The 136,110-nt window shown below is 39.3% G+C and overlaps 3 protein-coding genes and 2 long non-coding RNA genes across 6 annotated transcripts; all 5 read left to right on the plus strand.

The window, feature by feature from the left end:
• The first annotated feature begins 1,107 nt into the window (after positions 1-1,107).
• Positions 1,108-3,070, plus strand: LOC130177717 (uncharacterized). The gene is made up of 3 exons (XR_008829047.1): positions 1,108-1,151; positions 1,830-1,917; positions 2,474-3,070. It is a non-coding gene; the product is annotated as an uncharacterized LOC130177717 (long non-coding RNA).
• A 1,780-nt stretch (positions 3,071-4,850) lies between these two features.
• On the plus strand, positions 4,851-14,151 carry lnpa (limb and neural patterns a). The gene is made up of 13 exons (XM_056390179.1): positions 4,851-4,921; positions 5,942-6,044; positions 6,505-6,546; positions 8,773-8,960; positions 9,041-9,099; positions 9,204-9,244; positions 10,251-10,334; positions 10,444-10,495; positions 10,592-10,810; positions 11,919-12,024; positions 12,379-12,449; positions 12,763-12,918; positions 13,144-14,151. The coding sequence occupies exons 2-13, from the start codon at positions 6,018-6,020 to the stop codon at positions 13,314-13,316; spliced, it is 1,218 nt and encodes a 405-aa protein (XP_056246154.1). The 5' UTR covers positions 4,851-4,921; positions 5,942-6,017; the 3' UTR covers positions 13,317-14,151.
• A 5,253-nt stretch (positions 14,152-19,404) lies between these two features.
• Positions 19,405-86,433, plus strand: LOC130177190 (uncharacterized). Its single transcript, XR_008828985.1, has 3 exons — positions 19,405-19,627; positions 19,709-19,785; positions 85,184-86,433. It is a non-coding gene; the product is annotated as an uncharacterized LOC130177190 (long non-coding RNA).
• A 21,952-nt stretch (positions 86,434-108,385) lies between these two features.
• Positions 108,386-110,766, plus strand: atp5mc3a (ATP synthase membrane subunit c locus 3a). Of its 2 annotated transcripts, none has more exons than XM_056390197.1 (5): positions 108,386-108,440; positions 108,640-108,736; positions 109,557-109,631; positions 110,133-110,323; positions 110,455-110,766. In XM_056390197.1, exons 2-5 carry the CDS (start codon positions 108,698-108,700, stop codon positions 110,567-110,569), a joined length of 420 nt encoding a protein of 139 aa, XP_056246172.1. In that variant the 5' UTR covers positions 108,386-108,440; positions 108,640-108,697; the 3' UTR covers positions 110,570-110,766. The 2 variants fall into 2 exon arrangements, with proteins under 2 accessions (XP_056246172.1, XP_056246174.1); XM_056390199.1 differs by lacking the exon at positions 108,386-108,440 and adding an exon at positions 108,489-108,527.
• A 1,440-nt stretch (positions 110,767-112,206) lies between these two features.
• On the plus strand, positions 112,207-128,121 carry atf2 (activating transcription factor 2). Its single transcript, XM_056389978.1, has 12 exons — positions 112,207-112,253; positions 112,904-112,976; positions 113,155-113,251; positions 113,332-113,450; positions 113,570-113,695; positions 114,138-114,316; positions 114,978-115,092; positions 116,846-116,968; positions 119,723-119,965; positions 120,386-120,592; positions 123,218-123,323; positions 126,091-128,121. The coding sequence occupies exons 2-12, from the start codon at positions 112,929-112,931 to the stop codon at positions 126,315-126,317; spliced, it is 1,590 nt and encodes a 529-aa protein (XP_056245953.1). The 5' UTR covers positions 112,207-112,253; positions 112,904-112,928; the 3' UTR covers positions 126,318-128,121.
• The last annotated feature ends 7,989 nt before the right edge of the window (positions 128,122-136,110 follow it).

The following is a 136,110-nucleotide window of genomic DNA, read 5'->3' on the forward strand; positions in this document are numbered from 1 at the left end:
ACAGCCATAGTCACAGCTGCAATAACAGCCACATGTATAGTTAGAGCACTAGCTATAGCCATAATCACAGAACCACCCATAACTATGGCTATGGTCCTATAATTACAGTGACGCTTCTGCATAAACATTGAAAGTGTAGAGAACAAACTAGACTGCATTAGTTAGGTTAGCATTAGCTGCAATAATTAACTTGTTTGAGTTACCAACCATGGCCATGTACTTTTTTTTTTCACTTTTTTCAGTCACCAAGAACAACAATATATTGCAAGACATGACACTGAATGAAATCAAATAAATTCTGAACAAGCTTATCTTTATACGGAATTAGCATAAAAACAAACATTTGTCATTAGGTCAACATAACAGCTGAACTGTTACAAAACTCTGACACATGACAACTGCTGTGAGGTCGGCTACCACAGCAGCCAGGCTGTGGGTTAGCAACAAAGTGTGTGACTACTAACACTGTGGTCACAGCAAGTTGCTTTAGCTATTGCTGGAGCTTGGCCCTACTTCAACAATTTCAATAAAACATTAGAAAGGATTAGAAAGGAAAATGCGTTGTTTGTTTAGAATACAATGTGTCCATAGTGCAGCATTCAAAAGCTTTAACTTTACATGTTTAGTTTAAATATCAAATTACAATTGCTGCAAGGGCTCTTTGTTTTTTGCTCACCTGAAGCATTCAGCCATTGTTAAATCACAGTACATTGATAACATGTTGGCCTACACTTGAGGAAAAGTAGCACAAGCAAAGATTCATTTCTCTCTTGTGTAAATTCATTGAATCAGCAAGGGGACAACACAACACAAAACAAGCGCCAAACTCTGCCAGCTGCACAAATACTCCTTATATACCATCAGAGTAGCTAATTGGTACCAAACCAACAGGGGGAAGCTCACTCCATACATACATAAAAACAGAAGATTTAGCCAAATTGGTTCATAGTTTACACAACTGAGTTTACTAAGTCCAAAGCAAGTACAGAGACAAACATCTGTGTAACCTCTAACTTCATGAAAACCCCTCTTTGTCAAAAACACACATAAGCTCTCCCCCTGCTCCTCAAATATGGTAGAACCAGGAAGTATAAACAGAAATTAAATGCCCTGTAGACTCTTTTGCCCGAGTTATTGAGGTGGGTAACAAGGTAAGATTATACTTTGACAATGCAATGGTGTTAGTGTTCAGCTTAGCGTCAAACAATACTTTTGTGTAGGACTAACTAACATAACTTCTAAGAGCTGCAACCAGAGGTTAAAATGGGCCGGAGCCCGCCATAGTCCGCTGGAACTGAGCTCTGCCTCCTCAAGTCCAAATCGGACTCTGCCAGAGATGACTTCCTTCTCCGTCAAAATCATATAATTGTATCAAACTTGAATTTTTTTTAAAAACTCTCCCAGTAAACATAATGGCATATGGCTCTTGACGAGTAATTCTCTAGACCACAGATAAATATTTGAGGCGATTTCTACACCCAAACCAATGTTAACAACCAGCTTTACAGGTAATCAATTATCAAACAAACGCACACGTCATCAAATGCATCAGGTGCGAACGGTCTCTAATGGCGGGAACAACACGATTTGAGTTTTGCTCTGTGGTGACTTTTGAAAAGTTAATTTCGGAGTTAGCTAACATGTTATATGTATTTACTAAGTTGTGTTGCTTTGGTGAAGTAGACACGTTCCCACCCCTGGCTCGTGGTTCCGGCCATCTGAATATGAGATACAGAAATACAGTTAGAAAATTCTTCTACCCCTATTATTTACCTATTAGCCATGCATTCTGTGTACCATTGTGTAACACGTTGAATTTTGTTTTTTAGGTTATCAAGTTGCCACAAGCAGGACTTTCATGCCAGGGTGGTGCTAGACCATGTACAAGGTTATATAGCCTACTGCAGTTCAGCCAAGGTACTGCCAGACCTGAGGTTTTCACTGTAAGCTACAACCATGAATTTCACCTAGGGATAAATAAAGTATCTATCTATCTATTTATCTATGGGGGTTCTGGAGGGAGTGATGAATGTAACGGGAAGTGGCAGCAAGATGTAGGTGCTGTGTCTACAACAGAAGAAACAAGTAAATTTACATAACGCTTGAGAAATCTGTTTTGGTCAGTATGGTTTTACTTTACATCTGTACTCTAAGTGTCACATTGAACATGAGTTTACATTTAAAGAAATCTGTGTTTGTGCTTTGTTGTACAGTATGATTTCTCTGTTAAAATGTCTTTTTAGTCAGGCCTCTTGCAAAAGATCTTGATACCTGATTAGATAATGGCCATATATACATTGGGGCTTCTTGTAGCTTACTAAGATGCATAATATTGCGATACCCTACTTCAGTGGGATTTTTCATGCAGGACTTTTACTTGGAATGCAGTATTTTTATATTACAGTATTGGTGCTTATATTTAAGTAAATGACCTGAATACCACTAAGCACATGTATGTTTTTCTTGATCACAGGGATCGAAATGGTGAAAAGGACATGACATCTACTAAAAAGCCCTGCCAACTAACGAGGCTTCAGCAAAGAGACCAAGGGCCCTAAAACACCAAGTCTTTGAGCACCATTTGGCCATGATTGAGTTTCTGTGGTCAACCATTGGTCACGTTTATGTGGTCTGTCTGTTGACACTATTCAGCCCTGATAATGACTAAGCATGTGGAGACAGTGGTGGATGCAGTCAATGAGAGTGAGATGTCTGACTGGCTGTTTAGCCAAGCCTCTTTTTACCTCCAGCTTTACTTTTCTTCTTCCACAACCAAAAAATCTGACGAGATTCCAACACCACAGCAACACCAAACTTTACAGCGATAGTTCCAACATTTTAGTTGCACTAGCAGCTTGGCCATAGTGTTGGCATGTTAGTCTGTCAATTAGTTGTTCCACCACTTTGGTCCAGACTGAAATATCTCAAAACTTATTTAATAGAGTGCCATGAAATCTTGTTCAGATATTAATCTGTTCCAAAAGATAAGACCTACTTACTTTGACTTTTCCTCTAAGGACACTATGAAGTTAAGATGTTTGTTTCTTATTAAAATATCTTGACAACTATATGGATTGGCATGAAATCTGTACAGATATCCATGGTGTTCTAAAATGGAAAATCTGAACCTATCATTTTAATTTCAGATTATTGTAGGCTGTCAATAAAGACACAAAGATTATTTGTAATACTGAAGACCAGTGTGCATCAGCTACACTTACATATACCAAGAAAGTGCAGAGAGATTATTTTTTAGATGCATTAGAAAATGACTGCTGAGGCATTGTACACCAGAGCAGGTCTCTTCTTTTGAAATAGAAACTATTCAGATGACTTAGTTGAAATTAAGGAAGAAGGTTCTGTTACGGAGGGTAACACTTATACTAAAAAATAATGCAGGTGAGATGATGGTCATCATAAAGTACCTTCCAAAGGTGCTGGTTTCTCTGCAGTTCTTCAAAGCAAGTGTTTTGGTGGTCCTCCATCAGTTTTAAACTTCTCCCTTTGAACCACATCGGTTTTCTTTTGAGGGGAGATTTTCATGCTTTTTCATAGCACTTGTACAGAAAAACTGAGAGAAATAATGAAATACCTGTATATGTGGCTAGGATTTTAATTATTTCGGCGACGGACTGCTTCTGCAAAATGTATTTGGTGGAAACACTGTGTAGTGATGTCCTTTGGATAGTTTTTTCATCTGCAGTTTTTTTAAATAGCAAAAGTCTGGAGTTTAACTATCATTAAAGCATGTAATTTTGTACTAATTTAAGTGATTGGAACAAGTTTCTTTTTCCCTATTGTTTAGTCCATTTTTACTCCTGTTTTCACAAATAATGGGCTTTTTGTGACCCACTCTAGCTTTTTAAAAGCACCCTCAGGCCAGTGCTGTTTTCACATACTCACTAATGAATTCCACTGTTATAATTGTAATTATGTGTTACACATACAAATCAAAATATCAACATTGGAAATTTTACCTGGCATTTCAGTGTTACAAAATATTTGTTTGATTAGAGGTGGGATTTGGAGACTGGATGCATTTTGTGTGCAAACCTACTAAATGAAACACATTTGTAACAGCCCAAAGACAGTGTTGACCATTATTTAAACTTATTCAAAAATCTGCAAAAGCATGTCAACTACTACTACATCATATTCATTTAGGAGATGCTTTTGTCCAAAGCGACTTACATTTTTCACATATACATTGAGAGCTATTGTCTTGCAAAATACCTGTTCTGCATGGGGATAGAGGCAGTTTTGACTGAACTAACATCCTTGCAATTATTGACCAATCAATCAGTGATCAACCGCCTGTGCTACAGCCAACCTGATAACATGTGGGACTGGCTGGTACGAAAAACAATATATTAACACAATAACAGAAGAGCCCCATGCAATATCAGTAATATACAACAATATCTCTTATTGCATGTTATGCATGTTGGTGAGTTCATCTCATTGGACTACATGATGTCAGTTAGGTCTGACTGGACCTTTCAGCAACCACTCAAGTATTTAACAAATCATTATGGGAGATACCTGACTTTAAAATTCCACTTTAAGATTAAAATGACATAAAGTAAATTGTGCATTTCAATAAATTGTCCAGCTCAAACTATAAGTGCATGTTTCTTTTTCACCACTCCTCATACTACTTCTAGCAGTGCTAATAAAACTGCAGCCTCACCAACAACTATTAATGTGCATTAGGAGACTTATCGTTTAGTTCAAACATGATAACATGATAACATCTTGTGGGCCACATCACACATCAGATTCATGTGAGGGCCCTGCAGCGCTCATATTCCCTGCTGTCCCTTTAGGAGACACTCCCCCATCTTGGCTCACACACCCTCCTTCTAAAGAAGGAAGGCTGCCCTGCCACAGCCTGTTGAAACCGGACAACTCAGCTTCAAAGGTAAATATACCCCTCTATTACAAAACACTAAACTGTTATTCGTCCGCTTCCCAGCCTGGTTATTTGACTTCGCTTGCTAATGTTAAGTCGGGACGAACGTTAACTAACTAAGTTAGCCATGACAGCTGTCTGTGATGAACTGTGGGCTTCTATAGTGCTAATGTTACTTGCTAGCGGTTAGCTACCTAAGGTTAGCTAGCATCACGGCAGTGCCAACGCTATCAGTTTACTGACTGATTGTACTAAGTGTTTTAAGAGGTTATTTAGGAAATGTTAATTTCAAATAGCGAATCGACCCTGTCGATATGAAATATAAGTTGCCTTCGCAGAAAGAGTGAAGTTGTTAATTTTGCTAACTTAAGTTAGCAAGGGTAACCATGATGGTAACTAGTTCAGCCTGGTCACTATCACTAAGTTAAAGCCAAAGTCTGAATGAATTTCACAGACGACATGAAGACTGCTAGTTCACTTATAGATTAGAAATACTAAGCATAGCCGTCGAGTTGTGTTGAAGTAAAGTAAAGTAGTTAGTGTGTGGCAGTCTTACCAAATGTATGTTGATGTTTGAGTAACTAAACTTACAACATGTACACGTAGCTACAGATAATACAGTCTAATACACCGACCTGCAGTAAACGTTAGTCAGGACTCTAATGTTTAGTTTTTTGTTGATTTTTATTTTAAAATAATTTGTTAGAGGTTTGAATATTACGGTGATTTTGGAAGCAGTTGTTTGTGGTGCTGTTGCATTGTAATACTGAAGAATGTCTCATCACCCCATTTAGCATTATAGCAATAAGGGTGGACTACATGTTATGAATGCTAGACTAAATTAGGATGAAGGATGAAAACTGAATCAACACCTCTCTTAAACAGTTTTATAAAAAATAAAAAAAAACCCTGAACATTATAATGTTCATGAGGGCAGAATTGATTGCAGGAATGTTGTATTTCACATTTAGCTCCATGCACCAAGTAAATTGCTGAATGTATATTCAAACTGATCACTGTTGTCAACAGGTGGAGAGTTAATCTGTGAGAGAAAATCAGAGGAGGATCCCAGTAACAGAATATCCTACACTCCCTCATCAACAACATGGGGGCTCTTGTCTCACGGTGGAGGGTTTGTATTCAAACCTTTACTAAATATGTCTTTCTGCTTTATGCTGTTGTAATATACATTACTTTATTGCACATTAGTTTCAATTTTATTTGCTTTTTCAAAGAATAAGTTTGACTATAATATTTTAAGCGTATATTTAATAAGCCTTCAGTTTGTAAGCACATATAGGACTTTCACAAAGAATTGTACCTCACCATGCTTTAGATAAATCTATATAAATAATCACAGTTCAGATGTTTATGATAATACTCCTCCTGGCATGCACACACTAACTGAATTATATCACCAATAAGGGAAGAACACACATGACATGTGAACAGACTGTGCAAAAGTGGGAAGTGTCCAGATCAGGAAGTTTCCAGATCCTTTGAGGAAGTTGCATGCACAAAACGGACTGTCGCTATGGCAAATGTAATGCTTTATTCTCTCTGACTGAGATTTGAAAATGTTTGTCTTGCAGGCTAAACCATCCACTGTAGAGATTTTGGAAGGGATCGATAAGGTATGTTTGACCTAGAAGAAGGCTTCCACATAGTCAGATTACCAAAAGTGATGTTTTGAATTCTTTAAAACACATTATATTTTATCATTATAGTATAATTTAAGTTTTTCTATTCTATATTTGCATGGGGTGTAAGATAACAAGCTATAAAACCACTAAAGCACAACAAATCCATGCTTTGTATATTTTGTAGTGTTTACTGTCTAACCTGCACAGATGAACTCGTGCACAGTAAAGTCAGTCATTAAATGTGTCATTAGAGGGATAGAAAGACAAAGCCCCCATGAACATGAAACATTTTCACACAACAATTGGATAGAAAGAAGATCTTATTTGTTTTAGTTACACAAATTCATTTTGTCATTTAGACAAAAGACAAAACTCTATACATGAATTTTTACAAAAGTGTGCAGATAACACATTACAGCCTATTACCATTGTGGGGTGGTGGGGAAAATGCCTCTAGCAAGACATTCAACAAGAAATTCTTGCTTTATTCTTTTATGCCATGTTTAGATTTAAAGAAATGATAACTTTACAGCAAATCTCTCGATGTTGCCGCAGATACCTGCAGTCAGTCAGTGAGTGCAACCAAATGAAGCATTATCAGTAAAACTGACCGAAGGCATCTGTCAGTGTGATGATGCTCAGTGATGTTTATTAAGCCTAGTCGATCCAGGAACACCCACTCATTCTGTGAGTGTGTTACATGTATGGTATATATATATATGCATGTTAATTTTATAAAGTGCCAAAATATAGGAGAAGGTATGGGAGTCAGATCATCTGTGCTCAGCGACCACTTAAGCTTGTTTTTGAAATAGAAACAATTCTGTTGATGATGTGTTGTGTAAGCATACATCTTTTGACTATAAAACAGATGCCTCAATGAATGCCAAATCAGCTCTTCATTTGCTGAGTGATGAAGCTTAGTGCTCTGCTACAGTTAAGCAAGAGTTAGGCTATTTTCAGCACCTGTCCTTGGAGCAAGAGACACTACATATACACTGAATAGGTCAGGTGGCATTGAAGTTGTGAATAGATGAGTGTTGGGCCTGTTAGTTTCTTCTAGAAAGTTTCTGTCATTTCTGATGACAGTTTGTTTTGAATGTACAAATTTTTCATGTGCATGGTTACACTGCATATACACAAACACATGTATTATATACTGCAACGCTAAATGGGATATCAGTTTATCCAGGGCTTAGAGTGACAGACACACATGTTACAGTCGAACCATAGTGACCAAGAGTGGCTCCTATTCTGTACACAAGCTATTTTTGGATGGGGTAGCCGGCACTTAAAAGCAGTGGTGTAACATTTCCATTTGAAAAAAATTAAAGATGAGTCAGTCATTTGTTAATTGCAAAATGATAATGAATCACACAAACAAATTTCCGTTTCTGCCAAAAGGGAAATCTGATCACAAGTGAGTTTGGTATGCTCCCACTAGTTTGTGCCTAGGTTGGATTATACTTCTCTCAAATGCTGCATGTTTACTTTTTTAAATTTCCTGTCCTTCTAAGGAAGTTGATGTTCATTGTGAAAAGTTCAACAGTTACTCCGAATAGAATTTGCTTCCATTTGCATCTATGTAAAGGCATGACGCCCATCCAGACTGTTGAGATGGCATTAAGGCAGTGGTCAGAACACTGGCTCTGCAGTATGACATACTGAGCTGCAGGTTTGCAAGTCTTGTTGCACTGTTGAAATAATCTCTGTTCAGTTTCAGAATTGTCCTACTGTACAATATCCTAAAGCTGAAACAAATAGTTACTTTATTTTTCCCCAGAGATTTGTACTACATTTCAATTACAGTATATTAAAAATGTTTAGGAGAAACAACAATAACAGATGATTTCCCAGTCTTATTTGGAAAGCCTGCTGTGATGCTTAACTTTTACATCATTCCTCCAGACCTGAAAGCAGGAACACAAACATGTCACCATAAAGAGTTACTTTGACTTTGTCTCTCTTTCATTAATGGAATCATGAAAGTATAAAATAAAGTAATATTTAAACTAATCAGACTTATTTTCAAAGCAATAAACTTTGTGTCACTGTTATGCAGACTACTTTTACAACTTTTCATATGTGTAAAGACAAAAAGTTCAATACTTGTTTTGTTATTACTTACTGCTTGATCATTTAAAGAATAAAACACTGTGAAGTTAATAGGAATGTGTCTTTGTACAAATTTAACATACATTCAATTTTTTTCCACAGGATATACAGATTCTTGAAGACTATGGTGAGAAGTATCAAAGGCAGTTGAAGATATGGGTCGGGCGACTGCTTCTGTACTCGTCTCTTCTCTACCTGATGACATGTATAATTGTATATTTCTGGTACCTGCCTGAGAAGTTAATGGAGCGGCTCATATTGTCTCTTCCCTTCCTAATATTTCCCCTATTGTAAGTATACGAGTTAGTCAATCACATTTTCACCATGCTGAAAAAATATCTAAATAACCATCGTTTTCTTTTCCCTCTAGAGTGTGGTTACTTCGTAAAATGCTTATAGTTTTTTTCTCACGAAGAACTGAAAAAAATAGTAAGATCCTTTTTGCTATTGATACATACATTACTACATAATGGTAATTTTTTAGGTTCACAGTGGTGTTGAATTTTCTAAGAAACTTTGAATTTTTTTTCCAGATGACAAATTAGAGGATCTTAAAGCACAAAAAAGAAAAATAGTAAGTGATGCTTTTATATTTTTTATTTTTTATCGATGGTTTACTCCTCAGTTTTCATCTATAGCTTTCCTTTTCTTTTCAGTTAAAAGACTTGATACCTGTGACACTGCAGGTTGAAACAACCAACCATATCGCTGCAAACAAAACAAAAAGATTTTTAGCATTGACAGAGTTGCACCAAAATGACAAAAGCACAAAAAATAACTGCATCACCAATACAGTTGGAGACAACAGGTGCTTGTCAAAGTTAGTGAGAAGCATGTCATATTCACTTTTGTATGTTTTTTTATTGTTAACATAAACCGTGTCAATCAGTGTAGCAGAAGTAGCCATAAAAAACCATTGCAAAAAATTGCATTGTATCTTTTAACTTTTCATTTTCAGCTCCACATGCACCCCACAAATTTTCTCTCAAATGTCCTGAGCTCGATAGAACTGCAAAGTAACACTTCAAAAAGCAGTTGTCACCCATATGTGGCATTTTGCAGCAAGATGCTCGCTAATCTAATCTAATCCAGACAGGATCTGATTGGTACAGTGACTTAACCCAGTAAACCACTCTGCTAATGTCACTTTAATTAATAGCATTTAGTGCAGGAAAGAAATAAATCTGAGAAATTGCTTGTCATCCTCTGTCAAGTCTAATAACTTTCAATAATTAGGGCTGATGGATTTTCACACTCTCCATTATCGAAGTAGTGAATGTAATTATTCTTCATATTATATGTAAACATTTAGAAATGTATGGTACTTATGTTAAATGAAGATGTACAGAACTTTCTGGTGCCCTTTCTCAGTCACATTTACTTGTAATGTTATTTTAGTTGATTGTAATATTAATGTGTGTTTTATAAAAGGCAGATTAATTGCATTAGATGATCAACTAATTACATGGCAATAGAGCTATTGTTACTATAGGAATAATTTCTCTGTAAAATGTATTGAAGATAAGTTTGGTCCATCCTGTAATACTTTTAATATCTGTTTTTTTTTTTTTTTTTCCCAGCTTGAAGAAGTTATGGAAACTGAGACGTACAAAAATGCTAAAATGATTCTGGAGAGATTTGATCCTGATTCCAAGAAAAAAATTGTGAGTTATTTTGTTTTTCTTTGTAATGTAAATGTCTTATTGTCTAATTGTGTTGGGTTTATGTCATCTGTATTTAAACATGCTCTTACACTGTCTTGTCTGCGTGAAGGAGCTGGAATCTACTCCAGTTGGACCTCAGATGACTCCAAAACCAGGACAAGGTAACAATGCATTCTGAAGAAGAAAGCACTAATTTCCTTAGTCTCCTCTGGTATTTCATACCACTGTGAAGCAACCTGCAACGTTTTCTATGTCAGAGCTCCGCCAGCGTAATGTCATCCCAAAGACCCCAGTGGTGGTGAATCCTGCAGGCAGTGCTGCTGCCCGCCCTCCTCTTGCCTCTGGGTCCACCTATCCTGGACGATCTTCCCACTCTGCTCCAGGTGGACCCCCAGAGAGGGGCCTGTCGGCTATAGCTGCTCAGCAGAGCTTGATGAGGAAGCCCATGACCCCTGGAACACCTGTTCCAGGAGTTGGTGAGTTACCTGCACACAGGGGGACCACATCATAATGTGGCCGATTAAGGTGTGATTTACTCTTCCCTTGCTCTGTGTCCCCAGTTGCTGAAGGCTCTATGGTGTGTGTTGTCAGCAAGGGTGTTACGTGTTATACAGTAGGTGTAATGGTTAATTGTATGAATGTAGTTTTCAAATATCTTACTAAAAGGTTCAACCTCTCTCAAGTAAGTGTATAATTGTGAACTAAGATTAGAAAAAGGCAACAGCTTTTGATACAGTCAGAATATTTACCTGGAGAATATGATTCTTGTGCATTACATCTGTGGTTGCTTTTAAAGATTTCAAAGCCAGCCAGCAGACAGGATGGAAAACTTTCCATAGAACAGTTGTTGTATATGGAAGACATCTGTGGAGTGTAGAGGTATTGAATATTCAATACAAATTATTTCTGGACTATGAGCACTCAATAGAAGATGCAAATAAGTACAAACAGTAAAGGAAATGTGTTCCTAGAGGAAGCTGCATGCTGTAATTGCCATGTGGAATGCCAACTGTGAGGTATGCATGAAGCAGGATTACATTAACTGTGATTAATTAGCCAGACCTGCGTTTGTTCTCTGGGCAATGGTGTTGGAATCTCACTAAATGTCTTTTAATGCTTGCTGAAATTGCCTTTGGCATTGGGAACACCTCACAAATGGTTTACATGACTTGATGTTATCACCTGCTTCTGTTGAAAATTGAAAGTGAAAAGCAATTTGATACAAAGAGTCACCACAGAGTTTCCATATGTTGGAAAATTAATAACCAGCAGGATACCGAGACTCTGCCAAGTCTCACAGAAATGACCAGTCATCTTCCTATGATTGCTCTTGATGTTAGATTATATTAATTACCACGCACCAACACAGTGGGGATTCTGGACGTGCTTTGCAAGTGAGATCCGGTGTAAAGTCATTAAGAGAAAGGGGCAGTTTTTTGTAAAATTCATCATGGTTTGTGCAGTAAACTGTGAATCTGAGGCTCGCTATTTCAAAGAGCTTTTACTCTAAGTGTACTGTTTATTGCAGTTTGTATTCAAGACTGCAGACTGTGTCTAACGGGCATTGATGTTGTGCTATAACAGGGATGCATCCCCCAGGTCCACCCTTGGCCAGACCGGTGTTCCCAAGGGAAAGAGGCGCTATGGACAGAGTCGTTGAGTATCTTGTTGGAGATGGCCCTCAGAACAGGTACACATCCCCTGTTTTTAAACGGAGACAATCTCCTTTCAAGAATACTTTTATATGTACAGTCCTTGTTGTAATGTTATGCATTACCCAGTTTCTTATGCATAATACTAAAACACTGTAATGACTCGCTACATTTTAAGTAATAGAAATCTGCCAGATCGTTCTCTTGCTACTGAGATCAGTGTTAAAATGCAGGTAATATCCCAAAAGTAATGGTGAATTACTTCCACTTGGGATCCATTTGAGCTGTGGACAGCGTCATTGTATTTATCAGTAAAAAGATCTTTTATGTAATCTAATGCCAGGTCGTGTACTGTATGCTGTCCTCACTGGATCGTCTTTCCTCCCTCATAGATACGCTCTCATATGTCAGCAGTGTCTGTCCCATAACGGCATGGCATTAAAAGAGGAATTTGAATACATCGGTAAGACTTTGAAAATCACAACACTCTTTGTCAGTCTCCATCAAACACTGTGCCTTCATTTGCCCTCTAGCATTTGGCAGTGTAGTATATCATATGGCTCTTAAATGCCTCTGCCACTACCGACCCCTGTAAGCAAAAACAGCTGAAGATTGAATATGCAAACCAGTGCTACACATCAATCTGAAGTGTTTATGCATCTCAGGCATTTTTTGTCATTGGTTCATATTCATGTATATTAATCCATGTCTGTTTGAGAATGTATTAGAGAGGTGACATAAACTATATGTGTGGTGTTTTATTTGTGTTGTTTCAGCCTTCCGATGTGCGTATTGTTATTTCTTGAACCCTGCAAGAAAGACCAGGCCTCAGGCACCCAGACTCCCTGAGGTTACTGGCGAACTGAAGATGTCACCTGAGACACACTTACCATCGTCTGGTGCTGATGTAGATGACGAGCAATCTGTTTTAGGTAATAATGACACACAAAGAATATACTTCTAAAATCTAATGGTCATGCATCTAATTAAATGTTACCAGTATTAATACTTTTAGAAATACAATTTTAAAATTCTGCCTTTTATTGTAAACATATACAATAGTATTCATTTTCTCTTCCTCCTGTCTTTTTTTGACTCTTTTATATTTGTTAGAAAAGCATGCATATCTAAACTGAAATATTATGTCTAATTATCAGGGAAATCCAAGCTTGCTGATGCATCTGCTGAAACTGACACCCAAGAGCCAGGCACACTAACAACCGCAGCGTCCAATTCTGTGTCAGACGGCCAAAGCACCCCAGAGTCGCAAGACTTGCCCGCTGAGAAATCTGATGGAGAGCAAGATTTGTCTGCCATGGAAGTGGAATGAAGCAGTGGAGTAGTGACTTCAACACAAGGCAGGCTAGAACTTTATTTTGTCTTTGAAGAAACGTGATAGCTTTAAGTAAATGCCGTAAGTTGGAATAACACAGTAACAAGCCAGCACCTGATATGATTTTCAACTTACAGTACACAATGTCCTTTCTTTTGAGAATTGTTTTTATAGTCCTAGCAATAGTAATTAATTAAATCCCAAAGCACTAGTATTTGGTAACAACTGCCAAACAACCCATCTTTCTAATAATGATTACATGTTCAGCCAATTTTCATAACATCTTATTGGAAATTATAAGGATGATACTAGATTAAGTTGTTTTTCGTGTTTATATAGGAAAAGTGTTGTTTTTTTTTATGTTTCTTTTCCTTATTTTATTTGTTTTTGACTGAATTCTAACATTTTGCTATCTTGGTTAACAGGAAACTGCAGAAACAAAACATGAAATATTTTGGGGGAAAATACATTTTTATTTATGGGGAATTATTTATAAATATTTTTCTACAATGCAGTGCCTTTCATGACCATGTTGACTGGGGTTCTCTTTAGCACAGTAGTGCTAACAAACTGTTTACACACCCATGGTATCGTAATAGGAATGTACTTACAATATGTATTTATTACTGAAAGGGAGAAGATTTATGTCAGTACTGTGCACCTGCTTAAGTGCCTTTTATATTTTAAGTCTCTGCCTCAGAGTATTGTCGATACAACCTATTTACATATAGACAATAAAGTCATTTAACTGTTTTCAGTCTTTAGTGACGGTCTCTGCTGAATGTATGAATTCTGTTCTGTATAAATAATACTAAATAAAAATTTGAGAACATCTGTGTTCATAGTGTGTTCAGGATCACATAGACATTTTTGTTTTTACATAAGTATATATATATATATATATATATATATATATATATATATATATATGAAAACACACAATTCATTATTGCTAGATTTTGAAAAGGTGATTTTGGATTAACATCAAAATATGAATAGACTAACCTGTAAATAGCCCATGCTGACAGCAGCTCCCTGTATTCCTATTACATGTGTTGTGTGTTTTAAATTGGTGCCCCTTCTCTTTGTCCGGTGTCAGACCAAGGAGCATGTTTAAACAGTCCATTTTCATTAGCAGGCCAATCTTAGCTTGTGATCATTTTATTTTAGCTCATTGATCATTTCAGACAGCATAAGATAATGGTGCTGACGCAGAGCCCGGACAGTCTTGATTGCTTGACCCTCTTCATTTGCAACAAGAAAGTCATTGTGGCTACAGAGCTGCTCTCTGCCATCACATAACCCTTCTCTCCAGAAGATACACCGTAAACTATTGGTGAGGTCAACACCTCACATCTTCTATGGGTCTTGATAATGTATGTTTACAGAGACATGACCTCCTGGGCCTTGTAATGCATCAATGTGACATCGACAGTAACGCCTGATTCCACCGCATGCTGTTTGAGGTTGACCTCTGACTAGAGCCAAACAGGGAAAAAAATGGGACATCAATAGGACGATGTTTGGATGTTTTCACACCATTGGGACGTTGTTGAGTATACATAGGCTGCACATATGTGCATCATCATAAGTAATATATCACAAAAGATCTCTGTGCTGTGTGGTTTGAAAATGTATGTTTGAGTAATACTTTTGATTCTGCAGCACTGAATCATTTCTTGACAGTTTATACTTCATAGTCAGTGGAATTATTATTTGTGTGCAAGGTTTTCAACTCTATAACAGCATTCAGTTTTTGTTTGGCTTTTTTTTTTTTCTTTATACAATGCTTGAAGAATTTCAGACACATGGAAAGTTCACAGACATTTAGAGGATTTCGCAGGGAAAAACAAACAGTTGCAAAAGTAAGATTGTGTTCTCGGCTATAGTTAAACAGCTTTGCCTTTGAAAGTATTACATTTATTTTGGTACTAGCATTTGTGTTGTGAGATGATTTTTATCCGGTCTGAAATAGAAGACCTCTTTAGGTACAGTCAATATATAGGATGGCCCTTCAACTCTCTGATCAGGATGTTTACACTATAGGCAGAGTCTACACCTAATTGACCATCATCTCAACCTATTACATGAACAGTGCAAGGAAATACTGTTTATATAATGTGAAAACAAAAGATGTACTCACAGGTTTTTTTTGTCCCATTGTCCAAACACTCAAAGGATTACATCTGGATTGCTATCATGGAAACACTAATTGATTTTCAAGGATGACAAATGACATACAAAGCCCCAGTGCCAAGGTAATTTTGAGCAAGAGATGAAAATGTACAGTGGGGCTGTCCCAAGGTTCATAGTTCTTTTCATACTCATCTCTCACATGTGCATTGGAGGCCACTTGACTTAAATTTATACTGATCTTTTATTTATACCCAGAAAAAATAGCAGATAAGAAACATAAGTGTTCTTGATATTGTGTTTTGTCATATCTAGCAGCCAAAGATTGAAATCCTGCGAAACAATTTTCTGAAGAAATGAAAGAGCGTGCCCTCCTGAACCCTGGAGGAAAATAACCCCGCGGTGCGAAGCAGAATATGAAACAGAGCCACAGAATAAGTAAAATAGACAAGTGCACCAGGCTTGTCACTTTTCCATTTGCTGCCCCCGAGTGTGAGCACTTCAAAATTCTCCTCATCTCAGCGAAGACCTTCATCGTTATGCTCTATCTACTGTACTGAATGCGAAAAAAGCACCATATCAGACATAGGTAATAAAGAAGGGGGTTTTAAAGATTTACCATGTTTCTGTCAATCATGAAGTACAATGCAACAGGAAGAACAACAAAGTCATAAAGCATGCCGCATAAGCCATTGTGCATTGGAGACGATGTGGAAAATGCTGAGATGAGTGTCACAGAAACAGTTAACATGGTTGTGATATTAGACATCACCATTGGCTCTTGACAACAGCATCATTACACAGTAATAAGAGCACAATCTCCTTCAGAGAAGCATTAAAATCAAATTAGATTATACAAGAGCTTGGCTTGATGAGCATGCGAGGGGTGATGGTTCCCGAGCAGTGGATCTCTGGCTATTAGTGTGAAACTCTTCAGCTGTTTGGACTTGAATTGCCACTTGACAAAGTTGAGCAGCTTTGCACAAAAGGTCATCAGCTTCCGAGAAATTAGTTTTTAAAATTCAAGTCATTTGAAGTCTACACAGCCAGACGGATGGGTTTCCATTTTTTTCACCCCCATGTTCTATCTGTCAAATCACAAATGAAAGCTGCTGAATGCATGATGCCTGCAATAAACCACTGTGCTGTAGTTTATACCAGAGTGACATTCAGGGATCAGAGAGCATTGTCATTCTCTGATCCCTCCTGAACTCATTACACCATTGAGCGATGACATTTGCTTGAGCACAATACAGTCTGACAATTATTACTGCAAACAATCCACTGTTGTACCTTGATTATATATTAAACTAAACTAGAGCACATGCTTTTAGAAAGACAACATATGCATGAAAATATCTATTTCATCACAGTATTAAAAAACTGCCTCGCTTAAAATTGAGTTACTTGCATACACTGGATTAGATTCCAACCCAGGGCCAGAATTTATTTTGGCTGTTTGTGCTTTTAATGTCCCTGTTCATGCATAATTTTTGTGCTTGACAATTGATATATTGATTAATTTTATATAGTGTTATGGTGGAACATGCCCCGGGAATCAATAACATAAAAACAAGGTTAACCTAAATTTACAAGTCCTGTCATATGCGGCATAATAATTCAATTACAGAGCAGACTCACAGGCCAAGAGATGACACTTTCTCTCTGTTTTCTTGCTGTTTTACTTAAGTATCACATGTTTCTGAGGGAGGATGCTCAAGAAACCACCAAAAACAAAATAGGGACGAGAAGAAAGGCCGAAACAACACGCCCATGCCACTACCTCATGTGGAAATCATACAAAGCATCCTGCAGGCAGCAGGTTCATTTTATAGCTTCATCTATTACCACACTGTCATTGTTAATTGTCTTCTTTTTACCTCTGCAGGATTCTCCAAATTGGTCCTATCGAATGTGACAGGAGGAAGAGCATTAAGCATCTGACAAGATGATATCTAAGTTCAATTTCCTACTCCTCACCTGATTTATACCTGCAGCAGATCATTTTCCTTTCTGTCATAAAGACCTCTATAAATCAGTGGTGCTTATGGAAGCACTACAGAACAGGGTCCCTGGATTTGTATCCCCTGTGTTTGCTATTAGGAAGCCATTACAGCCACATTTTCCTCCTTCAAACAAAAATGATCAAATCTAATACTGGCAAGATTAGAGAGATAAAGAGAGAAAGCGCTGGCAGAGCTGTTCAACACAGTCCGCTATCTAAACAATATGCTCTAAACTCAATAAAAAACAGGGCTTTTTGCTGGTGACACCATTATCCATCTGTTTGGACAAAATTGCTGTATCATGGTATAAATCTGCGATACAAGTGACATATCCGCTAAAATAAAAGGGAACATTAACTGCTCTATCTTCTAGAGGCCATGGGACTAGCTGGCTATAAGCTCAGTCAAGTGTGATGGCAGTTATACTGTGTTTTACTAGACTGCAGACAATTATACTTTGCTCCTCTCCCCTAAGAAGACAAACTGCCATGGCTTCAGCTGAAATGATTTCAAATAGATTTTCCAAAATGTCTGTCGCCAGATTGCTTCCATACATTATTTCACTTAAATGGAGAGAAAAAAAGAGGGAGCAAATCCACAAATCAATCACAACAGCCCACTTTACCAGATGGAAAGACGAGAGCTTTCAGTGTGTGTGTGTGTGTGTGTGTGTGTGTGTGTGTGTGTGTGTGTGTGTGTGTGTGTGTGTGTGTGTGTGTGTGTGTGTGTGTGTGTGTGTGTGTGTGTGTTTGTTGAAGACCTGCAGAGAAGGACAGTTATGGGATGTGCACAGTCCTGTCTCTGCTATGTGTCTCACTCATCTTGAAGATGACTTAGAGTATCTACTTTCAGTGGTGACCTGCCAGGGCTGTAAGAGTGAAATAATGTATAATGAACTGACCCGCTGACTTCTGACTAGTTCACAACTAGTTCATTCAACCAATCATGTGTAATCCATTAAGAGAAGAGCGAAACACACAGCAGGCATCACACACGTTTTAATGCTGAAATTGTTACATAGGCTACTAACTATATTTTGTAACACAGTAATATGTATAAGATAAGATAAATTAAAATAGGTACTTGAGGCACTTGTACTTTATATGATACTCCACTCTACTCCACTACATTTATCTGACAGCTTTAGATACTTCACAAATTAGATTTTACGTACACAACATATGAACATATGAAAACATATATGATGCATTGTTATAAATTAAAATGTGTACTATAGTAGTATAGTCCATAGTACCCAGTAGTATACTATAAATTAAAGCTGAAATAATGATTTGATTGATTGATAAGTCAATCAACAGAAAATTTAAACAATTTTCAGAATTGTCATTTTTCACATAATAATATCAATCATTTCATGGTCCCAGCTTCTCTACATGAGGATTTTCTGCTTCCTTTCATCTTAATGATTTTGATTATTTTCTTGTATATATTTGAGGTTTGGACAAGCGTTTTGGTCAGAAAAAAACTAGCATTGTGGAGATTTATTTGTTACAGAATTTCTCACTGTTTTCAGTAGTTTTACTTTATTTATCAAGAAAATAAGCTGCAGATTAACCTATAATGAAAATAATTATTAGTTGCACCGTAAAAATTGCTGCACCTTAACTACATTAATGCGTGGGTATTGAGTATATGAGTATTCTATTTTAACAATGTAGTATCGTAACTTTTGCTTCAGTAAAAGATCTCGATATCTCCTCCACCATTGGTTAAACAAACATACTTAACACTGCTTTTGTTTATTTGTCCTCAAGCCACACAGAGAAAAACGATACAAATGTTTATGATCAGCCAATAGGAATGCCGTGATTTCAGCCAGGTCTACATCCAATCAGGGCACGACGTACTATGTAATGCTAAAAAAAAAACCCTAAAAACCGTTTACACTAACGTTCTGTCTTACTTTAAGTCACAGTAAAAAAGTTTGCAAATGCATATTTAATGTCCTACGTTGAACTATAGACAATTTTCCACTGATAATTGTGTTTTAAAAAAATATAAGCTAAATTCGTAGTTCAGGTGAGAGGAGAATGGGATTCATCTGCAGAAAAACAACTGTTTTAAATGAGCTAGCTAGCTAGCAAGAAGTTGCTAACGCTAACTGAACAGTCGTGCTGCGGTGCTTTTCACCTGGAAGCAACTTAAATCGTAAGTGAATATTGAATTACCAAGCTGTTTCTGCTGTGGCTTAATTTGTCGTTTACATTTGACCTTTTTAAATCATCACAGGAGTAGCCGGTAGCCACAGCCATTGTGCCTGAGGACCAACTCCAGAGGCCAGTACTTCCTTCTAACTTCAGAATAAGGTAAGCACTGATATCTCACCTCTGTTGTGTTTGTTTCTTAAGTTTTAATCATGGGTGCATTAGTTTACTAGCTTGCGTTAGGCAACAAATGTAGCCAGTGGGTCAGTAAACAGCATACATTCAGAGCTTGTGAGGCAGACTGTGGACCATAGACTATGGAGAAGAGTAAGTGCCTGATGGATTAAGTTAAATAAAAGTACACATTAGCACCCCAAGTGCAACTGCGACACCATTCTAGCAGTGTACAGCAGATGAAATCTAATTGTGCCGGCTAACTAAGTGTTGCTGCTAGTTTTATCTGTGTTTTTTTAATTTAGCAAATAACAACGAAATGAGAACCAAATAAAGTAAATTGCGGTTTGTTTATATCCGTTGTTTTGCTTGTGCACTCATTCTTGTGCATTCTATTCAGTTCAGTTCAAATACTTTATCCATCCCTAGGGTGGCAATTTGAGGCAAGCTGGGTTGCAAACATAAAAACAAGACCAAACAATTCATTCACACACATAAAAACAAAGTAAAAATGCAACATTTATTCATACAATGATAAAAGTATAATAACAGCAAAGTTAAAAGACTGGGTCAAAAACAGTGGCCAGTTCATAGATGACAAACAGTGTCCAACAATACAAAGGCACACATCCAGCCAGTAGACGACATATTCGTCATTTTTCATTTTGAGAAATAGTGCTCGATTTTCCAACAAGTACGGTATGTTCAGACAAACTGCAAATTGTAATGAGTTATCCCATGTCTATAATTTATCTTCCAGTATGTTCCGTTCTTGTTTGAAGAAACAATTGGCACTCTGGAAATGGGTTCTGGTTTCTGACAAATAATTGTTAAATGGATATTTAGCTTATTGTGTATTGACTACATATTGTGCACTTGTAACTTTACATACAGTGGACGCATTAGCAGCATGAGGATAAGGAAGACTTAGGCCTTAGTGAATTAGTGGTGACTGGTGAGGTGTGTTCACTCTGGTCTTACTGGAATCTCCAGTCTAGTCCACAGCCACACTGGGTGTGGCGGTCTTGATGTGGGTGTGTTATGAATATTTGGTCTACTCATCACTTTTATCTGCAGAACCTCCAGATAAGGTGCAAAGACGGACAGTCACTTCAATATTGATATCATAAATATCATATTATGAGGCATTGTTGCGTAGCTACTACAGATTATATAGTTAGTTACTATACAACATGACATATTCAAAAATCCCAGCTCATGTCCTCGAGTAATTTGTTGTTCCATAAGGCACAACTGAAATAAAGAAGCTCCTCACGGCAGGAAAATAAGGAAAAAATATTTGATGTGATATTACAGTTCCAGAGTTAGTTCACAAAATTAAATAAAGAAATCAAGTCATTTTACTGGATTCATGTGATAGTTTCAAATTCAAAATTGGCTGCATTTTTCAAAGTTAGTTTGATTAGTGTTGTCACACACATATTATTCAAACTAAAAAAATTGAACTGTAGATAATTTATGCAAGAAGTGTATACTTTATAGTACTGCAGGCTTTTAAGTATTATAGCTTGGACTGACCAGCGCATTCTGACATGCACTCCTGCCCCCTTTGACTGTGAAAAAAATGCATGTGTAAAGAAAATTAATGATACAATGAAATAATCCCCAGAGGCCTTTGTAGTTTTTGTGTGCTGCTCTTCTATTCAGTACAGACATTATAGAAATTATAGGTTTTGATTAATCCAATGTGCATGCAGAGACATGCCCAAAATCCTCATTGCTTACAATGAATTGCCTTGTGACTGAATAGAAACCGTTCAAACGAGTATATGTCTAAATCTTTAAGACATGTAACATGACACAAGCCAGACAACACATTGGCACACACCATGCACGCACAACTAGTAACCTTATACTCAATTAAAAGACCTGCACAAATCCTGTAGTGTGTTTGAGCCCATAAGAAAGCAGTTGTACACATTATGACACTGCTGCAATTCAGCATTATAGTCATGCACATTTATTATGTTTACTCTGGATGGCTCAAACAACCATGCATGACTCAATCCATCTCTGTTTTGTGCAGATAGAGATGTGTGTGAGATGAATACATGCAAAAAAAAAAAAAAACTGCCACAAATGTGCAAAAATTTGTGCTGAATTGAAACAACAGATAAATTAAAGAGCTGCTTCGCTGATTTCCATTTTCTAAATGAAAGAATTATAGCCTCTCAGGGTTCTTTATCATCATTCTGACTTTCTTTGTGTTTCGTCCATAATGTGTCTATTATATTGTAATGTCTGAATGAAGATGTAGAATAATCTACCTTCATTTCAACCAGTTTATTTTTGACCCATGGTTATTACTAAGATACTGTAACTGAAATGGGCCCGGAAAAGAATTAGTTTATCACAACACCACTACAATGATGTGCAGATGTAATGATATGTATAAATTAGACAAAATTTCAGTGAGGGAGAAAATACCGGGATTATTTTTCTGTGTACACAATAGTCAAAAACATATACCTGCTCCCATAACTGAATTTATTGTAGTTATGTATTTATATATATTTTTTCTCATTCAAGAATGGTCATTTCAGGTGACCTGCTTTCTGTAAAACCCTCTTGAAGGAGTTCAGGCCAACAGAATCAATGCTGACTTTTGAATCTTTTCTCATGAGACTACAAGCTTCTATGTAATCACAGCATATTTGTAATGCATACTTGCTTCTATCTACTTGTTGTGTGAACTTGCTGTGAAAAATTACAACAATAATCAAATTTTAAGGATTTCAGGCAGCAAAATGGTTATCTATTTTTTAAGTCTTCTTGTACCTAAACTTTTATTTTTAAGCAAGCATTAAGCAGCCGTCATAGATAATGAGTATATGGGAAAAGCAGTGTTGATTAATAAAACAGAAAGCGCAGCCTGAGATTTAAAAAGTAAAAGAATCTTTGCATCTTCTGCAAGTCTGATAAACAGTTGTCCAAAAGATGAACAAAAAAGTACTGCATATGAAGAAAATATATGACACTCTTACAATGAGATGAAAAGAAATATATAGAAAAAACATTGAAAAATAACAAGTCAAGTTACATGAACGCACAGAAAATGTGGCAATTTTAATGACTTATTTGTATTTATTATAACATTTGAGCAATACTGGGAAATTATCAACAAGTAAGTTATGTATGTGTGTATGTATGTACAGTGGATCTACATTCTGTACATATTTTTATTAATATATTAATCAATGTAATATGTACTCAAGTTTGTGTAACATGTAAGCCACTAATTGGCATTAAATTCTTCATGAAACTGGGATTGAAGCTGGATGATAGGATTGCAGCCCTGCAACCTGCCCCCCCCAATGGAAATATTGGTTGTGCCCTTAATGCTTTTAAATGTATTTTTCACCACATAAAAGTAACATAGTTGCTATAAATAAATTAGAGGATCTTGTCTTAAAATGCATACTTTGCCTTTATTGTGGTCTGAAAAAAATCAAAAACACAAAACATCTGTTAGGATAGAGGGTGGCAGCACAGAGCGTGGAAGATGACAGTTCAAAACAGCATTTAACAAAATTTAAATACAGTTTTTTAGTGTTTATTACACCACCAATGATATGACAGCCCCCAGACAACATTCAGGAAAGTAATTATCTCAATAAAGCCTAGGTACAAAAACAATCCAGTGCCTCTTCTTTGTGGACATTAGCCTGTTGGCACCGCTGTGCTGTGACTGTGCACCAGATAGTCCTTTACAGGGATATTCCCTGTTGCCAACCATAATTAATTGCTTTACAGTCTTCGAGGCCATAATGCTCATCAGTTATTAATTAGAAATTCATTTCACTGAATAAATAATGCTCATGATTGATGATGAAACTTGTAATTAGGTTCTTGGAGTAATGCACAGGGGAGAAAGCCTTTACACTTGAATCCAGGCTATTAAATACCGCTCATTTAAGGAACTGCTATACCTCTTGTCATAAAGCTGCGCTGCCATTGTAGCATCTGGATTCAGGGAGCTTGTAAGTTTTAATTCATATAGGTCATGTTAGGCTACCTGCTTCAACAACAACTCATGATCCTTCATGTTCCTGAACCATTTTGCTCTAGAAAAACTAAACCATTCATTCCCAAAGTGTCAGACTAGAGCAGCAATAACCTGTTATCAAGTTCAAAACAACAGCCTACAGTGTTTTCACCAAAATTAAAACAGATTAGGGTGCTGTGTTACAAAAATCTCATGGGTCTTTCCAGGCATCATATAGCCTACAGTCTTTTTAAATGACGAGAGAGAACTGTGAAAACTCAAGCCATCTATGGCTCACTATTGATTTTACACAGAAGACCCAACCATTGTTGATAGCCTTTTTGATATATTTTCTTGCAACCACCAGTCCCTTTGGAGTTTTGTGGAAAATAAACCAGTCAATATACACCTATTAGGATTTCTTGATCTGAGCCCATAAACCTATGGTGTACAGTGTTTCCGATGCTTATTGCATCATAATAGCAGGGAGACCAAAAGCTATTACTTTTGGAGGATGAACCATCAACAATTTAATGGTTGTCTGTAATAGTCTAGTTTTAGGCCAATTACCATGATTGACCAGCAGCAGAGAGGAAGGTGCACCATGATGCCCCCAAATAAAAAGACTGAAGAAAAAAACAGCAGCTGATGATGGTGTAGCCTCATCAAGCAGGAATATTGTTACTGGTCCTTTTCACCTGTCATCATGGGTGGGAGTGAGCAATGGTAACCCTCCACTCCTCCTCCCTTTTGCTAACCAGTATCTGCCCTATTAGCAATTTATAATGGAGATCAAGAAGTAGTCAGTGGAGAATGAAGACAACTGTCGGCACCCATTCCTAATTGGCTTTATGTTCTCTTTCTGATAAATGGCTCGCAACTACTATAGAGTCCTGTGGATTTTATTGCCCTAATAGGACTCAGTAACTGGATTTACTAACAGATAGTGGGTCAAAAAGGACATAGAGAGCAAAAATGTTAATTAATATCAATAATGGCCAATTATTAGTTTGACAGAGGGATCTAAGCTAGCTGTGTGCTCTAATGACTCTGAGCTAACTTGAAGGGAAACACTGGCAAATTAGCATAACTGTGTATGCGCACTCCATGGAGGTGCCCAGCAAACATCTGTTATGTTAGAAATTCAAATAGAATTCCTATTAGTAACCCTGGCTGTGGTTGCATAATCAGTCATTCTTCTCAGGCCATTTTGGAGGCACTAACAATGCCCCTGTGACTGGTGGAACTCCTCCCTTTGGGCTTTCCAATCAAATTTGGCCCCATGTGGACTAGGTCCTAACAACAGACGAGGCAATGTGGACTTCTGAGGGGAGCTTTGTGCTCTGACAGGAGCTCAATCTATCCACCCATGACACATGACTGAAGAAACAAAAACAGTTTTTTATTTGAATACAGCACATACAAGTTAAGGAATTAATGTTAAAATATAGGTTTCTGACCTGCTGGGATACAGCTACTTATCTTGCTGCGCCTTTTGTGTCTTTTTACCCAGTGTATTTTTGTAGGCATTGAACTGTTGGCAAGTTGCATTTATACCATTAATTTTACTTCAATACTGAATAAATACATAGTATGAGAGAAGATGGTAAACAGGGATTTATTACTTTATACTGAGGTCATCTGAAGGCAGCAGATTCTTTAGGATATTGAAAACAGAAAATATTCTGCTAGGGAATTGATTTTCTATTTGGAGCAAATAATGCTAGTTCTAGCAACCATAGGGGAATTACTGCTACTACTACTGCTGTATGGATGCTAGCAGGCATCTTACATTTGTTGTTGAAGGAGCGCTTCCTTTGTAATCAATGGCTGCTCTTATACAGAATAAATGCACCCAAAGACAAGAATCATCAATAACCAAGATCCATCTTTAATGTTTGCATACATTGCCATAAAATAAAAATTAAATATAGTTATCTTGTGGACATTGTGGACATTAAATTGCCTGTTTGCCTACTGAATTTAGCCTAACCTTCTATATTGGTACAGAAAAAAGATTTTTTCATTTTTTGTTTTTTTGTCCACCACCTCCGCAATACATTTTGTGAACATTGTTAACAAATATAAAATGTATTTTAAATAGCTTTTAGGAATTACGGTGTGCACACTGCTTATTGGAACGGTTATCACTGTCCCCCCAGTCCCACCCGGCCTTACAAGGGTCGGAAACTTGTGCTCAGTTTAATGTCACTGCATTAATTTTTAAAGTAATATTACCCCTCGCTATATCTGCGAAAGAGTGTGAGACTGCTGTCATGACTTACAACTCGATGTGACCTTCTCTGTTATAATCTGAGCATGTAATTCCCTCTAGTGTAATGTCATGTTTGATTAGAGGAGCTACCAGTGTCCTGATCTCAGCAGTGCACAGCAGGAGGTGTGGCGAGTCAAATGGACAACCAGAGGTTCCCCTTAAGGGCAAAAATGACGTTGTCTGCATATTCCACCCTCACTGTGGTTGCCTTCGTGGGATGATTTAATATATTCAAAATTTATCATGCTGGAGCCATCATCAGCTACTGTCTGTGTTGTGTTGTTATGATGTGACTGATAATATGACTCTTTAATTTACACTAACAAGGAAGGGAAGTGTACACATGAAATCAAAATTCAAATTAGTGTTTTGAGGAAAGGTTTCACAAACACCAGCTGCCATATTTCTTTGAGCATTTTAGTTAACTTATTTTTTATGCAATTGTTTGGTTGTGGGCTTTTTTTTTTTTTTTTTGGTAAAAGTCTTTTTTCATATTTGAATTAATATCTGTGTCTTGAATTAATATCTTTTTCTTAATAATAAAAAAACAACATATGTTTGGTGCACAGTGCTGCATCCAACAGATTTGGGTACAGTATACATGAGTGGGCGACACCATGGTTGTATATATGGAATAGCTTCAGCTTTACGCTCCTCTCCATTCCACGGCCTCCGGTGTATAAATTTAGTTGATGGTTTTCGTTTCTCTTTCTTAATTCATTGCAGTCGGATTCCTCTTTGATGCAGTTCTGTTGTCCCCCAAACAATTGAAGTGGAGACAATGGAGGCATAATGATAGATCCGTGTACCCACCATCTGTAAGAGCAGCTGCTCCCTTGCATCTGTACAATATGCTGGAGCGGGGAGCCTCAGTAATCTGCATAATAAGGAGAGGGCTTATCTCAGTCTAGTTAATAATCACAAGCAATCGATGCACTTCATTCCCTTACTCCTGACTGATGAAAAAAGCAGCAAAGTTTTGGTATGTTTGCTGTATCCTCAAGATAGGCAGGGGTCACGGCGTAATGCCAAGCTGTTGATTTTGCCTAGAGCTACAGATTTAGTCTGCACTCAATTTCATCTTTTCATGAATACCGTAATTACAGCAGGACGCTCTGAGTTATCATACTGCTTCTCCCCTCCTCACTCCCTTATAGGGTTTATAGCCTCTGTAGCAATGCTGCACCTCATATCAGAATTGAGCGTATGACTCAAAGTCTGTGATAAACGCATAGCTCGTGTTGTGTTGATAAGAGTTGCACCTGATAAGCACCACTCTCACACTGGCTAGAAGATTGCCCCCCGTAAAACACAAAAAAACTCATTGTAAATTTAACCTCCTGTCTGAAATGCCTTCTTAGACACTACTATGTCTGCATGTGGCCATAACACTACTGTAGCAAGTTGTTTTCTACAGGTCATCAAATTTCAGCTCAAGGAAACTTTTATACCTTTGAAAAGAGAATAGTTTTTTTTACAAACTTACTGGTTTATTTGTTAGGGTGGAGGCTTAAGATTCATTACTTACAGATTTTCTTCACTTATCAAGTATCTGTTTGGTTTAGGAGGGGCAGAAATGTTGTTATTTATTTTAATTTTAATTGGAATAAGTGTTTTATAAAGAGCTGATTTGACCATGAACATTTCTGATACTTTTTCTTACATTCACTAAATAGTCCTTTAAATTCAGCTAGAGGGTTTGAAAGTCAATGTTTGGCTTAAATACTTGTTGACAGTCTGAGAGTGCGCAATCTATCCATTGAACCGGCTTTTTGTGTGTTGTCCATATACAGTATGACATCGAACATTTCTCCATGCAATTTAATAAATGCCTCGGGGTTTTGAGAATCAGTATGTTATTATTTTCTTAAACAAACCCCTATTTATTACACTTGGTAATGGCTGCTAAGCAGGCACTAAATTGATTGGATAGAAAGTATACAATAATATTGATCAGCAAAGTCTCTCCTTGGTATTCTCTTGTTAAATATGCTCATTAAATCAAGTCTATTTAATACGCTACAGTGTGAGAGTAAAATACACCAAAAATGAATCGGCTTTGATTTTTCATGTTCTTTGTTTAAAATACGGTCTCCAGCTTAGGAACAGGGCTGTATGAGAAAAGCATATTGCACATTTTATAACAGAGGCATTTTACTCTCAGGTGGATCATTTATTATTTTGTCATTAAATTCTCTTTGTTTATAAATTAGTTACATAAATAAAACCAATTTTTTTTTAAATTACCGATGCAATATGAATTAATGGATTTTCACATATACTAGAATATATACTGTGTCTTAAAAATTGCCAACCGCTTCCCATGGTTCGTGATCCTCCTAATTAAGCATGCATGATGTTTCTCTCCCAGCTGCTAGGCTGCTGAAATGCACTAGGCAGGTGTATTGAGCCCCCCAGTGAGGCCCGAGAATGAGAACTGTATATGTACAAGTGCAGGTGTGACATGTTAGGAGGAGTCCAGGTGCTTATTGAGTTATCAGAGGCAGCCACTGCACGTTTGATTTATCATCTGGGGTTCAGCATTGCCATATCTGAGCGGCTATATATCAGACAACAAAATAAAATGTTCAGAAAATTACCCGCTGCAGTGCTGCAGTCGTGATAACTTACATCTAGCACACTGTCGGATGTAGTGTGGCACCTAGTGACACTTCATGTGAAAAATTGACAATGCTTATTGAACCTGTGTAGTGACAACACACTCTAAATCATGAATGCAAAGCCTCCAGCCAAGCCAAAGATTCACCTTGAATTCACCCTTTAAGTGTTATGATTTGTCACTGATTTGTGGTTTATAGTTTTTTTTTTTTTGTCTGCACTTGAATCAAATGGCAAATATACGGCATTGCTACACTGGGACACAGGTCTTATTGAGAGTGTATGAAGACCTATGAGAATATGTTTGTACATCTCATAAACCACATCCATTAGAACTAGTTTTCAGGTACTCATCATACAGTGCGTGTTCTTTGACATGAATGCCATGCTTACCTCTGCATTCTTGAGAGCCTTAAACTCAGAATGAGCCAGCCAGTCTCCATGAGCACATAAAAGGTACCCAGATTTATGGGGAGGTTTTTCTCCTAGACTCAGGCACCATCTGATAAACAAGCACTCTTTGCTTGAGGCTAAATAATACTCTTTGAGGTCCTGATTTACAATGCTGTGAAGGATCCATTTGTGGTTCAGCTCTGAGGCACGCACCTCTGTGATTGGTCATCCGTAAGCTCAAAATTTGGGCTCAGATCTACAGCTCACGAGCTTCAGGATTTCTAAATGGACAAATGCATAAATGATGGTTGGTTTTTATTCAGAGTTAATGGATGAAGAGAAATGAACTTTTCAGAGATGTAAAAGGCTCTTAGATTTAACAAAATCCTCCCCAATTCCCTCTGATTGAGGCTAAAACTGAGGCAGCGTGCAGCCAATCTAATATTCTTGGCTTTTTAAAAGGGAACTCATTGGGGTATTGGTCCACTACATGGATTCCTAAGAGATCTGATTAGAGGGAAATCCCTCAATGTTTTGCCCACACCTTCTCCATTATAAATCAGATGCACATTGCAACTGCCTAAATTCATCTAACATTGCCTTGCCTGACATAGGAAAGAACAAGTTTCCAGTGAAGTGGATAGATGCTCAAAAATACTAATTGTACTTTTTCAACAATCTCATACGCAAATATTTTTTATATAACTTGAAATATGATAAGTTTTACTTAGGCATACAAATAAACACCTGACATTTGTTTAGCTAGCAGTTGAACTTATCTGGAGTCCTTGGTCTGAATACTGTACTTGTCCTTTTGACAAGTAAAAAGGCACATTTTTTAAAGATGAAACAACATTTATGTCACATTGATAATAACATCTTTTAATGTAGCAAAATCAAATATATCTACAAATTCAAATTGCTGCACCTACCAATGCTTGAATACAAGCATGCAGTAGGAGGCATACTGTAGGACTTATCAATCATGTGTACCAACCAATCTGGTACTGAAGTGCATGGAGCCGGTGTTAATTACAAGAGCAGTGAACTACTGTGAAATAAATCCAAGGCAAGTTGTGAGAAGACATGAAAAGAAGACCAAGCAAATTCTCCATAGCTGAAGTACACAGATTCATGTGTTTACAAGTTCTCTGTAAATGACAGAAAGTTCTGCAGCTTGGGTATTTACCAGTGAATTAACTGCTAATGATAGCATGAAGTTTCATTAATGAATAAAAAAATCACAGATCATTTAGCTCATAAGGCTTGCATGTAAAGAAGAGAATCCGATCTAATCAAGCATCATTCATTCATTCATTTATTCATCCATTCATTCAGTATTTTATGTTTTATTCTTGTGAGATTAAACATTTTAACAGCAAAGATGAGACTTTGCTGTTAAAATTGTTTTGTGAATTGTAAAAACCCATGTAGCGAATCGTAAAAGAACAGAGCCCAACCTATATTTATCACAATCCTCTCATGTTGCAGCCTATTCATCAGACTTTCCATTTATAGACCTTAACTTTAAAACCACACACCTCTCCAAGATATATTTATCCTCATATCAAATGTCACTAACATAGCTTTCCACCTTAATCTGCCTCGTTTAGCTGCACTTGTTAAATGAAGTTCAACACCTGAGCAAAAACAACTAACTGGGCAATTTTCGCATGTTTGCCTGGTGGTTTATAGAAATTAAACATTGTCATTGCAGTTCAAGTAAATCTATTTTAAGCCTTGTCTTTTATTTTATGTTTATGGGGTTGTGAGAAGGCCATGACATTGTTGGGTCATATTTTGACACATTAATTGGACTAAGGGCTTTTCATCACAGCTGTTGGGAAATTAAGAGGAGATTGAAAGCCCCTGATGTCTTGTAATTACTGTTTCATGTTGTGTAGCCTCACTTACGAACAGCAGCTCTTTCTGATAAATGGGCAGTAAAAACAATAATAGGGCAACTACCATACAAAAGAGTTAAGAGGGAAACGGCTACTTTCACGTGAAAAGTTGAGGTCAGGAGAAAGCAATTCAGTTATATGTTAATACAAAGTAATATTTTCATACTCCATTTTTTATACATTCATGCAGTATTAGTGATGTCAGAATGGAATTACATGGTTAACTCTGGTGTGACCACAACTGAGTATTAACACAATTAACCTCACAATTTTGGCAATGTAGCAGGATGCTTAGCATAGGAAATGTTCCGCCCAGTGTGTTTCAGGCCGTGTTCCAGAGGGGGGGGGGCTGCATTCAAAACAAACCGCTGTCCCTGATATCAGCTGGTTAATCCTCTCCTTTTAGTGGCTTTATTGGTTCATTCAAGAGGGTCTGTTGACATTCCCCCTGCCCTGTTAAAAGGCGACTGCATCTCAAGTGAAATCTGGAGTGTTCTTTACACAGGCGGAGAGCCCCATGTGGCTCCTGGCTCCCAGTGGGCCTGTGATTTTCCTGCTTTAAGTGTCTACTGTCAACACTAATTTGTCCCACTCCTCCTCCGCCCCCTCCGGAGGGGGTCGCTCTCCTAAAGTTTTAATAAAAGATCAGCTATAACTCCCTGTTTTCTGGGGGTGAGACAAAAGCTTTAAAAGCCACAGAGGCAATAAGATGCCAGGTAATGATTACAAGGCTTGCACAGAAGCAGTTACCAATACCACATACTGTTTTACACAGCACACTGCAAGTGTGTGCTGTAGCAAAAGGCTGTCTCCTTTACAGCAGTCATCTAACAAATCAGGGATGTAGTCTCAGCATTAAATTAGTGGACATGAAAAAGCCATGTTGTAGTTATTCTTTTTTAAAAGCTTATTGGACTGCACACAAATGACACGAAATTGAAATTGAAGTTAACATGGTTTGAAATCACAAACGTTGTCCGTATGTTTGTTCTTCCATCACCCCTACAATTTCTGTAGAACAGGGGAATGATTTTTCTTGTAGCGTGTTAAAATTTATATTAGATGCAACTCATTTTTGGATCACTTGTAATGATAATATAGACGAATCCTCAAATGGGTCTGTTTAAAAAACTTTGTTTAAAAGTTATAGTTTAATTTTTCACTTTATTTACTGTGTGACTGAATGTGTCTCTTGCCACTGCATGTGGCCTAATGCAAACTGAAAATACGTTGCAGCCAAGTAAACCCCTTTGTGCGTTTTCATTTATCCATTTTTCTTCAGGATTAATAAGAGCAACATGATTGCAAATAATAGTTTCTGACATGTTTTGCTTGAATACCATTTCAGAACTCGACAAACAAAATTGCTCCATTTCATTTATCTGCCTTTGATGTCTAAAGGAAAATCAATGAAAAAAGTAATTTCTCTCCTGCCATTTGACCAAATTCCCATCTACCTGAATGATAGGTCCCTGGGAAAGCAGTCAGGAGACTTTCTTTTCAATTATCCCTGACTTGTTTACATAGTGTTTTGTTCACTGGACTAGATGTGAACATACAAATCTCATATGGGTTCTGCTGTTATTGAGGAAGCTTAATGCAATTTCACTTCTAAGGTAGGCAAGAACCATGTAGGAAATTGTTCAATATCTGAGTCGAAGCTCAATTTTCACCGCATTGTTTTGTCGCACAGTGTATTGTAGGGTTATGGTAATGTAATATGCATAATTCATACACCTAGGGCCCCCTCCTAATTTTTGATTCTGCTGTCCTGCCTGTTCATCTGAAGCTGAATTAATGCTACATTGTCCATTAGGCGGCCATAACACAGGACAGTACTGTCACACACTATGGTTGAACTGAAATTCCCTTGAGGCAAATGGTATTCCTCATTTTTCCATTTTTGTATACAGGCTATGCAAGAATTGCTTTGCAAAACACCACATTTCTCATTTTAGGTCAAAACTGATATGTTTTAGACCTATGTTGAGATAATAATTCTGCATCGTAATTGGAAATGGCATTTTCACGAGGAACTGAATTTATGTTTTTCATAAGAATGTTGTATGTTATCCAGAGTTCGAATTTTGCTTCGCTTTTGTGTGTTTTAGGTCGCATGATTCTCAGGTGGATCATCGGCTGTGAGAGCACAAAGAGAGAGCATTAGATGTGGCTTGTTATCCTCTCCAGGGTTCACTTAGAGAGCCCCAGACTGCTGCAGTTGTGACCTTCATAAGGCACTGTCTCCCTGCTGGGAACACACACACACACACACACCAAGCACATCCACTCCACAGCCGGCACTCATTGGGTCATGATGGGGCTAAGCAGCCCCATTAAAGCATGCTCATCTAGGCTGGGATCACGTGCACAAAGCGTAGAGATGGACTCTAGCCAAAAGGTCTTGGGCCTGTGGTTTCTAACTCCACAGCCCAAACGTGCTGTACTTAAAGCTGCAGGAAGGAGTTTTATAGTCGTAAGATACGGTAAATGAAGGCTCTTTTTTGTGTATGCTATATCTGTGTCATCTTTTCCTCAGGATACCATTCTTGTGATGTTTCAGGCTGCGCTCGGTGCATTATAAATCCATTTTTTGGACATGCTGTGGTCAGTTTAATGATCATTATGTGGCTCAGATGGAAAAACAAGGGAATAAGGTGAATCAATGATCGATTTTACAACGTGACTTGATTCATGGGTAGTGCTGTGATAAATGGCCGTCCTATCGAGCTTGAGGGTAACTGTTGTGAAATAAATTTGTATGTTGTGAGAAAGAACTCATAAAATAGCCCTTTTGGCTTGGCTTTCGGTGTTTCATTAGTTAGTCAGTCTTAAAAACCCATAACATCCTATAGTGTACTCTGCTCAAGAGAACATAATGTGTTAGCTAATGACTGCAGATTATGCAGCAACTATTTCAGATATTCATTATAGAACTGCTACTGCAGCTGTACCCTCCAAAATCTTTTGAGATCCAGATTTTAAATCCCCAAACAACACATCACCCAATATTTTTTTTCCCCTTTTTTATTTAATTAGTCAGATGAGATACAGAATTGCCTTTCTCAGTGTGGTATGTAGCTTCTGTGCCATCTCTGTAAGACACGGGCATGTATAATATCAAGCAGAGGATCTGTCTTTGATTCGGGCTGATGGGGGGGACGAGCTTCACCTCAAGGTACTGAAGCAAAGAAATAATGGTATACTACACTGCTTGTGAAAAGCAATAGGAGAACGGAGGGGGGTTCACATTAAAAGTGTCTCTCTAGGTAGCTGACATGACGCGACTAGTCAGACGTAAATAATGACAGACGGAAACTATCATGAGGTCTGTGAAGCATCCGCGTGCTGCCATCATTTTCTGTCTAACCTTGCATTGCCAGCAGCTCACCAGCTCTGGAGATCATTTAAAAAACAGACTAACGATGCTGCCAGACCTCACACCAGTCACAAGGATTTGCATGACTTTAGATTAGCTAAATAGATTTTTATTTCAGCCATAGGTAATTTTTTTCTGCAAAGTGAATTTTGCCTTGATTTGCCATTATTTAAAATCATATATAATTCATGTAAAATATAGTTTTTTAATCACATAATTTTTAAGGGTTTTCTTACGCTGCTTTGGAGAGAAGTCTGTGTGTGTTGCTTTTCTGTTACATGTATGTTTGCCAAACTACTGCTGATGAGGAAAATAGGGATCATTTTTCTCTTTAAGTGGATATGTCACTTTTTGAATGAGGGTAAAATGATGATACAAGAGGACTAAAAGTTAATATCAATTCATTGAATGACCTGGTGCTTCCATGGGTGTGCTTTTTAATTAAATTTTGTTCGTATGACGTACAGTTGCTTTAATACCTGTAAATCAAATTCAAATCAGGTACCACGAAGGGTACAATTGAGAAAGATGGGTCTTATTCTAAAATGTTTATTTTTGCATTGGATTGCAAGAGATGAGCAAAGTAATTTAGTTTGGGCAGAAAGCCTTTCTTGACACTGATGCACCGACCCACGACATGTCTAAAATAACATTCCTATAATTTCTCTATGGCTGTAATACCTTTATAGTGTTTTTATATATTTGATGAGGTCATTCATTTTTAGCTTCAACCAGTAAGCACATGACCATATTTCATGCAGAGAATATGTATAAGATATGTTGCATTTAAGTGATATGAGAAATAATTTGAATATCTGCATAGACTCTAATTTATTGTCCCGGCTCACCGGTTCCTTACTAGAGGACAATAACAATGCAAAACAAGAGCCCATTCTGCTATATAATTAAAATCATCTTTGGGGACATGTTTTGCTCTGCACACAAAATTTGAAACTTAAAAAATGGCATGGTAATGTATTTGCATAATATAACAATGAGTCCCACTCAACAAATTTATTAGTCTAGATTCTGAAAAAGCCATGGCAAAGCAACTTGCATACTATAATTGGCATCTTGTGGTTTGCTTTCCTGAGGAGAAAGTGAATTTTATATGCTTTTATAATAAATAGCATATTTAAGCACCCAGGAAATCACTGCAAGACATCCATCCTACATCGTTTCATTTATTCTGGTGTGTTTAATTAAAGCTAGGAAACTACATGCAATTTGTGTCTGAACAGTGTCTAATGTCTGAGACTGGTTATTAGATATTAAATTGATGCATAATTCAGGCAATTAAGAAAGTAATCACACAAAGTAATGTAATGGAAGTTAATTATTACTGCATAAGCAAACAGTTCATCAATGCTAGTTAACGCTGTGACTGCATCCCTAATATGCTCACCACGCACGGAAATTCCTCTCCCTCAATGTTTTGATGTGCTGATTAAACATTGTAGAGGCAGATTAGTGAAGAAAGGAAGCGAAGCCCTCTCACCTCTGCTGTTTTTGAGCGAAAGGGTTCAGTGTGTTGTCGCAGCAGGGAGGGGGTTGGGGGGTTGGGGTGGAGTGGAGTGGGGTGGCGGGGCTTCATACCAAGCACCTTTTCAAGTGCCAAAAATGACGAGTAAGGTTGTTTCAGTACAGTGAAGTCCATTCTACACTCAGGTGTCACAGGTAGTGCGACTGACTGCCCTTTTTTGTGCCCCCCACCTTTACTCTTAACATTTGTACATTCTATCTATCTATCTATCTATCTATCTATCTATCTATCTATCTATCTATCTATCTATCTATCTATCTATCTATCTATCTATCTATCTATCTATCTTCAAGTGGCTCTTTTGGGCACCAACTTCACACAACAAAATCAGTCTTATCATCAGTTTCAGTCATCATGAAGAACCACATGTCCTGTGAACAGCTTTATAAAGTCTTCTGTGGCTCTGGAGGTGCTTTTTAAACTCTGAAATAACCCTGATGATGTCATTTTGGGCATGTAGACTACAAAGCCAGCATTATAAACTGGACGAGTAGAGTTGGAAAGAGTATTTACCAGGCAGAGATGGTCTAACAAAAGATGCAGTGGAGTTGTATAATGGGAAATGTAGGATCTTGTTTTACAGGAGACCAAAATCAGAATATAATAATATGTCTCTTGCAAGTCCCTCATCTTTATGGAAATACACACCTAAATTGTTGGAGTACTCCCTTAAAGGAGCTATTTGTACATTTTCCCTGCCGCTGAATGTGGTTTCTTGCTGCCAGCGGGTGGTGGTATCGATGGTCGCTTGCCAAGTGCTTCAGCCATCATTGCGTTACAAGAGGTTATAATACGCCCTCTGAGCAGCTCTACTTCTTCAGGGCAGACTGGACGCTACAGTGACTTATCGGAAAGTGATGAGACGGTCTTGCTGGACCAGGGCTGTAGCTGGCTAGCATGCTAACTTCAGTAGAAGATAAGAAGTGATAGAAATGGAAGAAAAAAAAAGAGTCAACATTGGTTTTGCTTTCCACCACTGGAGACAGCGCTTGGCGAGTAAAGGAATGAATTTTGATTTTCAGTCAGATTTCACCTTTTCCAACTGAGGGTTACCTGCTTTTGTATGTCCATATGATCCCTACCTGAATATCATTGGACTATCTATCTATCTATCTATCTATCTATCTATCTATCTATCTATCTATCTATCTGTCCGTCCGTCCGTCCGTCCGTCCGTCCGTCTATCTATCTATCTATCTAGCTATCTATTCTTTCTTTCTTTCTTTCTTTTGATTTCATGGCGTAAAGAATATACAATGTGACCCTGTGTACCTTTCATTTTATTTGTGCAAAAACAAAAAGCTCAGTGACAACACAGCCCTTTCCTCTGTAAGTTCAAAGACACAAAATCACGTAAAACCCCCAATTGGGTAGCCAGACACTCTCTCTCTCTCTTTTGAAGACATCCGATAAAACAAGACCTTCCAGCCTCGGGTTGTTTTCCTGAGTAAACATGCGTGTCACAGTTGACCTTTCCCGGGGTCAGGCTGCTTTTATATTGGCTGACATGTTTCCAACTTAATAGAACTGTTTAGCGGAGATCCCCTGGGCCCCTATATTTATTAAGCTGCAATGAGTTGCATCTGTCTGGTTGAATCAAGAAGGCCAATCAGCTGAGGTCAGACACATAGTAACAGAGAAATATAGACATGTAGCTACACACAAACACGTGTTTTATATGGGTACACGCACACAGACAAAGATGCAGACGTGTGCAGGTTTCCAGCATGCACTTGCACACATGTAGTTGTGTTTAGATCTTCCAATCTCCTGTTAATTATATGAGCTTATTTCCTGCCCTAAAATTAGTATTGTGTTCATTTCAGTCAATATATAGCATGGAGTGGTATATGTAGTATTATACTGTATGTCAGGGATTGTTAGAGGCAGTGCAGCATGTGGTCCGGTGTGACACTCTTTGTCTTGTTTTCTAAGCAGTTTTCTGAGGTGTATTGATTTATCTTTGTTCAGCCATTGTACAACATCCCATAATGCTGGTCATTTTCTTAGACTGATTTTAAGCCCCTGTCTGGTAATCAGGGATAATTGTCAATTATCACAAGGAACCATCAGATCAATTACTGCAAAATCAATGCAGGCACTTGGCTTGTACTGCCTCTTTTCTTCCAGCAGATCTACCACCTGGAATAGTAAAGCAGTCTGTAAATCTAAAGATGCATATAAAACATCTAAAATATTACATTTTTAGGGTTGTTTTCTGTTGCCGGAGAATCATTGCAGGGTAGTGTTTTACAATCATGTTTCTGAAATAGCGAGGCACCAGATGCACCTCTCGTTGCTGTTGTTTTATAACACCTAATGGAGACAAAACTATTGTTACCTCTTAAACTGAAGGCTGTGTATTATATCTTTTCCTTTTTATGAGCAAGCTGGAGAGAGCCTCTATTCCTGGTGGGTGAGATGACTTTTGTGATGAAAGTTAATGTCGGGCAGTCCTGATGTCCTTATTTTCCTCTCAGAGGCAAGATTCCACTTTCACCTCATGAAGGAAAGACGCCATCCGCTGAATGGCTTCCTCCGTGTATGGAAACAAATGTGCTGCTGTAATGGAATAGCCCGGTCAGCAGCCTAATGTATTATCTCCTCCTCAATGTATTTATTTACACTCAACTACTCCACAGATTGTCTTGTCATCTTAATGGGTGAGGATTAATCTGTTGCCATGCAGGCTTAGGTGAATGAAAGAGATTGACTTCTTTTACAAACTTTGTTTGCGGCCCCATAGGGCAAGTTAACACTTTGACGTCGATGCTTGGAGATGCTGTACAATGAGATTTATTCTACCTTTTTGTTTCTGTCTCATCGAAATACAAGTAAACCTTATTGAATTAATTATAAATAGGCTTTATGTGTATTCAATTACAATTAACACAAAATAATGTACAGTGCACTGTATGGACTACTGTTTTCTTCATTATAACCATAGAGTGTCCTGCTCAAGGACAAACCTTATGTTTCACCAGTGAGGAAGGACAAGCTATATCAAGACAAATGGTAAGGTCATCATTAAATCTATCGCACAATGTGTAATGTTTAATACAGAGTATATTGTGTCTACATATTAGATATTGAGTCCTTGTTTAAGACGGTTGCCAGAATCATGTTGTCCATTTCGATATATGTCAATTGTGCTATAATCATTTTCAGTGAATCTAGCAGAGATTGTCATTTACCCAGTGTCCAAACTGCTCATATTTCATCCCCACCTGAAAGAGGCTGCCATTGAATATAATCACATACACACCTACTGCATCAGACCAAGAGAAAACAGAGTGTGCACTTTGTGCACAGCTATTTATATCAATAAGTCCCGTGCTGAGAGGCACAAAATGAGCGTTTAAGCTGCAGGGCCCAGAGAGCTCAGTAGCAGGTGGGCAGGCTGCTTTGAGGTGCCTGGGCGGAGGGGGTATTCGCTCTTTTACAGGTGTTGCCCATCTCACTGTGCATCCTCGGCTCTGGGAAGGTTTAGGTTTGGGAGGGAGTGGGACAGCTGGAGCAGCAGGCTTCGGGGAGACAGAGAAAGAGCCTCTTCTCACTGTCGGGGCCTCCGCAGGTCAGTGCCTCTACCCAAAGGGACGGCGGAGCGAAACGCCATCAATTCACAAACAAAGGAGCCACTTCACCCGCCACAAAGGAAACATATGTGATAGAGCTGACTCCCAAGCCGCAGCTCACTTTAACATGTCAGCCTCTCCTAATTAGCTTTGTTAACTCCCTCTGCTGTCTGCCCAACTGAGGCCTCTCCCAGTCACATGTGGGCTTTGTGTTTACAAGGGCAAATGCTCGGACCTGCTCCCAAAACAGACATTTTCCTTTAACTTGATGCAGTGGCTTGTTTAATCATTCCTAAAATTAGAATCATCTACACTTGTAGACCACCTCCCAAACAATTGCCCTATTATAGATGGATTCCATTGACGCAACATTGATATATTGATTACTGTAGTGCAAACAACCAAAACCTTACAGCCCTATTTTAAGCTTTTGCTGCAGAGCTTTACATCGTGTGTGCACATGTGTCTCCGAGACGAGTTGTTTTAGATGAAAACAGCTGCCCCTCAATCTTTATCGGGATGTTTTGGAGTCATTACTGGGCAGCCTTCAGACTGTGGTCTGCCATGCGTTACATGTTGCAGTCCACACTGAGCCTCATGTGACCCCTGCTGCTTACCCACTGGCAGTGCAATTTAACCAGGCTGATGACATGCAGCATGACATCCCTTGGAGAAGCGTCCCGCTCGCAGCCTCATTGTGGGTGGGGGGGTTTGGTCAGGCGGGGGATGTGTGAACTCCAGGATCCCTCACTGACCTCTGCGGCACACAAATCAAATTGGTCTGTGATTCAGGAGGAATGTGTTTGCTTTGTGTATTTTTTCATAATACTGAATTCATGTGATAACAGCAGATACCCTTCTTTACATGCGCAGCTTATGAAGGTAGGAAGGAACTAAACCAGAAACTTCCTCATCTTAGTGAAATGAAGGAGGTGTCCTGTATACATACAGTGGATCTTGCTGTGAATGAATCTCATTATCATAAGTCAACCTCAGTTAGAATTCAGCCTTAAGTAGATGTCTGTGGCCTGAACACTAGGTGGGTCTGACAACTGATACGGCTGAAATATTTATAGCCCTCTTGATGTTTACGATTTGCTCCACTCTGTTTACCTCCCAACAGTGGTGGTGGATTTTTTTTTTTTTTTTCGTGTGTGTATTCGATGAAAAATAGCATGCAGCGAGCCTTGATGTATTCGTACGCTGCTGTACAGTAAGTGGATTCCATTGGACTAATATTTAACTAAGGCTTGTGAAATTCAGCCTCTGGCCCTGCTGGCTGCCAGACAGTCCAGCACTTGAGAAGCACCCGGCCCAGAGCTGTGTGACTGCTGCTGACTGAGTGTCATGATCCTAAGATCTCTGCTTTCTCTTTGACAGGAGGGTTTGAAATTCCTGGGTTAAAAGTTCTCTGAGATTATATCTCAGAAGGCTTTTGTGATGATGGTTCATGACAGGTATTGCTTTCAAGTGGGTGAAGGAATTCTGCTGAATGTCTTTACTGCGCAGAACTTCAAAGACTTGCATCAATGAAACATACACATATGTGGAATTAGCATCACCCAGATGGTTTGTCATTCGTTGTTTGTTATTTGTACACCACCTGATTGGATTCACTGATTGATTAAAATTGAGGTTTATTTTCGCTTAAACTGTTTCCAGACTGTGCTCAATAAAATCTACACTCACATTACAGTATCAATAAATGTCAGGACATTCAGGATGCATTTGGCTTCTCTGAAATAATGATTGTCCCGCTCTTCAGGGATGACTCACTAAGTCGGTTGTTTTCCATTACCTTAGTTACCATGACTTTATTTATATCTTGCCATTTTTATGAACAGTTTCTTAATGAAGATGCAGATGTAAACATACATAAATATACATGCATTACATAATACCAATTATATGTATACAGCAGCCTAGTGTCAGCATGGAAAATTCTTATTATTTACAATTAGTTTAAAATAACAGATTAGCTTATGCTTTGTCTTCCTGCAGTCCACCCTTTTTTTTTTTAAAGAATAAGAATAGGAATATTTACCAAGCAAATGTGTATCAAAATATGGCATTATTCCCTGATAGCTGAAGCATACATACTTTGACATGCCTCAGCAACTCAATGTATTCTACACACTCACTGCCAGCCATGACAGCAGACTCCTTTTTGCTCCTTTTCTCCTCTTTCCTGAACACTTAGAATAAAAATCACAAATACTGTTGTGGAGGAATACCAAGGTAACAGTCTGGAGATGTCTGGCCAAAAGGGATTTGTCCCTCTAGGTACAAGGTAGGGAACAGTATGCCCTGCTATTTTGCATTTCTGCATTGCTTAGCTGCCCAAGCATGCTTTATGTGGGCCGGGCTCTTGAAGTGTGTCATAGCATCATATGACCGCTGTACGGGAGGCTTGCTGTTGGACTTTACCCAGCAAATATGGATTATGTTAAAGTGGGCTGTGAATTGACGAGGATATGCTAATATGTCCCAGATGGGTATGTGAGAAGCGGACGGTGGGGACACGCAGACAGTATATGGCAGAGGCAGTGTTTGGCAGGTCCATCATTCCGTCATTAAAGGCCACATTATTACTTACAACAAGGCTTGCATGACAATTGCTGGAATAAATGCAGTCCCTCTGAGAGTAGCCTGTTGTGTCCTTCAGTTTCTCTTTGCTTTTCCCTTTTTTTGGTTTTCTTCATTCTTGCAAATCTGTTCTCAGCTGCTGATACTGTGGATCTCAGTGCTGTGTAAGGGGGTTTGTGCTTACCTTGTTCAAACATCAATAAGACAGGCTATTACTAGCTGAGGCCATTCATTAATATAATGAGATGGTTTTGCTTTAATTGATAACCGATCAGTGTTGATGAGACATTATGCAGTTGTGGATACAATATTTTGTTGCATTTTTCTTAAGTTGAACCGAAGCACCTGCATATTTGTTTTTAAGAGGCAGGACTCCTCTGGAGCTATTATTCTGTTGTACCACTGGGCTACCAATGAGCTGTCCCCTCTGCATTATTATTGAACTAAGGTATTAGGTTTTCAGCTGCACAAGCAGAAAGATAATGGCGGCTTATGTGTAAGTGTGCATTTGGGACAGCCTTTGTCCTTTTGATATAAACAGCCATGTAAATGACAGGATTTAAGAAAACAGCTAACTGATGCAAACCTGTGACCAGAATTTCATCTTTGCTGAAATTGTCTCACTATTTAAAAATAAGCAGTATTTTACAAAGTGAAGTATTGTTACTCACTTTTATAGTATGCTTGAGTTCAGATGATTAGTTGAGTAATCGATAAGTGGATTGACAGAAAATTAATTTGCAACAATTTTTATGAATGATTAATTTTCATTTCTTAAAGGAAAATTGCCAAAATTTCACTGGTTCCAGCTTCTCAAATGTGATTACCTGGTTTTCTTAGTCCTGTATGATAGTAAACTGATTATCATTGTGTTTTGGACTGTTTGGACAAAAGCAGTTTGAAGACATCACCCTGGGCTCTGGGAAATTAACATTTTCACTATTTCCTGATATTTTACACAATGAACAATTAATCTGCAGATTAATCACTAAGGAAAATAATTGTTAATTGCAGCTCTACTTCTGTGTATGTTCAATTGTGATTTATATCATTTATTGACATAACATAGTATTGAGAATACTTCCTTGAGCTGATGATTTTTGTTTGCCACAAGCCTGTGTAGAGATGTACTTTGGTGTGGAGCAAATGACTACTGACACCACATCCAAGCACATCAAGGATTATCATCACAAAAATGACAGAATTAAAGATGTCAAGATTGGCTTTGAACCTCCCTCTGGAGACCTAACTGGGTGGATGGAGAATGAGGGGGTGGGGAGGGGTGTTAACATTTGTTATAGACTTCTACACGCTGTATTTGCTGGGGGCATTGTTAGCACACACACCGCCTCCAGCCCAGGATTTAGGCTGGCCCCCAGCAGATGCAGACTACCCTGTACACACACACACAGACACACACACATGCTCCCTTACTACTACCACCCCACCACTGGAAGGGGAAGAATAGATGCCCTGGGGCAATTCAGCTAGTGTGGATCAGTTCAGATGAGACACATTAAGTGGCTAGTGATAAATTTGGCATGACAATTGCAAACACCATCGCTTTTGTCTGTAATTAATTCCAGTGGTGCCTGAGGCCTTCCCCGTGTTGCTACTGGTGTGGGCCAGCAGTGCTTTCCTAACGAGGCCACATTACAGCCAGGATTATAGCCCAGATAAAGGTGCTCTTAGAGGGAGGTTAGTGAGATGTATTTCTGTGGTGCTGAGGTGGGTAAAGATCTGGAAGTAATTTTTAGAATGTCTGATGCAGGAACAGACTCAGTAACACTAAACTAGAATCAAACAGAAGTGGTTTTTACTTCAACTGTTTATATTATTTTCTATCAAGTTCATGCATCGTCCTCAGTATCTTAAAAGCAGCCTTGCAGAAATTATGTTCACTGCTACCATACATAATAATAAGAGGTAAACAAATACAGTAATTTAAAACCTTGCTGAAGACAGCATGAGTCTAATAAGGAATGATGTGGAGTACAGTAATCAAGTTTCACAATACTGGTTTAGAAATTTAGTGCTTGGATATATCATAGGGACTCAAATGATGAACATGCACCAACCAGTGGAAATTATGAGCCCACAGATTGCACCTTTAATATTTGGTCCAATGGGTCCTACAACTCAGTTATTCTCATTCAGTGGTAATGTGGAGGCATTAATTAACGGCTTGTACTTCTGAGTAGTTTTATTACGGCTAATGTCCCTCATTAAGTGAAATATAGTTACTCAAGGACATAAAAGAATCCCTCAGCAGCACCATTAATCTTGATTTCACTTGTGAGAGTACTTAGATATCTTCTGTAACTTGCTCTGTAATGTGGTATCTGTGGCTCTTGCTCAGGCTCGGGGCAGTCTCGTGTGTTTACCACCTCCTCTGTAGCCTCCAGCAGGGGGAAGCTGAACACACCACCAATCTGTGTCATTACTCTGTCATTGCATCAAATCACATGATTAGCTTCATGGGGCAGTGGAGGAGTCCTGCTTGGTGTGGCTGGCCGTTGCAGTCCCTGGGTAATGGTCCGGTGGCACTGTGATGGAGGGTTGTGTGCTGTCCTCCATACAGGGCCAAGGATGCACCATCATTCAGCCTACTGGAGATGGCCTCAGGGTGAATCGTGTTCTTTACTGCTCAGACCTTTCACTTATGTTAGAGTGCAGCACTGCAGTTTCCTTCTAGAAAATATTGCTTATTGGTAACACTTTTTCCTTGAACATGCTATCATAAACATGGGATGTGACTCGTTTGGAAATAGGCTATACTGTGAATCATTAGCCTTACCCCAAGCTTAGATCTGTCACAGATGTGCGTAGGCAGACAGGGATCTTTACACTGGATGTTAAAAAAAAATTACTAAACCATTAAGTGGGATAAGGAGTAGCCTATGTTGGAGAACCTAACAGGGCCAGGTGCCTCTGCGGAAGGCCAATCCGACAGTTTGTCGATGCAGCCTTTTATAATGCAAAGGCTTATAATTATCTCACGCTCGTTCATTTCACACTGACATATCGCTTTCCTAAATGTCAGTAGGAACAGCCAGTGCACTTCTCTTCCCCCAGCTCAGGAGAGCCCTCTCTGCACCCTGCACACAGCCATGATGATGGCAGTGCTTTAGCCCTGAACGTGTAGCCCCCCGCCGGGGAATAGCGGTTCAGGCATCACCGATCGTTGACCTGGCTATTGTTGTTTGTGATACTTACTGGTAAACTTTTGCAATCAATACAACATCAGCCAGCAGAGCCCCTGGGAATGAAAACCTGAAACAGCGCACTTAATCTTGGAGCCGGCCCCTGCTCCCTGCTCTGCCGCTAAACTAGGTAGTTGGCCTACTTGATGCGGCATTATTGCCGCAGAGGTCAGATGTGAGCTGTCTTGCACAGCGCCTGATGAATGGCTGTTTTTGATAAAGCGCCTCTCCCATCCAACAAGAGACATTTAATAATGATGGACCATAACTGCACACAAAAAAATCCTTGTAGAAGAAAGAAAAAAAAATCCCTCCTGCCTGCCTTTCCCTATCTCAGACAGTGAGCAGCTAGCCATACTCAGTGCACTTCAGGGTTTTCATACAGACGAGCCATCACACTGAAGGGTTTACAATCACCGCTCAATGTAATTTGCACAGACAGGTATGCATAGGTAGAGAACCAAGTTATGTTTAATGTCTTTTATGTATATTTTGTTTTACTTATTTACTGGTTTAATTTACTAATTACAAATAGAGTGAAAAACTGAATATAATGAAATATTAGATTATGAACTTCACTAATAATTAAACTATACCTTTACTGCATACATGGGCAAAATTTTGTTGCCCACTTGTTTCCTTTGGGCATAATGTCCCTAAATTGTATTGATAATATATGTATTTGAAAATGTGGGAGTGCAGTGCCATGGTACAGTGTAGGCCTGTACACTGTTTTACATTGGAAAGTATTCACAAAGGTAACAATGTTAAATGGTAGCATTATGTCCACAGTAATGCAATTTAGCATCCACTCAGACTGCAGAATCCTTCTCTCAACACCCATCTCTGGAGGTGCCCAAAAGATAATTGAATGTCTTTTAAACTGCGGATGATCATTTAACTAGCTCAGTGGTCAAGGCAACAGCCAGCAATTTTGCAATCTGCCATTGTGATGAGCAATCAAATCAGCATGTATTTAGTTTAAGTGGCTCTAAATAAAATGCACACCTTTTAAATGAGTATAGTTATGAAAGTGTACGGTGAAATTAAATGCCATTCTCTAGAAAACAAAGCTCAAAGCGTGGTGACAGCTTTGACATAGACAATGCCTTTAGTGACAGGAATAACAAATTAATTGGAACCATAACACATTCTCTCTAAAGGTGAGGTAAACACACCTGACTGTATATTTTTCACCATCAGTTAAATCTCAATTGGATCTAAAAATAAACCCCAAGGCATTGAACAGTTTAATGGATTTTGACGTCTCTGCATTATGCTGTCACTCCAGTATAAATGAATCATAACTTTGCTCTGCGCCAAGGAATTACCATGCATTTTGAGAAAATGCATTGTGCGCCAAGCTGTGAATTATGATGCGAGATCAAAATAAATGTGTAATGACTTTGGAGATGCTCAGAATAATTTATTGGGTGGAGATAGTTCCATATTGAAAAGAGAGCCTAAGTGGGATACAGAAGCTGTGTGCACTGACACTGCCCTGAATGTGTTTGAATTCTGAAATGTCAGTGTTAGATAGGCAAAGAATCTAGGCTGTTTACTGAAGCTTGGTAAATGAGGGCTTCATTTGGGATGCAGCAGTATTCAATTATATGGTTATTTATTGATCAGAAACAATATATGTCTGTCTGCAGCATGTAAAGATGAATTCAGAGGATAAAAAGAAAGTGTCAGGGAAATTGGCCGATGAAGGATTGCATTTGATCTGGGTGGGAATTCAAGAATGGAGACAGAATACCCTTGTGTTAAAAAAAAGTACCAGAAGTGTCTTGGCAATTAAAGTTTTCCACAAAGAACTGTCAAGTGGGATTTAAAATGAGAAGGAAAAAAAACATAACAATACCAAAATAAACCAGTGAGGGAAAAGTTTCTAAAATAAATTAGAAACCCATGGACCTCATGTTTGCTTAATTGATAGAAGAAGTAATAATCAAGAGACTATTTTGATCTAACTGAAGAAATTTTTGGGATGATGTGACACTAATTATAGTTGTTGATAGCACTAGAGAGAGTATTATTACTGCTTGTTCTGCTGTTACCCCACGTTCAGTAGACACAAGTTAGCCAACTTTTGAATAGACATGAAACAGTTTGTTTAATCAATTAATTTATCAACTGAAAATTTATCAGCAACTGCTTTAATAATCAGTTTGAGCACAAATATCAGTCTCTCTGTGGTTCCAGCTTAACAGTTGTAATTTTGTTTTTCATATCATTGTAAACTGTATTCCTCTGGGTTTCGGACTGTTGGTTGGACAAAACAAGCAATTTGAAGATTTGATATTGGGCCTCAGGATATTGTGGACAGACATCAAGATTAATTGATAATAGAAATATGCGTGAGTTGATAACATTTTCATCCATTTGATATCACAATTTAGAAAAAAAAAAAAAAGATAATAATAACAACAATAAAATCTCTTCACCTTGCCGTGGTCATCTTTGACTATTTTTGCCAGTGGGCTGTCCCAGAGCTTTTTGTAGAATAAAGTGTGAAACTTTATTCTACATCTCCTGCCCCTCTGTTAGCTCATTTACAGGGCTCAGCTGAAGTGTGCTGGGGTGTGTGATGCACCAGCGCACTCACTTTACATCCCCACTGTAAACACTGTCTATTATATTATTCACAACAGTGTCCTCCAGAGAGATGCATCCCGGTGAGGCCCCTCTGAATATGGAACACCAGCTATTGTGCTTACCTGCTGCCCCATATCAGCGTGGCCCACAGTGGCCCTTAGGTGGTTCTCGTTCAGATCTCTTTAGCTGGGCTGGAGGGTAATCCCTGGGCAGCCGGGGCTTCTCTGTTGTCTCCTGGTTGTTTTCTGTGTAGTTCATAAATTATAGATGGGCCATGTCGAGGGCCATCATGCTGCCTGATCCCTGTCTGTGCTGACAGCTGTATGATGCGCACTGAGTGCAGCAGATTGGGAGCTCAGAGTTTCATCAATAAATATCACTCTGACCCTCACACTTGGCCTCGTGTCAGCGGTCAAGGTAATGGCTTTTTATTATCGTGAAGGGCATCCCAGCGTGGGGTAGTCTTAAGGTTGCTCGTCCATCTCAGGTCTGGAGACGCAAAGACAGACAGAGAGGGAGAGAGAGAGAGAGAGAGAGGAGAAGAGTAGCTTGCCTGAAGTTTAAATGGACTGGGCTGTTATTATGTGAAGCTTGAGGATGATTGTGGATGTGTTGTGTGTTTGACAGTCAACAGCAGGGAGCTTTTGTGTGGTGCTCCAGAGGAAGTAGTGATTTTCATGGACACATTATTGGATTAAATTAACCTTATTAACCAGCTGTGATGAATTCTATTGAGCTCACTGCTTCACACAGATCTCCAAAGAAATTGTGTGAGTGTGTGAAACCGTGTGGCTGTTTCTATTTTTGTGCATTTGTGTTTGATTTGGAGCCTATCTGTCGGTGTGTGTATGTGTGTGTGTTAGCTGATGGTTAGCTCTAACTGCCTGGCTCATAGATGACAGGGCTTGAAATGCCATGATTGTGTACTGAAAGCTCAGGCAGCTGTACATGCTGCATGATGTCTTCAGAATACAGGTTTTTAGACAAAACAATATAGAACAGAACAGCATTTTGTCTAAAGTTCATTCATCAAAAAGCTGCATATTTTGAAAAGGGTAAAAGCCCCACACAACCCTGTCAGAGAAGCGCAAAGGCTAGATACTATAGATTACTTTAATCCCCTGCCAGATATAAAAAGGATAATTACATATTTGTGGTGGAGGCTGTGTGGTGAAAAAATCAATACAGCCTTTTTTTGTATGACACTTCATTAGTGTGAAAAAATCTTGGAGCTGAGAAGAACTGCACTGCAATTAAATGGTTCTGCTACCTTAGACTTTGTAATGGCTCTATATTATTATCCAGTTTATTTGAAATAGTGGTTGCACTTGTGGAGTAATTGGAAACCATTGATTATGTACTTTTATGTCTACACTCTTGCACATCATTATGGAGAGAAGCAATAGTTAGTTAGCCTCTCTAATGAAGCACTAATTGCACTAAGTAGGTTAAGATGTTAGTCAAACTGCACTCAACTGAAATCCCAGCACAAAGACTTCCAATTAATCTGCATACACTGACTAGCAGATGTTGTTGTGCACAGCATATCTTGCAGATTTTATTTGCTTTGTGTCTGATCCTGTTGCGTAAATAGAAATTGTGTTTGTATCAGTCCATTGGCAGCAGATGAAATTGATTAGAAAGAGTGGAAATAAGGGCTGGCGGGAGAAAAAAAAACTAAGGTGATGGAATATAAAGTGGCAACTTTGCCGCTGTTTTCAAAAGGAGGGCCATTTGTAATGTAGGTTTCCTCCTGATAATGTCAGCGTTGTAACACTGGCTGGTAATTGTACAGGAATGTCTGTTAACTCCTGCCACTGTGTTAACATTTATTTAAGGATGTGAGGACCTCGCACTAAGGTTAGCCCTTGACATAACGCCAGTGTGTCCAGCTGTAATGTATATAATCCGGTATAGGAACTGCGATATCATCATTTTTGTCACTTGAACAGACAATGTAGAAGAGAGTCACAGGAAAACGAGGTTAGAGAGAGAGAGACAGAGAGAGAGAGAGAGAGAGAGAAGAGAGGGATGACTCACAACAGAGGCCACAAGCCAAACCTGAAACCACAACATCTCAAAGCACATGGTCTGTCCCCTAATAGTTCACTGAGCCTTGCAAATGTTTTTTTTTTTGTTTTTTTTAAGTAATCTCACAAGTAACATCTTTAACCTCTGTTATCTCTTGCAACTTCTGTGGTGTAGATAAACAGTATATTGTAGGTGTAACCACTAACTAATTGTTAATGCAATACAATTATTCATACAGAAACAATTTATTGTTTGAGTTTACAATTAATTACATGTGAATTTATCTTCAAATTGATCTTTTCTATTTACAATAATTTATATAAGCTTTTACACTTACCTTAAGACCTTTCTAGTCTAAAATGAAGCTATTACATTCAGGAAATGTATTAACATGGCATCTTGCTAAATATTACTTATAGAAATTACAGTATATTACTATTGATTTCTTTTTGAAAATACCCAATTATTTTTCAGGAATTTATTGAAAACTAAATACGACATCCATTCAACTCGGTGCATAATTTATTGTCTGCGAAAATGTGATGGATTGTCCATTTGTGCAAATGAATTACCCTGTCTACATATTAGTATAGCACATTACCCACTGAGGTCATTATGGGAGATGCAGGCTGCCGTCTCTCTGCAGAGCTGATGGTATTGGTGTGGGGGTCCACATGAACTGCCCGCACACTGTCCCCCATCATGGTCCTCTGTGGAAAGAGTGATGCTGACAGTACACTCCTGGCAATCAGTCAGCTCGCCACCCACCACTATGCGCTATCCGAGATGTGGAGAGCAGGGTCTGTGCTGGTTACAGCCTAAACCCAGCAGCAGCAGGAAGACTTTCCGCCTTTGATCTTTTTTCTTTCAAAGGGCTCAAATGCTCACGCTATTGTACGCTTGAGAGACACTTCAGCCTTCACTACCCAGGAAGAAAAAAAAAAGTGAAAGTGCCGTCCGCTTGTTACAGATACAGAACGATTCAAATTAAAAATAAAAGTGTAAATGGAATCAAATGTCACAATATTGTTGATTGGTTTAACAAGAGCCATCTGTTGAACATGTTGAGCAGGGTAAGTTGGCGTAAACTGGAGTATTAAATGTGGGGTGGAGACCTCTATCAGGACCTCTTATTAACAGAAGCTTGTTCTTGGTGGGATCTTAAGAAATCTCCTGGCTTTATATGGCTGTCTGGGGAGAGGGTCAAACCCTGTAAGCTGTCATTGCACATGAAAGGATTAATGTCATCTTATAAGAAGGGGGGAAAAGCCGTCTTATAGTTATTTATTCTGTTTCATTCACATTCTGCTGGCTCTGTAAAAGAAAAAGGCTAATGTCTGGTCTAATTTGTAGCCCTTTAAATTCCAGACAGAGATTCTTTACATATCTCTGGAGCTCATGGCTTCTCTCGGCGCAGCCCCTCTCCTCCACTCCTTCTGGGATTCCTCTTAAACCCGACCAATTTACTATCTGAAGCAAAGTGAAGATTTACATGAGTTTGTACTTGAATGGCTCCAACTCTAGCCTCATGCACTAAACACTCCCACTGTAATTACCATTCGTGGATCCTGTTCTCTGATACCCCTCTCTCTCTCTCTCCTCTGCACCTAGGCCAATTGAAGGGGAGAGAAAAGGAAAATACTTATTCCCCAATGCTGATTCTTAGTGCTCCTTGTTCAGGATCTGTAATTGGATCTGTGTTTTCGACTCCCTGCTAATAAGCAGCTTACTTTGGCTCCCTCTAGACTTGACCCACCACATTTTTGTTTTATGAATTTTACAAGGGGATTTTAATAGATGCTTTAGGCTATGCAAAACATAGGCTGAAGGGGAGGCATAATGTGGGAGCCTTGACACAGAGTACGCCTGAGTGGCTGCTTATCATTGCGGACAGGTCTCATAACTTTCATTAAGATTGATGTAGGACAAAAGGGAACGCGTGAGAAGAGGGACATGAGAGAATATTAACCTGTGCTCCTGTAACTAACTATAATTGTTTTGCATTCGGTCTCTCCTCAGGCAGCCGCCCTCATTATCTTTACCCGTACATGACGGCGCAGCTGATTTTAGTAGCCGGGCTTGTTAGAGGAGATTGGAGGTCAGGGCAAACTGTAATCTGCCTTCGGTTATTTTTATGGTAGAATCCGACGGCCAGGGGCTGAAGTGGAGTATCAGTGTATTTTACAAACATAACACCTCATTTCCTTTCATTTCACATCTGTGTAATTGTTTCTGAAGTTCACTGCTCTGGGCTGTTGGAAGTTGGGGCAGGTTAAGAATCTGTTCTTTTAAAATCAGGATTGTTTTCTCTATGTCTTACCATGAAGTTTCTTGTAAATAATTGTGCATATTCAGCTTTATCAAATGAAGTGTTGTTTAGTATTAAAATAAATATCCTTTTTAGCTGTCCTTTTAAAAGGAAAGCTGAGCAGACAATGGGATGTGGATTTTTTATGTCCGCGGTCTTCATTCCTCTCTCTCTAATGTAGAGTCTGCCGTTAGTCCAGTGCTCATTTAAAATGGCAGAATGACAGTGTCACCCATACAGGGCCACTGAAATGAGAGGGATGAAAAAAATGTAAAGACAAGTGCTGACCCGTAGCCTACCCACAGTTTCTTCAATCATTAAAATACTTCCAGAAACCATGGACGATTCCACAATTCATTATAGCTTATCTTATCTAAGTGATTTTTATCATGCCTGTCTACATCTCTACATTAAGCCAGTTCATTTGTCTTGAAAAGAAGAAGAAATTAAAGAACATTTCCAACATTTCTCCAGATGAATGAGACAGGTGCAGTCATAGAGGTGAATATTCAGTGAAGATGAAGCTTTCCTCAAAGGTACTAACTAAGACACTCTGTTGGGTATAGGAACACTAATGACCAACACAATCACCTATCTTGACATGAATACCAAAGATAACAAGGAGAGGTGGGAATAGGTGTAATGCTCTCTCTTTCATCCTCTCTCTTCCCGTCCTTCTCTCTCTATGGGAATCTACCGGCACGCTTTACTTCATCACAAAGCTAACGTGGCATAGAACTTTTAAAACGCGCCTCGTCTTTTGTATCTTTCTCCCCCCCACCCCCCCACCCTCACTCTTCTTCTCTCTGTCTCTCTATTTCTCTCTCTCTTCTGGCTGGTAATTCTCCCATCTGGAGGATGTTTGAGAGAAACAAAGAAACAATAAGAGGAAGTTGGGAGAGGGGGTGTCAGGCTGTCAGTAATCTGACAGCTATGGTAACTACCCTCTAATCCAGACGGCTCCAGCCACGCTCCGGCCTGACACCCGCGCCTCTGACTGACAGCTGAAGACCGGGCACATTCCACAGGCAGAAGTGACATCCAGTCTATTAAGGCAGACAAGCACAAAGCAGAGATTTGCCCTGACTGCCTGGTACTGAAGCCTACTATGGGGGTGATTGGAGAGGTCCTGGAGAAGGTGTCAGACTCAAGCTCAGATGATAACCATATTGTAATGATGCTGCTGGACAATGAAGTGCCATGATTGCCCATGCTGACAGCGGAAGTTTATGTCTGGATATCCGCCCCCCCCCCCCACTCCCTGGTCTGCATTCACAGGCAGCTCACAACACACACACAGTCTCCAGGTCCCAACTGCCAGTCAAAAGCCTGGCCGCAAACGGGTGCACTTCTTATTCTAGCACAAGAGTGCACCAAACAGTGATCTCTAATGGACTGACCCGAGGCATGCTGTGCTGACAGGGAGAGCAGTATAATTGTTGTTTATCTTCTTCCTCTTTAGATATCTCTCTGAGCATAAAGAGACTTCTCAGTGTTCATTTGTTGCTACAGAATAGCCCAGAATCCTCTACTTAGTTTCTTTATCACCAAAACATTCCTGGAGAAAGCCATACATGATTGCTTTTGGAGGCTTTTGCGATGGCAGAAAAGTATGTAATTGGTTTCACTTAAGGTTAATTATTTGCACTGGCAGGTCGCATTGTTGTAAGTCGTTCATTAGAATACACATCCAACACACTGAGCAAATGAGATGAGCAGGCTGTGCTTTATTGTAGGTTTGCTTTAAAAGAGTCCCGAAACCAAGCCAAACCTTAATGATACTCTCAGCAGCCTATATAATGGAACAAGTTTGCATAAATTAGACCACAGATCTGCAGTGGCATCAGACAGGCTAGACTGTTTGTATTTGAATACTTTGGCTAATTAGAAGTGCTAAAAAAGTGGACTGAAAATATATACTCTGCTTTGAATTCAGTCGTGAATCTGTGCTGCATACATAAAACATTTTCCCCTCGCTTTCCTGTATCAAATGCCTACGGTTTCAACTTTATTTTTGTATGAAGCCTGATGGTTTAAGACATAGATGATTTGATTTCCTCTGCTTGCAGTGTAGTTTGCAATGCCAATGCATGGTAGGAGATTTAAAAGGGGAAAAGATAAGCTAGAATAGGGATTTTCCTGTGAATGCTTCAAGTATGAAGTAAATCCCTCAAACAGCCAAACCCTAACATTTCTACAATAGAAATTATATTAACTGTGTGAAAGACACACGCTCTGTATCCTCTCACCCTTAGCACAACATTCAAATAAGACTGAGAGATTTTGGTCCCAGGCGAGTTCACCAAAGGTGGCATTTCCCGTCTCCTTTTCAGCCAAAGCCTGCTCGTCTTCCATCTTACTTAGCTCGTCTTGATGGAGACTCAGGGTGCATGCCTTGCTAAGTGACAGGGAGTTAAGTATACATTCACACCATCCTGGGCTGCTAGTTAAGTTGACAGAGAGGTTCTGCAACCAGTCGGTCAACATGAAGCTCATTCACTCTCCAATCAGACCAATGATACAAAATAGAGCTGTTTCAGGATTTCATTTAGAGTTTTGTATTAAAGTGTTTATCCTTTTACAACAATTTTGGTTGTTTTCATCTTTTTTCTTGCACTTAGATAAATGATCAGCATAATTATATATTGCCTTTGCCACATATTTATGCATTTTGCCATGACGATAATAAATAAACATACATTTTTATCAACTTATAAAGGTCTAAAATGTAAGTATAAAAGTCAACATGAAAAATAAAGGTGGATTTTTTTTGGCTCATCTTCTTGGCTCTTGGCTCTTTGCTCTTTGCTCTTTGTACATGCAGGCCAACATAGCCATAATGAGACAGATAATTGAGGATATTTTTTATTCAGTGGCTAGTTAATTGGTTGCCACCAGTGTCCCGGGAAAGGTTAAATTTATGGTTGCGTGTCACCAATTACAATCCCAGCTGGCTTTGTTCATCTGGAAATATTTATGGCAAAAAGTCAATGTTTTGGCGACAAATGACAGGTTGGACGTGTACACATTGCAGAACCATGAGCTGCATGTTGCATTCTCTCACAGCATCTCATAGTCCGGGCTGTGCATAATCTTTCCTTTTTGAGCGTAGAATCAATGTGTGCATAATCAAATTCCTATTGACAGCACTCATATCCTTCTCCCTGTGGCAGAAAAGAAGATCTTGAAGTGGGGAAGGATGAATGCATTAACATCCTTTCAGTCAGTCTAGCAGATAACAAAGCTCCTTGCCTCAGTGTTAACACTGCAGATTAGGTCAAGTTTTTACCCCTCTGAGTTTCTCTCCTGTAAATGACGAGTTTTGATGTGAAACAAGCAACATGTCAAGGCGAGTTGAAAGATGTAGGCATTTTCTGCCATGTCACAATGACAGGCCGCTGAATATTTGGGCCATTAGGGGCTTATTAGTGAATAAATGACCAGATGGTTCAGTGATGCACAGAGATGGACAGAACTGGATGCTACTAATCAGCAGTGTCTGTAGCTCGGTGTCAAATCACACGACACGGTAACCCATGGCAACGGAATAAAAGTTAACATTAGCAAGTCAATTTGAGATCTGGGGTGCTGTAAACAGGGTTTCGAATAGCTCTGCTTTGCTCGCTTGAAAAAAGAGAATGTCTGTGTTTCTAGTGAGCAAATTCAATTTGAAACAGCTGAGATGTATGGTTTTTTTTATATGCGCGTTTTTATTCACTTCTACATTTTTATATTTCATCCTATTCAGTGAGATTTTTGATACTCTTTGGATCGAAATAACATCATATTACAATTAGTTGATATTAAAAATGTAATAAATAGTTTTCCAGTAATCTGCAGAAGTAACCAGTAAAGCAGTAGTTTATTTTCTTCAGCGCTGAATTTTTAAATGGTTGACAAAAGGACACCAATTTTTTTAAACCCAATTTTACTACTCACATTTGAAACACAAAGACAGTAGGATCTCACACTTGTTTATTTCAACAGCACCTCACTTTTGTGTTTGTCAATATATTCATTCAGTTTCTACTTTTGAGGTGCTTTGATTAGTTTGATTCTGAGATGCCCCACCATCTTCTTTACAGGAGGTAACCAACAAATTTGAAAACGGCCGTGTTTGTGCTTCAGTATAATTGGTGATGGGTTGTTTTGTGACAGATGTGAAAAATAGAAAAAAAAAAAGTAGTGTGGGCTGCATTACACAAAACACAATACAAGATGCTCCATGTTGGAGCTGCATATGAATGTGTGTGCGTAAACATGCGGGCTCTCTTTAATTGTATGGGTTTCTTCCAGACCCACAGCTGACACAAACAGGCAGCCTGTTTAATGGATGAGAAGAGCCGTTTGAAGACGGTCTGTCACTTCTGATTGCTTTGCCTCTGTTCTACAGCATAATTGATCACTTGTCTACTAATACACCTCCATTTAACTTGAGTTCTTGCTGTCATTAACTTTAATAGATAATTCATAAATTAGGGATATAAGGAAAGACGTGGAGAGAGCTAAAGAAGCCCAATTATTCACACATTTGGCCCATTTGGTTAATTGAGTAGATATAAAGATTACTGTGCATACTGTTGGACTTTGAGGTTACACCATAGTAGTAGTAGATCACAATACCCTCATATCCTTTTCTCACAAACATAAAGAAGCCCTAGCTCTCAGAAATGCATTACAATTTACCTCTGTCATTGAGTATGATTAAACTACAGTTAGGCTTTGTGCAGATTAAGCACTCTGATTTATTGATGCATTGTAATTGTGATATTTCTCGATAAACATATTCATTTGAATAATTTATGCACACGTACTACATCCCACTCCATTATACCTTTGAACAACAGCGTGGGCAATAAAACATAGATATTGTGAGCTTTATGTAGGGTGGAAACAGTGGGATTCCATGTTATTATCCTACCCCCCATTACATCGAATGGGAGTGCATTGTTATTATTTGTCATCATATGCTAATTACACATCATTAATGTTAGACCTTAATGGCCCCAAGAGTGGGTAATAGGCTGTAAGGCTGAGCTGGCTGCTTGCAGGGAATCTGAGTCTAGGGGGAGAGAGCACATGCTAATGAAGCTGAGACCTTTTATCTTTGCAGATTAAAAGGGAAAAGATCACAACCCTCAAAATAAGCGTTTTGACATCTGTAATTGGAAGAGACAACAAGCTTTTGTTCTATTATAGGGAGCAGGAGGCATCAGGCTGGGTGTATAAATCTCTCCAGCGAGCTTTACTCCCTCAGTGCCTTCAGTCAGCTAGCCAAATGAAATCTCACTGCTGCTTTCATGCTTTTAGCTGCAGTTAGACAGAAGATGGAGTGCTGCTGCTTCCAAAGCAGTGCCGTGTCTGTGATCTGAGTGCGTACATGTGTGAGCATGGTAGCTTAGCCTTTTCAAATTAATGGATGCCCTTGTATGCTGAATGGGAACACAGAACAGTGACCCTGCCAATTATTGGGGGAATACTAAGGAACTGCTTTCTGTGCTGTTGTGCAGAGAACCAAAGTTGGGTTTTTTTCATGATCACAACATGTCTGCTTACTTTACTGCAATGATCTTGGCAAAATAATGCCAAAGCACTGAGGTCAGATAGTGAGACCCATGTTGCAGTGAGCTGCAGAAGAGTGACTGAGTGTGCGCATCTGGCCCTCTCCTGCGGGCCAGGCTCTGAGCTGGGACGAACAGCAAAGCGACAGCTGGTCCAGCATGGCTCCATGTTTGACCCCCAGCACCATGTGTAGTCCTGGGCGGCCAGCGGCACTCCATACCCTGAAGACATGTATGCCATCCTGAACACCTGGTGGGAGGGAGCCCACCTTAGAGCCTAGGGTCTAGTTGTGCTTACAACGGGTTAGGGATAGTGTTGAGGTGTGTGAGGCTAGATTTCAGGGTCCATGACCCTCTCAGCCCCTGACACCTCAGCAGTGCTAAAGTCTCAGAAAGCAGGGGGCCTTCTGACTGCCCATTTGCTCTGTCTCTGAGTCCAAGCCCAGAGGTCCTGTCATCACATAGCAGCTCAGCTGGAGGCCATAGGTGTAATGACCTACATCTATCCATATAGAACAATATGTATGGCATAATCAGCCTGTTTATGTCGCTTGACCTCCACCAACTGCACTTGCATTTCATAACACAGCTCTTCCCCTTTGTTCATGTGAATATCCAAAAGGATTAGTCTGTTCACAAAAAGTCTAATTTACTCAATTAAACTTTGCAAGTTCCTGTGTGACACCACAGCTGCAAGGATGGTGTTGAGAAATTATCTTACTTTAGTTTATGAAATCCTGACTTTCATAGTCTCCATGACATTCCTCTTTGTGTCTGCTTATGATGAATGTTTTATGCATGAAAGCAGAAAATGTTGATCAGGGAAATTGTATGGAATTTGTCTCTATTATGCATGCTTATCATAATTACAGCAAGATTATGCAGTAACAAAGCAGCAATGGTAATACAATAAGTCTCCTTGATAACACAAAACAACTTAAGAGATAAAACAATGGTATACTCAGGCAGTATGTGATAGTCACATAGCCTCCAGGTTTTTCAGTTTTCCTCTAAAATAAACTCACTCACACAAATACAGCTTTTATAAAAATTCTGCAGTGTAATGCCAAAAGAACAGATATAATAGGGAAAATGGTGGTGCAAAAATGTCAGTTTGTTTAATTACTGCTGGTTATCACAATTACCTTCTCTTTGACTTTAGCATGTATGTAATAAGAATGTTCCTGAGTGCCTCGGAGAAATGTGAAAGGTCAGATGTCAGTTTTAATATGACTAGAGCACCTCTAATGAAACACTGTTGCAATATGTGTTGAATACGAATGCATTAATTTCTTAAATGTCTTTCATATTTGCAGGCGCCTCAGCCTTTTTAGCTGGGATAATTTGACAGCAGCCCCCTGCCTTCCTCTGACAGCTCTGAGGAGCTGGGGCTCAGCACCTGCGTCCACCCAAGCATTAAACCTCAGATCCTGAACTCTCCTCACAAATGAACTGTCAGATCATTACTGCGCGTGATGCAATATAATCTGTCTCAGAATTAGCATTTGGCCAAGTCCACACAGGGTTTTTTTCTCCCATCTCTCTCTTCCGTACATCTAGCCCCCTCAGAAGGTGGTGGTTTGAATATGCATCTCTTCACATTTCCATGAGGGACCCACAGGGAGTACAGGCAGAGAGCAGCTTTCAGCATTAGCATGTCAGGAGGGAAGGGTCCTTTTCGTTCAGGGTCCCACTGCAGATGCTCTGCCTCACTTGTTCATTACAATTGCATTTCATCAGCTTGATGATGTCCACATGTCAATTGAGTGTGAGGATTTTGCACACAAAGGAGCCTCTGGGAAAAGGACTTCGCTGGCTAATCAGCTGATTATCATACCTCAAATGGGGCTGTAGTGCTCCGTTACAAACGCCAGCCAGAGAGAACGAGGTGCAGGAGACAGACATCGGACGGACGAGTCCAGATAGGAAGGCAGCAAGCAAAGCTGATTAAACAAGCTCTCTTATGAACGCACATAGAGGAATGCAAACTAAGCAAACAAACCGCAACCCAAGCAGGAGAAAGAAGAGAGCATTAGAATATTTATGGCCATCACAGTTTTTTAGTCTTATAGCCTTAAAACCCTAAAGTGTAAATTTGGATGTGATTACGTTATCCCAACATTCATTCGAATTTTGTAAAGGTTATAAAGTGAGGCAGATGGCGCAAAACTTGTGATTTTCTTGTTTGAGTGTTTTCCTGGCCCCAGTTACATCTTGGTTCAAAAAACGCCATACTGACCTACAGCAGAAAAGAGGTGCATAAGTGAACTGGATGATTATCTCGCTCTAGTATAGGTCTGGTGTCACAGGCACCTGGAGAGGGCACCACATGGGGACACATAGCTCTGCTGGGAGACGTAAATGCTCATGTGGGTAACGATGGAGAAACCTAGAATGATATGATTGGGAGGAACAGTCTGACTGAGCTGAAATCTATAGTGGCCAACAATATCATCTCTATGACGACAGTATGGCCGTTTCCTAACCAGAAGCCACGGGTCAGGACTGAGATGTGCTGCCAAAGTTTATGGACTGCACTATTACTATTTTTATTATTATTAGTATGAACTAGTAACATTGGTTGAGGCCCCTGTCTGAGTGTTCAGCTCCTACCTGTGAAATAATCTTTCCTGCAACCTGGATGGGGTTTGGAATATGGAATTTGAATGACCCTCTTTTGAAGCATTTGTTGCACAGGCTACTTCTTTAAGTTGTGGACAAAAGATAGAGGTTTCCTAAACTGATCCTATGGCATATTTCAATGGATCGGCATAATCTGAAAGAATGCGAATCAAAATGTTTTGTCCAGCTCAGCCTGATCATGTTGCAGCTCCTCTCCCTCAAGATAGCCGGCCTCTATATTGCAGCATCCTACTGCATAAGCCACAGAAAATTAGCACATGAAAGTGAAATAATGCTTTGGGTATAGCGATGAATGACTCAGACTCAGTTCAGAAACTGAGGTTGGAAAGATACACAGGTTCGCAAATCATTAGCAAAGCAGTGTAGAAAACATTCAGCTGCAGCTTCTCATTTTAGCCAGTGCTTAGTGTCGCTTTCGGTGGATAATGTCAGGATTTGCGAGGTAAGTTGGACCCAAATGCAGTCAACTCTTGCGAAACGGTGCAGGCAGGTTTATTTACAAAACGTGAACGTGACATGAACAGACATGATCAAAACGTGAACGTGACATGAACAGACATGAACAAACCCTGAACTAAACAGGGACGAAACGACACAGACAAAGGGGAGCACAAGGACTATATAGACAAGGGAGGCAAGGATGATTGAACACAGGTGAAACACATTAGGGCGGGGCAGACAATCACTACACAGAAACAGGACCATGACAAGAAGCAACACACAGACACTCAAGGAAACCAATACAAAATAAAACAGGAAGTGCAAAGACTCCAAAACAAAACAAAAGTGTCTGCCATAGCAAACCATGACAGATAAGATGACAAACGTTGCTGGTGGTATGTCATATCAGCTAATTAATGTTAATTCTGTCAGTAACTTGAGGATAAGCCTAAACTAAACTTGGCTGTTGTCAGTTTGTGTGCTCTCTGCACACCGCTGTCAGTACTTGTCAAACATAGTTTGTGAGGGAAGAACCTCAATTCTGTAACACCACTATAAAACCACAAATTAAGTGAGTGTCCTTAGTACCAACAACAGAGACACCTTTGTAGTGGATCGCGTCACATCACAGTTGGGGATGGTATTCTCCAAACTTTCATTCATATCGTATTAATAGTTTAAGCTTGTAGACATTTACATTTTTGAACCACGACCTTCAGTATTCAACATTTAAGCAACCTAAATTCATCATGGGTTCAGACTATGGTATGGCAGATTACCAATATTTAAGGACTTGGATCGGGATTGGCCAAAAAGAATTGATCGGGACATCGAAACTTGTGGATTCCTGTCATGGTGGCATCCTATAACCACCAGATCTCAAGCTGAGGAATGAGGCCTTATGGGTGATTTTGTTTAGCAAAAAGTTGGTGTGAGAGAAGTTAGGTAAAGCCATGGAAAAGGACTTTTCCAATGGTTTTGGCAAACCATCAGACCCCCAGGAAAGGGGGGCAGGGCTTTGCCCAAGCTCAGCAAGACCAGTTGACCTCAACCAGGCATATTTTTGGACAGTGGAAGAAACAACTTAAGGAAGTCATGAATTAAAGCGCCTTTAGGGTCACATGATTGCCCTTTATGCAAAGAAGGAACCAGTGGCTGTTTTTCAGTTGACATATCACAAATGCTCAACTTTCCACATGAAAATTATTCCAGTGGGCATCTTTTTATTCATACCGGAAGGGTTAATGTGAGTTTTCCCATCAACTCTAGATACTTTGTGGACTTAGAGAAGGCTTTATATGGGACTTACATAGCACTATATCCATCTGTCCATCCGTCTTCTGAGGTGTATTGTAGGACTACAGGGTTTTGGGGTCTGTTTTTCAACAAGTCAGGAACTGAGGGAAGGAGGTCAGGAACTCCCTTTTTTGTGGGTGTTATATTTTCCGCAGTATACGAGTACACGCTGATCCTCAAATGTCAGCGTGACATAAGTTTCACCATCAAATGGTCTATGCGAGGCTCTCTCGAACGTCCGTGTACCCTCCAATTTGTTGTGTTTGTGTGGTCACTATGCTACAGGGCACCAGCTATGCAAGCACTCCTCCAGTTGGACTCAAAGCAGACTAAAAATACGTATAATAAGAAACACCTGTCTGTGGTGTCTGCCACTATCTCTGTGTGGGTAAGGGGTTTCTATTTAGTCCTTAAGCTCAGTCAAGTTTGTGTCTTTTCACCTATTCTCTTGAATCTCGTGATTTTCATGGACAGAATATCGTGCTGCACCCAAGAAGTGAAGAGTGTCCAGTTTTGTGACCTCACAATTAGATCTCAGCTTTTTGCGGATGATGTTGTTGTTTGTCTATGACCAACTGCTTCATTTAGCAAACCACCCCCGCCAAATCTGAAGCTATTTTGTCAAAGCATTTTGTAAGCAGTGGATTGCCTCCATATGAGTTGGGAGTCATTTGCTGGCCAAAGTAAAGTTTTCAAGATTATGCGGTCCTGTTCCCGTGTAAGCATGAGATAAAGTGACAAATTGACAGGCAGTGCAGTGTTGGCAGAGATTCAGGTATTGTACCTGACAATCGTGGTTAAAAGGGGGCTAAGCTTTAAGGCATTACTCTTCGTTTGCTACTCGATCTACATTCTAGCTATGGAACTCTTAGCAGTGACAGAAAGAATGAGATCCTGAATCGCAGGGGTCAAAATCCTTCTCCTTCACATGGTCTGTAGGCTCACTGTTTGGGAAAGGCTGAGGAGTTTGGACATCTGGGGCAGACCCAGAACACTACAGAGATTACAAAATCCCACCCGGTCTAGAAATACCTATGGGATTCCTCAGAAGGAGCTGAAGGATATAGCTGGGGAGAAGGAAATCTAGGCTGAAAATGGATTAATGAGTGGATGGTTTATGGATGTTTATATTTGGGATTAGCAACTAATGGTCAATTATTTTTGTATGTATTCATGGTGATAAAATTGTGCATTCATAGCATCAGGCAATTATTTGGTCAACTCTGGAAACTTTATTCATCAAAATCGACAGCACAGGGATAGTTGTATTTACAATTTAAAGAAATAGCACTTGACTGTCCTCAATGTCCACTGGAAGCATGAGCACACTCGAACATCATGGCTCACAGTGAGCTTTTATATCTGGGGTCTTTACATGCTGGGTTAATTAAAAAAAAGAAAGAAAAAAAAAGTGGCCCTGGACATATCTACTGTAGGTGAGCTACCACAGAGGTGATTTTGAGTTATTTGGCAGGTGTTTATATGTATGTCTGTCTGTTTTTGTCACAGCAAAAGCATTACAACTGTGCTTAATGCAGTCACAAAACTTTACAGGTGAGTAGTTGAGATGAAAATGAAGGCTGAGTTAGAAGATGGCCATGCTCCAACCCATGATCACTGAATACTAATGTAATAATGTAGTAATGACCATTGAGTACTCATGGGTCAGAACATCAACATATTGACAAGCGTCGTGGATGATGTGGTCCCATGCAGTTTCTATTTTTGTCATTGTCAACAAATTCCATGAAAAGACCAAAACCATCGGTGTGTTAATCCATCCTTCATTATGTTTGGACATGCAGAAGACATAACCATTACAAAAAAAACAGTTTACAAATATACAGTACACTCTCATTTTAGCAAAGGCTAAATCATTTGAATAAAACAGCTGGGCAGTGTAGTTGTAAACAAACATTACTCAAACAGGAATAATACTATTTTTGTTGATTATGGGGACAAAGTACTTAATACTCAGAATGAAATTTTACTTTAGACAAATAATAGGTATTGATATTGGTGCTTTTGTCATTAAAGTTAAATATATGAAAAGGCTTTTGTTGACAGGTCTCATTAAGACTGTTATTGACATGTAATATTCATGTCGTCCTACAGTATGTATTGCTCAAATGAGTTTTATTTACCTATGTCTCATTGGTGTGTCTCATAATCCATGAACATCCTCTTCATTCCTCCAGAATGCCTTTTTGTTATATGCTTCTTTTGTTAGAATGGAGATCGCCAGCCACACATAGTGGAAGTGAAGTCACAAGTGACCTGAAAGCCCAATTATAAAGTCTGCAATCTGCATTGTTCTTGGAGCGAAAAAGAATCAATGTGCTGAAGGCATATCCCCATCAGAAGACCTAATGATGTCTTTCTGGACCACAGCCTTGCACACTGCATAGTAATCTTCTGCTAATTAGGTTTATAATGCCTAGGCAGGCCTCCGCATCAGCACAATTCCAGGGAGGACAGTGAAGTTATTTATTTATCTCGCTGTGGCTCATTGTTATAGTGGTTATAATTAAAGCAATATTATTTAGATAGGAAAGGGGTTTATTGGAATTAGCGCATTGCAAGTGTGTACACTTCAACTGTGTTTTCAATCATGAGGTCACATTAATTCAAATGTTTTTTTCCATTAGTGAGGGAAATGAAAAGAAAGACATCCTCTTACTATAGTTGATCTTTTCAACCTTTTCTTAAATCTTCAGAAATGTGAAGAGCCATCAAAGATAAGCAGCTAGAGTGATTCACACATGGCTCATTCTGCTCATGTTGAAGAATCAGCACTCATAAAGCCTTTGAGGTCTATTTACTCTTGTGGCCATATTAAGATATTTCAGTGATTCAGATACATTCCTGTCTTTAATGGAAATATAGGGAATTGAATACATTATGGATGTTTACAGAGATTATTTCCACCATCGTTTTTTTCTATTCATTATTTTGTCTTTAAAGCATCAAAAAATATTTTGTGTGAATAACTCATCAAAAAACAAACAATGAAAACAAACCCCCAAAGATTAAATAATGATATGATGTGAGAACTCAAAACATTTTACATCTTATAATCAGCTAATGTTTTGTGTTTTAATTGGATAAATTACTTGAACAACTTAATGAATATGATGATCATTGCTAAAAAAAATTAAATAAGAAAAAGCAGGAGAGAGAGGGTTGAACTTAACTGAGTGAGGAATTAGTGATCATACTTCTCTTTTACGCACAGGGTCACCTTTGACCTCATGGGACTACTTCAGCTGGATTTTAAAGATGCTTGAAAAAAAACTAACCAAAAAAAAAAAACCTGTACACTCCAAATAAAAAGTGCTGTTTAGCACCTTTAAGGGTTGTTAAGCTTGTCCCAGGAGAATTTGGATACTGCAGGTGCACTGCAGGAACTTTTTTCACAGTCAGTGAATGGGTTTACCATCCACTCAATGCGTACAGATCAAATTACACTGTCAATACTGATATGATTAAATATTTTTTTTCTTTTTTATACTTTTTTAGTAATTTTCATAGTATATATTTTGCACCCAGGCGTGCTTTATAATCAAAACACACATGGAAATCTTACCTTCTACAGTATGGGACCTTTAAGTCTTCTAATTTTAAGTTTGCTGATGACTGTTTCCCCACCTTGTGCACCTCTATTGTTGATAAGCATTGTGATGGATTTACCAAATGGGTTAGAAAGAATGGGTTGGTCAGTAATATTAATTTATAAATAAAAACAATTAATTCCATGAAGAGAAAATGTATTATTTTGTCATTGTAGTAAAACATATTTCAACTAGACATGCACCAATCAATCGGCTGGCAATCGGAAAAGGACGGTTTTCAGCATTCACACTTATGTGCCACAAGATGGTTCATGGAACACACACAACAGCACAGACACAGCTACATATACACACTACATGCTGTCGTCGTGGAAGTTCTTCACTGTGAGTGAAAACGACAAAAAGTTTCATATAAGGCCAAAGTTATGCACCCTGGAGGAGCAACCAAAAAAAACACTCGTAACAACAGAAATCAATCAGCAGACATCCTGCTGAACATGTCCAATTTCAAGAAGCTCGCAAAGGCAAAGCAGCTCAAACTACAGCTACCTCACTGAACTGCAGCTGCAGCTTGCACGCATGTGTGTCCACACCACCAGTGTTGATGCTGTGACTTGGATAATGGCTATCAATAATAATAATCATCAATCGCTGATGAGTGGTCCGAAAAATTGAGGTTTATAACTCTTCACCAGAAAGCAGTCACGTGATTGCTTTCTGCATATGTCATTTTAATCCACTGGTGTAAGAGATTGAAGCACATATAATATTTTAGCCCTGTATCATGTAGGTCTCTTTTTTCCTGATATACTGTACATATTGCAGAAGTTTTTAAAAAATATTTTATCATCCACTTTGGATAAAGTTATGACTCAGAAGTAGCTTGTGTATGTAAGCACCGATTGCAAATGTTCACCGGGTTGTCAGAAATTTTGTCAGAAAGTTTTTCGTGTTTACTTTCACTTTCTGTCCTGCTTGTTATACAACTCCTTGTGTTCTAAAGCTTAAGGTTTGTTTGCATCAGTAAGATGCAAAGTCATTTTACTTGTGTTACACGTGTGATTTATATGGTGTGGAGCTTTAATTTATTTAATTAGAAACTTTTAAATAATTTACATTTGATATATGACATGATTTAACCAACTTGTGATGTTAGAATATACTGTGCAAAGGGGAACAGTTTGTTTACTTGCCTGAAGAAATTGATTTAATTTCATTGTAGTTTTAAAATTATTCTGCAATTAAGAGCCTGCAAATAATAAATTCACCTTACCCTTGTTACTATCATTTTATAAGCTGCATTAAGTAACACTAGGCGACTAACCCTAACCCTAACCCTTAGAATGAAGTTCTTTTGGCTAAACCAATAGCAAACAACTGCCTAATTACACATCAAACAGAAACAGAGCAGCAGGGGCATCCCATTGGAAACCCCTGTCTTGTTACCTGTCAAATATCAAATCCAGCATTGTCTGGTGTGGTCGACCAACTTCTGAGATAAATATCTGGGTCTCTTCCCTTTGATAGATGTTGAACTTTCTTCACCAGCCATCTATATACTTTTGCTCTTTGTGCTGGACTTAAAAAGTAGTAAAAACAGTTGGCTTAATGCAAACAGGTGAACTGGCAGAGCTACAATTATGAGCTGAAAGTGTTTGAAAGCTGGCCTTTAGTCAGTAGTTTGACCATATGAAACTGAGTTATATTCATATATTCTTTTGAGGAGCTTGTGTTATAATGTTAATAAAAAAAAGTAGCATTTATATATAATCATAGTATCTAAAATATAGACAGTTTTTGTTACTGTTTGCAAAAGTTACAGGTGTAAACAAACCCTAAGCAATGTCAGTAAACTTATGATTGGGTGTTGTTTTTTATCAATTTTTTTGGGCTGCTCTTCTGTTTATGTTTGGATAGCTGGTGGTGTTGTTACTATAAAGAATATGACTTCATGCAGCTTAATTAACCACAGATTTCAGTGTAGTTATCAGACTTTAGAGCAGATAGACGCAGAACAGTCCCAGAAACTCTGAATGTTATTGAATTGCTTAGGCAGTGCACAAATTATATTGAGACAGTAAGACAGACAGAGAGCAGGAAAAGAAAGGAGAGACAGTAACCACATAAATGAGAACAATTGTAACTTTTTTATCCATCACATCAGATATGTGTACACAAGTTGTAAATTGTAGTGGCGACTGCGTCCTGATCATACAAGTAAACTTTATACGTCATATGTAACTTAATTAAATAAAGGCATTATATTTCATTTACGTCATCAGTTAAATTAATCTTATGACCGTTAAAAACATTGTTTAGAAACTGTTTTCCAAAGGCCGCCCAGAAAATATAATCGAATCTTACCATGTCGGAACTGGTTTGGTTCTTTTGTGTTGCTTGAGTTTCTGATAGGCAACAACTGAATTCCAGTCTCTTTTGCAGTTTGTACATAAAATGGAGTAAAACACATTATACTTAGAAGTGGTTTAGTTTTATCTGTGTAATAGTACTGGTAATTTCACTCAGGGAAGTCTAAACTTTCTTTTTATGGCTTGGAACTTACTGTAGGTCTTTGTCTTTTTCTCCAAGAGGTTAGTAGCTGTCCACCTTTTTCTGGCAGACTGTTAACTGACAAGCTTCGAGCATTTGGCAAGATGTTATCCAGCAGCAGAGCTCATCTACAGCTCTGACAGCCCGCAGCACCTGCCAAAGGATCTTCTTACCTTCACTATCTGCTGTGAGTGAGCAATGCTCAACGCTGAGGGAACTGTTTCAATCGCCCTCATGCTGGAATTTTTCAGCTTGTTCCTGTGTTTCCTTTCTCTTTGATTAGACAGAAGAAGCCGAGGAGATACTTTCATGGATAATGAGACACTGGACAGAGGTTTTATTTGTTTCCAGAGCTAAGGTCTCCATTGGTCTGTTGGCAGATAGGCTAACTCTAGAACAGCAAACATGCTGTCATTAGCTTGCTTTTCTAATCATTAAGTACAGACTGCTACATTAGATAACAGCATTGTCTTTATGCTGTGGAGAATAAGCAGAACATAAAGACTTCCCTCTGCATTGCTAGGTTTTATCCTCATTTTTTTTTGACTGATGCAATCTGGACACAGCTGAGGAGGTAGATGAGAAGAATTTAATTTGCTCTCCTTTCTACTTCAGTGCCTGCAAACTTAAGGTCTTATGTCTAATGCAGTCGTGACCATGATAGATAAGCCTGCATAAGTCGACAAAGCCAGCTTCAATGCATCTGAGATTAGCACATCTTCTCTATCTGGAACTTTGGCAGCAACAGGGACGACCCTGGCCTCTGTGACAGGACAGCTGGACATAAAAGTCTTTGAGAACCCAGGCAGTTCCTCACAAGAGCATGTGCCATAATTAGAGCCATAATGGCATCTGAATGCAGTGCAGGTTAATGAAACTCTGTCTCTGCGAGGGAACCAGGGGCTTTTGGGTAAAGAACACAGCAGGGTTCTGCCAGGAGCCCGATGATAGCAATTTGCAGAGTGAGTTATGTCCTATAACCTCGAAGCAGCGAGTACTTTGAGCATGTTTTGTTCTTAAATGGGGTATAGTTTTCCATTTCCCATCCATTAATATGCATAGAACAGCTAATGAGGCTGAACCAACTAAGATAATAAGATTCTGAGGCTGCAGCACCACTGACTGCATTAATGGTGTATGACTTTGTGGTGAGGCATTTGTCTCCGGATGCCTTTGGACATAAGAACAAAATAGAAACCTAAGGAAACTGTGTGTTAAATGGCACATGGATACAGTTAGGTTTTTATCTGCATTTTGCAGTTATTGCCCTGTTGAAACGCTTCAGAAGAGAGGGCCTTTATCCATTGAGACTAAGGAGTATTAAAAGACTAATTTAATTAGTTAATTTTTTAGTTAAATTTTAATTTGTACATTGCTCATGATCTGTATAAGCTGTTATCATCAATTAAAGATGGGTTCTCTTATGTATTGTGAAATGTGACATTTGAAATCTTGAAAGCATAATTTTGTAGCTTCAAAATTACATCTCCCCCTTTCATCTGAATATATGGTTATAAAATTATGTAGGTTTTGTGTCAAAAAAGTTGTATTTAGCTACTTACCACTTTGAAGAAGAATCTCTCATTTTATATAATACAGAATGACCTTGTCAGTGTCAGTATACATTTACTGTAGAAAGTGGAAATAAAACATTGATTTCTGTCTCCTCAGTTTAACACCTTGTAGTTGAGCCTGCACTCGAGCGACCGGTGAGGTTGTCTGGAGTTGTATTGGCAGATTTTGGGATGTTATTAAACATAACTATAAATATAAAGAAGTGTAACGTCCTCTAGGAGGGAAAACCTATGATTTTTGCCCTCTTCCTGTCAGCAGTTTTCTGCAGCGGTGTATAAGTGTTGTCTCCTCTCAGTAAATAATGTGTCCTCATTCAGTCACAGTGAAGAGAAAGAGCATTTGACTACAATGGGCTATTATTGGCTATAATAGGGATGAAGCAGACTCTCAGGAGAGACTGGGAGACTTGTGAACTGGAAATGTCTGCTGTTCATCACAGCATTTTACAGCCAACGTTTTCTCTGCAAGAGCAGCATCACTGCCCCAGGATAACTTACACTGATGCCTCACTTCATTTACACAGTGCACTTTTGCTTCTGCTTGAACAGAAATTGCTGTTAGGTGTTGGAAAAACTATACAACTAGACCACTAGACAAGCCCCCCATATAGATCCATATATACCACTGAACAGAAATCCCTCCATGCCCCCAAATTTCAAGCATCCATCTTTGTGAATGAAGATCCTCATCACTCTCTCACACTGACTGGACATTCCTCCTCTCCCTCTTTTTGTACAACTTAACCTAGGAACTGTCGCCCTGGTTGCTCATCTCTCTTTTTCTTTTCTAGTATACCACCCAGTGGGTTAGCATCACTCACTTATCAACCCTCTTTCTTTCATCACTGAGGACTCTCCCTTTTTTTTTTTTATTTACCTCACTTAGAGTGACCATAATACTACCCACCATTGCGCCCTCTTTAGCCATCTTTCATCCCTCCCTGCGTTTGAAGGACCCCCCCCCCCCTCCTTTCCAGAACTTGCTCCCTCTCTCTCCTCCCTCCCCCCATATTGACCCTCCTCTCTCCACCCCCCCTGGCTGGACCCCTCTCTCTGGTGCGGGGCCTGGCTGTCAGGCCCTCTCCTGTGAGTGCGGCTGCTGTGATTTCCTCTGGGCCATCAGGTGGGCTGCTGCTAACTAGCCAAGCCTGAGACAGGGTGACCTCAAGCCTCAACATGATGGGTCTGAATCAACAATGTGTTCGCCTAAACAGGGAGGGAGAGACCAAACAACTTAGAGGGCTGCCTGCCAGCAAGTAAACCAACAACGCTGCATCTTAAAGTTATCTACCTGTGGAAATCTTACAGTGCAAGTAAGCATTTAATTCTTTTCCCTAAAAGTGCCTATTGGGTCTAACTCATGGCTTTTTAATCTATACTAAGCTGTTTTCGCTTGGGTGTGTTTGCTGCAGTGTTTGTCGCAGTGGTGCCTCACAGTAGGTGTATTGTAAATCAACTGGGTGCTGTGTGAACTGTCATTATAGTGATCATTAACACTCGTGATATCATCAGCACATGGCAGATACTTAATTATCGGATCCCTTCTTCTGTTTCAGAGGCCCTGATGTATTTTTCTTTTTCAGAACAATTTCTGATGTCTGCAAAATCCATATAAGCCTGTCTGATTAGAACAAGCTCAGTTTAATGAGTTTTTCCTGTGCCACCATTTCAGATGGATCTCATTAAGGGTAATCATACTGTAGTCTGAGTTCTAAGGAGGACTTTATACACAAGCCAAGGCTATGTAAATTGATTTTCCCTCTCAGTATTGAGTATTTAAGCGGTGAGATTCTGTTGGTCAGAAGAAAAATGTCATTCTACTAATCAGATATAAAGACTGATCAAGTAAATGTTTCTGTCAAACTCCACTGTGCTGTGACTATACAGAGCGTTTGCCAGCATTTCAGTGATAATCAAATTTAATGATGGCATTACTGAATAGCTGAGGATTGCTGCAAATGCTCTTTTCTCTCCTGGGTCTTCCTCTGCTCCTCAAAATGTTTCAAACTTTTTCTCTTCCACAATTCCCTTGAGCTAGCCTCCCATCATATCTGAAATGTGCTTACAGCAGTGGCCGTCTTTTGCTTGAGAGCTCTTTGCCTTATGCTTCCATCAGAGGAGACTGAGTCTCACAGATGCACTGCTTAACAATGCCATCCCCTGCTCCCATCAGAGGGGGGAAGGTTGCGGAGCTGCGCCCCGCAGAATAAGGGGGGCAGGTCCCCTGTGATTGGCGAGAGCTGAACATCGATGCCAGCTTCCATCTGTCATGATAGCCTATCTCTGAACCTTCAATCTGTCAAAAGCTTGCTGCCTAGCTGAAGGCTCCAGGAGATTTGGCGTGCTAAACAGATTTGACAACAGGCATTATCACTGTGAGGGGCCCAGCGAAAATCGCCATCAACGTGTTAATTGTGGCTGTAGATGTAAACTGTCACTTCTCATCTCATTTAACACTTGCTTTGCCAATTTTTTCTCACCTCGTTTCCTCGCTGTGGAAAACATATGGAAATGTTAAGGCTGACACTCTAATCCTTGAATAGCAACATCAGCTTTATGACTTTCACTTGTAGTTCATTCTTAGAGGTGATAAGGCCTCAGAACTAAGCAGTGTTTTTGCCCTTGGTGTAGTTGAAAAGTCAACGCAGACACTTCTACTGCCTGTTCAAAGACATGCAGTCTGAATACAACTGTGATGCGCAATTTAATTTGAAAAATTGCTGCAGTATAACTGAGCAAACATGGTTGACATTAAAGTATCAAGTATGGCTATTCAGGTCTCAGGTGTGAGGTAACATGTAACTTCAAGTTACCTGTAAAGCCCAGTCCCCTTTTTCACAGATTATGACTGAAACTGTGTGTAACACTTACAAATTTACAGTTTGAAGACACATTCAATATTTATCACAGTCTGTCAATTTCAAAATAAAACAAAATAAAATGTTATATTTTCTTTGATTTAATGGTGCCCCCGCTAAAAGTAAGGTTTAAGCTGTTAATGAAAGTCTAAATTCTCATTTCTCTCACGAATTTGTTGTCGTCTTTTTGTTGCTATTTTTTTCCCTTACAGAATGTCAAGCCTCCTTCCTATTATCACTAATTGATTATCCTCTATCAAAGCACCTTATTATTTGTGAGTTGTAGCGATCAGCCCTATTATTTGTGGGCTTTCCCCTGACAGGCCTTTAATGGTGATGGTTGGTTTAACCCCCAGGCCTTGCTAATAGGATTTAGCAGCAGGTGACTGGTAACACAGACACACACACCCCTCTAACCCATTCACCCCCAGGAATATCAGACCCTCCCACTGCCTGCTCACAGAAAAAAGGCACACACACAAACACTGCACTAATTCAGCCTCGTCATTCCCTCGGAGCTGAACGTATTTGGATATACTGTGGTAAGGCAGGACTGTGGTGTCAGTCCTGGCTCCCCCCCTTTGTTTTGATTCTGTGGAGTCAGGATGAATGCAGCAACGCAGGCATATGCAAAAGCCAATGCAAATAGAGCCAAGGCAGACACGGCGCCATCTTGGAGATGACAGACGATGGCCAGACGAAAAGGCCACGGCCCCCATACTCGGTTTGTTTCATGTCAGTGATGTCATTAGAAGGCACAAGGTTTGCAGTGTCTTATGATGTAGATTTTAATGTATGGAAGTAATTCATAGATTAGACTGCAAATTGATTTTTATCCTAAGAGAATAAAACTGATAAAATAACTAACTGTTATCAGGGATTAATCAGCATATTTTACCAGTGTCATTAGCTGGAGACCATCATTGGTAGTGGGCTTGTCGAAAGGGTTTCCCCTGTGTATATGGCTAACAGGGCTGTCAGAACTGCTAGTTTATCCAGGTGAGGCCTCTGTGTCATTATAGTGCCCCTGTCCATCAAGATCAGAGCCGCTAACCGAGGCAGGGCCATTCTCTCAGCTTTTATCACTTTATTTGGTGTCCATCCTTCCACTGTCTGCAGACACCAGCAGAGGCAATCCATTTCTACCCCGACACTGATGGGAAGGAGGAGCGCAGAAAGCCTGGGTGGTGGCGACGTTGGCTGAGGGGGAAAGTAACATGAGGAGAACAGGACCATGAGGAGCAGGGAGGGGATGGGTTTGTTATCCTGGTAATTAAGGACAGAGTGGCTTCCATGCCGGGTGTGTGGACAGGATGTGGCAAATTACTGGAGTCTTTGTGAGGAAAAGCTGCTCCCTCTCTGCTCTGTCCATTCTCAGGGGACCTCATCATCTTCTCTAACAGTCAGGATGGGATTTTGTACCCTCTATTCCCTCACCCTCTCCTTCCCTCTTTCTGTCTCTCCGTTCATTTCTTTTCACTTCCCTCTGTCACCTTCCTGATGAAATGCATCTCAAAGTCTAAAGTAACATTGCAGCTTTATAATTGTAGATGAGTATGCTTATGGTGGACATTTTGAGTGCAATAGAAAACTTTCAGAAGCTATAGGTCTTTTTCCCCTAAAACATGTTTTCATGATTAAATATACTTTCATATTTACCTACTGAGAAAATTTTCAATTAGGCAATTTTTCTTAGATCATTGGACTGATTTTGATAATTAACTGTGTGTGTGTTTCACAAGGTAATTCCCCTGACATGCAGAGAAAGATAGAGAAACAGACAGACCGTAAATGGTAATTTATGTGCACATTTCACTTCTATGAGATGTCACAAGCGACAGCCCACCAAACACCACTGAGACCAGAAGAAAAGTGTTTTGTTACTGTGGCATCGCTGCATAATTTCTGGAAAAGAGGATATCATGCCTTGTTTTCTGTTGCATGGACATTTTTTCTCTGGGATCCTTAAGTCGTGGTACTCAGGTGGCGCTAGAGAAAATGTTGGCCCTCACAACGACACGCGGTAGCAGCGGCAGCAGCCGCATGGCAAGACAGCAAGAGAACACTCTGGGGTTTAAAAGTACCCAAAGCATCCTGGGTAATTAGCCATTACGGCGCTGTCACAGAGGGTTCTGCAGTCAATACAGAGATAATTTGGGCAATGGTGAATGACAGTGCTGTCCAGGCTTTTGGGATGATCAAGGACAGATCCAGCTGCACCAGGCATCTGTCAGGCCCATGAATCACTCCTCCAGCCAGCAGCTGGGTGAGTGGAGCAGAGAGAATCGCTGGAGAGGCATGTGCAGACACACAAATAAACATGTTCCCCCTCTCTCCCCTTGCCACACCGGGAAATGGCTATTAAAGGTCTGCCGTTACAGAGCACCGAGTGGAAAAGGCTTGTTACCTTCAGTGGCAAATGAATGACATTGGGAATAAGGTGAGGAATAAAAGTCAGACCAAGGGGACATTTCTCACAGTTATTTCGGCTGCGCAGCTTAAACCAAAGAATTCAGCTGGCATGCAAAATTATATCATTCAGGTTTTAAAAAAGAATATTATAACTAATGAGTTTTACACAGAAATAACTAAATTTCATATCTTGATGCAAAAATCTAGAGACTGATGTCAGTGACTTACCTACAGACAGTTGAAAACAGTTTGTGTATTTTGATTCCAGTAGATTTTATATTTTAAGTAAAATGGCAGTCACGTCCAACGACTAACACTAACAGTGAGCTGAGAAGATTGTGGTAGAAAGCAGCAGAACAGGGCTTGTGTGTCATACTGCATATACAACATTCCTCCTCTTTAAAGTGGTCCCATCCAAGTGTATGTCAGGCCTGATCCAACCATTTTTGTACCCAATATGTCAGCTAGTGTGGGTGGATGATTACTGACATTTTTAATTTTTATACCTGGAAGTGTGGTATTGTCTCTTACAGCATCCCAGGTGATACTACAAAATATAATTTTGCCTATAGATAAATAAATAAAAAGAAACATGGGTGCATACGTAAAATTCTATTTGACTGTTTTCACCATACTGTTGTGAGCTGCACAAAACTGATGGTTTGTGCAACAAAATTATAATTCAGATGTTTTTATGTTGGATTCTTCAGACCACCATAAAATTTTTTATTTAATCAAAATGGAAAAAAAATCTCTTATCATTGTTGTGGGATGAAAATATATGTATGTGTCACATATATATACAATGGGACTTTATTACCTGGAAATGGGAAAAACGAGTTGATACTTAGTCAAACCACTTTCATGGTATCACTATAGCGTTTAAACAACTACAATCAACTTGACCATAACAAAACCTTGTTCCTGTTGATATCATATTTTTTTACATTTATTTTTATATACAAATACTTTAATACTTATTTTGTTTTTATAGGACAGAACATAGAGTGTAATTCTGAGCACAAAAACAACCAACATATCATTATTTTTTTTATGAAGTTGTGCCTCAACCTTGAAATCTTTTCAGCTGTGTGCATACTACATACTGTTTGTGTCAGTTGTGTGCCACTGCCTGTTGAAACACCATGTCCCTTGTGCCAACTGCAAATATTTACCTCCACTTAAGTAAAGTCTATCTGGATTGAATTTATAAATTCTTGCAATTCATTTCTATGACCCAATTTAATTGTGGCATTATTCTATTAGTGATTAGTTCCTTCAGTACAGTACTGTCCATTCCTACATGTTTTAGTTGTACTAGTTGAAAACATCTTCAATCAGCGATTGCTTACCCATAACTACTCATTATAAAGATGTTCCCCATCTGTAATATAGTCATGGTTTATTTTAAGTCACTTACATTGGGCCTGACATCCAGAATAATAACATAACAAGCCCCTATTACAGCAATATCTTATAATTGTTTCATAAAATGATTGTGTTATATTCACTGTTGTAGGTACAGTCTGGCTTACTTTTTATATTATCTACTATTTTTGTGAGAGTAGTTTGGCTTTTCATCATTTTGCAGTTTCATTGCATCATCTTGTACCTGTTATGGCCAAATAATAAAAAGCTGTGACAGTTGTAGTGGTGAGATCCAAAACCGGAGATTATGTTTGAAATATTTGGGACAAACACGTATTCTCGGAAGTAGGGTGCAGTCGTGGACTGTATCTACTTAGATATCAAAAGAGCTATAATTAGGGTTTTAGGGCTCTTATACACTTTGATTCTATATTAGTGGGAAAGATCATTTGCTGTATACAAGGTTTGCTTCTCACCGAGATATAGGTCCTAACTCGCTGCAGTGTATTTAATCATAACTGTAGAGGCTCTGCCCTGGGACTGGAGCTTCTTCTTATCATACTTTAATCAATATCGCTCTCACTATGTTAACACAAAGCAGTCCTCTGAACACTGAAGAGGTGTAGTGTCCTGTGCTACGGCTGATGAGTCTCTGGAAATATACATGGAAATGAAATATGATTTTGCGACCTGTGCAAATGCTGTATTATTTCAGTTGTGTGTAATTTTTCAGATTTAGATGAGCCAGTTCTCAGTATGTATTTAAACAATAAGCCTTTCTATATTCATCTTATTGATTCACAGCGTGTCTTTAATTTCACCTCTGATGATTGCCACAGTATATAGTGTGATTGCATAAAAAGAAAGCAACAACCTATTATAGAAAAGGGAAGCGGATTTAAAGTAAGTCACCTTCCTTCAACATAATCACTACCATTCATCTAAGAATGGAATTAACTTCATGATAGACAGTGAAATTACCTATCCATCTCTGATACTGTGAATTCAAAGGTGCACTGACAGTCAATTAAAAATGAAAGATAATCTGCTCCTTGCTTTTAGTGGGATCCTTATATTCAGGTTCACATATGCACTATAAATACTTGCCACAATTTTACATCAGTTTTGCCATTTATGTCTTTTTTTATTTTTTCCAAAGTGGAAAACCATAACATCTGAATGTTTACCTGTTTTAGCAGGGCTGCTAGCATCTTGGTGACTGTTGTATGACCACATTTTACTATTCCTCTGGGATCCATTCCCATATATGCATCTATAAAGGGAATTTGCCAAGAGCAAAGTGAACATTTTATGTCGGCCATTTGCTGTGCAAGGATATTTTCTCCAAACTGCATTTTAAATGCTGTGTTTCTCCCCATTACTCTGCGCTGAGAAACATTTAAATGCCCTTTAATTAGTGTGTCCTTCCTCTCTATCGATAGGCCACTGGTAATCACTCAGAGGTCTAATGACTCCTAATTGAATTGCTTTAAAGTGAAACACAATAGGTCCTGTCATCAGTACCCAAACAGCAACATTTGGGAGTGAATCCAAAACACAGGTCGTTTTGTTCAGCATTTCACTAATCGAAGTTACATATTTTCACAGTAGCAGAGAGAAGCCTGATGTTACTGTGGTGATGTCAGATCATGCTCTCTCAATAGAGCCCAGGGAGGGGGAACTGGATGGGGGTGGCTTGTGGATCATCAAAATCTCAGTAGATATTGATTTGATCTTTTCATATTGTCAAGGAGAAATCTAATCATAATAGAGCAACATAGCATGATATCTCCCTCAAATGCCTTTTAACAGCTATTGCAGCTCATTATCCAGTTTGCCTGCACCAGACCCTCTGGTACAGTGTGAAATACTCCTGAGCTCTACAGACCCGTGAGGCTGTCCTTTTCATTCACATCTTGTCCTAACAATCAAACACTGCAGCCTTAATCTGCAATAACTACATCTCACAACAAGACTGTTGGATTCGCAGAATAAGTAAAAGTGGGCAGTCGTGTGAAAGGACAAGAAGAATTCGTACATTTCTGCAGCAGGTCAAAGCAGTAATTATACCAAATATATTCGCAGGTAGTTATAAAGATAGTTAAAGTGGCTACATTCTGACATTCCTCTAAAACAGAAGTAAGGGCTGCACCTTAAATTAAGCAGAGCTCAGTTGTAATGAAATGAAAAGTTGTAATGAAAAGAATGAAGAGGATGAGCAATGTTATATAGATACACTGTACATAGAGGGATTTTATATAGAACTTAATGATCCTATTTCCTGTAGAGTGTCATTGGCATCGCAGAAACTTTCTGTCCTAATTATCCATTTCAGCCTGTCTGTTTCACATCTCTGCAGTCCCTCATTATCCCCACAGCCACCTCACAGTCTGCTCAGTGTTACATTAGTAAAATAGAGCCTTTGATTTGTCCTCAACAGCATAGACGTTTGAAAAACAGAGAAGGGAATGTGAGCGAAAAAAGTGAAACAAAGAAAGGGAAGAGAAGAGGGGAGAGATGTCTCCTATATTAGCCTGGACGTGTCCTCATCTGTTGAATATATTGACCGTGTCACCCTGCAGTTTTTGGGAAGAAGCTGCATTCAAGGCCACACCAGGGATTTGATGCATCACAGACATAATAGGGGATATTTTGGTTTGCTCTCTGAAGTATGAGAAACATTTTTTCTCCCCCCTGATGTAGGCAGTGCGAACAGCCGGAGGGCATTTGTAAAACAAAATACTTTACTTGACTGTGGAAACAATGAGTGCCCACACCCCCCGCGGTTGTAATGATGCAGTGAAAACCAATTCAACTGATCAAAACTGCCCTGATTCAGAGAGGCTCACTCACGCCTTATTTAAGCGACGTTAACCTGTGTTCCTGAAACCAAGATGTACCATGCAAAAATATATCTGGGCTACATCTACAGTGCATTAGCAGTCTTGTACTCACTTGCTATGACATTACGTCGGTCTTATTAAAGCACTGCCTGTACCCTACTGGCCATATTTCAGAGCAAAAATGACAGCAATAAGAACCTGATCATGTTGGGTCACTCCGTTTGAAAGCAGCTCCTGCCTCGGCTTCCCTTAATTAAACCCACACAGCGCTCTTTCATCTTTGCATATTCCACGGTTGGGACATTGATACTCATTATTTCTTAAGTCTAAACACCAAGACTGTGTCAAGAATGCATCCATCACCGGTGGGCTGCTCGGAGTCAGCAGAAATTTTTCCACTCTGTCAGCAAATTTGGCAATTTGCAATTTTCTTACTGGGGTTCTGACATGTATTTATTGGCGAAGATGACTTTCAAATGCAGAGATCATGAGGACAGTGGCTTGTTAGTCCTCTCTCCTAGCCCCTGCTCTAATGACAGTAATTAACAGGGCCATATTAGAGAGCCACCTTAGGAAGCATCTGACTGTTCATTTGCATGGCGTTAATACAGGAGGATGCAGTGCTTCCGAAAGGCTCGCCATGAGTGCAGCAGTGCAGTTTTGTACTGTTTGGCTGTCCTGTTCTTAACAGCGCCAGGGCCTATTCTCCCATTCATTATGTGCCTAAAGCTTGAGTTATCCTCTCCTTGGTGCGGGGATGAATGTTATTAAAGGCATAGCTGTCTGACACAACTCTAATGAAAAATAGGATGTTTCTGAAGGTTATGTTGCCAGCTAGCTCAGAAATGCCTGCTTCATTTTTCCCACCCCAGCACAGGGCAATGTAATTCCCACCTCTTGATAGATCTTTTTTCTTAAGTTTTTTTGTGCCTCTGTGTGCAGGAGCCTCATCATAAAGAGACCTTTATTATCCGTGTTTCTTCCTCTGTAGATGCTCAACAAAGGGCGAGACTGGACTTTTTGGCAGATCATACAATTGTGAAAAACTACATCTATGTGTTCTAAAGTGGTGGCTGCTGCTGTGTGGGTTTAATTGAGAGGCATTGCTGTGATTTTATGCAGACGGGAATGCTTTTATTTTTGCTGCAAAATTTGAATTTGCCGTGAAAATTTCAGGTATCTATTTTTCTTTTACTTTAATTTCCTATAATCTCATATAGGCCTAGTTATTTTTGAGATTATAATTTACAAATTGCACAAATAGACAGTATGAACAGCGGAACATAACACTAAAGTAAGCGGTCTCCATTCAAATGACACAGGCTTGTGACAGTGAGGGACGACTATTCAGCATTAGGGTCAGACTGCACTTTTCAGAGCTCCATCAGAGGTGGCAGGTCACGTTGAAGACGACCCGACCCGCCCACACTGACGGATCCCAGCTCTGGCCTTAAGTGTAAATCCTCCCCTCCCCCTCGATCCCTGCCCCGGTTTGGCCTCGCCAGTCCCTAACAGCCCTATCAGAGCCACATGGGAGGCCTGTGACAGACATGCAAGATACCAGGCTGCTCCAATTTAGCCCTGTATTTAAATGAAAGACTTTTCTGCAAAGTCACCATGTCAACATCTTTTGTAAGTTCATGACTGTTGTCATTGCCATGAGCAAACACATACTGACAATGTTGCAAAACTTATTATGCACCCTAAAGACGTGTGTTTTCCCCTCGCGGCATTGATTCCTTATTAAAAGCCAATATTGAGGATGTATCAATGCGACATATGTTCTTTTTTTAAACCCAATAAACTGGAAACCTAAAACCTAAACAACACTCCCCTTTATTAAAAAGAACCTTAAGGTAGAAATCATGTACAGTTTTCTTCCTTTGATCTTGTACTGATTTTCTAAAATGTGTGAACATAAAGAAATGTCACCAAGTTACAACCATGAAAAAAGTGAAAAAAAAAACGTTAACATCATTCAAACATAACACCAGCTATAGTCTTTTGAAAAGGTTTGCACTCATAAGTCATTGTTTTATTGGTGAATATTAACACATTGGTTGAGTTTCTTTTTATGTTTGGACAACAACAAAGATAAAAGAAAAAAAAAAATCTTTGTCACAGAGTAACTACAAGCAGTTTTTTGTTGATCAGAAACAGTTTTGGACAGTGGCAACATTTTTGAGAAATAATGAAATATTTTAGCATTATTTTAGCAAACGACATAAATAAACATATTTTGGAAATTTGACAATGTACATTTTGAGTGACAGGAAAGGTGGTAGCGTCCTGTGCAAATACACTCATGGGAAAAGTGGGTTAATGGGGAACCTTCATTACCTGAAATCTAAAAAAAAGAAAATCTCTATGTAAACACAGATGCCGCTTACACTGTGAAAACAGCATCATATCTTTACCTTATAAAATACAGCATCATATTTCATAGTGAGAAAAGATTTCAATTAGCAAATTTCTACCATTAGATTGATTTTGATCATTAATAATTGCAAGTGAACTGAAACTAATGAAAAAAATGTAACAAAAAAATCTAAAATGATCTGTCGAACCAGTTATCAATATGAAAATGCTGTCCGCCTTAAATTGGCAAAATTACAGTTTTTTTCTCCTTATCGCTTTAAACTGTTAGACTTGTCCCCAAATCCACATTTAACAAACAAAAATAAAACGTTACATAGAATTTTGTTTCAAGGGGAGTTTTCTTTTGAAGTCAGGAAACTAATTGTTGGCTGAGTGAGTCAGTATCAGAAAAAATCTTAACATCGCGGAAGTTCACCTTCAGGCATAAAGATTTATCAGTAATGATTCATCTTTGAAAAACAATTTTTGACAAGACAGAACACAGATCCAGCAGGAGATAACAGATAGAATGTAACTCCCAGCAGTTTTTGATAGAAGTTTTTATATTCTTATAAATCCTTGGAAATCTGTGCCTGCTTTGCTAAAAATTTGATTAAATTATTTGTTGCTGCCTTTCAGTATTTTCCAGGCTGCTCTAATTCCAGGGTTATATCGTCCTCTTAGCTGCCCTGTCTGCTGTGTAATCAGCAACAGACCCTAAACACAGATGTTTCGGGGTCAAGCCAGCAAGACCTCTGACAATTGGTCACCACCTCTTACTGCATGTAAATCACAGCCAACATCAGCAGCCCCAAAAACCATGGGTATGCGGGTGTTCCCCTTGTCAAAAAACATGAGTTGCAAGCTGATAGTGGTGACGTGGTGGTGTCACTTTAACGCTTAATCTTTGGAACCTAAAATTGTGGGGTTGTGACCCGTGTCAGCTTTTTATTTTTTGTAAATGCTACATCCACTGAAGTGTAAACTGAAAGCTGGCGGTCATGAAATATACAGTATTTGGTGTAATCCTGTTTCATTAGCACTTTTTGTCTGAGGGATAAACAAAAGGAATGTTTCCTCTCATGTATAATACCTGGTTAATTTCATTTCTTGTTTCTTGCGGCTGGCTGATATTATAGCTCCATCACCTGTGGAGCGTTTAAAAACATGCAACTATTGTGGCTGTTGTCGGGCATCGTGGTTTGTTAGGGATGTTTTTGAAGCAGCGACTTGCCGTGTCAGATTATGCCACATATCCATTTGACTTTCATAAGCTGTTTACGCTTCAGAAATTGTGGCAATGGCTTCTCTCTTGTGCAAAGGCTTTTACATATGTTGTGTGTCTCAGAAATACTGCCCCAGTTATAGCTATCATCCTAACAAAAAAAAAAAAGGTTACATGAGGCTTGTCATTTTCAGTTTTCTTTTGTTATGTGCATCTTGTTTGGTCTTTGAATAATGCATGCAGCAACAATTTCATTGCGAAAAGGAGACAAAATTAAAAGTAACATTGAAGTCTTACATCTGTCGAGCCATAAAACAAACTAATTGCACCGGTACCTTTGATTTAGTTTAACTTTATCATCATTAACCTAACAGCAGTTCCATTATTTCTCCATTCTTATTTTTTTTAAAGAGCAATTTCTGTGAATGTATTTATGGCTTATGTTTTACACAAAGCCTGGTAATAATGTGTTTAATGTGGACAATATTGCTTACACATGGGCTCTTATTAGTGAGTGGTAGTCTGGTCTCAGGATCAGTAGCAGTATCCTTAAGGGATGGCCTCTCTTAGGGAAGGATGAAGCAAGTACATGTGAAAAAAACCCAGCGTGAGTCCTGTTCAAAGGCACAGACGAGTTCTGACTGGATTAACATTTATTGACCGTTCAAGCTTTCCTTTTTTTTTCCACCCTCTTTTTTTATTTTCTTTTTCCTTTTTTTGCTCCAGGACAAAGATTCAAACTTAATTGCAGTGGCTGTTCCACCAACTGATCACCAATGTGCCAACAAAAGCCTCCCTAATAGGTGCTTCATTAAGGATTAGAAACTCTCTATTACAAAACAAATTAAGCATGCTCTGATCTTAACCTATAGGTCGAACGGCATTACAGCAAAGTTTAAGCTGTTAGATGGCTGAAAAACTTATTACGGGTTAGCGCTGAGGTAGCAGTTTGGTATTGATTTTACGATAGCTAGGTATGATGATTTATGGAGTGCTTGTGTCAGTATAACAAGCTGAAGGACACACAATATCATCTCCAACATCATTAAAATTCAGAGGTCTCCAGAGCTAGCTCATCAAGTACTGTTCACCACCTTGGAATTTCATACAGACACACATACACACATACATACACACACACTCACACACACACACACACACACACACACACACACACACACACACACACACACACATACATATAGTCAGAAATATCAGGAGTGGTGCTATTATTTTGTTCCACTTTGATGCAGTGCTACATTACATTGTGAGTACATTTCTGTTTTCTTTTAACTATGTTTCAGCCTGTTTTGCATGTAATTTGCACTATTACGGCATGCTTACATTCTGATTTGCGTATAAGCTTGGTTAATGTTTATATCAATTGTACAGCACAGCAGTTCAAAAGGTCTACCCTCAACACAATCAGCGCCCTGATCTCTGAGCAGCAGCTAACAGACTCAGGGCCGTAAAATATGTAGTACACTAGAGCCCCCTGTGGGCACATGAAAGTAATGCTGGCTGTTAGTAATGGGCCCCTCTGTTAGTTATTTATAATTGGATGAGGATTTGTTGTTGAAAATTTGTCCCAGTGATGATGATGAACATTATCTGAATTCTATTTTTTTAATTGTTTCTAAGCAGTTGTCGAAAATATTCTCTACAATTCAGCATCAATCTGCATTTTAACATATGACTAATTGCTACATTTAAAAGATGGCTATAAATCTAAATCTAATGTTGTTTTCTTGGAATGCTGAGAGTCACTTATTAGGCTACTGCTGCAAATACTTATACTCTGAACAGACATCACGCACAGGGTGGTGCTCCTTTACACTTTCTGCAATCGCACTTGGCCAGCATTTATTTTTTTCTTAAGGCGCTAATTCTTTGCTGTTTTTCTTTTTAAATACATTCTATTAATTACTCTTTTAAAGTCAGTTGGACTGCCAAATATAAATTCTTCAATGGTATTTTAAACAATAATGAATTGAAATTGCACTGTCAACATCAAAATCAACATAAAGCTGCTGTGCTAAAAAGATGCCTGTAGAATTGATAGTACAGTAATAAGGGGAAGTGATAATACAATAGCAAACAAATCATTTAGCTGTCATTTCACAGAAACACCCCCTCCTGTTTCTCCCCCCAAATAACCCCAACAAGGAGACTTCAGACTACCATATCAGGTCGTGCTGTCCGAGGATCGGCCTGTGGGATGGAAGTAAGCTTCTGGGCTTCTGTCTGTCTTTCTCTGTCTCTCAGATTCCTCTGGATCCACCCCCCTCTTGGATCCCAGATTCTCTCCATCATCTCCTCCAACCGTGAGGTCTAACCGGCAGGGCAGGGGCGTGTGGGCGGACATGCTGGGTGCTGGCAGCGTGCTCCGTCTGCTAGTGAGTAATGCGAGTACAGAGACGACCCCCCTCCCCCTCCACCCCCACCACCCAAACACACATCTCACACTCCTAGAAAGAGATGGGCCATAGATGGAGAGGCAGGCACTCCTGCTGTGACTTGGCGCACCCCACTGGACAGCTGGAGACTTAGGGAAAGGAGACGCTGCCAAACATGCCTGACAGAGCAGGGGAGTGCTGGAGGTGCAGGGCTGGGTGAGGCCTGAGGTGGCTCCCATACCTGCAGCTGATCACCGGCCCATCATCTGTAATTATCTACACTTACATACCAGTGAGATAAAAGGAGGGATGGTGGACATATGCGTGCGCACACACTCACACACACACACACACACACACACACACACACACACACACACACACACACACGCACACGCACATGCACCCAGACATTTATAATTACATTAAAATACTGTGAAAACAGACAAGTGACCAACCCGTAAAAAACAATTTTCCAGTGAGTTTGGCATGAACACACCTACTTATGTTACCCTGATGAGGATGTGGTATCTGCTATTATTATTTTGATTGATATTCTTGTAAGCAGTAATAGAGATAATGAGCTTCTGCTTTGTTTAGCTAATGCCAATTATATTGTATAACAACAACAATTTGCTCAATCTCAGCAGTGATTTCTGAACCCAAGGCAACAATGAAATCTATTAGTCTCATGTGAATCATATGAATGTTTGGCAAATGAAAGCGGTGTTGATTTATTGCTGCAGCTAATGATTCATTATCAATTAATGTGACAATGATTTTCTTGATTTTTTTGACTAATAGTTTTGTCTAAAAAATTAAAGAAAAAGCTGAAAACAGTAGAAGCCATCTTGTTTATCAGAGCCTAAGATGATATCCTCAAATTGCTCATTCTGTCTGACGAACACACCAAAATAAAAAAAAATAAAAAATGTTAATTTTGCCATCAGATATTACAAAGAAACTCAATCAATTCCTCACACTAGAAAGACTAAAACCAGAGAATGTTTTGCATGAATTGATTCAAATCAGATTTGTCGGTGATTAATTTTCTGTAGCGTGACCGACCAGCAGTTTCATGTAAATAAAAACTCTTCACAATTCTTCCAGAAAATATATGAAAACATCAAATTCTCCTCTTCCAGGTCAAACTGCTGTGGCAGATGCACATTTAGAGAAAAGTGTTGTAATCTACAGTGAGACTCTTCATCCTGGTGCTGTTGAGCTGGAGCTGTTTTGCAACCATAGCTCCTAATGCAGGATAGACCCCTCCCTGTAAGGAATAATACCACTTTAATGTTATGAATATCAAGCTAAGCCCCCTGCAATGTGGCGGTGGCCCATTTTCTCCTCCTTCATTCTCAATCTATCTGCTTAATCTTGATTCATCAGTTACTGCAGCTTATTATGGAGACCTGACAGCATGCTCGGGTCCTTGATAAATGACACTGCTCAGGCCAGATTCAAAATGTGAGGCTCAAGTGCCAATTATCTATGCAGACCTAGTTAATAAGGGGATCTCTTGTTAACTATCTGATCTCAGCATGAGCGTCATTTGTCATGAAGGCCCTTGTTTACCTCAGAGACAGGAGTTCCCAAGACCTCCCCTGCCTAACATATGTAAAACCTGGATCTTTGTTCCTTTAATAACCTTTTATTAACAGCCTGACATCATGATTAAGTTTGGTCCAAACACGCGCACAATGAGGTACACAATTACCCTCACCCACTCGCACAACCGCAGCAGATCACAGTCAGAGAGAATAATGAATATTGAGCCAGTGTTTGATCCATTCCACATCGAAAGCCCAATTTGCTCGAGCACCTGGAGCTGCGCCGCTGCATGCAGTTTTTTGAGGTGATGATGGATACTCATGGGAGCTTATTTCCATGAGCACATCTTCTCCTGATTTGTAAAGATGATAAGTGCTTTGACCTTAACTCATCATTACAGCTCATTAAAGCTTTTGTTTGTTCCACCTTGGAAGAAGATGCTGGGTTTAAATCAGCTCATTGCAAAGCATTATGGCTCTTGACTGTTAAGAAGTTGGAGATGCACTGCGCCTGTGTTTTAGTTTTCATTTAGCAACTTCTCCGAGGTCTCAAGGTCTCAGATTAATAAACACTCGCTGTGGTCAGAAGTGCGGAGCAGCAGAGGGAGGTGAGATGCCCCCTGTCTTCTCTGAAACCCAGCATTGCCATCCTGTCAGCCACATTTTGATGTCTGGCTCACAGGCTCACTGCTCGGTCTTAGTATGTATTCTCTTCCTGGGAAAGGAGCAAATAAAATATTTTGCAGGTCTGCCCAGCCAAGGGACTTTGTCTTCCATCAAGAAACACCTCTAAGCTCGTAAGTGCAGAAGTTGTAAAATACTTCCAGACGGCACTTGGAACATTCCTTTTAACCTTAGTTGTCCAGCATGAGATATAGAAAAAAAATGATTCCTTGAAATAAATAATTAATCAGTGTGTTTTCTATTATTGCTTGGATATGGAGTCAGTAGGAAGCCAGGTGGAGCGATCAGATCTTCACAGCATCCCCACTTCCTGTCCCCCACAGAATGCTAGACTGTCTAGGCAGCATCTGCTGAGGAAAATAAAGTCCCCTTTCCTTCTCATGTAGAGAAGATCATTTGCATAATATCCCCCTCTGTAAGGTGAAAACAGAATAATAATTGGTTTGCCCTTTTCTCTCTGTGTGTTGTAAAACAGTTAGGAATTAATTTGAGGATAACTGTGCAATTAATTCTAAATGCTAAAGATGGTGTGGGGGCTTTGATTCAAAGGAGGGGAAAGGATACACAGGCTGAGGTCATGAAACAAAGACTTTGTGTTTCTGCTGCTGTTAGAATTCACTCCACTGTATTTAAAGAGTGCATGTGGGGGTTTTGGGGGGTATTTTGCTGACAAACAGGGGCAACTTGCACGCTCATTTACCCCTCCACATTTATTATTACACTGCCTGTTAAGTCTCAACGTACTGCACACACTCAGCTGTGTTTGGATATTCTTGTCTTAATGATGAATAATAGTGCTGCAGGAAAAAAGGTTGCATGAATGCTAGAATTCATGAGTCTGTTTTTAACCTCGTTACACAACGCTGTAAATTCCACATGCATCCCCATTATAGCTAATGAGCAGCACTGTAATCAGTTCCTGACTGGGTGTTTTGTTTGTTTTTTGCATAATACTGTGTTTAGAGTGAAAGAGGACGCTCCAACTTCCTCAGTGAGACGAAGGTCAACATCAAAAAGTGTAGTTTGATGTGACAATAGGGTTGGTCTGACATGAGAGTTTAGGAGATCTGACACAAGCGCACATCTGTTGAGCTTCCATTTAGGCCAGAGATGTGATATTAGGACATAGTTTTAGTGCTGTAGCAGTGGCCTGGACGTGTCTCCCTTCTGTAGAACGTCCTATTGTGAGTAGCAGCTTCATTCCCTGATACTTCCGCAGCGGAAAAAGAACACGCCTCGCCATGAGTCCCAATTACACCTAATGATGGCGAAAGGATGGAGCACATGCAGATTGTGCCGCAGTTCCTTTGTCACGACAGGCACAAGGCGTGATCATTTATCACACCAGTCATATCCTGCACTCCTCCCTGAGCACAGACAATGAATCCCAGCACATCATCCATGCTGTTATTTGTGTTTAACTGCCAGGAAAAGGAAAATAAAAGCCCAGTTACAAGGCGTTGCAAGAGCACGGCTGTTTCCTGTAAGCACACGTGAGAGTCTTCACCATCAGGGAGGAAATGTTGCCATCCTCCAGTCCTCAGAATAGGTCTGTCCTGACAAAGTCTACACACACACAACCAACCGCCTTTACCCCTTGTGTTTAGATGATTCAATTTGTAATCAATTTTGTCTTTGAAATCCAAATGAGATGACTGTAAGGTCTGTGTGCTACATGTGGAGAGGCGGGGGAGAGCTTAGTGTGAGATTTGGGAGGTGCTGTGTGAATGCGTGTGCTGCTGCAGCAGAGAGGCGGCTCGGCGCTTGTCAGTGGCTTTCTCCTAATCCTGGCCTGATCTTTGTGTTTGATCCGCAGCATGGTCCTGAGACAGCATGAGCAGCAGCTATTGCTGTAATTTAAAGTCAATATTGTACTCATGATCCCTCTCCCCGGGCTAACCGAACAGCCTCTCACCGCGATGGAGAAAGTCATCTCGGCTGCTTAGAGGGAATCCTCAGCTTGAGTAGTTCTCTTCTCTCGGTTTCTCAAAAGAAACCTGGCCAGTGGGTTGTGTTTGCTCCTGCAAAAAAGAAAGATTTGGGATTATATTTGCTGTTTTCCTCTTTGCTGGTATCTCACCTCTTTCCTGACTGCTGACATGCCATATAAACCTTGTGCTATGAATTGCCCGACTCTTCAAAAACACAAAAAGATACTGAACTGAACCTCCAACATTTCACATTTTATAGTTTTACTATGCTACAAAACTTAAAACATCAAATATTTCCTAATCTTTGAGAAGCAAAATGTAAGTACAAATAGCATATGCTCACTTTATATATATTTTTCAATAGATGATATTACAATTGTTCATAAAAAGTTAGTGTTTGCGACCATTCCTACAAACCCCATCAGAAATTGTTATTGACTCCAGGATCCAGCTAACAAGCCCACGGTGACATCAATAGCTTTGATGATTCATTCAGAAACACTTTAATAGATCTAAGATTAGAAATGGAGGTCTCATCCACAAATCTCCTTCCATGTTATTACACCAAGAGCTAAGATATTTATCCTGTGTGAACGGCACGAGATATATAAGAGTGGCTCAAGGGCCCATTAAATCCATACATGTCATGATCTGCAATGTGTTACACTAAAACTTTCGACAAAAAGCGTTGCTGACAAACACTTTGATTGAGGCGCTACAGAGCTGTAAATTTAAAAGCCAGGGTCACTGAACTCTGTAGATAGAGGTGAAATGTCAAAAATTGATTCCTTTAGCGGCCACAATTTGTTTTGATATAGTGTGAACCTTTTATTATGGTACAATCCTACCATTTAGTGCAGTGGTTCTGTAGCAGGTTTTGGTTTCAACCAAACAGCTGCTGAGCCAGAGAAGAGGAAGTTACCAATCATGTTTTGATTTTTGTGGCAGTCTACATTCATTTCAGAAAGGTCAAATGGCCTTGTCCTGTAGGAATACAATGGCTTGTTGGCAGATTGGTTGGTTGATGAGACAATCCATGCATTCTTGTGCTTCATGTGCTTCTTAGCATACACCGAGGTAGGTAAAGGTGACTAGCATATCCTCAAAATGCAGCCCTAAGGTTAAAAATGTTGGTGTATGTGACAAGTCTGGTAGATAAAGTCTCTTTTTTTTCCGCAATATTAATTGTTGTTTTTTTTGTGTCCTTCGTCCCGACACATTTCTTTTTTTTTTTTCTTTTTTTTTTTAAAACAAAAATGATACTGGGTTCTGGAAAATCCTTGAAATAAGTTTATTTGACAATGTCACTCCCTTGGCAGATTTATTCCACTTGTTTAGTATTTTAAAGGTGAAAGACTAAATGACTTGTTATGGAGGTTTTTGCATACAGCGTACAGCAAAAAGTGAATTAAATTACCTATTTTTCCATAGATGTATGTGCTGTATTAGTATATAACATTGTGTACAGCTGTAAAATTACTGAACACACTCTCCTAAAGTAGCAGCATTAGCATTATGACTTCATTGCATTAAGTTTATAAAACGTATGAATCCCCTGATCATATAATTAAAAAAACAATTTTTTTAAATACCAAACTGCTATTGAGTAGTAGTTTAGTTAAACTCTTGGTTTAGTAAGAGTCAGTCGTGCTAGCCATATGAGAGCCCTTAACAGAGCCAAGCGTTAGCATGGAGCAGGTGGACAGTTCTGATGTCTTTGTTCTCTTCATTCACACAAGTCAGATTTAACCCTATAACCCCAAAATGTGGTGTATTGCTTTACTAAGCTAATTTCCACCTGTGTGCTATCTTAAGTGTAATAATGTAATTCAGAGTTATCTAAACATTCAGGCCCACAGATGAACCGTCCCCTTCTGAACTAACAAAAGTAAAGGACACAAATGCTGCAATGAGTAAATTGTTTCTTTGAATAGAAAATTGAGCAAACTCTCAAATCACACTAAGCTTTTCAGTCGATTCTGTGAAATGATTTTGCATTTACCAACACAACCATCACAATCTTAAATACTGCATGACTAATGATGAATAGTGGGACCACCTAATTGAATATGAATATCAAGCTCTTAATAAACAGTTGTCCTTGAACTGTACAGTGAGCTACTGAGGTTGTTTTGAAACCATTCATGAATTTGTTTGTACTTTTTGTTTCTGAGCATGTATCGTGACATTTACATTTTGTAATTACATACGGAAGCAACTCGAGTTTACACTGCTGACACCCTAGGGTGCAACTAACCCTGCAAAATATCCTCAAATTCCCTATTTGTTATGAAACCAGACAGAGTGTATTATCAGTGCTGATGACTCCTGCAAAATGGCTGCTCTCACCATGTGTGTGTGTATCTTTTGGTTTTCTCTGTTAACTTGATTGCGTTTCAGAAAAGCGGTAGCAGTTCAACAGACGATATTCATCTATACAGCAGCTTATGCACAGAAATGTTACTGTCAGTGACCTGTTATTTAACACATTATATCATGATTTCTGAGACCAATTCCTTTGCTCTTTTGTTTTATGGACAATTTCAATTATTTTGTCCAGCTTCTACACAGGGGTAACCTTTAACTCTTCCTCAGTGGTGATTAAACTTAATCCCCCATGGAGCATATCTGTCCACAGAACACCAAATTATTTAAATCAACACTATGCTAAATCTAGGACCATGTCTATGAAAACCAACTAGAGTTACTGCAGCACTAAGCTTCATCCATATCTGTGGACGCAGACATACGCCAGTGGCCCACTTATAACTTAAATGACTAGTTTAGTTAACCTTCCTGTTTAAGTCTAACATATTGTTATGACAGCAATAGTGCACTGCATAATTTCCGTGGCATTAGCATCAGTCATCGGCCCGCCTGCTATAAATACACCTGACAGCAGAACAGTTTCAGTAGTGTTGTTCGCGGGATAGTGCACAGGACTCCAGAGGTGAGGTACTTTGATAGTACAGCTCATGAAATATTTGCTGACTTCTATCACCTATGGGACTACTGTTCTGATGGAGCCAATGATATGTGCCCCTATTAGTCTCTAAGGAGTTTTCCTAGCCCACTTTCACCCGATCCGTGCCAATTAAGCAGCAGAATTATGTATATTAGTTGGAGTCACTTGTACTTCCATGCAAAGGAATGCATATAGGAAAGGATGACAGAGGGATACCATTGAATAATTAGAGTGAATTTTCAGAGCCCTGGAAACTCAATCATATGCTGCCATATACTAACTATTTTTAACTTATTCCTTCCTCTTCTCCCCTCTTTTCCTTCATATATTCCACTGCAGAAATGAAGAACAGGACTCTCTGTCCTCACTGCTGCTACTTTGCCCGAAAATAATTGTTTTAAGTCCACATGGCATCTAAGGAGGTTGGTGGGGTGAAAATAGTTACTTTAAAAAAAAAAGCCCCCCTTGAAATAAAAAAAAATCCCAATGCAAACTTCCTTTGCATGAACTTGTTTGGATGATTTGTGAGTATCAAAACAACTTTCATTCTCATGTCTAATTCTCATTTTCCCTCCATCAATGATAAACAAGTAAATGGATCCCAAAAGCTACGCATGAAAAAACATTAATTGAGCTCCTCAGACTTTCTGTAAACTCATTACGTCATGCTTGGCTTGTCATCCATACAATGCTCACAGCAATTGCTCTTTAGTCTTCTTTATGGTGCCGGCTGGTTTGTGGAAATATGGAGTGTCACAAGCAGACCTCTCATCCTCACAGACACTTCCCACAGTCATCAGTATTCTAATGACTCACCACCGCCATCCCAGGGTGTTTATTTTTAGAGATAGAGAGATTGATGAGATGCTCATATCATCCTTAACCACCAACTAATTAACTAATTAGGACATTCAAATGAAGACTTGCTCTGGATAATGCAGCGTGGCTTTGGCATGGGCAAACAGCTCTTGATTCTAACTGCTTGACTCAGCTGAGGCGGGGTTCAGCATCATGGTCTCTTGCTCATGGTTCATGTTTGCCTCATTGGTGCCAAATAATTCTGCTGCACTATTGATGAGTGCAGGTATTGATCAGACAAAATGACGCTGCATCGGTTGACAACAGCAGCGCCAGTGACACTTGACGGTATCATTTTAACATTCATGTATTCAGGCACTAAGCAGAGCGTGTGTTCCTTTTTACCGTTTCTCACACAGGTGTACGCGACGCAGCCTTATGTAGATCAATGAGGTGTCATTGAACCCCGGTCACACCAATACACCCCCTTCATTGTCCGAAACACACTCTTGTTTTTCAAGATCTTCAATGATTTTCAATCACACTCCACTTAGGCTGACTTTGAACTTTGAACACACCTGCTCCAGAGGTGAAAGGCCTTGAAGGCTTGCCATGGCAACGATTTCGCTTTCTGTATCATAATTAGTTTTTTTTACCATTGACTCATTCACCCCTTCACCTTGTTCTCACCCTATTTAGATTCTCTCTGGTCCGAGCTGTATCATTATCCATCTATTTGCACTGATTGTTATCCCGCCAGGTATAACTTGTCAGCATTCTGTAGACTTTAATTGGAAGGAGATATGGATAATGGCTTATTGCTGATGTAAGTCAGCTCCTTATGAAAGCTAACATATAACACAGCTATGAGCCATCTGACCAACCAGACAGTCTCCTGATTGTGATTGAAATGATGTACCTCATTCTCAGCTTGTTTAGGATAAAAACGCTTTTGACACTAACATTCATGGGTTTAATCCCACATGGCTCAATTTTAAAGGTTAATAATCCTTTTAATTAAAGGATAAGTCTAGTATTGAACACAAAATGTAATCACCAAAGGATTACCAGAGAGATGAATATAGCCATAGCAATTAGTTCAATAATTAAGGTTTTAGTGCTGGACAGAGATGAGAGAGCTCTGGTGATGTGTCATAAAATTCATAGAGTTGTTAGGACGCTGTGAAAATGTTGGTTGCAGCTTTACAGCAGCGTGCCTGCATGTGCACTCAGGGTGGTGGTGAAACATGGCGTCCCAGTGGACGGAGCCGCAACAGCTGTTCTTGCCTGAGCCTGGTGTTTCACACAATATGATCACTCCATCAGCAAGCCCGCTCTCCAAACAGCCACATCTGCATTCATCAAACAGACTTATCAATAAACAGGGCCGCGCAACAATAAATGATCTCTGAGAGGGAACAAAACAGCAAGCCCGGAAAAAAATGTCAGCCGTACACTTTAATCACTGATGTTGTTAATCAATAAAACAGCTTCATATCTTTTAATTAAAGTTTTATTCGCAGCAAATGTTTGCCGAATCTGTCTGCGAAGTCTTTTGTTTTGTTTTTTTCATTAATGGAGCCAGTTGGGGCTGGGGAATGGAGGTGGCAGCTGCTGATGACCAGTCACGATGGGGCACTTGTGTTTGTAATTGCATTTTGTCACCTACAGAGGGTGTTAAGAATCCTTGTTAAAAGCTGGGGGAAATCTCACAGTAACAATTATTGTAGAGCAAATTACCAGGTAGGCAATATCTAAGCTGTCAGGAAAGGTTAGGAGAAATGAGAGGAAGAAGATGGACTATTCAGACATTCATCATGGCCATAGTTGCCACTTCCAAATTGAAAATTGGAGGGAATGCATCCTTCATTTTCTCAAAATTTGAATGAGTTACTTCTGATTATTGCTGTGATTGACAGAAAGGCCTGGATAAATAAATAGGATGGTAATTCTGTGCTTGTGCCTTAGATCCTCTCCCACATATAACTTCACAGTGTTTTGTCGTTAACAATAAATGATGAACGAGATGTGGCCACGCGTAGATCAGGATCTGACAGCTCACATGAACATGGATGTGAACAGGCACGTGATAGATGCACATGAACGCGTATTAATAGATCTAATCTGGCCTTGGATGGTGTTGGGAGGATTTCTTCTTTGGCACTGGCTGCAGTGGTACCATTGCACAGTGTTGCCACATGAGACTTTCACTCTACCATCTGTCTCTTTTAACTCTGTATATTACATTTACACCACGTGCTTGGAAATGTAGCTTCCTCGTTTTAATGGGAATGTGAGGCAACCGTAAAATAAATATTCTCTCTTTCCTCTGGCAAACACGGTGATGCTGGAGCCAAAAGCATCGTCTGTGTTCATTTGCAACAGCATTGTCCTTTGAATTCCATTTATGGCGAGCTATAAATTGAATTATTGAAAAGCTATTGTTTGTTGCATGAAATCAGTGAAGCAGTAAAGGGGTTAAAGTCAAAGAGTCATAAAAACAATAAGCAAGGGTGTGAAAAAAATCTACTCCAATCAGGATTGGGTCAATATTTAGCCCCTCACCATATCACAGATTTAATAGGACATGCTCCATGTGTATTTATAGATTGCAGACATCTGCTGAAAATGGGCTTGGGTTTAGGCGGTATTGATTCTGGATTTGAAAAGTTTTGCTCAGTAACACATAGGTAACTTTAAGTTTTGGGGATGATATATTTTGGGACATGATCTAGTTTGGTAGAAAAAGTAGGCCTGAGTCTGAAAACAACTTCTGCTAGTCCTGTGGGTACAGCGGACAGGCCGAGTTTTACCTGCTGCACGTCAGTTTGAATTATAAGTAATTACATGCTTTTCTCATTCTTTTTAAAACATATTTTATCATTGTTTGCATATACAGTATATGCAGTGTAGGGCTGAAATGATTAGTTGATTGATTTATGGGCAACTATTTTGATGAGCAATAAGCCAATAATTTTCTTTGTCTTCTATCATACTGAAGTGAATATTTTGGGGTGTTGGACTGCTGGTCAGACAAAACAGGCAATTCGGGCTTTTGTAAATTGTGATGGCCATTTTTCAGACTATCTTCTGAATTTTTTATGGACCAAATTATTAATTGATTTATTGAGAAAATAATCACCACAGTAATTGATAATGAAAATAATAGGTAGCTGCAGACCTACTACAGTATATACCTGTATCAAGCTGCAAAGAAACATGTCACACAGGCCCCGCTATCTCTGCTCTTATCACAGTCTCTCTGTTTAGCCATTTGCGAGCTGTGACCATTGTTGATTCAAGGTGAGACCTGATATTATTGCCGTATAGGCTTGTATTTTTATTGTTGTTATTTTCAAGAATGGGCCCATTTTGTCATTTAATTGAGGCTCATGGGCTTGGCTGTGAAACGGCACACAGGGGAATAAGACGTCAAGCGGCTGAATTTCCACAGCCATTAACTGTTCCACACTCAATTAGAATGCATAGGATTCTGACATTTCATAACTTATGGGTCTCCAGGCTGATATAACCCCTTGCTATAAAAGAATCCACGTTCTTAAGACACAGAGCCAGATACTTACATCCTCTTGGAGATTTAAGTGATTGCTTTGTGAATTTTTGCAGTGCAAAATCAAGGCTGAACAAAAGGACATATATGATGTGATGAAAACGTTCCAGGAGCTCAGTGTTATTGCTGCAGTTTCTGTGGTGGTGTGGCGTAAACATATCATGCAGCTCTGCACAGAGGATGCCACAGATTACTCTTTAGAAGCTACGTCTTCTCTAACTATCAATTAAATTTGGCTTCATGGCAGAATTCTCATATTTCCATGTCTAATAAATCATGGTGCAAACCAGAAATCACAAGAATGTGGAATACATGTATGACGCCGTTGTAATACAACATAAATATGAAATATGAAGAGCAGCAAATTGAGCCACTTAATAAAAACTGGGATTTGTTGTGCTGTTATGAGCCATCTTGAGGAAGGTGATCCTGACAATCAGAATTATGATGATAGAAATGCACTTTGATTGCTGTTTAATTTTCTTTGGTGATCTCTCGCCACCACTATAACTCAGTTTCAAAACAGACAGGTCCTATTTGCCAGGTAATTAATAACAGGCCGCTGAGGCAAGATCTAGCTATTATTTCTAATATGTTGTGTGATTGTGAAAAGCACCTTTTCCAACAGTACGATTGCATTCATTTATATCTTGTTATTTTGTAAATGCTTTTCCAGAGCTTTAATTTATACAAAGTGAAAGCGAATTTTCAGCACAACCATCAGTAATCTAATTTAAAGAGAGCCTGCTGCTATCTGAAGGGTTACCAATTAATTCAGATTGATTCCTTGTATAATTTGGTATATTACAAAGAGCAGTATTAAGCTTTCATTATGCTGTGCATGACTTGTTCGCTCCTTTGAGCTTCTCAGCTTATTTTTCATCATAACACTTTGAAATAAGAAGCCTAGTCTGATGCTTAATCACTCAAATCACGAATACTAAAATGTAATGTAGAGGTGATGAGTTTTAAGAGAGTCACTCCTAATCATAGAGTACCTAACATGGATTAGGACCAGAGCAGAGAAATTGAAGTCAGAGGTTGGGCAATAGATCACACTTTCTTTGGGTTCTCCGTTGGTGGCAAACCCATAAACTTAAAATAGGTGAGGCCCTCTGCCATGAACAACAAAGCACCATCAGCCGTGCCTCCAAGGTGGAGCCTCCTATGGGTCACTGCTGCTGTGACTCTCGACAATATGACAGATTAACGACAACAGGTTGAGCCCTGCACTTTCGGCCGCCCACAATCCCACTTATGTCTGTCGTAATGTACACTGAACAGCCACAATCGCAGGGCCATGGACAGGGTAAACACACTTGCAGGAAGCAGACTAGTGACAGGATAATAAAGTGCCATGATTGATTCGGCTTGCTGTGTGCCAGATCGGTTTATTGTGTGGGAGGAGTGGTACCAGATTGTGTAGGTTTCTGTGGTGAACTATCTGTTGTCTTGGTTCTAGAGGGAAGCTGAGACTGGGGGGAATGATCCCATGTAAATGTTAATGATCTGGCTTCCTATAACTGTTGTGTTGTACTGTGTGTGATGTTTTTGTATCGTTTTTTTTTTTTTTTCCACTACCTCTGTTCGTCTAAATACTGTTTTATATTTTAAAACCCATATTATTCCAGTTGTACAGTCTCCTTTAACTACTCGTTGATAGAGTAAAAGGTAATACAAACGTAACACTGTTAGTTTGGTGGGCTCCATAACAAGCTCAGTTAAAGTTGCCATTTTGACCAGTTTTTGCGTCACTTTTTGTGCCACACTTTTGCTTGTTCTTACCAACATTTAGTTTTAATAAGGTACAAGATTTCAGTCATTTGAGTTTAGGATCATAAATTAAAAGTGACTTTAAGTTAGCTCTCAGCTGGAAATGGTCTAGCAGACTGCATGGACTGTTGCTAGCCTAGATTAGGTTTCTTTTTAGCCTGGTGGCTGGGCTAACCGGTCGCTTTTTTCTAAGGTATTAAGTATCAAAATTAAGAGTACTCAGCAGATTACAATGCAGAAAATTGCCCCCTGTGAGAGTTATACTTTCAAATACCACATCTGATTATTATTATCGAGGCACCACTGTATAAGTAACATTTTACTGTTGTAGCTACTTGAGGTGGAGCGAGTTTTATCTGTTTTATAGACTATTAGGTGGTTCAATCTGTGACTATTATTACTGTTACTGTTACTATTACATATTTTGTATAACCCTAACCCTTTGTATAGCTGACAAATAAGTGCACATGTGCATTTTTGTTTATGATTAATCTGCTGGTAATTTTCTCAATTAATTTATTGATCTTTTGTTCTATGAAATGTCAAAAGAGAAAAAAAAGCCCAAAACCTAAGTAATCATATTGAAGTGTGTTGTTTTATCTGCCCAAAAGTCCTAAACCATCAAATAAGTCTGTTGTAATATATGACATACAAAATCAGAAATTGTTGATCTGTTATTAAGGAGTAGAAGTATAAAGTACGATGAAATAGAAATACTTAAGCACAAGAATCTCAGATATCTCAGTACTTGATTCTATGTACTTATTTACATTCCACCACTGTATTTTTTAAATGTACTTGTATTTCAGTTTCAGCTTCTTTCTTATTTCTAACATTGGTTATTATGATGCCAAAATGATTAACGTTCTACAAAGGGTTAAAAAAAATAAAATCAGTGTTACCTGGCTGATGTGTCTGCAGCAGCGACTGTTTGTCTGTGCTCGTGCATTGGAAAGAGAGTTAATGCATATTAATGGGGCCTATAAAAGCAACTAATTGAGCATTCCGGATCTTGCTGAGTTGGGCATCTGTGAGTGACATTGTGCAGCTCCAGGACCTACACCAGACTGCCTCTCTGAACTGGGATGTAGGTCAGGCCATTAAAAGCAGGAAGGGCTCTTTCACTAAACCTTGTGACAGCCTCATATTTGACACCCCACTCTGTGAGCAGCGCTTAGGACATGTTTGCAGCAGCCGCACAGAGAGCGGCTCTAAGTAAGGAAAAGTGATATAATTGATTGCCGCTCCAAAAAGTTAATCCTAGTTTAAAGCAATTTAATTGAGCACAATAAAATGCAGCCATATGCGTCCCATAAAAATCAACAGTGTTCCATATGAGTGCTAAGTAAACATGCCTTTAATATCAGCTTATGTGTAACAAGTCTCATATCCAGTGCTGGTAATGTAATTTTGTTCACCTGCATTCATTCTTTGTTTATGTGGTCCTTTTTGGGGATATTCACATTAGTTAAAGGGTGACGTGTTGATGGTAAATAAGTTTAGAGGTTGAAGATTATGTTCCCATCATTATTTTAAAATATACATTTGTTCTGTTTAACAAGAGAACAAAGCTTTGACAGTCTCCATATTCAGGCATACACGTATTTAGCAGTTAAATAGTCTTTAAATCAAAACTCAGCCATTAAATTTCAGCGCGACGACTGAAATAAACTAAACTAGACAGAACACCACACTAAATCACCATCTAAAACAGTAAGTAGTAGGGCAATAATATTTCAATAGGGGGCAGCACACTGCCATTACAGATTGGCCTTTAAATCATATTTAATTGCTCTTTTGTGTAGTAGACTGTAACTGCAGTTTGACTGGAGCTTGAAACGCACCATTCTTCTAATCTACTATACTGTGTGCACCATATACTGTCTGTCTATCAAATCCATTCTCCATATGCCATCCTTAACAACCTTCTGTCTGCAAAAACTAACGTGCATATCTTTGTTAGGTGTTGTAATAAAAACAGACAACAGCACATCCCAGTAATGGACCACAGCATGAGGTCAAGCAGATCCCCCTAAAGTGGCCGACTCCTTTTCTTTTCCTGTCATCAGCCGTAGGTCGCTTTTACTAAAGTGTCCTAAGCCATTTGATTGTAAATCTTAGTGACCTTGAAGTCACTAGAGAAAGCACAGATCCGTAAACCAATCATCGCACGGCTGCCCCTGTCAGCCACGCTCCTGTTCACACAGTCACTGCCTGAATTTCCTGATGTTAAACAGAGGAAGGAATAAAGCTCAGTTCACGCTAGCATTTGTGAGAACCCAATGTCAGTTTTAAACTTTATTTAAAATCCAGCCTATATTGGCATTATAGTATTTCTGTTAAGGAATTATTTAATAAAATCGCTTTGTTCAGTTGAACACTCCTAAGCATAGGGCATCCAGTGGATATAGAGGTGTTACAGACTTCAGTCAGGATAAAGACGGATACTGCAAGTCTCAGCATTTCTTACACCACTTCCAACTGCTCTGCTCACCAGCTGCACAAAGATCAGTGTTATTATGGATTCGTTGAAAAATCAATTTTGCAAATGCTAATGTCCTTTAAATCTTTCAGAGATGAAGAGTGCATTTCTGTAGGATGATTTCCAGCAGTATCAGAGATTTGCCCATGTACTCTGACTGTGGATTATTGGACCAGCTGCTTGAAGGCTGTCTACACTCTCAGTGAAAAGAGTTCTCAGGTTCTCTGTGTGACCTACACAGGTTAAACAATCTTGTTTTTCTTTTTTTCTTTTTTTAAAAAAGAAGAAAAAAAAGCTGACACTTTGTAGAACTGTGTTTTTTTGTGTGGGGCTTTAAAACATGTGACCTGGATTCAGTTTCCACCTGATTTTCCACGTGTTCCCCTTTTTGCTCTGGGAATAAAACTACAAGCGTTATCATGGTGTATGATCATCACTGTTGTAATTATCAACTGTGCCACCCAGGAGAAATGGCACCATCATACTGTATTTTCAAAGCTTCACTGACTATTTAGAAAAGCTTCCTTGTGATCATTTAATTATCACCTAAACTGAATCTCCTACTCCTGCCACATGTTCCATAACTGGCTTGTTTCATGCTGCCTCTGAGTGTCTGAAAATCTTAAATTGATCCAATGATATAAAAGCAGAATACGTAACATTTTAATCGATAGCAGAAAAGAAAACAAGTTCCTTTCATACTGTAAAGACTAAACTTGGAAACTCTTCTAGGGGTGTAGTCTTCATGCCATATAATAAAGGAATCCGAATTACACCAACAGGTTTCTGAGTCTTGAGCCTGCAATACATTTCTTGCATTAAACGGCAGAGTACCTGTTCAAGCATCTAAGCACCAAACCCTGCAGAGTGTACCGTTAGCTACCCTCTGACTCTGCTGTGGTATTTTTCAGTGTTGGTGCTCAAACCTTTAACTCCTCAGGTGTGTGAACTACCACCAGTACAACAGAAATGTCCTCCTAGGAAGGCAAAGTTATGTGTTGACCATTCATGAAACAAAATGTCATTGGAATCACTGGAGTTACAGAAAATAATGCCAAGTTCAAACAAATGGTTTTACTTTTGTGAACTGGTGACGACTGGCTTCCAGCTTTGTGCACCTCAGCACTGGGATGAATAACACCAAAACCTCAACGAGCTGAGAAATATATTCCTCTTTCCTGCTTTATGACTGTTTTTTGTTTTTTTTCCATCTCAAAATTGTTTTTAAAATGGTTTCTCTTGCTCAATAAGTAATATTGAACAAAAAGGAACACTTAATCACTTCTGGGCAAAAAGGAACACTTAATCACTTCTGGGCAAAAAGGAACACTTAATCACTTAATCATCAAAATTTGGAGATACATGGTTTTCTTTGGACAGTTTTGAAATGTGGTTTGTCCTCAGGTCTCTCCTTAAAGGATTTTGATCTCAGATAAACTTGATAAGCCTGAGTGAATAAAACTCAAATCTTGAGTGCAGACACAAAATGTTGTGGTGAAATATTAATGTGGACGACTATAATTTCATGTAGCTCAGTCCTTTATATCATTTATATTACCATTACATTAGTTTGTCCCCACAAAGAGATTTAGCAAGTTTTGAATAGCTTTTTGCCTTTAATACCGACAATGGGATTAAATCCAAGACAGATGTTTCCATAAGAGGCAATCTGGTTTAATCTGTTACTGGGTCTAGTTAGTTACTTCTAAGAGAATAAACAGCCTCAGTTGATGTACGTGAGAGTAAGAAATCAGACATACAACACAGGTGAACTGTAGCCGCACAGGCTGTGTATCCTTGGTCTTGACAAAGAAAGGAGCCTCAATAGTTTTGTGCGCCATCCAGAGATGGAGATTAGCATGGAGCCATCAGCAGCGCTGCAGTCCCTCCCTACCCTGCTTCTGCTGTCAGACCGCCTCCTCCCTGCTTGTCAGGAGCTCCAACGAGGAGCTGTAAAAACCTTTTCCCCTCTCCTTAACAACTGCAAAACAACACGCACACACCCCGGCTGAGGTGCCTGCTTTTCTGAGGCCTCTGACAGGACGTGCTGCAGGCACAAATTGTAATTCATAAAGGTTAAGGGGGTCAATGCCTTTTATTACCAGTCTGAGTGCATCCAGCTTGATGGGGCGGGCATGCAAATGGAATGTCTCAGAGTGTTCTATGCAAGAACTCAGACAGCGAGTGCGTGCGTGCCTCTGAATGGGAGGAAGTAAAAGGTGGGTAAAGGGTGGTGGTGGGGGTGCGGGGGTGCGTGAGATCGGCTGCTCTCTCCACCTTCCACAGCCATGTAGGACCACACAGCCGCTGCCCGGTTAATTAGACAGTATGACATTGACCTCAGGTAGTTAACGGCCACTTTGATATGTGCTGTCTTGCAATTAATATATTGTAAATCTTCATGTTTTATCATAGGGTTTGCTCCGACCTATAAGTGACTCCATTACACTCGGCCTTACAATACTTTCTTACATTTTACATTTGCATTAACAGAAATACAATATCAACAGTATATAATTAAAGATCTGTCATGTAATTATTTTGCTTTGAAAGGTCTCTCTCTCGCTGCTCTTTCATAATTACCAGGAAGATGAAGAGGTTTCGGCCAAACCTGCTACAGTATCAAATATGTGATACAATGATTTTATCTTTGGGACATTGGGTTATTTAGGTGTATATCAAGAACATAAAAATATTCTGTTCGGATTAATTCATCATTGATTTTATAACTGTTGAAATGCAAAATCTGTTTCTCTTCCCTTTTGTGTAGTTACCATGACCCCCGCAACAAAGGCTATGATCACACTAGACCCTATTGCACCCTCTGCTGGACTTGATAAGAATGACCTTGTTTTTGGTTTGCCATGTTCCAGCTCCTCAGGCTCAGGCCGTACATGGCATGTAATGGTGCAGTAACAGTTTTGTGACTTAATGAAAATTACTGGACACGACAAACAGTTTAACCAGATTATAGTTTGTTTGTTTTTTTTATGGAATTTTGACACAAACATTTGGTTTGATCAAAGCATATATATTGTTTACACGATGATAAATGCAATCATTCAAAATATCCCTTGAGAAGGAACTAACTGGAATCCTGACCAAGTCAACAAGCTCAAAATAAAAATATGCCAGAACAGAGCTGAATAAAATAGAATAGTAAATAATGAAATAGAACAAAATGGAAAATTAAAGAATAGATAGAATAAATCAGAATAGAGAAGAATAGTGTATGCTATTTAATTCCAATCTCTTTTGTTGTAAAACAGAATAAAAATGAACATAATAGTCTAGAATAGAAAAGAATAGAGGAATATAGCAGAGAGGAGTAGAATAGAACAAATCAGAATAGAATGGAACAGGGTAGAGCTGAATAAAATAGTATAGATTAGAATAAATCAGAATAGAGTAGAATGCATCCAGCTGTTCTGTACTTTTTTAATGCATGAGATAGTTCACTGTCTCAGTGTTTCTGGTACACAAATGATCTGCGGACTGTTTCTACTCAGTGCTCATGAGGTCAGGAATCTGTGGCTTCGCTGTAAAACTGAAAAGATCATACCTGAGGAGCCACTGGGACATTCCTCCCTTAAAGCCAGCATTCAGCAAAGGCAGACTCCCTGTGCTCATTACCTTTCCATCACAGACCAGCTGCTGTGGAGTCATTCATCACGATTACAAATCCACCCGGTGTTGGTAGCCTACAGCTCCACCATCAGCCTATGAGATGCACAGACAGGGCCCCGAGCCATCAGTCCCTCTGAACAGAGTGTTACATTCACACCACAACAGGTGATAGTAGTGGACAGCGGCAGGCAGGTTTTGTTTTGAGAGAAGAACTAATGCTGGAATACTAGTTGAATTCTGCCTCCTCTGGACCTGCAGCCATAAGATGTTGATAATTAGTCAAAAATAGGGTGTGATGTCCTTATTCCCCTGAATATGGAAATGTATGTTTAAAAAGCAGTGCCATCATGTCAGATTATAATTTAGAATACACTTGAACTTCCTCTTTTTCCAGCTAGATTGATGATCCAGTTGTTAATCCATCCCAATGAAAATTGTATCACTGTGCTCCCTGTCTTCATAAGCAAATATACAGGAAAAGGAAAGCGCATGGTCTTCCAGTGAGAACCAGGCTCATTTCATCTAAATTGTCATTTCCTGGTTTGATGTGGCCCACAGGAATGCCACAGTCAAAAATTTCCAGCCTTGGAACAGACTCTTGTTCCCACAGTTAAGCCAAGGTCAAAATATAAATATATAAATATAAAGAATGACATATTCATACTTAAAACTGAGTGCTTGGTCATATTTACTTGTTATGCTGAATGCAGCTCTAAAGAAATCAAATAAAATTCTCCATAAGTTGGAGAAATCATTTTGTTCTACACTGCACATTTTTGCATCATGTTGTTCCAACTATCCATTGCAGCCACATGTTCTTCATGTTTACACTAGTTATATATTCAAACCCAAGACTACATGTTTTTATAACTGCACCATTCCATCAAATGGAAATATTCTACACTGTCTAATAAATTGTCCTGTCTGGTATATTTGGAAACTGTGGGATCGCCAACTAAATTGAACAACCTGTTCCAGAAAGCAGGTTTAACCCTGAACTCTGAGTCGACTAAACCTGAGATGGGCAGAGTAAGTTCAGTCACTTCTGAGTATATTCACTGTGAGCCGTCATCACTGTGATTATTACTATGATTCATCATGGCAATGGGTAAATAATGATTAGAGCCTCCCACATTTTAATACAGTGAAGCCAGAAATATTCATGTGTGACAATGCACATTTATTTAAAACACAGCAGCAGTGAAAGAGCCTGAAGAGTCAGTAAGTTAACACATTTACACTTTATTCAGCATAGCTCACACATTCATTATTTAGCCGACTTGAATTCTTTAGTGGATGATAAAGCTGGAATCCTACTGTTTGTTAGATTAAAATTTTAAATATTTTTATTCAGCTGTAACCTGATGGGGACAAAGTGCTGCTGGCAGCAGAAGATGAAATCAAACAGTTATGTTTATTCATAGACGTATGACTTTAACCTCATAGTCTGACCCAGTAACACTCTGATTTGGTGACTTGCAGTTGATAAAAAGTTGATTGATTGTACGTTTATAATGCATATTTTGCATTTGAAAATCTTGCTGCATTTAATGACTATATTTCAACATGTAGTAAATTTAAACAGCAACTCAAATGCTTTTTAAACAAGTTAAGACTATATAGACCTATATTGAAAAACTTAATGTTTTTATTACTTTCAGTCCAGTTTAGTCAGAAAGAAATATTCAAATAATCTCCAATATGAAATGATAACTATGACAGGAATGTGCCATCAGTGCAACCAGTAACGGAATGATAAATTATTGTTAATCGATCAGTGTCTTTTTTTTATTATCACTTACAGTGATAACTACAGTAATGTGCGGTAAATGTTTCAGTGTTTAATGTCCACAGAGTCACAGTGTTATAAAGACAGACACTACAGATTTTATTCTGGATTGTAAGGACAGACATTGCTGTCTCTATCCTTCCATTGATGACTGATTGGTCATAAAAGCAGTGCCATTAGTAAAAGATAGTCCTTGGGCAAAGAAACTAATGTACAACCGGGATCTTCTTCTCCCGATGCAAACTGCAATGCGATATGTGGTTTGACATCCACTGTATAAATGAGGAAATGAGTGTCATGTCAGACAGCTCCTTCAGGCTCGCCAGGAGGAGACAGACAGAAACGCTTGGGTTTCTCTAAGAGAACCTGCCAGTAAGCAGGTTAGGTTCACAGTGCAAGTTACTAAAGTAACTGACTCAGAGTTTCAGTGATTTTTGTCTCTGGAACTGAAAACTCCTTCAGATTCCTTCAGCACAGTGTTAACAAATGAAACCTGATTTCTAGAATACACCTCAGGCGAACTGAGCAACTGCCCCATTGCCCCAGACATTCACAGACCCAAGAGGTTCCACATTCACTGTGTCTTCGTTTAGAAATACACACCATGAAAGCACAATATCAAATGAAATGATTGTGGCCTTAAAGCCTAAGGCTGGAGTTTTTCTATATTTTTATTATCGCCAACAAATTTCATGAAAAAGCTAAAACACTAAAAACAATGTGTTGTTTACCTGTCAACACTTTTAAGCATATTTGTTTGTGAACCTTTAAAAATGGGACACAAATGTATACTGTTATTTAAAAATAATGATTTCCTAAAACTGTTGGGCCCTGTTTTTTTTTTTTTTTTTTTTTTAGCAAACGTTACTCCAACTTGAGTAAATAGTGTACTGTATTTGATTGGGACTATTTTCAGCTCTAGCAAGTAATTTATGGCAGCAGGATGGTATTTGTGGGATTGACTTTGAGTTTCTGTTAAAATATTTTAAATCGTTTTTTGGGTAATAAATGTCTATAGACTTACAGAGGAATCATTTTGTCAGGCTTTGGCTACAAGGCAGTACTTGTTAGGATGCACTGATTGTTGATTTTGTGCTTTTCATGTAATTTGTTGACAATAAGAAAATACTCCCAGAATTATCCTTTAAGGTGGGTCCTGTATTATTACTGTATCACTATGTGTGTCAAAATCTGCTTGGTCCATTTTCTTAATAAAAGAAAAATATTTGATAAATGTCAACTTTAATGTCTGTACTTGATTATGGAAGTGTTCTGTATTGTCATGGTGCTGTATCATTACTTCAGCAGCTAAATCCTGTTTATCATAGTGTTTTACGCTTTATCAATAATCACAAATTTAAAGAAATAATCATCTCATGATATTAATTTTTATAAAGCTTTGCTGTTAAAGTTTGCAAACTACCTCACATTTCAACACTTAAATATTATAAGTACAGCACATAATTCAGCAACTATCTAAACCTAGTTATTTCTTATGGACCCACTAATCCTGGCATCTTGTAACTGTTTTCATTTGATGTGTCTAAACTGTGTTATTTCTGTTTGCCAATTGTGGTTTGCCTGATTTGAATGTTTTTCTGGTTCGCAGGTCTCTCTTGAAAAAGAGATCTGTCTCAATAAGTCTGCCTGATTGAGTAAAGATTCAATAAAATTCTTTCATACTAGCTGGTTCATCCTTAGCTCCTCCACCCACCTTATCTTTACATTAAAGTATAATAAAGTCATCATTACTAGCACAAACTGTCGATTTATGTCAATATAAGTATACATTTTTATCATTGTTCAACAAACTGGCTTTGTCATAAACATTGCTGCTGTGCTCATGTTGAATAAAGTTTCTGTGAAATGACCTTCCATTGTCATCATCCGGGTCTCTACATACTTCACATCGCGCATGCGCACTCTTCCACTGTGGTTCGACCTCTGCAGTCGGTAAGTGTGATGGCAGTTTGAATGAGAAAGTAATCTGTAAGAAATCCCTTTTCATCCTCTCTCTAAACTTAGCATTGCAGCGCAAAAGTGAGGACATTATTGAGAACGGATGTGAATGTGCATATGAATGTGTTTATTTTGTCTGTGGAGCGTTTTTACACCCATTTGACCTTACTTCTCTCCGGTCTTCCCTCCACAGAGAGACCCGGGCTTCAACCAGATTTGACGGAACCGGTTAAAACAACCCAAAATAGAAAATGTACGCCTGTGCAAAGTTCGTCTCCACGCCGGCATTGGTGAGTTTGCTTCCCTTGGTGTGTCTCCGTGCTGTGAATGTGAGTCCCGCTGTCTTTAATGTCACCGTTAAATCCGGTTGGGCCTCCGGATGAACTTGACTGTAGCTAGCTGGCAAGGGTATCTGCAGACTAGGCCGGCTAGTCAGCTAAAGCTAAAGCACTGACCGACACAGACATTTAATACCGGCGGCATTATGACAATGATCTTTATGACCAATGTGCATGTGAGTTACCTTTATTAAACTGACTGTTCTACTGATGTAGCTCTTGGCGGACATCTTCAGTCATGGCCGTAAGCTAAGGTCATTATAAGCCTCTGTTAGCCGAGTTTAGTGTGGAGTATATCTGAAAAGTCATACACAACCCGGTGCAATTGATGCACAAATGTTCATCTTGTCCATTTGGACATTGTACGCTCTAAACAGGTGTAGCCTGGGCTGTTGGTCGTTCTCCAAGGTCATATTTCTGTTTCTAGTAGCTTCAACTGGCTAACCAGTTTAAATTACAATAGGTCTGTTTGATGGCCAGGTTGCTCTGCAGGATTTATAGTAGTTTGCCAGCACCATAGATTCATAGAATCACATTTACATTAACCACAAGTGACAGACAGCAAAATACTACACTTGCAAATCTTCAAATGCCACAGGTCTTACAGTGTGTGTGCTGCAGTGAATGACAATGACACTTACAAAGTGACACTCAAGGTGCCTTCCATCTGCTTGGCAATGATACCAACAATGTGTTTTGTCTTTTGAGTGTACATGTGTGTTGTGTTAACTAAACCTGTACTGCTTTTGTCTCTGTTTTGTTGCTGCTGCAGGTCCGTGCTGGTTCCCGGGCTCTTTACAGACCCCTGTCTGCCTCTGTGCTGTCCAGGCCTGAGACCAAATCAGAGGTAAGAAGATATGCAGGTTTTCCATTGAGACTGCAACTGTCCTTGTAACACTTAGATAGCTGCTTGGGTATTTATAATATTTTTTAGTTGATTCTAGTTTTTTTTTTTAACTCTATAAAATGTCAGAAATGATTATACCCTAACATGACAGCTTGAAGCTAGTCTGACCAACAGCCAAAAAACTCCAGACCTCGAATATCAAAATTACAAAAAAATCAATACTTACTGTCCTCTTACTAGCTTTTCACAGCACAGTTAGTGTTTCCTTTTGAAATGAAGAAAAGCATCAAACTATTTGCATTCTGGATGTTTAACATGACCAGGTACTTGACAATTATTAGAAAGGGATCTTGAATACTGGAACTTAGTTTTCATTTAATTCAGTTAATTCTGTCAGTAAGACTGTTTGTTTGAAGCACTGTTTTGTATGTCCACTTTTCATATCTTATGGCATTGGCTTCAGAGGTAAAAGTTTACGGTTTTTGACTTTTCTTGCTCCAGAGCAGTGTTGCTGTGATGCCACAGAGCCCCCTCACCCAGGTCTCACTGAGGGGCTTCCAGACCAGTGCCGTCAGCAGGGACATTGACACTGCTGCCAAGTTTATCGGAGCTGGAGCTGCCACAGTCGGAGTAGCTGGATCCGGTGCAGGAATTGGGACAGTGTTTGGCAGTCTCATCATCGGCTATGCTAGGTTTGTTTCAGTTTTGCCACAATATCTGAAAATATCCATAGAATATTAAAATTCACTTGGATTAATAGAATTCTGGTGCATGCTTTGTTTTGTTTTTTATAGATTCACTGACAGTTTGTTCTTGTTCACAGGAACCCATCTCTGAAGCAGCAGCTGTTCTCATATGCCATCCTGGGATTTGCCCTGTCTGAAGCTATGGGACTGTTCTGTTTGATGGTTGCTTTCCTTATCCTGTTTGCTATGTAAAAAGATCTGCTGTCATACGACACTTTCATTACAGATGTGACTACATATTTTATTGTGGCTACCAAAATTGTTCCGTGTTGGTGTCATGGAAATGTACATTTTCAAGTCTTTCAGACACTGTCAAAATAAGCAAAACATGTATCGTACGAATGTAAGGAATTACGTGATTAAAATACATGTTTTTGACTATTTAACAATGGCAGTAACTTTTATGCCTGGAATATCATGCTAGCACAACAGAACGTGGTCTGCTTTCATGAATGTCATCTTTGAAGCAGCTTAGACTTGCCATGCATCAGCCTTGTTTTTCTCAGAGCATCACATGCAAGCTTTTGGGGTCCACCTTAATGAGTACTTGGTTCAGCTGAAGTTAAATAGTTATGTAATTAGGCAGCAAGTGAGTGCTTGCTTTTGTAAATGGCATTGAATAAATCTAGACAGTTAAGTTAAATAACGGGTTTTGACTTTTTTTAATGTCATGAATGAAAGTACTTGCTAGGTTGTTTCAAAAACTGATAGTCTGTAATTTAGGCTAATAGGACTGAACTTTGTTACAACCTGAAACAGTCAATCAATTTAAAAATGTCAGTTTCAGTCCTGTATTATTGTTTGGGTCATTTATCAAGCACTAAAAACCCTAGAATTTTATGGTTCCAACTTCTCCAAAGTCTTTTAGTTTTCCCATCTTTTTGTAACATCTTTTATGCTGACGGTCGTTAGATGTCTATTAGATGAAGCCATTACTGCAGATGAAAATTAGTAGTTGTGGCCCTAAATTTGGTGATTAAAACAGATTATATAATGGATACATGCCATATGAAAGAAAAATGTGATAGCTGATAATTTGCACACTCAATGAAAGTTTTTGGGTGAGAATTCAAACTTGAAAGCCAATATGTGCACTGCTTCATTTGAATGGTTCTGCATGGTAGCCTTTTGGAAATATAAAATACAAAATCCTCTTATTACCTGCTTGTATCAGTAATAGTTGTTAATAAATCACCCTGAACCAAGTAAGCTAGTATTTAAAGTTAACAAATTACTGCAATGCGAATCTCTACACAAAATATATAACATATAACAACATAACATATTCAGCAGCTTCAAGGTGAAATAACCAAATGTTCAGTCAGAATTTCTACATTTATTGAATAATATGAGCATACATTTTCCAGCAATAACAAATGCATGATTCATTATTTTTCAAACAATTGTTTATATGAATGTAATTTTATAAGAAAATAAAATTTAAAAAAAGCTATTAGTATAAAGGAAAGTATACAATTAGCAAATTCACCAACAACTAGTCATAATTTATTTGTGCATTTATGCCCGTTTGTTCGTCATTAGTCACAAGTTCTACCAAGTTCAGTCATTTTTATTTGGGGCAAAACTCGCATGTAAAATTTGTGCATTATGAATATGCATTATGAGATTTACAGTAATGCGGAGAGAGTCAGGGTTTCATTTCAATGTAGTCGTGTTTTTCTACACAATTGCTACAGAATGATTAATTTTGTTTAGAATAAATTCCAGTAGTAAATGAAAAAACTATGACAAGGGTCAGTCGTGACAAAATAGATGCAGAACCGCTTTGTGTGACGTTTACGGAAAAAGACCAAGCACATCTCGCGATATTTTGATACAGACGTGGGATTTTGGAAGTCGAGGGTTGTGGCTGAGGGTAAGTGACCACAGAAACTGACAGCGACTAGTCACAAAGCTGCTGTTAAAGACTTAATTTCTGGCACTGTGCGGGACTTGTGCTCCGATACAATGAAACGGCCTCGAAACAAACGCTGATAGGTCCTGTGTTTACAGTGGTATTTAGGTCCAAACATGGCGACGGTTGTATGTTAACGCAGGGCTCAGGCTATTTCATGGAAGCGACTGAAACAGATGATCGCTCCCTCTGTTATAATATTACAGGATTTATGTGTGATGTCTTTTCATCAAGTGTTCAACACAAAAAAACGTACGAGTGGTTCATGGTGTCCTTCTCAGTTGTATACTCGTCCCAAAATAAATGGACCGAGAATTTAGCGTCTTTTGTGGTGACACTGAGGGTGTAAACAACCACAGCAGCCGCCCTTCATCGACATGCTTTGTCCGTAATTCACAGGACCTTCACCTTTACAGTGCTACTCAAACCCTCCGTTAGTCACGCATAATCCGATCTCAGCTCTGTGCATCTGCTGAAATTAATATTAACTACAACCACAACGTTTACTTGACACGTTGAAGGATGCAAAAACCTTATCAGTAACACACATTAACGCTCATCTTTGGGTCTGATATCTAACTCCATCTGTGCTTTTTCCTGTTTTATTTCAGGCTGACATAACAGGAATTCCTTAATATGAGTGATGATAAACCTTTCCAATGTACTGCTCCTGGGTGTGGACAGGTAAGTTATCTCTTCTCTCATATTGTCAATTATCAATCTGTATTGTACTGTTTTTTAACTGTGCGGTGATAAAGATACATTTTCACAACATGGAGAATGAAGGTCGTTTGCTCCAGATTTTATCCTTGTACATCATGTCTCATCATCCTGTCTGTTTTCTTTTTCAACCTTTCAATAGAGATTTACAAATGAAGACCACTTGGCTGTCCACAAACACAAACATGAGATGACCCTGAAGTTTGGCCCAGCAAGGAATGACAGTGTCATCATTGCTGGTGGGTGCACTTGAAGTTCATATATTTTGATTTAAATTGATACTTTAAACCAGTGCACTTAAGATTGTCCTCCACTGCAGATCAAACCCCTACACCTACCCGCTTCTTGAAGAACTGCGAGGAGGTCGGGCTCTTCAATGAGCTTGCAAGTCCGTTTGACCATGACTTCAAAAAAGCCACTGAAGATGACATTAAAAAGGTTGTTCTCATGAAACTTGTCAGCAGGTTACCAGACTCGCGTCTGTTCCATTGTTAGTATTTCCATCTCTGCTCTCTCCGTGGCTGACCTGTTCTTATGTGCCTCTCACTGTTCTGCAGTTACCACTGGATTTGTCTCCTCTTGCGACGCCTATTATACGCAATAAAATCGAGGAACCCACAGCAATGGAGGCACATCGAGATAGCCCTCTGCCTCACCCCGAATCTACAACAAGTGATGACAAGGTAAAGGCGTTCAATAAGATGCTTCTGGTATGTGTGCTAATCACAGAGAGTTTACAAAACTGTCATAAAGGTTTTTCTCCTGGTTCTGTGATCAGTAATTTACTCTGGATTTTGCAGATCTACTGGTATGAATATTAATATAATAAGTATTTGGATTTTTTGGTCATTTTAATCTGACTTTGAATTGACTGAAGTAATACCTATGTCTTATACTGTTGTGTAAACACTGAAAAATACAGTGCTGCACATAATATTATTCATAAAATTATTATTATTATTATTATTTTATTATTATTAGGTGGATTTGAACAATTAGGTCTAATTATATTCCTCATATTTATTTTTTTATTTCCTAAAATATCAGAATCATATACTAGGAGCTAATTAAATCTGGTTTTCATTAAACACTTCCTGCAGCTAAGGTGTTGTATGATGTTTCCAGGATTTATCTTTGCAGCCAGCCTCACTGCCAACATCCACTATAGTCCATCCTGCATCCCTCCAAGTTCCCAATGTACTTCTAGCAACCTCAGAGGCTAATGTTGTAATACAGCAAGCTCTCCCATCGCCAACATCTAGCTCTGTTATTACCCAAGTCCCATCCACTAATAGGCCTATAGTGTAAGTAACTTGAAATGTCAATTTTTAAAAATCATAGTTTTTATTACTTCATCCTTTCCTTTTTTAAAATAATTTTTGTGCAGTTTTGTCTTGGTGAGCTCATATTTCATGAGGCATGTGCTTGTTTGTTTTTGATTTATCTGCACTCCGCAGGAATGTTTATTTTTTGGCTGTAGACCACATAAGGTCCCGTCTTCATCAGTGTTGCTCAGATATAGACATACTGCTTAATTCAATTTGTGACTGGTGGAAAAAAAAAAAAATGAACGAGGTTTTCACAAAATCATCACTGTCACAGGTGTATTAATGTTTCAGCCTGACACAGATGATTTGATTGAAAATCCCCAGTGTTTTAAGAACAGCAAAATTTATTTGGAACCAGAAGTCCATATATGGGCAGAGCTGATGTTACTTACTGGATCTAATGTGGCAGTAAAACCTGTTCTTTTAATAATATTGCTCGACTCTGTTATGCGACAGGTGTCTTATTCACTTTAAGTCTTTTTTGAGTTGGATTTTGTCTTGGGTTCCATTTTTTTCCCATCAGTTGTTGCCTGAATATGACTTTATGTTAGTAGCCACTCTGATGTTTAATTTGTTTGTTGTGTGTTAAGCACAAAGTTGTTTTCCTCACTGGGATTTCTTTTCTCTCCTCCTTCAGCCCGGTGTCTGGCACCTTCCCTGTGCTCTTACAGCTGCCTAACGGACAGACCATGCCAGTTGCTATACCTGCGTCTATTACAAACTCAAGTGTACATATTCCAACTACAATCCCTGTGAGTGTTCTGCTGGTTATATTATGTTAATATTGTGTTTCAGTGTGTGTTTAAAACTGAATTTTAGTCCACTGTGAAATTATAAAGGAGCCTTTTCCCTTTTCTGATATTTATCACTAACAAGGAAACAAATCATTTGTTGACAAAACATTTTCACCTCAGGGTCCATTAAGTAACTGTTCTGGAGCCTTTGATCATATCGCATGATCTTCATCTGCAGACACAGAGTTAGCCCAGTTGTTATAGAATTGTAAATGTTTATGCTTCATTTTGTTATATTTTATGAGCACTTTAAGGACTTCTTGTCCACGTTAGCTTGAGCTTCACAGTTTAATCTTGTCTTTGGACAACAGTCATTGTTGAAACACTCTCACCTCAGCGTCCATTTAGTAGTATTCTTTAGCTTTCGATCATATCACAAAGCTCCAGAACTAATGCCAAATGCTTTTATAGATGAGATTGTTTTGTTGATGGCTGTTTTCCAGAGACTAGAATGAACAAACTAATGAACTAAAGCATTTGTTTTCTCCAGCCACGTAACTTTGGATTATTATTGTAGTCCAGTGTGTAGACTAACAAAATCACTGGACTGTGTCGAATAACACGCTTTGCTGGGCATAAGTTTGCTTGTGAAATGTTGCCTTTGTGCATCCAGGAGATTTAACATAAAACACATCAATCACAGCGGAATAAAATTACTACTGTTTATTACTCACATTTTAAATTGGAGAGTGTGCACAGGCAGTTGTTTACATCAGCAAAACCGAAGTCCTTCTCAGGTGACATTCAAATTAGACTTGCACTGTGGCGAGGCATTAATACCACATACCTCCTTTGCTCTACTTGGACAGAGGGAGTATTTACAACTTTGGCACCTCAGATTTGGCATTCAATTCAAAGCAATTGAGGTTGAGTGAAATAATGGACTTTAGAGTACAACTGTGCGTCACTGTGGCAAAGACACAGGAATTGGCTGAGGCACAGCAGGCGCCAGTCCAGGATACTTCACTATTTGTCCTTGTACAATTAGAATCAACGCTCTTGATTTCTGGCAGAGCAGATAGATGATGCTACTAATGCATTTTGCAAAACCAATTATAACAGCAACCCATGACAGTGTCTCGTATAGGAAATTTGTTGTAAATGAAGGTCTTGTTGGTATTTTTTTTTAACTCCCTCATGTGGAAGCTTGTCCTGTTGTTCACTGTAGTCCTGATTGTCTGTGTGGAACACTGAGCAGCAGATGATTATCTCCTGATAGCGGCACAGCAGGGAAAAAACCTGTATCTTCCCAGTCTGTGGGGATTGGGAAAGCCGTTGACAAGCAAAGGAGGGCAAAAGTAAATGGAGAACATGAGCCACCAGTGGGCCTCCCTTTCACTCGATCATCTCCTCCCCCCTCTTCTTTCTTTCCCTCTCCAGCTCTCCCCACCTCCCTCTGTCTCATTGTCAGCGGCTGTGAGAGGAGGCCTGGCTCTGCCCTTCCGACTCGTGTCTCTCCATCCTCTCTTCAGTTTCCCTGTCCATATGCTCTCACGCAGGCAGGCAGAGGTTCATTAGCGTGCACACTGCATCTCCATGTGGCGCTGCCTCCACAAAATAACAGGCCATCCAACCTAATGAGGCTGAGATATGAGGAAACTCTGAGAGCCTGCCGCGACTGCTTGTGTGTTTGTGTTGTGGGGCAGCGCCGCCTGCCTTTTTACTGCCGAAGACTAATTTTCTCTGTGCTGATCTGTGTCTCTGCTGTCAGCTTGTCAGACCTGTCACCGTAGTGCCTAACGTCCCCGGGATCCCAGGACCTCCCTCGCCACAGCCACAGGCACAACCACAGGCACAGCCACAGGCACAGCCCGCCCAATCAGAAGCAAAACTGGTATTTATTATCTCTTCTTTCACATCAAATATAATATCCATGTTGCATCTGTTATTTCCTGTCTGAGAGAGATAATGACAACCAAAGTAATGAGAGAGTTTGATGATAAGGAAACAGTTGCTATGTTTGACCTAATGAGGGCGCTAGAGTAAACCTGGGTGAGCACTATCCAAAACATTTTTAATTACAATCACCCTTTATGAATGAACTGTCCAACTGGATTTCTACTATCTGATATTTCTTCAAAAATTGATTTTACCATCTCATGGCGCTGCAACGATTAGTCAATTAATCAACAGAAAAAGGAATTGATAACTATTTACAATAATAATAAATAAAACATTTGATAACAATACAGTAAAATGTTAATAAAAAAAATACCAGTAAACCCAGCTGTGAGAATTGCTGCTCTTGTTTGTCGAACATGATAACAAAGTGAATATCTCTGGCCTTGGTCACCCTGGACTCTGGGAAATGATAACAGGCATTTCTCACTATTTTCTAACATTTTCTGGATAAAATGCTTAATCGATTAATTGAGCAGATAGTCACGAAACAGAAAACAGAAATACTCCAGCTGTTTCTCTGTGGGGAGAAGACAGTCACAGCAGTCTTGTAACTTAAGTCCTCCTGTATAAAAGTGATAGTTGAAGGGCAGGGATATGAAGCGTTGTGAGAGAGATCAGTGGCAATGTGATGAAGCACGGATCACAGAACCTGTAAGTGTTCGCAGCATGCTCCGCCTGTGGAAATTAACAGATAAACTATTGAGAGGAGGTGTGCGTGTGTGTGTGCGCGTGTGTGTGTGTGTGTGTTGGGAGGGAAGGAAGGAAGGATTGATCCTGACTGGCGAGAAGGAGGGATGGGAGGGGGTGGGGGTTGTCGGGGATCATGGGGTACGGAGATGACAAACGCGGAGACAGCGTTGTGCTCAGCACGCCGTCATCGGGGCCAACCGGAGGGGGGCTACCAGCGAAAGCCAGCTGGGGGGCATCCTGGCACACGCTCAGCGAGGCACATTAAGTCGGCCTCACCCTGCATGGAACCTTTTGTTCAGCAGAATCCTGCCTGACCTGCATCCCCCCTCTTACTCCCGGCGCCTCCCACCGCACTCAGCTCATCAGCAAACACCTAATGAGCCCGCGTCAAGAAAACAGACCCCCGCTCAACCTGCCTGCTCCCCGCCCCCACCTGGCTCTCAGGGGGCGTGGAGACGGCACTTTACAAGGACTGATGATGCTGCAAAGACCACAATAATGATAATTAACTTGCTGAATTTAGAAGATTATGCTGTTAATTAGTTGCAAAATAAAGATAAGTAATATAGTAGCAGATGGTTGAATAACACCCATGAGATGGAGGGTTATTACACTGATGAGGTTTCCATGGCAGAGATGAAATATGAATCTGACTGGCTTTTCCCTCTTTCTATGGGCCATTCCAAGAGAATAATATCTTGTTTCTGCCAGAAGAGCTTCTGGAAGGGTATTACACGATAAACTAATTTGGTAGATAGATTGCTCTGGCAAAGGTAGTTGTTAGAATAATGTGGTCCTCTGTTTTCTCATGTAAATGTATTCACTCTCACTTTGTTATTGCTTCGAAAGGCTCATTCACTTTCACCTTGTTTGCTGAGTGTTTGATGCTGGAGGAATTGGCCTGTGAATCATGGGCACCAATCTGTGGAGAAATAGTTTCTGTGAATGGGCTGCGTTTCTGTGTGTGTCCCATGCAGTCAATATTCTAAAGTAAATTTTGTAGTTCAGGTGACATTATGTGCCATGGATGTGCTTCACCTTTTGTATCCAGATGAGTGTTAGGAGTGTGTTACATGCTTGCATCAGTTCTTTTTTCGTTGCAACGTTATTTGAATTCTCCTTTTTAACTACCTTTACTGTTTCAGGATTACTTTTAGCTTCCTTTTATTCTCGACTTATATGATTTCATTTTTCTACTTAAAATCCTACAGTATACCTTAATTTTGAGGGGAAACTGAATGCCACAGTAGTTGTAGCAGTATATGTCATATAACTTGTTCATATAGTAACAACTTGTTCTCTGCTGACTGCTCTAAACTCAGTAGCTTCATTGGAGCAAGATGTTACAGTCTGTTCACTAACTGCTAACTGTCTGGTGTTGTTCATCTTTTGGAACCTCCTTCCTTAACTTTTTAAAGCGAACATTTTTGTTTGCAAGTTCTCAAATGCAGCTATCAAGAGACACTAAGCACTTGACTCAATGTTTTGTATTCAAAATAATCCCTCACACTGCTTTCATTTGTTATTCAGTGGCACAGGTCCACAGTCTAAAATGTGGATTTACTTCTGTGCTGCTGAACCTGGCATTTTTCAATTTTCAGATATTGAAAACATTGAGCCATCATGCTTATGCATACGTTAATTTTAGTCTAGTTAAAGTGTATTTCGGTTAGAATTTGATTTTTTCTACCAATAATAATAATAATAATAATGATAATAATAATTTTTCTGTTACAACAAGGTTAATTGTTAACGAGGTGAAAATCATAGTTTTATAGAGTAACATGCCTTAACAGCCAGTGAAAATAAACTTTTATAATCTACTCCAAAAGTTTTACCTTAAAAGGTCTATTTTTAAAAAAATATATATTGAACGATAAAATAGCAAGAATCATCTGCTGGCAGCATGACTTCTATCTACTTACCATATTTACTTGTATATCATTTTCCTCTCTCAGTTTATGACTGTTTTCTTTGTGCTGAATCCTCTTCACAGAAACTGAAAGCCACATTAAGCCAGCAGCTTCCTCAGGTAACCAATGGAGATGGTGTTGAAGTTCAGAGCAGCGCTGTAACTCACACTGCCGCTCCTGCTTCTCCCGCCCCAACCGTGACCCCAACCCCGACCCCGACCCCGACCGCAGTCCTCACACCCACTCCAGCTCCTCACCTGCCCACAACTGAGGTCCCTTCTCCCCATTCCCTGCAACAGCCAGCCACCTCCACCACAGAGACACCTGTGAGTATTCACAACTACACTGTATAGGGATGATTATCCTCTCATTACAGTGTTGCATCAGTGTCCCATAGAAGAGACTGTTTTATTTCTTTTATCTGTGGGTATGTGGACATGCACTGCTGGTCTGCATTAAAGCCTTTTGTAAGCACAACAGCTGTTTTAACAAGATGTCAGTTTGACTCAAAACTGGATCTGATTATGTCACATCTTTGTGTGTATAAACTGACATGACATGATCATATGAAGACAATTAAACTGAGTACTGAATGTGATTAGTAACAGTGGAGTTATGATTTTGTGTGTGTAGCCACAGTCCAGTTACAGGTGCACAGTGACGTCAGCAGTGCATACACAACAGATGTGGTGGTGATTTTGCTGTGATAGTTGTTGTTCTATATCATTATTCTTGTTATTGTCCAGGCTTCCCCGGCGCCCCCTGCGCAAAACCCACCAAGCACAGGGGGTCGGCGGCGCAGAACCACAAGTGAAGACCCTGATGAGAAGCGGCGCAAGTTCCTGGAGCGTAACAGGGCTGCCGCTTCTCGCTGTAGGCAGAAGAGGAAAGTGTGGGTCCAGTCTCTGGAGAAGAAGGCTGAGGACCTCAGCTCCATGAACGGACAACTACAGGTGCGCTTTACCTCTGACTCTCACCTGCTGCATGTCACTTAATGTATGTATTCATGCACATGTCTGTTTATCATCGTCTGCTGCTGGCGTAAGCGTGTGTACACAGACTTTTCCCTTCTGCGGTGATGAAGTCATTAAAGCCGATTAAGAAGAGCTGTCATGTGACAGCAGCAGTGTGTGAGCCCTTTACATCGATATGTCCCTGTCAATAAAGATGTATCCTCCAGATGTCAGCTGCACACAAGCGTGTCTTCGCTTCTGTCTCAGCAGTTTACTGAATGGCCTCAAAAATCTCCTAGGGAAAGGTGTCTTTTTGAACCTTCATTTCGCTGGAAGCAATTAGGATCTGATGCTGACAAGTTCGAAACAGTTCATGTATCTGCTGTCTCTGTTGATAAGTGTGAGCCGGGGGTGCAGCACATCGGTGTTCCAGACAATTAAATGCGATGTGGTGTTTATTTGCTCACTGTCTTATTTTTCCATGAAAGCAGAGTAAGATGTGGAAGGTGGAGGAGGGGACAGGCAGCAGTGGAAAAGAAATGGGTTCATGTCATTAATATCTGGTTCACAAAACAAGTTATCACCACTTGTCATGGGTGCACTAGCTGAGAATTTCCATAAATGTAGGTAGATGAAAGGGGAAGGATAGGTGAGTAAATGCTGTTATAAACAGTAAGAGCACTGCTGTTAACTACAAAGAGGGGAACAACATGTGGCAGAGAATAAAAGGGCGTTTTATATGAAGGCATTAATCAGCAGTTCAGTTTTTGTAAAAACCCCCATGCTGACATGGCCCAGCTGATCAGTGAAACTGCCTCTAATGATGCACAATTATTTTAACATCATCCTTAACTGGCTTTTTAATGAGGTGTCAGACCAGGCAGCTCACAGGGCTCCCAGCATTACCCAAGGCCCATTTGCTCAATTTTGATTTAATTCACAAAGTTAGAAACAAGTTAAATTCTCAGAAGTCCATCTTAGTCAGGATTTACATTCCCTGTATGATGCAGTTTGATGTTACTGTAGCTGTAGCATCAGTGGCAGAGCTTCTGTCATGGGTTTGACTTCACCTTACAAGTCAATGATTTTATAAACACATTTGTAAGTCGACTAAATACTGTATTTTCGCTGCTAATCGCATAATATAACAGCATTTTGTGACTTTTATTTACATGTATATTTTGTATGCTTCTAATAAGTGAGTCGGAGGGAGAGCAGAAAGGAACGCCGGTGTTTAAATTGGCTGTATATTGCAGCAGTCATGGTGGAGGCACAGTGAATATGGCATTGGCTACATGTGATACATACGCTCTTTCCAGCTGTGTTTAAATCTGTCTCACAATAACTCAGTCCTGCCAACACCAGCAAGACTAAACAGATGGAATCAAATAAATTGGCTGCTTTTAGACTAATAGATTAAGCTGCCCATAGTCCTTTAAAGGAGAAGAGAAGGAGCTTAAATCTGCCATTGGGTGTTCTCCGGGCCCCTGGCCGCTCTAAATCCAGTTAAAGTCACCTTCAGCGTAATGTGGCTCTCTTTTACGACATGCAGAAATCCTCAGTTCCCTTGGGAGCTGTAACGACACAAGAGTGTAAATCTCAGCAGCATCTACAAAGTTGCACTGACAATCCGAACAGCTCACCTCTGACAAATGTGCTGGTCGGTAGCCAGTGAAGGCCCATAATTATTGTGTAGGAAAAACATAAATGAAGAAGTACATCATACTTTATTCTGAATTCATACACTGTGCTGTTACCTTCCCCTGTGTTTGCTCTTCCTTGTTGGACAAAGTATGAGTGTATCTGCAGTAATGTAGTGGTCATGTGCGCTTACTGTACAGAGGAGGTCTTGAATATTTGACCCTGTGATCCCATTAATAATTGGCATTAGATAAAAGATACAGCTATTCATGCAGGGCACCGAGCCACATTCAGGCTGTGATGTAGCTTGTATGCTGTGCAGGGTCTTGCAGGAATCCTGTTCAGACTTAAGTCTTAATCTAGCTGTCTATTTTACTAGAACTAGGCCGTTAAGTCACGCGGGCAGACAGGTTTACTTACAAATTCGTTTTCCAGATATATCAGTATCAGCTTAACGGTTTGGTCAAAAACAAGAACAGCACAGAAAAGCTAAACATACATTTCAGATAGGGTGGAATGAGTGCCATCATTACATAGTTTGTCCACCAGAGAGCACTGACACATTTGTTGTTAAAGTTAAAGGTTCCACTCACATACATACAGCTCATCGCGGCCTTTTAAAAAAACAAATGCACTAACTTGCACTGTATCTTATGAGTTAAAATTAATACCAGCTGATACATTACTGGATATTTGTAACTCTCAAATATCAATATCACTATTGGTCACAAAAGTCAAGTATTAGTCAGGCTCTACTTCAAAGAAAAGGTTAAAACCTTTTAATTGTCTGGGAAAAGGTTCTGATTCATATTTGAGTGGTTGAAATCTGAAATCTGACCTCCATCTAATTTGGTAAAAATGTTTTGGAAAAGTTGAACTGCACATGTCATCTGTTTGTCTTCATTTTTTTTAAAATCTGACATACTGTACGCTCCAGAGTGACCATTTTATTGAGTGCTGTTGTGTGTCTCCTCTCTCCCAAAGAATGAAGTCACCCTGCTGAGAAACGAAGTGGCTCAGCTGAAGCAGCTTCTCCTGGCTCATAAAGATTGCCCTGTAACCGCCATGCAGAAGAAATCTGGCTATCACAGTGAGTAATGCTCCATTATTCTCAGCCCGAGGCTTCCAGTGAAACGCTTCTAAAATGAGCTCCAGATAACCACAAGAAGGACACGTCTTACTTATGGCCCAATGGAAAGAGCTATTGACATATTAAATCCCTTTTTAAAAAAAATAAAAAAATAAATAAAAACTATGCAAAAGTTGAGATATATTTGGACAATGTTGTATGAGACAGATTGTTACTGGAGTCCTTTCTCGAGGCCACAGGTGGTAACCACAAGAACGCAGTTGTTGTCTCCTCATTTGACACCAAAATAAACATTTGTCAGATGGAACTAAATATCTGCTGCGAATGAATACAAAAGCATGTAGCACCCACATAAGGTGGTTGAAATGTACCTTTTACATCTCCATGATCATGTTTCTAAATACTTGAATGTACAAGAAGATTCTGCCATTTACATCCTCTTCATTTAAATTTCCTGTTGTCAGCCTGCGCTGTGCAGTCGCGTCACATGGTCTCATTTAGAAATATATCGCCTATATTTCTTCGTTTCCCAAGACTGGGGTTCTGTCATTCTGATTTTCTGGTCATAACTAACCCCCCCCACCCCACACACACACACACACAAACACACACACACACATAAGTCAGTATGCAACAAGAACAAGTGCGCTGTGAGCCACTTCTCCACTGTGCTCTAAACACCTCCGCCGACTTGTATTGACAATGATTGCCTCTGAAATGAGTCCATTAAAGCAGCAAGCTTGACAAGACTGCAGAGCATACTCGTTGTGGGATGTCCACCAAGCTTGGCTGTTCATTATGCATCCCTTACTGCTAACCATCCCACTGACACACGTCATGTGCATTATGGGACTGATGGTTTACAGGCTAGAGTGGGCTGTCAGAGCCAGGTCTCATTTAGTGTCGTCTGGATTGTTTTTATCGGGATCCGCAGATGAATTGGGTCATCGCTCTCATGTGTTTGCTGAGGACGTCTGTCCTGTGTTTCTAGACCTTTTGTGAAGGATGACGTTTGGAGCGCTTTTTGTATAGTTTGGGGAAAACATAACCTCATCGATATACCACAGTTCATCAGTTTGGTTCATTATGACAACCAAGAAGGAAAGACGGAGTGAAACAAAAGTCTGGTAGAAAGAATGAAACAAACCAGTGGTTCCCAGGCTTCTTCGTCTGTCTGACCCGCACAGCTCTATCAGATGAGCTCAAAATCCCTTCATCAACTCCACCTATCATTATAAATAGATCTTAAACAGGATGTTATTTAACATTATTATTCATGTACAAAAGTAGATATTATAATATCTACATTACAGTTGAACTGTTTAGATCGGTGTGGTCATTTTTGCAGTCAGAACACTCAAAGTCGAGGTGTTTATGACTGATTCAACATGTGTATATATACATATATATTTCTTCAATCAATCAAATATATTCTCTATTTTTTCAAATTACTGGAACTACTCCAGAATCTTTGCACTTAACCCCCTCTCAGCTGTAGAAGTACCCCCTCGAGTACAAGTGCCCCTGGTTGGGAATCAATGAAATAATCGATCTCACTAATTAGTAAAACACATTATTTAATTCTGACTGATCCATGGCTCTCAGTCATGTAAAGGCCTCATCAAGCGCTCCGTTTTCCGAGAGTTACACATCCCATAAGGCTACACTGCCCCCCAGACCCAGTAATACCCTTCATCGTCCTGACCAGGCGTAACCATGGCAGGTGGGAGGAAATTACCCAGACTGCCCCACAAACAAGCCAGGACATGCTTTCAGTTGGCACACCAAGCTGTCCATCTGCTTAGAGCGAACCCTACTTCAGAAACCAAGAGAGCAGAAAGAAGCTCCGGCTGCCCAGGGAACCAGAATTTCTGAGTATTATTATACATCAGCCAGCCAGCTCTTAATGTCATTAGGAGTAATAATGCTCACTTGAACATGGAACAAAACCACAACGCTGATTTATTCTGAGGTTGACCTTCTGCATAATAAAACAGCAAGGGAGTTTATAGCGCTTTGACATTCACTTGCACTAAATCACATGGTCAAAGTCCAGTCAAGAGGGCGGATGAAGCTCCTAATGTAAAGACATTTGTATTGCACTTTAATTGCGTCCTCTTGCTATGGAATCTGTATTTAACAATCTCAAATACGAGTCCCAGTCATTAATTACAAAGTGCCATAACAAGTGACTTCATATCATTAGCAATATTAATTATCATTGTGCTCCTTATTCCTTTATGAAACAGAGCATGAGAGTAGAGTCTCTTTTCTTTTTTTTTTTCTTTCCATCCGGATCCAATTAATTCAATGCAACTGCCTAACAGCTGGTGGCATTTCAACTCCAAGTCTTCCCTACTCTCCAGTGTGAGCATCATTAAAATCAGGTGCTGTAATCATCTGTCGCTGCAGTAGTTGGCAAGGTAACAAAAAACAAATGAGAATGCAGTTAGGGATGGGAAACACTGCCACATGCCCCAGAATGTAATGCACCCTTATGATGTGGGTTTAAATTGACATTGGAGTTTTAATTAAAGGAAGGGATACAGAAGTAGCATTATGGGGATTAATGAAATGGTTGGCATACACCACATGCAAATAGCTCTTTTACATCTGGTTAGGCCTACATGACAAAGATTTCCTGAGCTTTTCTGGATTGTATCAGGTAAATGCTGTTAATTAAAACAGCATGAAGCAGCAGTGTAGGAAAAGACATTATCGCGATGTATCAGCTGCCCAGCGGTGATTTTCTGTGTTTTCTTTGCAGTCTCTGACAAAGACGAGAGCTGCGAGGAGATGTCCGTCCCTAGCAGCCCGCAGAACGAGGCCATCCAGCACAGCTCCATCAGCACCTCCAACGGGGTCAGCTCCTCCTCCACGACCCCGACCGTCTCCGCCCCGTCCAGCGCCGCCGCCGCCATCACATCAAACCAGAGCACAGAGGAGAGCCAGTCGCGGCAGGGCGCCGCCCAGTCTCAGCCTTCAGGGAGTTGATCATCCCAAACTCTGCCCGAGCGTCATCACTGGAGCTCCGTTGCCTCTTGTATCTGTGACAAACAGAGGAAAGCGATTCTCTCTCAGCTTCAGTTTGGACCGTTCTGTTTTTAATTTATTCTTGATTGGTTTGTTTCATGTTTGGTCCATTTTGTCCTCCATAGGCAATGCTTTTTGAAAATGCAATGTTTTCTCTGGAATTGATGAAGACAAAAGAACAGGCACTTTAGGTGTAAGATGTAAAATACGTGGTTCTAAAATGTTTTTGTATTTGTGTGATTTATTTATTAATCTTATATATTTTTTTATTTGAAGGCGATCAGCCTGAACGGTTGATCAGTGAATTGTTAGAGACCTTACCAAAGTGTGTTGTGGCTCATTTGTAATTTGTTTGTTTGTTTTCATGACTTTTATAAGCACTATCTTTATGATACAGTTGCATAAAGAGCAGTCACTTTTTGTTACAATTTGCTTTTTCCATTTTGCACATTTTGAGAGATGGCGGGTTTACCTTTTTGGAGTTTGACAGTCCACACGTTAAGTACTGGCAGCTTTTTAGAAGTAGATTTGAATACTGTCACATTACACAAATGTAAATGCCAGAATCAGATTTTAAATTTGACAACTTTTCTGTGAGTGAGATCAGCTGTAGTCACATTGTGCAGTTTGAATGTTTGAGCTCACCTCTGCTTGTAAAATAGTCTTAAGGGGTGGGTTGGTTAGAAATGTTTGTTATTTCATTGACATTCCATCTGTAGTCGGATTGTTCCTGAAGCAGTGATTGTAGGATTGCAGTACATTTTCCATTACTCAATCATGGTGATGTTGACTTCATTCAGTGCCATTAATGTTTTTGTATAAATTACTTCTGTACCTTTTTAATGCAGATTAGCTTAAGTTCATTGCCGGTCTTTCATATTAAGGGTCTCATGAACATACTTGCTCAGTAGAGGAGATGTATTGCTTTTATATACTGTCTTTGCTTTATGAGTGACTGTTTATGGCTCCAGTGTCTAACGCAGAACACTTAAGGACATTATGCTGTTTTCATGATTGCAATTCTAGATGATGTTTTTAGACAACATTGTAAATAACATCAATGATACATTGTACGTGATCTTTTGAGGTGTTATGTACTCTGTTTTTTTTTGTTGTTTTTTTATAGGATAGTCTGGATTCAGTAGCTGAGCTCTGTTGATCACATGAACTAGGTTAGCAGTTAAAAACTGACCTTTAAAATCTTCCAATCAATAGGATAGTCCTCTCCCTGACTCAATAATGTTGCCATGTAAAATGAAAGCATTCAGATGTGAACTGGAATCACATCATGTATATTAGAGTAACACTACTACTGCTTTGTAAGAATTGTGAGCGTTTCATCATTGAAATAATTGTAGGAAGCAAATCGCACCATGAAGTCAATTTGCCTTTTCTCTTAGTCTGTACCGGCTTACTACTGTGTAGTCTTACGAGAAGCTAACACATTGTTTTCTTAAAGTATGTTTGTTTGTTTTTTTATTTTACTGTTATGTGCTATCTGCATGAGTTAATAATTCTCTGCGAGAATTTAACTGTTTGTTCAATAATGTCTCAGTCAGATAAATATCATTAAACAAGTTGTTTCAACTTGAGTTGTGGCTCTAAGATTATGAAAACTTTGGTTATTTGTTTTACCTTGGCTTAACTGCTAAAAAAAGGGGTGTGATACTGTGTGGAAAGTGTACTTGTAACTTGTGAAAGTTCTGTATAAAATTTGAATTGATATGTTGTTGTAATAAACCTTTTAATATCTCTTTAAAATCCACGTCTGCTTCCATTTAATTCTCCAGGCTGATTTACTCTCTTATTAACTACACGTCGAATGAAATGTGTGAATGTTTTAAGTAAAAAAACAAATAATAGTGGCGACATTTTACTAACTTACATTTCTTTAAAAAAAAGATGATAATGTCATTAATGGATTAAGTCCAGTCCTCACCACAAGGTATCACAGCATTTTCCCTTCACATGAAACCACCGTGTACTGACAAGAGCAGAGCAGCTGAAGAGTCACTGTTAAAACGAAAGAGATCAAACTTGTTGCTGGTGACAAAAATATTTCTTGCGGTGTATTCTGCCACCTTGTGGAAGATCTACATGTGACCAGATTTCATCCAGCTGTAGACAACTAGAGGTAATGACTTTTTTTGTTCTTTATCATAATTCTCTAAAAATAATACTGAACTTATTTTACAACAGCTTCAGTGAACTTCTCCCCAGGGGAGGATCTACTGATTGTAGGGCCCTTGGAAAAGTCATACTGTTGTGCCGTATTCTCACTCTTTGATGACAGTGTAGGAATATGTACTTAAGTAAAACTATCACAATATAAAAATACTCTTAACTCCTTTACATACTGCTGGATATTTTAATTATAAATATCTTATCTCGTTAAATTGTGGCTTTAGTTTAGTTTTAAATCCAAACTTTAAAAAGCAATATATTTGGTAACTGATACTGCACCAGTGCGTCTACTGTATAACAGTCATATCGTTATAGTCGTACTGTATATCTTTATTCAGAGAGGCTGATAGATGCAGATATATGTGATAGATTGTTTAATCAAGTTTCTCACTATCCTAAGGTGGGGGTGGGGCAGAGGGCTGGGGTCTTATGTATCTTTTAAATCTTGTCTTATTGCCTTTTTCTGTCTTTATGTCCAAAGCAGTTTTAATTAAATCATTGCTAAAAGGCACCATACAAATAGACTCGCATTGCATTGTCTACTTGGCCATGCAGCATGCACAGCTGAAGCAGAGCAGCTCTGCTGATGCTGATGAAGTAGCCAGGATGTAAAACTGCCTCTTCACTGCAGCAATAAACCGACTGGAGGCAAATACACAATACATGGTCTTGGAATCGTCATGGATTGTTAACAGGTACTCAGAGGGGATGATGTGGGGGTAGACAAGATGATCACTGTTATGACCTGAAAATGTGACGTGTGTGCCTGATGATGACATTTCAGACGTAGCTGTGCCTTTTATTTGTTAGTCAGCCACTGCCACTGTCACCAGTAGTTGCCTTTTACAGCCATTGATCGAAATGTGCTGGCCTGCACTGACTTCACTTGACTCTGCACATGCCTGAGTACATTATTCTCAGGGTACAGGCCCATGTGCTTTCATTCATACTGACTGACTTGAATGTGAAAGCTGGGACCTGCTTCCAAATCCCCTTTGGATTAAAATCCTATAAACTTTAGTATATAATATTTAGTTTTACAGCAGTTTTTGTAACTCTGGCTCGACTGTACATCATGATAAAACACATGATGCTTGTTTAGATGGATTATTATCACACAGGACATACAAGAATCCTTAAACATAGCTGTTTATGCAAATGTATGATCATTCCCAGGCAGAATAAATAAGAAAAATAATTTTTGGCCGACAGATAAACCGCTCCAAGACCACACCAGCCTGGCATTTACACAGATGTTTGCACACCCAGCAGAACAATACAGCATACAATGTGAATACTGTATGATAGAATGACATTATATTATACATAACATTATAAACAGAAAACCTGAGCAAAATATTTAATTTGCTTAACTCTTAGCTGAACCTTTCTCCCATTAATCCTCCAGCACCAGCTTTGAATTTCCAGCAGGTGGCGCTACATCCAAACATAAGCCTCATATTGAAGTCACTGACTTGCTGCTTCTGTTATTTATAGTAACACAGTTCAAATGAATGAAGAATTTAAAGGAATCACGTAGAATGATCCCTTCAGGTTAACTGAGGGAAAAAAAATTCAATTAGAGATCTACTCAAAACTAAGACTAAGATAAGATCAGTTCTTCACTTATTCCACTTGTATCATTTCAATGTGAGACAAAACGTCTGATAACATGTTATCATTGGAGTGATACGCTTTCTCTGAGTCAGTTGTGTGTTTTTCATCTCACAGAAATTCTTCCCCGCCAACAGACTGAGGCTCCCTAGCAGTGCCTAACTGGGGCAGCCTTGATTAGCTGCTGATCACAGAGGGGAGAATTATAAATGTTGCTATGTAGGTCACAGTGTTGGTGAATAACAACACTTTTTGGCTTGATGCAACGTATTTACAAAGCTGGAACCCAGTGATGCTACAGTACGGGTCTGCATCTTTGAAGTTAAATCAAAGGGGAGGGGGAGCGGAGTGTCAGTGCTATTTTTCATTGGTTTTCACCTCCACATGCAGGCTATTCATTTTAATTGTTGGATTAATTGAATTCCCCCTGGCAAACAGCTCTGTGTTATTCATTATTCATTCCATAATGATTTTAATGTTAATTTCATGAGGTTTTCATTAATGAATGCAGAGCGTTTAGAGGTTTCCCCATTTTCTGGCTAATGCAGCAGGAAAGAGAAGCTTTCAAACAGACTGTCTTGGTGCTGAACATGATCCACACACTGCTTTATGAAATGAAAAAGCATTGTTTATGAATTCGCTGTTTTCCCATCAGCAGATTCCATATTTCACAAAATGACGAGCCACACACATGGAGCCATCACATACGGCAGAGCCTAATTGGGAGAGAATGGCAACAGGAATAAAAATGGCCAACATACCACAATAGCTGGGAGTCTCCCTGTTTTAGCCTCTCCATAAATGAGCAGGATAATAATGTGGAGCTGATCTGCTGACAGACAGGCTGCTCCAGCTGTTCCCATAATTCGACAGGTATTACGTTTTGGCCCTTAGCAGTCTGCCTCAGCAGACCGGCACTTAATTAGCCAAAGATTAAGGCCAAACAGCCTCATTTACGTGAATTGTATCATAAATACAAAGTGGCTACCCTCTTTCCTTCAGGGGGCATCAGGGGTAAATATGAAAAACGCAGAGGTTTGCTGAAAAGACGGTGCTCCAGGCCTTGCACTCCAGATTTCTCAACAATGAAGACTCTTTCCCCCTGCTGAGGGGTGCTGCTTTTGAGCACACGCTTTAACCCATCAAATCCAGGGAGACGGAGATGAAACAGCTTGATTTACATTTAATTCAGATTATGTAAATACACTGGTTGTGTCCCAAACCAAACATGGGACACAATGCAAGCTGCCTGCAGCACCGAGCAAAGATGGCCTCTATTGTTATTCAAATTTAAGGAATAAGATATTTCTTTTATACATGGTCTCTGCTTTTAATTGAACTCCTGATGAGATATAATATGTTCTTCCCACAAATACTGATAACTGCTCATTATTTTCAGTTGGCAACCTCCACATACTATCATACTAAGTCTGTTTGCTTTTGCTCTTGTTTGGAGGGCGATTGTGCACGGCATCTGGCTTTGCCACCAGGGTTGTGCATCTATTTAATAGCATTATAGGGGTGTATCAGCTATCACCAAGTGCATGGGTGGAGGCAAATCCCCAGTGGGCATGTGCACGTGCATCGAGTGAGCCCGACTCTGCCAGTCTTTCCCCTGGGCACTGGGCCTCCTCCGTGCGTCTGGAGGCTCCAGGATGTCTCCCCCATCATTCTCTGCTGACATTAGTATGCATGAAGGTCTACGGTTTACCTATTACTGTATGTGTGGGTCCTACTCCATTACTCAATACTGCTTCCCATATGAATGTGCTTATTTTGTTATCAATATTTTATGACGGTCCCTCCACTCACACTGTGCCGATGACACAAGGCTGCACATGCTGGTAAAACCAGGCAGGACTGTTGGCAGACTTCTTGTCAGGCTGGGATTTACTGTTTGCTGAAAAAGGTATTCAGATCCTTTTCTCAAGTAAATGCAGCAAAACTACAATGTAGAAATATTCCTTTACTCCTCCTTTAATTATGCATTCATATTTTTACTGAAGTATGACAAAGTACCTATAAATAACTGATCTCTCTTTATTTCTCTCCAATAGCAGTAGATAGTTGTTTGTCTCTGTCTGTCAGCCCTGTGATAGACTGGCGACCTGTCCAGGGTTTTCCCACCCTGCTTCTTACCTAAGGTCAACTGGGATCAGCTCCACCTGCCACCAGCTGTTGAGTCAGCCTACCCTCTTTTCTTTTTAAGCTTCTATAACAAACTTTCCCTCACGTTTTTGCCTGGGCCGCCCTTTGTAAATGTACAGTATATTGTCTGGACCTTGTTGAGCAAAATGCTCCCTGGGTTTTAACCTTTATAACTTAAAAAAAGACATCCTGCCAATCCGTTCCTACCACCTGACACCGACCTCTGGGTAACCGACTTTAAATGTGATTGATGTATCAATCATTATATCCAAGGGTTGATATTGGTTATTCCACAACACATTAAAAACACATTGATCAACCACAAACCAGTTGTTCCTTTATTACCATCATATGTGCTGTCGTTAATTTTGAGTTAGTGCCTCATACACTGTCCCGCTGCTGCAAATACTCCTAACCTTTTCTACCTATAACCTCTAACATGAAGCAATGGCTGCCTGCAAACTCTTATTTACATGTTTATTAGCTGTGAGCAGTTGAATTAAGGAGTTAAAGTTGGTTAAGATAAACAGTATTCATAAGAGAAGGGCAGAAAATCAGACCAAAAAAGTGTTTGAAAATAATCTTAGAAATAAATAGATTAGAAACGAATGTAATTTTGTGTCTTGTGAAAATGCCCTATACCCCAAAAATCATCTCCTGATCTATTTGATTGATGCACAATTTACTACAGTTTGAAGAACGTTTTCCAGAGAACAATACGGTTCACCTCTTTTAGCAAGTTGTTAAGTCTTTTAAAACAGTTATACTTGATGTTTTGACCTGACTTACATCTTCAGGAGGAACAAATATGCTTTGGGCTGAGAGCCACAGACAGAGAAGGATAATCAGACAGTACAGAGAGATGGATGGACACATTGTAGGTTTTGGTCTTTTCATGGGATTTGATGACTGTAAGAAAGGTGTCGAAAAATGCCAGCCTTACTTAAACCTAAACTACTCACATGTTCTCTGCTTTTGTTCCTATTCTTTTGTTCAAGATGACAGACAAAAGCTGCTGTCTTCTCCACTGGCATCTCACTTTCTTTGTTCATGACAGAATTTTGAAGGCAAAACTGTCTTGATGTTTGTTTCTGATTCATAATTCATAAATATTGATTCACTGATGACAACAGCAGTGGAATTGTCTTCTGATCTCACCGTGAGGACGATTTATTTTTAAATGATTTCTAAAGTTGCTGTCAGGGAGCCTCCTAAGGTGTCTCTTAACTGAAGTGTTGATTGACCTTTCGCTTCAACATGCTCACGCGAGGGAATCTTCTTCACTAACTGCTGATCAGTGCAAAGCCGTATTGATCGGCAGACACTTCAGCGGGAATCTGAGGATTGATTTTATCCAGAGAGGTGTCAACAGGAATTCTTATTAATTGCAAGAATTACCATACCATATTCATCATGAAGCTATGTGTTTAATTATTTCATGATCATGCTTATGGAATAGACTTAATTTCATATTTTGCACACAAAACGAAGCTGTGCTCTTTTTTTTTTTAAAGCCATAAAACATCATCAATGTGCTCTTGACATTGACTTGCTTCACATTGTAGACCCCTGTCTCCGTTGCCCCTCCCCCCTCTTCAGTCCCCCCACCCCCCTCCTGCTCACTGTGCACTGACCAGTGTTACTGATTGCTCCTGTATCATTGCAGGCACAGTTGTGTTGATTTATTGGCTCTGCAGCGATCTTGATCCCCCTCATTAGCTCCTTCATTACGCCGTCGATCATTTCACGGTGGGCCATATTGTACAGATTGTACTCAGTTTTATTGAGCTGGCTCTGAGCACATTCTTGTGGTCGGTGGTTATTGTGATAGATTCCTTATTGTCTCACATTTGATCTTCAGGTTCTATTTAATTTGTTGTCAAAAAGCTCAAGCTTTTCCTCTGTTTACATGAAAAAGAAAGTTTTTCTCTTGGTGAGGATAATGTAAAAGATCAGATTCTGGATAAATCAAACCAAAACAACAACTGGACTATAAGTCAGTCACACTATTTAACTGTTAACCGATTATTTCCATTAATCATTTAATCTATAAAATATTAGAAGTAGTGAAAAATCTCCATCACAATTTCCTAAAGCCCGAGGTGACGTCTTAGAATGTCTTCTTTTGTCTGATCATCAGTCAAAAACTCAAGATATTCAGTTTTACAATTATATAAACCACAGAAAGGTACAAAATCCTCACAGTCACTGCTAAGTGATGCTAACACTGTTTTCTGTAGAAACAAGACATGTTACTCTTCCTTCTCTCCTCACCTCATTTGATTGAGGCTATTTTTGTCTGAGGACACTTAATAGTTGCTGTTGGTGATTGGTGTATGTGATATTAAGTATTTTTATGCTTCATTTTATATAAAGTAGTTTTTCATGATGTAAACTGTATTCTATCTTTTTAAGTTACTTACTGGATGTATACCACGCATTTGTTTTTAGACATGCTAGCCGCGTGGTTGGTCGCTTGGTGAGCCCACCACTTTGGTCCAGGCTGAACTAGTCTGAACTAGTCTCTAGATGCAGTGTCATGAAATTTTGCTCAGACATTCGTGGTCTCCAGAGGATGAATCTCATTGACTTTATTTTGGTGACACATCCTGATTACCTGAAACTTCCTCTTGTGTCACCATGAGGTTTACATTTTGTTTTTTTTTATTAAAATAGGTCAACAACTAATGGATGGATTGCTGTGAAATATGGATCACACATTCATGGTCCTCACAGGATGAACTGTAATAACTTTGACCCCTTCATCGTTCACATAGTGCCATCATCTGATCCAAATTTCATTTTGTCCAATACTTTATTATCACTCTGTGTTTAGTGCTAGTCAGCAAATATTAGTATTAACACACACAAAGCCAAGATGGTGAGCATGGTCAGTATTATACCTGCTATACATGGACATGCTAGCGTTATTATTGTAGCATGTTGACATGCAGATGTTAGCATTTATCTCAAGTACAACCTCACAGAGCTGCCAGCATGGCTTAGTCTTGTTCTGCTTCTGCTGGCATTTTAATTTCCCTGTGTATGATCAATATATTTATCATATCTTACATGTTTTTGTTTTGTTCTTTGTGTTGACTCTACTAACCCACTTAACAGACCCATCAGACTACGTCAGGAAGTGTTCAATAAATCCTGCATTCTACTAATCGTTTGGGACATGGAGTGACGGAAGGTTTTAGTTTTTAATTTAATGTGATGAACAAAATAAGCAGCTTTAAAAACGTCTGTATCTGCTGCTGTTCTATTCATTTATTCATTCATCAAAGTAACAACACAATGTGCGACAAATTCAAGGTTACATGCAAGATCGCACATTCCTGTAAATTGGACAAACTGTTGTCTTCTCTGCTTTGCAGGTTTCAATAAAAATACGGATTTATTGGAAACTCATTGACTTCTAAAAGGCGGTTGGCTCCACTGCCTCTGAATGTATGAAGCAGTTGTCTCAGGTTTGACTCACCGTCATGCTTGGAGGATGCAGCTCCACTGAAATGACCTTGTGGGGATAAAGGCTAGGTGAGAATTTCACATGTGAATCAAAATAATACAGTATGCAAAGTGACCATTTTCTACTGTCACTTACAATTATATCAATCAAGACACTCTCTACGGTTTTATTTTCCATTGAATTGTTTTCTATGAGGTTAATAAATCTTTTTCTTTCCATCAATAAACATAATGGGTGTAATGAACAGGCATCTCTCTATGCATTCTTACTTCACAGTGCTACTGCATTTTTATATTCATTATGCGACATGAAAGATGAGCTAAGTCCATTTTTGTC

Source organism: Seriola aureovittata, chromosome 11, assembly GCF_021018895.1.
Source record: "Seriola aureovittata isolate HTS-2021-v1 ecotype China chromosome 11, ASM2101889v1, whole genome shotgun sequence".
Lineage (NCBI taxonomy): Eukaryota > Metazoa > Chordata > Actinopteri > Carangiformes > Carangidae > Seriola > Seriola aureovittata.

What these genes read in the sequence shown, in the direction of transcription:
- atf2 (XM_056389978.1), top strand. Translation starts at nt 112,929, where the DNA reads ATGAGTGATGATAAACCTTTCCAATGTACTGCTCCTGGGTGTGGACAG. An exon ending in CTACAACAAGTGATGACAAG is followed by an intron (nt 113,696 to 114,137) that starts GTAAAGGCGTTC and finishes TGATGTTTCCAG; the next exon opens with GATTTATCTTTGCAGCCAGC. An exon ending in CCATGAACGGACAACTACAG is followed by an intron (nt 120,593 to 123,217) that starts GTGCGCTTTACC and finishes TCTCTCCCAAAG; the next exon opens with AATGAAGTCACCCTGCTGAG.
- lnpa (XM_056390179.1), top strand. Translation starts at nt 6,018, where the DNA reads ATGGGGGCTCTTGTCTCACGGTGGAGG. An exon ending in CTCTTGTCTCACGGTGGAGG is followed by an intron (nt 6,045 to 6,504) that starts GTTTGTATTCAA and finishes TTTGTCTTGCAG; the next exon opens with GCTAAACCATCCACTGTAGA. An exon ending in TTCCTAATATTTCCCCTATT is followed by an intron (nt 8,961 to 9,040) that starts GTAAGTATACGA and finishes TTTTCCCTCTAG; the next exon opens with AGTGTGGTTACTTCGTAAAA.
- atp5mc3a (XM_056390197.1), top strand. Translation starts at nt 108,698, where the DNA reads ATGTACGCCTGTGCAAAGTTCGTCTCCACGCCGGCATTG. An exon ending in TCGTCTCCACGCCGGCATTG is followed by an intron (nt 108,737 to 109,556) that starts GTGAGTTTGCTT and finishes TTGCTGCTGCAG; the next exon opens with GTCCGTGCTGGTTCCCGGGC. An exon ending in CTCATCATCGGCTATGCTAG is followed by an intron (nt 110,324 to 110,454) that starts GTTTGTTTCAGT and finishes TCTTGTTCACAG; the next exon opens with GAACCCATCTCTGAAGCAGC.